General features: G+C 31.5%; 5 protein-coding genes and 1 long non-coding RNA gene across 7 annotated transcripts; 3 read left to right on the top strand and 3 right to left on the bottom strand.

Annotated features, from left to right (window-relative positions):
* Positions 1-2,986: 2,986 nt before the first annotated feature.
* Positions 2,987-11,265, bottom strand: LOC115877463. The gene is made up of 3 exons (XM_030893617.1): positions 11,053-11,265; positions 4,456-4,535; positions 2,987-3,453 (listed from the first exon to the last, which is right to left on the bottom strand). The coding sequence occupies exons 1-3, from the start codon at positions 11,175-11,177 to the stop codon at positions 3,257-3,259; spliced, it is 402 nt and encodes a 133-aa protein (XP_030749477.1). The 5' UTR covers positions 11,178-11,265; the 3' UTR covers positions 2,987-3,256.
* A 17,661-nt stretch (positions 11,266-28,926) lies between these two features.
* On the top strand, positions 28,927-35,301 carry LOC115877462 (transcription elongation factor SPT5-like). The gene is made up of 3 exons (XM_030893616.1): positions 28,927-29,118; positions 30,854-30,939; positions 34,872-35,301. The coding sequence occupies exons 1-3, from the start codon at positions 29,000-29,002 to the stop codon at positions 35,075-35,077; spliced, it is 411 nt and encodes a 136-aa protein (XP_030749476.1). The 5' UTR covers positions 28,927-28,999; the 3' UTR covers positions 35,078-35,301.
* Positions 35,302-38,779: 3,478 nt separating this feature from the next.
* Positions 38,780-53,228, bottom strand: LOC115877460. Its single transcript, XM_030893615.1, has 3 exons — positions 53,019-53,228; positions 42,635-42,714; positions 38,780-39,060 (listed from the first exon to the last, which is right to left on the bottom strand). Exons 1-3 carry the CDS (start codon positions 53,135-53,137, stop codon positions 38,852-38,854), a joined length of 408 nt encoding a protein of 135 aa, XP_030749475.1. The 5' UTR covers positions 53,138-53,228; the 3' UTR covers positions 38,780-38,851.
* Positions 47,149-72,797, top strand: LOC115877461. Its single transcript, XR_004049354.1, has 3 exons — positions 47,149-47,317; positions 62,423-62,502; positions 72,002-72,797. It is a non-coding gene; the product is annotated as an uncharacterized LOC115877461 (long non-coding RNA).
* An 8,234-nt stretch (positions 72,798-81,031) lies between these two features.
* On the top strand, positions 81,032-112,542 carry LOC115877459 (E3 ubiquitin-protein ligase SIAH1-like). Of its 2 annotated transcripts, none has more exons than XM_030893614.1 (6): positions 81,032-81,243; positions 84,106-84,344; positions 95,743-95,838; positions 99,397-99,605; positions 108,031-108,229; positions 112,348-112,542. In XM_030893614.1, the coding sequence occupies exons 2-6, from the start codon at positions 84,127-84,129 to the stop codon at positions 112,484-112,486; spliced, it is 861 nt and encodes a 286-aa protein (XP_030749474.1). In that variant the 5' UTR covers positions 81,032-81,243; positions 84,106-84,126; the 3' UTR covers positions 112,487-112,542. The 2 variants fall into 2 exon arrangements, with proteins under 2 accessions (XP_030749474.1, XP_030749473.1); XM_030893613.1 differs by having other exon boundaries at positions 81,046-81,294.
* A 6,265-nt stretch (positions 112,543-118,807) lies between these two features.
* LOC115877618 (putative E3 ubiquitin-protein ligase SINA-like 9) lies at positions 118,808-142,995 on the bottom strand. The gene is made up of 4 exons (XM_030893865.1): positions 142,797-142,995; positions 129,400-129,557; positions 122,993-123,315; positions 118,808-119,360 (listed from the first exon to the last, which is right to left on the bottom strand). Exons 1-4 carry the CDS (start codon positions 142,815-142,817, stop codon positions 119,038-119,040), a joined length of 825 nt encoding a protein of 274 aa, XP_030749725.1. The 5' UTR covers positions 142,818-142,995; the 3' UTR covers positions 118,808-119,037.
* Between the last annotated feature and the right edge of the window lie 1,184 nt (positions 142,996-144,179).

The raw sequence follows: 144,179 nt of genomic DNA, 5'->3' as shown, positions 1-144,179 counted from the left end.
TTTTTTTACTTATAAATTATATGATCTGGCGCTTGCCATAAGCTTCTCAAGAATATAGGTATATTACTCTATGTTTATTTTCACTATTTACTGTAATATTTAACTTATTTAATAATATTAAAAGTAATAAATATCTCTATTATGTTTGACAAAAATATCTTCGGATAAAAAATCCACGTTTATGTGTTGAACATTTATTCGTGTTAAACATAGAATAAACAACAAAAATAAAAATTCTTTTATAGGTACTGAACATACTGAATATGTCGTATGATTGAAAAAAGTCGTTTAGTTGGCTTGGAAATGACGATTATTGACATTTACCAAAATATTTTACATATGAAATATCAGCGATCTTCATTTCCAACCCAACGCCGTTCTTTGTTTAATCATATAATATTATATTAAATTGTTTAATGATAGAAAACCCGTATTATTAACCTACTGTACCCAAAGTCCGTAAATCTACGGATTAATCAGTAGTTGGCAACACTGTCTCCGGCAACCACTCACTCTGCCGGCTGAAAGCAAAACTACGGTACAGTATTCTCTATCCGCTGCGCTGTAAACATCCGTAATAATCAGCGGCGCAGAGCTAAACTAAATCTCTGAATTCTCGGACAGGTTGACGGTAATGCCAGCTACATCTCGGACAGATTTTGTGCCATGAAATCGACCATAATGTTGCGCATCTTCTTCTTTCTTCAATCAATGCTATAACGTTTCGCTTTAACTGTAGCTATAAATTTTGTACCAAATTGTTATCTGTCGACATTGGGTATGTTGACTCTGTTAAGTACGTCAACGAAGTTTTGTTGCGTCAACTGTTAAATAGTCGACGTTATTAGTGATGGGATAACTCGAACGGTAATTCGCTCGAGTACTCGATTATTGAAATATTCAGAGCGATGAGCGATGCAAGTGACGAGTTACGAACGACGAACGCAAGCGATCCTAGAATGAAATAAATTAAAATCCGATTTTAATGTGACATACTCGATACAAAGCCGAGCGAATTTTCTACATACATTGCAAGTAGCAAATTTATACGACCTTATCCATTGCGTATCTGTGTGTGACAAAATTTTACGACCTACGTCCGACAATGTTTTAAACTAAACTAAATCAAGCGAATTACTCGTCGCTTGCTACTTGCCACTTGCCATTCATTACCGAAAGAATATGTGACCTGCGCACGCAACTTACCGCTTGGCATTACCAGTTGCGAGTACAACAAGCGACGCACAGTAGGCAATATGTCCAAATCAAGTTGCAAAAAATAACATCCACAGTTAGCATTTATGGTAATAACATTAGATTGGAAACATATTAGTTAAGAGGAAACCACATAAAACTAACAAAAAGACATATTCGGAGTCTCTTTCGAGGGGCTGTAAAACGAACTTTGCGCAAAACCTACATTTTCAGTTAATTTGTGTCCAATAACTACCTTTTTTCTACAATTTTTTAAATAGTAGGCATTGCATTCAAGTGACACAGTATTATAACAATTGAATCGGACGACCTTAGCTTGCTGTCAATAATTATTGTGAAATTGTCATAAGGTGTTTTACGTAGATTCCCGGTTGCGGTAAATTTAATGTCAAGGTAAGTAAAAAAGTATCTTTTATTTTGATTTTTTGGATAAAAACTAGGTAAAGGTCAAAGCAGAACATAATCATTTAAGGTTTTTTTGATAGTGGCAAATATTCTATCTTAGAAAAGTTAAGTCAAAAAAATCGCAAAAAATCGCAACATTAAATTTATTGGAAGCGTAAGCCTCCATGCGTATGTGTATAGTAAGATCCTTTATGTGGATACTTCTCATAAATTCATTTTTATAGTAGCTAGAGCTAGAGAAGAACTTGAAATATAAAGTCACGTAATTTTTCGCAAGATTTCCGAAGAGGTATGTCATAAATGTCAAATGACATTTTTTGACAAATTGGCAAATTTTGACAGCACCTAATTTTTTAAATTAAATGAAATGGATTTTTCTTTCATATTTAAAAATGTGCACTTCATGACCATTGCTTCCAGCTGTTATAAAACAAAATATCAGTAAATAGTAGGTGGTAAAATAAAATTTAGATATTTTTAGTTATTTTTAATAGGTATAAGCTCTATATTCTATCTTATATCTATATTTTCTAAATCGTCATTGTTTAATTCTCAGAATATTGTTACTTATTTAAAATATGATAATAAAATATTGAACCCAAAGAAACCCAACTTATTCAAATGACAAACAATCTTGAATAAAAGTTCGATTGGATTAGTATACTTAGGGTTTTCTTTTATACATTGACACCCCTTTATCTCTTTTATTTGACGTTTCCGAAAACTGTCTCAAATGAAAATGGTTTTGAATAAATTTGCCAAAAAAATCTATTTCGCATATACAAAGTGCTTCAAAAAGTCTGGGCATGGTTCAACTATCTTATTTCAAATTAGGTATAGGCTATGCTACATAAAAATAGTAATAAAAAATTGGGTACTAATTTGAAATAAGAAAGTTGGGCCACGCACATGATTTCTAAGGCATCCTGTATATGTAAAGAAGACTGTTTTGAAAAATGTATTCGAGACCATTAAACTTTTATTCAAGACACTTTTTTCGAAAACGTCGAATAAAAAAGATACAGAGGATGTCAATATATGAAACAAACCCTGTATATGCCGGAGGAGTAATAATTGCTCAATATTTGTCTGTTTCATCTTGGTTCTGCCAAAAATCGTAGAAAATCGATATTCTTACCGCATTTTGGTAGCTGTATTAGTCAAAATTTGATTTTTCCCCATTTTATGAATCCCCCCCGCCACCCCCAACCACTCTCAAGTCAGCCAAAACTAACTGGATTCACGGGCTACTGGCATAGAATGTTTTTACCAAATTTGAATGAAATTGTACAAAAAAAGAATTTTCTTCACTTCGCCTTACTATGAAAGGATACGAAGTTAGCTACTTTAAAATAAAACATATACCTATATTAATTTAATATCAAATATTTATTTATGCAATACTTAATTACTTTGACAATAAAAATAAATCACATTTTTTTTTAAATTTTACCCGGAAAAATAAATATAAGGGAAATTAAAATAACTTTGGTTGCATATCATAATACGACCACCAGCAAACTCCATAAGACGACGCATGGTGTCATTGATGACGTGCAACAAAAGTTGTTTTCATTTACCTTATAATTAAAAAAAATATCACATATAATAAAATCAGTCTTGTTTGACAATAAATCTAGAATCTGTGATTGAAACTAATTCCAACACGTTTGTCACCGGTGTGACTGCCTCCCCAGCCTCCGACATGGCGGTCAAATCCTCCTCCAACATTTAGTGTAGATGGACCGTTTGACCATACTGGTACTTTGGCGTCTACACTAAAATCGTGTCCATAGCCGTTGGCATGTCCGTATTTTACTTGTGCGCCAGATCCTGTAAATTAATACAATTATTTGCTAAAATAAAACAAGAATTTTCAATAATGCCTTAGAGTTCAAACGCACTGACAATTTGGTTATTAAATTATTATTATTACTAACTCCTAACCAAACTAAGTAGACATCAAAACAACTAAAGGCAGGGATTCAATTGTCAGTCTCACTAATGAAGTATGACTTTTGCTAAAATATTTGAATGTAATTAGTTGGTCCAAATATCTGTATGTCGATGATCTTGTAAGTATAAAATGTTTAAAACAAAATTACACCTAGTTGATAGAGAAATATGAGTTAGGAAATACTATGATGCATCAATAATGATGAAAACCTCGTAGACTGTGGTTCAGTCAGTAGGTATTACGCAAAAATAAATAGATTAATAGTGAAACTGAAATCCAAGAATAATTTTTGGAAGTCAATTATTTCAATATTTCCTAAGACTTGGAAAACTGAACGAAAAATACATTCTCAAACGTTCAAAAATAATTTAATGGATCAGAAATAAAATAAAAGTAAGGGATGTTAGAAGAGAAAAAGCAAAATTAAAATGGAACTTTGCCGTTCACAATATCAGTCAAACGGACGATCGATTGAACAAATGCATCATAAACTGGAGGCCCTGGGAAAATAAAAGAAGTAGAGGAAAACCTCAGATGTGATGGTCAGGCGATCTGATGAAACATGCAGGCATCAGATGGATAAATATGGCGACAGACAGAGAAGAATGGAAGAGATTTGTGGAGGCTTATATCCAACGATAGACAAAAGCAGGCAAAATAGATAGATAAATAGATTCAGACAAAATAAAGTGAAAAAAAGAACTAGATTTGACTTTAATTTGAAGTTTGAATGTGATATCGTTTGTGTTCATTATTTTGTTCAGTAACATGTTTAATAACATCGGTGAAACTGCGTTAGGAAGACTGAAGGGTTAGCCTTAAGTTAAAACTTAATACTTATTTTCCACATAAATTGACATGAATTTAAGCAAGCTTACCATTAGGATTCACAACTCCGATAACTCCTCCTCCTTGTTTGCTGTTGGCACCTCCACCACCATACCATTTGGGTTCTTCTCTGTAACAAAATACATGAATATTTAAGTTTAATTCCTTGTTACTGTTAATAAATAAATAAATAAATAAATAAATAAATAAATGCCTTTATTGTCAAAAAATTTTTCAATTTGTGGACAAAGGTAAACTAACAAACAAAGTAAAAAAAAACAAGGTACACAAACAAACAAACAAAAGATAATACAAAACATTATACAAATAATATTGTCAGTCTTATTGTTAAAATAAACATATATAAATGTTTACAATGTCAAAGAACAAAAAAAATTAAAATAATATTCAAAAATATTTAGCCAGTTTATAGCAAAATATCAATGACCTCTAAATAAATTAATTTCGATGTCATTAGTAAATATAGCAATAGCAAACATTAGACCAGTGTTTACAAGATCAAATTCGATTTTCAAAATATAATTCATTTACGGCGTAGAAAGCCTTGTCTAGTAAATAAGAGTTCAATGCTTTGCGAAATGAAAAAAATGATGTTATGGATTTGATTTCAAATGGCAGGTGATTGTGCATTTTTTTCGAGTTGTATAATATTGAACTTTTAACTAACTCTGAGCGTGGGGTAGGTAGATAAAGATCTTGCTCCGCGTTCCTGAGTGGATAAGTGTGAGATGGCCTTTCTTGAGAAGCTGATACATGTTTACGTATTAGGCAAACGGATTCAAATATAAATAAGGAAGGAAGAGTCAATATTTTTAATTCTCTAAAAAAGCCCCGGCAATGAGTTCTGCTGTTTAGTCCCAGTGAATATCGAACAGCTCTCTTCTGGAGCTTGAAAATGCGGTCAAATTGAGCCGCACAACACGTACCCCAGAATGGAAGGGCATACCTGAGGTGCGACTCAAAAAGTGCATAATAAACAGTTCTAGCCACTGACAAGTTAAGCTCCTTAGAAACAGACCTTAATGCAAAACAGGCAGAGCTCAATTTTTTCGACAAAGCTTCGATATGTATGTCCCATTTCAGAGAATTGTCCACAACAAGCCCTAAGAATTTTACGGATTTTACGACGTCAATGGTGGTGTTGTCAAGTACAAAAGGCTGCAACGAGTTTTTATACGACAAAGCCTTAGTTTTAGAAATGTTGAGACTCAGGAGGTTCGAATCGCACCAAGATTTAATGGTGATTAAGTCATTTGATATAATCCTATGAAGTGCCGCGATGTCCTTGTTGCTCCAAGTGAAGCTAGTGTCGTCCGCAAAAAGACATATTTTGCCACTGATGTTTATGTTAGCAATGTCGTTAATAAAAAGAAGAAACAAAATAGGGCCTAGTACTGAGCCTTGTGGTACTCCACATTCTATTGGCTTGCTAGAAGACAACGTGGTATCCACCCTCACAAGTTGACTTCTGTTGTTCAGATACGACTTAAACCATTCGAGAGATGATCCCTGAACCCATAGTGCTGCAGTTTATTAATTAGGATCTTATGATTTACACAATCGAACGCCTTAGAAAAATCACAGAAAATTGTTGCTGTAGAATGATGGTTGTTTAGGCTGGAGTAAACTTTATTAAGGAGGGAAAACATAGCGTCATTTGTGGACTTGTTGCTTAGAAATCCAAATTGATATTCAGTAAGTATTTTGTACTTAAACAGAAAAGATACCAGCCTGCTTTTAACCAACCTTTCTATGATCTTAGATAGCGTTGGAAGGAGTGCAATTGGGCGATAGTTAGAAGCTTCATCTTTGTCTCCTCCTTTGTGCAGTGGAATGATTATTGCCGTCTTAAGACATTTTGGAAAAATACCATTTTGGAACGACATGTTTATTAAAGTTGTTAGGTGATTCAGAGTGCTTTCTGGCAGATTCAAAAACATTTTTAAAGTTAGCCCGTCGGTCCCAGAAGAGGATTTATTTTTGATGGTATTAATTGTACTGCGAAGCTCTTCAAGAACTACGGGCGAAAAAAAGAAACTGTGTAAGTTTACATTATCATTAGAGAGATAAGAAAGTGGATCATGAAGAGGACATATGGTATTAGTTAAGTTTTTCGCTACATTTACAAAGTAATCGTTAAGGTTCTCAGGCGAGGTAGAGATATTGCTAGACGAAGAAAAGCTTTGTTTCTCAACTCATTCACAATAGACCATGTTTCCTTAGCAACATTACCAGAATTGACTATTCTCCTATTATAATAAAGGTCCTTAGCGGCTCTTATAGTCTTATGATAAATTTTTGTATAGTTTTACGTAATTGTGGAAGAAGAGACTGTCTGAGAATTTTTTTAAGTGAGATAATGAACGCATGTTTTTAGAAGATATGCGTAGACCTTTAGTGGTCCAAGGTTTATTATGGTTATTTTTTATAGGCCTAAGAGGAAAGGATTTGAACGCTAGACTGGTTAATGTTTTTACGAAAATAGAAAATTCGGTGTCGACATCATAAGAGCTAGTATCCCAGTTGGTTGTTTTACATAAGTGGCCGAACTTTTGAGCATTCTTTTCTGAAAAAATACGGCATAATTTACGAGGGCATTTTGATTTTGGACTTTATCGAAAATTCAGTTAAAACTGCTTCATGATCAGAGAGACCCGAGCTAAAGACGTTGCAGGCGATGGAGTTAGGATCAAAAGATGACACAACATAGTCTATAGTACTAGAACTGGTATTGGATATTCTGGTAGGTGAGCCTACATGCATGGCCATTCCAAAAGAATCAAAATGGACTGAAGAAACTTCTGAGCAGCACATACACTAAGAAAGTCAATATTAAGATCACCACACAAAATTAATTTGCTTTTCAAGGGCAGGGACTCAAGCAAGCTTAGTAGATTATGACAGAATAATTGCACGTCAGAGTCAGGTGTTCTATAAATACAAATAATGTAAAGGTCATAAGCATTATGGTGGACAATGGAAAATTCGAATACTTTTTCAGATAACAAATCATTGTACCTAGTTACCTCGGAAAAGTCGTTGTTTAAAGACATTATCATAGTACCTCCATGAGAAAAATTTGTTCTATCAAATCTGGCTACTGTGGTATAATTTTTAATAAACACAGGCTCATCAAAATTCAACCAGTGCTCAGTTATGGCAATGATATCTGGAAATTCAAGTTCTTCTAGTAAAAGATATAATTCATCTGTAAACGAAGCTTGGCTTAAGGATGTTGAGGTTGAATTTATTATGGTTCCCGGCGGCCACATATTTATGTCCTTAAGCTGCACCAAGTGACACCTCTTTTGCACTCCAATTTTGAAATCGGAATGGGAACTGTCCTTATTTTTCAGCATTGGAAAGCATCTGATGAAGTCGGTGGTTCCTAGTTTTTCTTTAACATAGTGCGCAAGTTGATTCGCTGTGTAAGGAGGTGGAATTCTGGACACCACCACATGATTCCAGTCTTCTCTTATTGCGGCCTTAGGAGGTTGCTATGACACTATTTTGGGTGAAACTATTTTTTTTGGCGAATCTATAAAAGCTAAAGTACTATCTAAAGTACTATTTTGGTGATCTATAGGGCCCGTCTGCGTTGAAATGGATTTTTCCGCTGCATATTATGATCTGTACAGGTCTTATCCCTTGTAACAAGCTTTTCCAATGTGAGCGACATTTGTTTAACGCTCTGCCTAAGGTCAGCCATTTCCTTCGCCATTTCTTCCTTAGATGGGTCATGAACTTGGACTTTAACAGACCCATCATGGTTGTCCATTAAAATTGATGATAAATTGAAAGTGTCTTGCTTTATCTCATTTATAGACTTAAATAAGGATTCTTGTGTGGTATCTGATATCCTGGATATGTCATCAATTTTCTTGAGTAAAATTTTCCACTTGGAATCGTGGTCACTCAGCATGTCATACATTTCAGTTATGACTGGAAAAATGTCAATATTTTTTTTTAAACAGAATCCTAGTGCTTCGATGATTTCTGGTTGGACCTGGCATTCTTGAAGCTGTGTAATTCTATCATGAACATATTTTAATGTAGGAGAATCGCAGACAGTGCAGAAAAATCTAACGTTGTGGTACTTTTGTTGACATAGCACCTTTGTTGTTGCCTTATCCAGTCCTGTACAGGTCATACAAATACTTCTTCGACACTCTCCACTACAGCGAACCTTATAACTGTCCTTTTGGATTTTTTGACAAGAGTCGCACTTAAATTCAGCCATAATAATGTAAATGATTAATAATATTAATAAAAGTCGATGACAGCTGAATAAAATTCGGAAGTATAAACAAGCTAAAACTCACGCACAGCGGAAACAAGTACGCCGAAAAATTATCAATTAATGTTACAAAAAACTAACACAAGTAAACAAATTCAAGTTTAAACGAACAGTGAACTTTGAGTTGATTTCGGGTCAGGAACAAAAACAAGTCAAATCAAAACAAAACAAAACGTTCAATAACCGGCAGACAAAACGCACGATCGGTAACACAACCTTCTCGTACGACTGCTAAACTGTTACTGAATACAATACAATATGTTAACTATTAATATTATAACTATTAATATTATAATAATTATATTAATAATATTAACTATTAATATTATAATAATATATAAAATATAATTTAAGTATTAACTTAAATATATCGAGACTAAAGAAGAAAACATTCGACCAATGTGTACACCAGTCATGATCTATGCATGCAAAACCTGGAACGAAATTTGCTGGGAATAACCAAAAGAGACCGTAAAAAAATATAGTGGATACGACAAAAGACCCAGGTAATTTGAAAAGTAGTAGTATGTTTGTTATATTATTTAGAAAACAGCTGCTACATTATTACCATTTTTGGAAGCAATTATCATATCTCTTATCAATGTTGCTTCTTAACAATATACAGACCGGACCACCGTAGTAGTAACATAGGCAGAACCGGACGAATTAGCGTATACCCGTCCACCGGGTAAAAAGCAGGCGAAAAAATGCGATAAAATAAAAATAGGTAGATATATGTGATAAGAATGTTTCAGAATTTGTATTTATTCGTGTTTTAATAGCCAAAACGAATACATAGATTCTCGCGACCGTTCTCGTGTAAAATTTATTTTTTAAGTAAAATAATGGATGTTTACGAAGTTCGTGAGAAAATTCAAATTGTAAAATGGTATTTCCAAAATAGGTCTTTACCGTTTTAGCAAAATAAAACACTAAATCACCACAATACACCAAAACACTTTTACTTTTACACTGGACGCGCGTTTCGCTAACCATGTTGAAACGCGCGTCCAGTGTAAAAGTAAAAGTGTTTTGGTGTATTGTGGTGATTTAGTGTTTTATTTTGCTGTGTAACACCAAAGGTACCAACCCTTAATTGTATTTTACCGTTTTAGTCAAACCGTTTAATTAGTGGACATAGAACTATTTTGTGGTCCGCTAGATAACCAAATCTTTCTCCCAATGATTTCTTTTTTCTCCCAATTTTTCTTTTTGTGGGGTTATGTAAAATCCAAAGTGTATGGTCATAATAGGGCTAATAATCTGGATGAGCTTCAAGTAAAAATACGAGAGGCTTTCCAAACTATTAGCCCTAATATGTTAGCCAATGTCAGACGGGGATTTAACGACCGCCTTGGCTTCTGCCTAGCACAAGAAGGTGGTCTTTTTGAACACTTGTTATAACTTTTTTTTTATTTGGAGTAATATTTTTTTTTTATTTTATTGATGTATTTTTTAATTTTGGAAATGAGTTTTGGGTTTAGAGAATTTATTTATTTTTGTTTTGGCTTCTAAACACCCTCAAATAATAAATATTTAAGTATTTTTATTTTAAATGTTACCTTAAGTGAAGGTAAACACTTAAAATGAAAATAATAAATACTCGGCAGTCCTCGCGTCGTATTCCTAGTCTGTCACGACCGACCCGTCCAAGCACAACTGCAACTGCGTACTGCCTGACCAGCCGACTAGCCGGCAGTGAATCTAGAGTACGAACGCAAATCGGGTAAACGTAAATTCGTCTGGCAACTTGCTATGTTACTAGTAGCCTGGTCTTCTCTGTATAATGTTCCATGTTGACTAGTAACTACCTAGTCAACATATTCAATTTTTGTTAATGTTGAAATGTATTGATTATTTCGATTCCAAATACCTTGAGAACGGTTGCTTGTAGCGAACTTGACTTAGAAACCTTTTTTAAGTACAAATCAAAATGTGGAAGAATATATATTTCCCTCAGTAGAGTAATAGAAGAAAGGATGAAAGTTATTATTCTTGAAAACAGTTAAAAAAACCATTTAGTTGAAGTTGAAATCAAATTCCTCATACGAAAAAAAATCCAGATACCAGTTTTAATCCAAATATCGACGTCAGTTCAGAAACTATTTAGAAAAAACCGAAATAAAAATAAAATTTCTACACACTGTATCTAAAACGAAACATTTTAGGACAAGAATTTATACGAACTGTTTTACTTATTTTTATCTGCATAATATGTTGCCAAAATTAGTCGATTACAATTCGGAGCGCCCTGTATATTAAGTGATCATAACTTTTAGTGCAACTTCAAACTAAAAAATATATTGGTACTTGATAAAAATAATATTACCTTTTCTGTCGGCTTGAAATCGGAGTTAAAGAATAAACTTGGCCATCTTCATCCTGAACTATTAAGGACTTGCAGCTGGCAAAAGCAAAAGTAGCTACCAGTACCAATATTACTGCGGATTTCATCTCGACTGAAGTTTCCTGCAAAACTTGGTAAATGAATTGAAACTAGATACTCTCGAGTAGAGATCAAAGATTTTACTGACTTCTCAGGTGCATCTCGGTCCCGTTTTATAGCGAGTTTCTTCGCTATTTTGTGTAGTAAATTACCGCGGCCAGAAATCCCCTGGCTGGGTGTAGTGGCATCAAACTAACGGCGGTCACGGACGGATCGCACGAACGGATAACGTTTACGACTTAATAAACGTATTGTGTTATTCGGTTCAAACCGTGACGAAGATTTAATTTTTTTTAATTTTTATTTTTTTACGAACTTTTTTTAGTATTTACAAAAAAAAATGATAAATATATTTTAACCTAATTCACAGGGCGTAAATAATTAAGTGAGGAAGACAAGGGGAGATATTAAAAAAAAATCATATAAAACTTTACGATTTAATGTTTCTCTAAAAATCTATTTGTTTATACAGGGTGAGTATTAAATAAGTGCAAATATTTTCAGGGCTGTTACATTTCGATAAAAGAAACATCTATACTAATATATAAAATCCTTAAGTGACTCACTGATTAATCACGATCCTGCTCAAACCACTCAACGTAAGAAGCTCAATGGGCTTGTTCCACAATTTTTTTTTATTTTACCAATCGAAAGTACAACTAAAAAATAACAGATCTACCAAAAATTAAAATTTTATTCGTACGTTTAGTACCTCAAAAACTCGTACAAACATCTATTGCGCGAGAAAGGGGCGTGGCCAGCGGCTACGTCATAGCACCACAGGTCGGCTGGCGACCGCGCCTCAATACAATGCACAGGTCTGCTTTGCCCGATTACAGAAAGTGTGTTTTAAATTTATATTATAACGTAGTGTAGTACCCTTGTTTATAATACAAGGGTAGTACTAAAGGCTTTCTTTTATTCAATATTAGTGTAAAAAAGACAAGGAAACGTTGTGTAGTGCCAGAATGCACAAATACGAATAAAAATTCCCCAGAAAAACTATTTATTTCTTTACAATGGCCCCGAAATGAAAACTTTCATTTCTGGGCCAATACAGTAGACAAGGATCTTAAAATGCATGATCAAGAGCAATCAAGAGGAGCGCATTTCAAACCATCAAATTTATGCAGCCACATAAGAAATGCTACCGCGTGCTTGCACGTTCGGATGCGGCACAGTCATTACACTTTGCTTCTATTACACTTTTTCTACTAGTATTTATAATAATGCTTTAATTGTTTCTTACTTCTTATACATTCAGATAATATCCATATATATTTTTTTACTTTTTCTTGGGTAAAAAAACACAGTCATCACACTAATTTATACAGACTGGTGCTAGCAAGGCGACTTCAAGAATAAAGTGCCGGATAAAGCCCACTATGTTGGAACGAAACGTCACGTCGCATAAAAAAATCTTTCTATATAATTGATAATAATTCGATATAATAATGCATTGTACATTATAATTTTTTGCATTAATTTTGTGCTCCGGTGTAATTTTTGCCACTACTTGTCATAGTGATTGCTGTTGTTTTAACTTCACATATTATCCAATGGCATTATTACCATAATTTTGTCTGCCGGATCTGTAAGAAAAAAGTACATAGCTTACGTATCAGTTTTTACCTTAAAGTAGAAATATTTTTTCTATATATTTATTGTATTACGTCTTTTCGCGGACCAACCTCGAACTAGTCCTAGTCAATCACATATCTTAAAATCAATTCAGTATTTGTCAGCTGTATATGAAACCACTGATATTTTCTGCTTCGTGAATTTTTCGCGAGAATATTTATTAATAATTGATCAAAATTAATTTATTTTTGTTTTTTTTTAAATTAAAATTTTTAAAATTTAAAATATTTCAAAAATAATTAAAAATATTTTTCTACAAGCGTGTTAAAATGTTTTTCGCCACACTCCGATATATAATAATATTACTTTAAGGTACTAGCGCTTTAAAATTTACTTTAGTCATTAAAGGAAACAAAAAAATATATATTTGAGGAAAGTCTCTTATTTACTACTAGTACAATTATTATGTATTAATTCAATATTAATTATATTCATATTCTAACTTAATTATATTATTAATATAAACAATAAACAATTGTTAATTCAATAATTAGCCGAAAAGCCTCAAAATGCTAATTAATTGTATTAATGTCTCTTATTTACTACTAGTACAATTATTATGTATTAATTCAATATTAATTATATTCATATTCTAACTTAATTATATTATTAATATAAACAATAAACAATTGTTAATTCAATAATTAGCCGAAAAGCCTCAAAATGCTAATTAATTGTATTAATGTTACAAATAGAAGAAGATTGCATAGGTTAGTTAAGAAAATGCATAGGTTGCCTTCTTTCATATAGGGTAAATAACCCATTGTTTTTTTACCGTAGCGAGCCGCCACTGCTTTCCGATACAGATATAGGTATTTAAGCAATAGAAAATATCTAAGAAGGAAAATATAATAGAAATTAAAAGGTTTACTTAGGTACCTTTGTAACTTTATTTCCTTCATTTCTGAACTAATAAACTACTTATTTTTATTAAAATAATCCATTATCATAAAAATGTCCACTTCTGGGAGATTGCCCGAATCAGCTTTATTAAACCCTCCTCCTACCTACCGAATGCATCTTGTGAAAATAAACCAACGAAATAGTCTAAATAACGATAAAATGACAAATCACATTAATTCAAATGAGTGTTTCCGTTACGAACTGATTGACGGCCGAAGTCGGGTGTAGTGGAACTACGTCACGAGGGGGCGGAGCCTCGTCTAGCCGTTACAAACTTTAAGCTCTCATATCTCGAAAACGGCAAAAGATTTCGTTTTGAAATTTTAATGGTGCACTTATTATAATAAGTAGTATCCAAAAACGTTTAAAAACATACAAATAGGATATGATGGAACAAGCCTATTTTGGCGTACAGGTTGATTCTAGGATGTAGAGGTTCGATAAGAAATGATTTTTCGAAATTCCAGTTCCAAGGGGTGAAACCACCCCTCAAATATTACAATATTTTTTATTTAAAAAACGGTCAAGTTTCCGAAAAAACGCTTATACACGTATATTTTATTTTGTTTTTTACATATTTTAAGATTTTTTAGAAATATATACACGGGGTTTCGAAAAATCTGGTCATTGATTAATAACGATCCTGCTTAAAGCGCTTGACGTAAAAAGCTAATTTTTGGAAAACGGATTGACTTGGGTGTAGAGGGTGTAAAGGTTCGATAAGAAGGTATTTTTCGAAACTCGAATTCTAAGGGGGCGAAACCACTTCTCAATTATTAGAATATTTTTTATTTAAAAACCGGTGAGTTTTTCGGAAAAACTCTGAAACACGTATATTTTATTTTGTTGTTTTACATATTTTAAGATTTTTTAAAAATTTATACAGGGTGTTTCATAAAATATGACGATTGAGTAATCACGATTCTGCTTAAACTACTTGACTATGTTTATTAAGGCTGACTTTTGGCAAACGGATTGACAGTGGGTTCGATAAGGAAGGGTTTCTCGAATCTCAAATTCCAAGAGGGTGAAAACGCCTCTCAAATATTACAATATTTGTTATCTGAAAAACGGTTAGTCTTGTTTTTTTTTACATATTTTGATTTTTTTTTAAATCATACAGGGTGTTCCAAAAAGTTGGGTAATTGATTAACCACGATTCTGCTTAATACGAGACCACTGCTTGACGTATAAGCTTTTTTATTTTTGACAAACGGATTTTTTTCGAAAGTCAAATTCCAACGAGACACCCCTCAAATATTACCAAGTTATATAATAATATTGCCATTTTGTTTTCTCATGCTGACATAAATGTGAGAAAACTTAATCCAGTTTGTATGTTAATGGAAATTCTTGCTTTGCTTTATTATCACCATTACAATAATTAGTCGCGGGTACACGCTAGTATTTTATATTTACCTTTTTTATAATAAGTCTAAAATAACTGAGATATACTTTGAATATTTCAAAAAAAAATGTTTTTTACTTAAATTTTGAGAACCACTGTATCTCTTCCGGGTTTTCTTTCTTATAAATTTAATCTACTCTCTATGTTGCCATATTATCATGAAATTATGTTTTTTAACTAAAAACTCAAAAAACTACGAGAAAAATTTTAAAACTCCAAATTTTCATTTTTTTTCGAGAAAAAAACCTCATAATCGTGTTTCTGGGATCTAAATATACTACCTTTAAAAATACAGGTCGTACTTTGCACTTATTAAAGACTCACCCTGTGAATATATAAGGCGATCGAGACAATCGCATATGTTAAAAATATTTTCAACTAGGGTTTCCATATAAGTGTTTGGAAATGTTGGACAAGTTTCTCTGAAATCCGGACAAAATTCAGATTTCGGACTCACAATGTACCGTTTGTGTCCAGGAAGGGTTCATAGTTTCATAGATGTCGATTTTCGAAAGAAATCAGAACATGTATATTATTTCGTATATTTTTCATTTTATTGATTTTATGGAAAGCACTGTTCATTAAAATCTTGTATCCTATGTTATAGGGCTTGTTTCTCTCTACAATTTCCTGTCTCACAATGTACCGTTTGTGTCCAGGAAAGGTTCATAGTTTCATAGATGTCGATTTTCGAAAGAAATCGGTACATTTATTTTATTTCGTACATTTTTCATTTTATTGATTTTATGGAAAGCACTGTTCATTAAAATGTTGTATCCTTTGTTATAGGGCTTGTTTCTCTCTACAATTTCCTGTCTCACAATGTACCGTTTGTGTCCAGGAAGGGTTCATATTTTCATAGTTGTCCATTTTCGAAAGAAATCAGTACATTTATTTTATTTCGTATATATTTCATTTGATTGATTTTATGGAAAGCACTATTCATTAAAATGTTGTATCCTATGTTATAGGGTTTGTTTCTCTCTACAATTTCCTGTCTCACAATGTACCGTTTGTATCCAGGAAAGGTTCATATTTTCATAGATGTCGATTTTCGAAAGAAATCGGTACATTTATTTTATTTCGTATATTTTTCATTTTATTGATTTTATGGAAAGCACTGTTCATTAAAGTGTTGTATCCTTTGTTATAGGGCTTGTTTCTCTCTACAATTTCCTGTCTCACAATGTACCGTTTGTGTCCAGGAAGGGTTCATATTTTCATAGTTGTCCATTTTCGAAAGAAATCAGTACATTTATTTTATTTCGTATATATTTCATTTGATTGATTTTATGGAAAGCACTGTTCATTAAAATGTTGTATCCTATGTTATAGGGTTTGTTTCTCTCTACAATTTCCTGTCTCACAATGTACCGTTTATGTCCAGGAACGGTTCATAGTTTCATAGATGTCAATTTTCCAAAGAAATCAGAACATGTATATTATTTCGTATATTTTTCATTTTATTGATTTTATTGAAAGCACTGTTCATTAAAATGTTGTATCCTATGTTATAGGGCTTGTTTCTCTCTACAATTTCTTGTCTCACAATGTACCGTTTGTGTCCAGGAAGGGTTCATAGTTTCATAGATGTCGATTTTCGAAAGAAATCAGAACATGTATATTATTTCGTATATTTTTCATTTTATTGATTTTATGGAAAGCACTGTTCATTAAAATGTTGTATCCTATATTATAGGGTTTGTTTCTCTCTACAATTTTCTGTCTCACAATGTACCGTTTGTGTCCAGGAAGGGTTCATCGTTTCATAGATGTCGATTTTCGAAAGAAATCAGAACATGTATATTATTTCGTATATTTTTCATTTTATTGATTTTATGGAAAGCACTGTTCATTAAAATGTTGTATCCTATGTTATACGGCTTGTTTCTCTCTACAATTTCCTGTCTCACATTGTACCGTTTGTGTCCAGGAAGGGTTCATAGTTTCATAGATGTCGATTTTCGAAAGAAATCGGAACATGTATATTATTTCGTATATTTTTCATTTTATTGATTTTATGGAAAGCACTGTTCATTAAAATGTTGTATCCTATGTTATAGGGCTTGTTTCTCTCCACAATTTCCTGTCTCACAATGTACCGTTTGTGTCCAGGAAGGGTTCATAGTTTCATAGATGTCGATTTTCGAAAGAAATCAGAACATGTATATTATTTCGTATATTTTTCATTTTATTGATTTTATGGAAAGCACTGTTCATTAAAATGTTGTATCCTATATTATAGGGTTTGTTTCTCTCTACAATTTCCTGTCTCACAATGTACCGTTTGTGTCCAGGAAGGGTTCATAGTTTCATAGATGTCGATTTTCGAAAGAAATCAGAACATGTATATTATTTCGTATATTTTTCATTTTATTGATTTTATGGAAAGCACTGTTCATTAAAATGTTGTATCCTATATTATAGGGCTTGTTTCTCTCTACAAGTTCCTGTCTCACAATGTACCGTTTGTGTCCAGAAAGGGTTCATAGTTTCATAGATGTCGATTTTCGAAAGAAATCAGAACATGTATATTATTTCATATATTTTTCATTTTATTGATTTTATGGAAAGCACTGTTCATTAGAATGTTGTATCCTATGTTATAGGGCTCTCTACAGTTTCCTGTCTCACAATGTACCGTTTGTGTCCAGGAAGGGTTCATAGTTTCATAGATGTTGATTTTCGAAAGAAATTAGAACATGTATATTATTTCGTATATTTTTCGTTTTATTGATTTTATGGACTGTTTATTAAAATGTTGTATCCTATGTTATAGGGCTTGTTTCTCTCGACAATTTCCTGTCTCACAATGTACCGTTTGTGTCCAGGAAGGGTTCATATTTTCATAGTTGTCGATTTTCGAAAGAAATCAGTACATGTATATTATTTCGTATATTTTTCATTTTATTGATTTTATGGAAAGCACTGTTCATTAAAATGTTGTATCGTATGTTATCGTAGACTTTGTTTTTGTTTTAACTAATTAACAATAATTTTAATAAAATGTTCGTTGAAAGTAACATTGGTAATATTATTACTGAAATCCCGGGATCCCGAGATTCGGGGTTAAGAATTCCGGGATCCCGACAACATAAAATTGTCAGGGATTGAATCCCCTACTTCCGACTAAGAGTGAGAGTTAATAAAATATTTAAATTAGTCCTAGGGTTATGAAATGTTGCACAGTCGCCCCTTAAGTGATTAAAATAAGTTCGGAGAAGTGATTTTTGGAAATAATTCATCACCTAAGGGGTTGAAAATTTGTACATTTTTTTTAAATCTGTTCTACCAATATAAAATTTTCCATTGGTATTTCTTAAGAGACGTAATTCAGCACTCAGAAACTATTCTTAGCAAGGCGGATCATATGATTTATAAATATTCAGGGTGTTCCATTTGAAAAAACATAAGTTTAATTCATATTTTCAAAAATATGTTTTTTGTAGAAAAATATACTACGCCGCTGTATTCTACGTAAAAAAGTTCTACAAGAATCAATTTTCACCATCTCGATATCATCCAAACTTTTTTTAGTTTTTACAAAAAAAAATTAAAAAATATATTTTAACCTAATACACAGGGCGTAAATAAATAAATGAGGAAGACAAGGGGAGATATTTAAAAAAATCATATAAAATTTTACGATTTAATATTTCCCTAAAAATCTATTGGTTTATACAGGGTGAGTATTAAATAAGTGCAAATATTTTCAGGGCTGTTAGATTTCGATAAAAGAAACATATTTTATATTTACCGTTTTTAAAATAAGTCCAGAATAACTGAGATATTTTACTTGTATTTCAAAAAAATATGTTTTTTACTTAAATTTTGAGAACCACTGTATCTCTTCCGAGGTTTCTTTCTTGTAAATTTAATCTATTCCTTAAGTTGCCATATTATCATGAAATTATGTTCTAGTTATGTTTTTTAACTAAAAACTAAAAAAAATACAAGAAAATTTTCAAAAAACTCCAAATTTTCAATATTTTTCGAGAAAAAAAACCTCATAATCGTGTTTCTGGAATCTAAATATACTACCCCTAAAAATACGGGTAGTACTTTGCACTTATTAAAGACTCACCCTGTGAATATACCGGGTGCATCTTAAAAGTAGCTCACCCCTGTAACTTTTTCATTTTTTCAGATAAAAAAACGAGATTTGGTATGTTAGTATATAATATAAATTAGGATTGTGTGTGATTGACGTATTCAATTGTTTTTGGTCACCTCCTGTTTCACCGGAAATGACTGCAATTTTTGATTTTTAAATGGCACCGTTGGTATTTTTTTACTTTATTCGATTGAAAATGACATTGTGAATAGAATGATATATCATATGTCAATTTCTGACATCTCGCTTAATAAAAAATCGTATTTTAAAATTCAATCTAGAGTGGCTATGTTAAAAACTCTAATTCTTAATCAAGGAGCCATGGAAAAATAGATTTGATCGTCTAATGTTTTTAGTATCTTATCCTGGCCAGTTAGAAAATGCTCAAATCGTATTTTTAATCATATCTCAATTTTTTCGAATTGAACGAGGGTGGCTCATTAGCATATTTGCAAAAAGCATTTATTTCGAGTCAAATTTTCGTTACGAACCGCAAGTTATAATTTCAAATAAACCATATGCGGAAATGTGAAAAATTGATATATGATATGTCATTCTATTCAGAGTGTTATTTTCTATCGAACAAAGTAAAAAAATACCCAGGTTGCCATTTAAAAATTAAAAGTTGTAGTCATTTCCCGTGAAGCAGGAAGTGACCGAAAACAATTAAATACGTCAATCCATCCTAATTTATGTTATATCCTATCATACCAAATCCTGTTTTTTTAACTGAAAAAAGAAATAAAAAAGTTATAGGGGTGAGCCACTTTTGAGACATACCCGGTATATGGTGAACGACAACCGCAAAGTTAAATATATTTTCAACTAGGGGTTCTATATTTTTGGATAGGTAATTTTAAATTCTTTTCAATAAATTAAAAATATACAGGGTGTCCCATATAAAAAAATCAAATTTTCTGTTGATTACTCTTAAATCATTGATTTAAAAAAAAAAACTTAACCATTAAATTCTACGTAAAAAAGTGCTTTGGAAATGTTTTCATAAAAAAGGAAAATTTTCCATAGCAAAAAAGTTACAGCGATTTGTTAAAAATGCAAATTTTTGAAAAACACCCCGTAATTCCGAAATGCGGTTTTCACCATCATATTTTTGATAGAAATTGGGCTTCAGACACCGATACTAGTTTTCGTCTATTATTTCATTTCCTATAGAAAAGTCATTATTTCGTCTCCTATAGAAAAGGGTGTTTTCCTTTAAACGCGTCGAATTTGACCCAGCCTGTATATAGAAATAATAAAGTTTAAAGGATGAACCATTTTTGAAAAAAGACTCTCGATTAATTTTGTTTAAGCCCATTAGTTGTTTTAAACTCTGTAGTAATAAATATACACGTGTAGTTCCTACTGTTCGGTATTTCACCTGTCCCTATCCAAATCATTGACCTCCATTCCCGTCTACCACACCGCTATCTCTTGAATGACTAAGAACGCGGTTCTTCACCATCTTATTAGCAAATCGCTGATTGTTTTTGTTTACACCCAGCGTGTCCAAGAATATCAACCTATAAACTTTCTTATCACACACAAATTGCATGAAGGACAAATAATACTGTGCTGTTAAACGTCTCTAATTCGTCATATGCGTACTTCCCTAATTTTATTTGCTAATTAATGCATCACTATATTTTATTAGTTATTTAATTAATACTGTTTTCGATTTAACATGAAGGCTACAAGGTTTGTTTTGCTGATTAACGTTTTAGAAAAATAACTGTGCCGTTCTTATCACTTGTTTTCTTTTGCTATATGCTTTATTGACTGTATTACCACGTATTACATACATACCGCGTAGTTCATCGGAACGCCAGACGTAGGAAAGCCCATGTAAATTTTGAAAAGGTCAAATATTATCTCCCCAGATGGTTTTATGTAAAAATTGTATTAGACTTTTTTGAAGAGGAGTTAAAGTTATGCTGTCGTCTAGAATTTCGTTTTATTTGGAATAGGCATTCAAAAGTTATTTGCAAAAATCTAACTTCAAATTACTAAAAATTTATAATACGGCCCAGACAAAGCTACAGTTAAAATACCAGCAAAAATATTATTTTATCCTTGTCAAATTCGATGTCACATTTTTTTTGTTTACAAGAATTTCTCTGCTTTGAAAACGGTGGTTATGTTTTTTTCTGAATTGAAATGGGGACTATCTACAAAAGAATTAGTTGAACTGAGAATTCATTCCTCGATCAATCGCAGGCCTCGCTCATACCACATACATAGTCCAGTCATCTTAGTCGAAATAGGGTAGGAATCTCGGAATTCAAGATAACCGGCTGTAAACTCGTATCAACCTTTATTTTAACATTCTGAAACATGTCTCAAAATCTATATGTGATAGCGTGTGCGCGACTTGTAGATAACTGAGGTCAAAGGTCAAAAAATCATTTTTTTGCGCATTTTTTTCAAATATCTCGTTCCCTTTCACACTTACGCTATTTGTATTTATTATAAATATTATAGAGGATAAAATTCTGTACAACTTTTGTTTCAAAAATGTTTTTGTACCTCAAACCGTTTTTGAGATAGAGGGCGGTGAGCGCGCAGTTTTTCATTATGTACGGTATCATTCAAGTTCAAGCTGTAGTCTCGGTCAAAAACACGCCGTATAAAGTCCGTTAATTATTGAAAAATATATAATTATAAATAGTTTACATTTTTTCATATTATATACTGAATATATATATATATTATTATATGTATATTTATATATTGAATATAATAATTTTTTTCATAAATTAAGTATATCTTAGGGTGGGTCAAATTCGACGCTTTTAAATGGAAACACCCTTTTCTATAGGAGATAGACGAAAACTAATATCGATATCTGGAGCTCAATTTTCATCAAAAACATGATGGTGAAAACCGTACACCAATATCTGTTACTGTTTCGGAGTTACGGGGTGTTTTTCAAAAATGTGCATTTTTAACAAATCGCTGTAAGTTTTTTGCTATAGAAAATTTTGTATTTCTATGAAAACATTTTCAAATCACCTTTTTACGTAGAATTTAATGGTTGAAGTATATTTTTTTTTAAATTAATAATTTAAGAGTTATCAAAAAAAAAAATTGATATTTTATTTGGGACACTCTATATATTTTTAATTAACTGAAAAGAATTTAAAATTACCTTTCCAAAAATATAGTACACTTGATATTTTGTCATAATCCCCCTTCGAAATACAGAATTTTTAAAAGTTTGCCACTTTTAACTAGTAGGCTTTGGACCCCTTATTGATGATATGCCCTTAATGGAACTCGAAAACATATTTTTCAGCAAGATGACGCACCGCCTCTGAACGCTGAAGTTATCAGCAAATTTTTGCAGCCAATTTCAAGAATAATTGAATAGCTAACCATGATCCCAGCCGTTGGCCGTCGAGGCCGCCTAACTTAGTGCCCATGGAGATCCAAGCCATTATTAGATAATAATCTAATCTTATGGATATATTTGCGGAAGAATAAAGGTTCCTTATTCTTCCGTATAATCTAGATAAGAATTAGAAATACTTAGCAGTTATGAGAGGGCATCTTTCACCCCCACTGAGTTAATAAATTCCGCGAGAAATGTTCAAAAACGGCTCCGTCTGTCCATAACAGAAGACGGTCGATATGTCGAACACCTGTAGCAAAATCTCATGTCTTGGTTTGCTTTTATTTTTATTGTTATTAGATATAGTTTAAATGTGTTGATGTTGGTTAAATATATTTTAAATTGTTATAAAATTCTGCATCTCTCATAACAAATATTATTTTCGTTTTAATTGATGCTCACAGCTAGAATTTTTTTGCATTACAGCCGGTGCCGTCCAAAGCCTACTTATTTAAAGCGGGCGAATTTTTATTATACTCTATATCTCGAAGAGGAATCGAGCAAAATATCAAGTGTGTTGTATTTTTGGAAAGGTAATTTTAAATTATTTTCAATAAATTAAAAATATACAGGGTGTGCCATATAAAAAATCAAATTTTCTGTTGATAATTCTTAAATTATTAATTTTAAAAAAATTATACTTAAACCACTAAATTCTACGTAAAAAGGTGCTTTGGAAATGTTTTCATAAAAATACAAAATTTTCCATAGCAAAAAAGTTACAGCGATTTGTTAAAAATGCATATTTTTGAAAAACACCCCGTATCTCCGAAACGGTAACAGATATCGACATGCGGTTTTAACCATCATATTTTTGACAAAAATTGAGCTCAGACACCGATATTAGTTTTTGTCTATCTCCTATAGAAAAGGGTGTTTCAATTTAAAAGCGTCGAATTTGACCCACCCTGTACAATTAGAAAATTATTAACAGAAATACTTTAATTACATTTTAATTATAGTTAGATTTATACTAATTACATTTTAAGTAAATAAAAAGACAAGAAATACATTTTTAATTTTATATGTCTATTAAAAAATACGATTTCATACATTTCTCATGGTTGAAATTAAAAGAATTGAATAAAAATAAAAAGAACTCGTGCTTCTTTTTCGTTTTCTTCTTCTTCATCATCGTCGTCATCTGGTCGTTGTGGAATTTCAAATTCTTCTTTTCATTTTCATCTTCAACGACATTTGTCTCCAAGTCGTCTAGGATTTTGGGGTCAAATGTACCATCTTCATTAACATCACTCTGATAGGGTGAAGCATTGAGACAAGCTTGCCCATTACACTGGCGACAAGCTAAAGAGTACGGCAACCCTGATTTCCTGCATCCACATCGCGAGCCACAACCATTTTTGCAGTTGCAGAATATTGTGTTCAGCAAATTTTCTGGAGCTGGAGGTAGAATAGTAGTAGTAGGTGCCAGGAGTCCATTACGCATTATCCAACCCCAATCATGCCCTAACCAAGCCTGAACTGGGTAGTAAACACGATTGAAATGTTGGTAAGCTGCTGCACTTGTTGGTGGAAGATTTGATAATTGCACATATTTATTCTGTTTGGTTGATTTGATGAATAGTGTATAACGAAGATGATCGATGCTGTTCTCAGATTTTAGAGCATTATAGATTGCTAATAAAGTTCGCACTCCATTCTCAAATAACCTATGAACCGGACAGTTTTCGTCTTATTATTTTTCAATATTTATTCTTATTATATTCAATATGACCTTTTATGAAAAAATGTAAATTATTTATAATTATATATTTTTCAATAATTAACGGACTTTATACGGCGCCGGCGTGTTTTTAACCGAGACTACAGGTTGAACTTGAATGATACCGTACATAATGAAAGACTGCACGCTCACCATCCTCTATCACAAAAGCGGTTTGAGGTACAAAAAATTTTTTGAAACAAAAATTGTAGAGAATTTTATCATCTACAATATTTATAATAAATACAAATAGCGTAAATGTGACAGGGAACGAGATATTTGCAAAAAATCGATTTTTGACCAGTTATCTACAAGTCGCGCACACGCTGTCATATGTAGGTTTTGAGACATGTTTTAGGATGTTAAAATAAAGGTTTATACAAGTTTACAGCCGGTTATCTCGAATTCCGAGGTGAAACCCCTAAGATGACTGGACTAACATCCACAATTATTTAACAAATAAAATAAATATTTGTAACGAAAGGAGCTTTATTAAATTATATTAAATTATAAAATGTTTACATAATTGCCCATTCGCAGCCAAACAATACCCCAAATGATTATGAAATTCACGCCTTAAAATACAAAACTGTTAAGGGGAGAATTTTTAGCATTCCACAGAGGTGTCGTTTTCAGTCCATCTAAATTTCTATATTTAATATGCCCATAAACGGTTTTTGAGTGTGCTTCACAGGAATAAGTTTTCGGCGAAAGATCCTGTGGGCTTTTCCTCCTGTACTCCTGTATCCTCAATAAACGGGAGTCAATGTTTTTCTTTTCTTCAACATGAAGAATATTCAAGGCGTTGTTATTTTCTTCCTGTTCAATTATTTTTGTCTTCACATTTCCATGTGCTTAATACCTTAGTGCTTTTAGTTTCAAACCTCCGGTTAATTCTTTAAACTATTGACTTATTCGGTATAGGCTGTCCGGAGACTGAGCTGCGAACATATCTAACACAGCGGGAAGAACATTTCCAGCAAAATATCGTTTAACCATCGTATCTTTTTCAGAAGTTGTCAAATTCATAATTATTTTATACAAAATTACTCTGCTTGGTACCTTCAAATTTTTGTAAACAAAATGACATCGAATTTGACAATGACACAATCACATTTTTTGCTGGTATTTTAATTTTAGCTTTCTCTGGACCCTATTATAAATTTTACTAATTTGAAGGTAAGACTTTTGCAAATAAATTTTAAATGACTATTCCAATTGAAACCAAATTCTACATAAAAGTACAACTTTAACGCCTCTTTATAAAGTCTAATATAAGTTTTCCATGAAATCATCTGGGGAGATAATATTTGACTTTTTCAAAATTAGCATGGGACTTTTTATGTCCCGCGTTCCGTTGCACCACACGGTATCGTTTAAATTCGTAAAAAATGTATGCCTTTCGTATAAAGAAATACCGTATGATCGAAAAAAAAAACGGCGTCCAGTTGGCTTGGAAATGAACATCAATGATATTCTCCATATAATTTTACATATAAAATGACAGCCACCTTTATTTCATACCTATCGCTGACGCCGTTTTTTTTCGATCATACGGTACTTTTCTTGATATCTCGAAGATTACAGTTGGGGGTACCTAAACTGTAATTTACCCTGTATATAGCTTGATATTTAATTAAAATAGCTATTGTGTGTTAAACCAAATTCATATTCGTCACAAAAAGTTATATAGGGTGAGATAAAATTAATATTGAACATTGGTGAGCAAGTTACTTGTTCGTTTTAAATGGAACACCCAGTATATTACTCTCGAGATTCAATGAAGAATTCATAAATCTACAACCATTAAGGTTGATTCTGTCATTAGGCTATACCGGGTAAATTTCAAGTTAGGTAGCTTTTATTGAAATTTAATTATTGTTCTTAATTTTTAGAAAATAAGCCAAAAACGTTACATTTTAGTCATATGCTTCTCTAGTGAAACTGGCCTTTATTTTTCTCCTAGAATCTAAAAATAATTTCATATATATATGGTGTTCCATTACAAAAAACACAACTTTGATGTGCAACCTTTCTGGGGACAACCTGTAAAACTATATACACTCAGATGCAAAAAAAATGCAACGGAGATATTTTTGGTCAAATTTAAAGTGTTATATTTTTGTTATTCTTAGTCCTATTTTTATGATTTTTTTTAGCAAACTGTATATAATTATGTCAACTTTAATTCGTAAACTAAGTTTTTTTATAAACTTTAGTATTTGGCATATTACACAGGGTTAATCGAGGGGTTGTTTTTTACCCTAACTTTAAAACACCCTGTGCAATAATTTCGTGTGTAAATTTTCCTAAAATATAATTTTACGGTCAGAACCATGTCTCCTGAGCATTTTATTTTTTGGATCATGTTAATACATGCCTTGGTTAATTTTTAAGAGCGAAATGAACTTGCCACCAAGAATTTGCAATTTTTTCAATGATTATTTTTTTTTGAAGTAAATTTTCAATAGGACAAGGCCGCTTTGGTGATTATTGTGAACTATATACTACTATGAACTGACCATCATGTTCGACGTTTGGGAAATACTTGGCAGGAGAATGACGTCGCGAAGCGGTACCGGCTTCATTAAATAAACTTCGCTAGGTTCTTAAAGAAGAATGAGAAAGCATAACGCAATATGGTATATGCAGCCCCAATGACAGTATGATCGGACGTGTACAGGCAATTATATCAGCCAAGGGATGCAATACAAAGTATTAGAGTATTTTTTACAATTTTTTTTTCTGTTTGTATCTGTCTTGAGTATTACAGATGTTTTCTTTAATATCGTTAGTTCTGTTATTGTTATTAATGTTTATTAAAACCAGGACAGTATCGTTAGTCTTATTTTTTTTTTAAATTTAGTATAGAGTATCCAATGCAGCGTAATACGACGTTACGACAATAGTGACCAAAACCATCTCGTCATATTAAAAAAATACATCAAAAAGTAATGATAAATGAAAAAATTGCAAATTAATCGTGATCAGTTCATTTCGCTCTTAAAAATTAACCAAATCATGTATTGACATGAATCAAAAAACAAAATGCTCAGGAGTCATGGTTCTGGCCGTAAAATTATATTTTAGAAAAATGTACACACGAAATTATTGCACAGGGTGTTTTAAAGTTAAGGTAAAAAAACAATCCCCCGATTAACCCTGTATAATATGCCAAATACTAAAATTTATAAAAAAACTTAGTTTACGAGATAAAGTTGATATAATAATATACAGTTTGCTAAAAAATTCATGAAAATATGGCTAAAAATAACAAAAATATCACACTAAATATATCAGAAGATTCCTATCCTTCAATAAGAAGAAGAGAGACAGCCGTTCCCACCAAGACAATTAAGCTGACATATACTTTTTACTTTTTATTCTAATTCATTTTAATTAAGCAGTTGATTGTCAACCATCATAGCATACACATGTACTAAAACCAATTTTTTTGTAATAAATAAATTTTTGCCACCCTGTATACCGGGTGTTTATCAAAAGTAAAAAGTGATTTCTCAAAACCAAACCCCTATAACTTTTTTACTTTTTCAGATAAAAAAAAACGAGAAATATGTGAGTATATAACATAAATTAGGATTGATTGACGTATTCAATTGTTTTTGGTCACTTCCTGTTTTACTAACAAATTACTACAACTTTCGATTTTTAAATGGTACCGTAGGTTTTTTTTACTTTATTCGATAGAAAGTGATACTTTGAATAGAATGACATATCGCATGTCAACTTTTGACATTTTCGCTTAAAAAATCGTATTTTAAATAATCTAGAGTGCCATAACTGATTTAAAAATATTTATTTTTAATCAAGGAGCCTTGGAAATATAGATCTGATCGTATGATGTTTTTCGTGTCTTGTTGAGACTTTTGAGATACACCCGGTATATGCCTTGAAAAAACCGTCTTTCACAAAAAAAGCGTCTTTCACCATTAGAAATTAGAAGAAAAATCTAAAAAAAAATAATTGGTAAACACTACAGCGAAACCACAAGGAAACTAGCTGCTCAGTAGCTTTTACTAGTAAAGAAATTTTCCTAACCAACAAAAATACTTAACGTCGCCAGAAGCAAAATAAAATAAATAAAAAAGTATCTAAAATGTCTAAATTTACAACCATACTACTAGTTTTTATTCGATATGTCTATTATACCGTTGAAGTTCTGACAGTTAAAAAACAAATTAAATCTCTCTACCTAAAAATAACTTATATGTCATCGTCCAAAGCTTAATTAATCATTTTATTTTAAAACTGTAGAAGCCCTACACTGTTAATTGAAACTTATTGAATTAGGCTTTGACATTTGTGAAATAAAAAATAATAATAGTGTGATAATACTACATATTATCATATTAATATTTGTAATATAACAACGAAAACTAAAAATTAATATTTTTATTTTGGCCATTTACAAGAAACTAATACAGAATCTCTTCATTACAGTTCTAGCTGTGCGTTCCGTCCGTGCCCGTGTTGATAACGCTCCAAATGTCCAGCTGCAGCGGGATTTCACATCGCTAACACTAGATTTAGTATAAATTGAAGAAATTTGCACATGCAGAATCATTCAGTCTTTTGATTTCGACTTTACAACATTGCATCTATAAGATAATTTAAACTATAAACAATAAAATGAAGTCTTTAATCTTATTAGCAGTAACTTTAGCTGTTGCCAGTGCTGTTCCATTGTTGGTGACAGATGAGGAAGGCCAATTGTACTATTTGACTCCAGTTGTCAGCCGTCAAAGAAGGTAAATTTTTTTGATTTTTATTTTTGATTAAACAATTTGATTTAATTTTTCGTTTTCGCATTGCATGCGCAAACTGTTTTTTTTTTGAGTTTTATGACAGGAGAAATTTTATTTTGATGTCAATACGATTCCTATTTGTAGTGGGCGCCACCTACATGTGGTTTAACTGTTTTGAAGAGTATTAACTTTTCGTCCCTACTTGTATAAAACTAATAATAATAATAATAGCTCCCGTATATAGTGTTTAACGCCTTGGGAGTAGCAAGGTACAGCTTGTTATACTAGAGCCGTTTGGTATACAAGAAAGGTAATGTGGCTAGCACGAGGCTAGCATTACGCTTCAACCGCCTATTATTACCTCAGGATTGTGAATCCCAAGTACTCATTTAAGGCTGAGTCGATCTAGGTACCCAAACTATTTTTATTTTAATAAATATAGTCGGCTGATGAAATGCCGGCTGTGGGAATCGAACCCACACCTTGAGATTGGTAGACGAGAGCCTGTACCTCTACGCCATCGCCACCGGGCACTTGTATAAAACTACCGAGTGAAAAAATATACATTTCCGTGATTTTTTACGTAAATTTCAAGATATTTAGAATGGAAGTAGTCAGTACATGTCATTATTTACAAAAAATAAAAATGTTGAGTAGATAGTTATTTGACTGATATGATAAATTTGAGAACTGTTTATTTTTTTAAATTAATCATAAATTTTTCTTCGAAAAAATGATGATAAAACAGTTTCTATTGAATTTTGGCCACAAAACATTTCAAATTTATGATTTCAGTCAGTAATAATTATTTAGTCAATACGTTTAATTTACGTCAGTGATGACAGGTATTGATAATTTCGATTCCAAATATCTCAAGAACCATTTCTTGTAGCGATTTTACCAAGAGACATTTTTTACGTAAAAAACGTCGTAAATGTACATATTATTATGTTTTTACTCATTAGCTTTATACAGGTGCGGGCGAAAGTTATTACTTTTCAAATCAGTTAAAAATATGTAGGTGGGCGCCCTCTACAAGTAGGAGTCATATTGACATCAAAATCAAATCTCTCATGTCAAAAAACTCCCAGTCGCCAATTTTCATCCAAATATTGACGTTACTTCATAAATTATTTGGAAAAAATCGAAATAAAAATGAAACTTCTACACCCTATATCTCCGAAACTAAGCATTTTAGGACATACATTTATACGAACTTTTTTACTTACTTTCCTCTGCAAAATATGCTGCCGAAGTTTCCGGAATACAGTTCGAACCACCCTGTGTAGTATTAAACTCAAATTATTAATCTCAAAATCTCAACAAACACATTTAAATCCACATACTATAAACAAACTCTGACGTTAAATACTAATGAACAAATTATCACAGCTATCTTAAAATCAGCTTGTCCAAAACTGGCATGATGTGTTTTCATCCATAAGCAGACCTTTAAAAAACTATTTACAACATAGCTCTAAAATTAATAGGGGAGCCAATATTTGGACAGTTTAAAATGTGCATGGAATTTCCTATGTTTCCAACGACGCGACGATGTACCACCTGGTATATAATACAGTGTAATTAAAAAGTTTTGTGATTAAGCGTGCTTTGTACGATGGCAAATAAACATATTTTTAAGGAAAATTACACATTACAGTTTCTTACTTAACTGTCAAAACTCACTTAATAATAAGCCATTTTACTCCAAGAGGTTCTTACTTAAGATATTTTGTAGAGGAGCGGCTGATTGGTCAGCTCAAGGCCAAGGAGGAGCCAACAGCCATAGTGGAGGTGGAGGAGTTAGTATTCAGAATCCAAATGGTACGTTATATTTTTTACTATTTAATTTTTTTTACTTATATCCTTTGGTTGTATTAAAATTGTAAATTTATTTGTCGTAACACCACAGATTAGGTATCCTCTAAGTATACAGATAAAAATCTTGTCCCTAATTCGTGGTACGAAAATTGTTTTTTATGACGATGTGCAAACGAGTCAAATTTCCTGTGCGCAAAAATAAACTCGCGTAAAATAACAAGCGTAATAGAGAAATATCGCTAAACCGAATAGCGTGCATGGACGTTAATAAGGCCAGGTGTTATTTCCTTTATGTGAGGTGGTATTAACTCTCTTCATTTATAGTTATCGGATCGGAAAGAATTCTGATAGCGTCGCGTCCGCTATTTAAACTTAACCTAACTTTGAATTTAAAACTTTGAAATTGTTTTGTTTACTAGGTGTTTTAAAACTAAAGTGCTAAAGTGCTTATTTCCAGTGCTTTATTGTTCAACGTCTGTCAGTGGGTTTAGGGCAACAAGCAACAAATTCTCTTAGAAGGGCTGAGTCGTCATCTGCTGTAAACCTAAGACTCTTTATAGGTGCTTTAGTATTGGAAGAAGTGGAATCCATATTTTAAGCCATATTTATTTAATTAAAACTAATCCCAGCTACTTAAATATAATAATAATAATAGCTCCCTTATATAGCGTTTAACGCCTTGGGAGTAGCAAGGTACAGCTTGCCATACTAGAGCCATACAAGGAAGATAATGTGGCTAGCACTACGCTTCAACCGCCTATTATTACCTCAGGATTGTGAATCCCAAGTACTCATTTCAGGCTGAGTCAACCTAGGTACCCAAACTATTTTTATTTTAATAAAAATAGTCGGCTGATCAAATGCCGGGTGTGGGAATTGAACCCACTACCTTCAGATTGGTAGACGAGAGCCTGTACCTCTATGCCACCGAGCACCTTTATTGATTGACTTGCGCATATCGTAACCATGATAAGATACGCGTAAATACTGGATGACGCTATTCGGTTTTCCGATATCTCTCTAATAACTGTGCCGGTCAGGCGCTGTGCACAATTTTAGAGGCCATAAGTGGGCGTGCTATGTGCGCAAACTAGTCTAGACCTAACTAGTGCCTGATTCCGAAAATTGGAACCACGAAAAACAATAAAGAAAAAACAAAGATTATAATCTGTATAATCTGTGGTAACACCAAAGGTTTCAGCCCTTAGACAGATATAAATGAAAAAAATGCTAGATTATCTCTTATTAACGAAAATGGTAGATATATGATTATAATACAGAGTGAGTCTTAAATTAGTGCAGATATTTTTAGGTGTTGTATATTTCGAGCAGAAAAAGGATATTAAAAATCGTGCATTTAAATATTCCTGTATATTTTAGAAAACTTTTTAGAACTCTCTGTTCATCGCAATTCTCGGATGGTATAATTTCTGAATATTATGTTTTTTTCTGTATATTATGTAATTTCTGTATATCTCTCTAATATTACCATGATTACGACACTAAAAGGGATACAAATACAAAAAACAATCCGGAGGATCTTAATTTTTTTTTTAAATAAATCATTTTTTTTACTATTCAAGCTTTAATAACTCGTTTATTTTGGACTTATTTGAAAAACGATAAAGAGAGAATATGTTTCTTATGTCGAAATCTAACCAGCCCTGAAAATATTTGCACTTATTTAGGACTCAACTGTTATTTCAAATGCAACACTATGTATTTTTTTAAATAAATCGAAGCAGATTTAAATGCTCTTTCAAACTATATTAGGGTTTCCTATATCTATCTGGCGATTTTTCAATAAAATTGTAATCTAGATGGCTGGTGTTGCCATGGCAATTTTTTGGTGACACTTGGTAGCTATTTTCATAATCAGTATTAGGTTATGGACTTTATTTAAATTGATAACAGGTTATTTTTATTTAATTTACCTACATACGGGTAATAAGTAAGTATAATAAAAATAAAGCAGTATCTGCTAGCAGAAGGAATGTATCTGTTACTAGCGATTTTATTCTGTGAGGACAATTGCTTGTTGCTTAAAGCTCAAAGATATCCAAATAGGAATTTTCTTGACAAGCGTTCCTTTGAAAAACTACTTTTTCTATTTCCTAGAGCTGATAGTGAGGTATATGAAAAACCTATTAGGTAGAAACCTGTTGTTGGAAGTGAAGAAAATGTATTTGCCTTAATTGGTTCTTTTATAGAAAATCCAATATATCTACAAGTCATCGTAATACAAATCAAAGAACTACTTTTTAATTTTTATTAAACTGTTATAGGTAAATTAAATAAAAGTAAACTGTTATAAATTTAAATAAAGTTCACAAATTATTGTCGATTTTGAAAATAGCACTAACTGTCACTAGCAAATTGCCATGGCGACACCAGCCGTCTGGATTGCCATTTTATTGAAAAATCGCTTTTTATTCAAAATCTGAGTCAGATTTAGGAAACCCTTATATAGTTTCACAGAGCATTTAAATCTGCTTCGACTTATTTTAAAAAATGCATAGTTTTGTATTTGAAATATTGAAGTTTTTATGTAAAATGAATATTTAAAATAGACCAGCAATTTTTGATACCCCTGTATACATTTAAGGAAGCAATACAATTTTTTAATAAGGTTTATTTCTCTGGCTTCAAAGGCAGCACAAGAATTAACTCTGAAAAGTAATGTACAGGGTGTTGAGAAACTTTTTTTCAAACAAATATCTTTAAATATCTCAAAAACCAAAACATATTAAACCCTTATAATAAATACGTTATTTTATGCCCAAGAATGCAAAAATGAAATAAAATACCGGGTGTTGTATAAGAAAAAATATAACTTTGGTATGGATCTTAGTTCTGACACGCCCTGTACATTTAAAAATAATTTTAAATTATGCACATTGCCTCTCTACATACAGGGTGGCGCACCTCATTCGCCTCGATTGATTATACGAAAACGGAAAAATGTAGAAACGAAATATTTTATGGGTATATGTGGGGAGGTAATGTGGGGCACAATTTAAACTTATTTTGAAATGTACAGGGTGTTTCAGAACTAAGATCCAAACCAAAGTTATATTTTTTCTTATGGAACACCCGATATTTTACTTCATTTTTGGATTCTTGAGTCCAAAAAAAGGTATTTATTATAAGGGTTAAATATGTTTGAAATCTTTGGTTTTTGAGATATTTAAAGATATTTAAATTTGCATGCTACAATAGAATATATTATTAACACCCTGTACATTACTTTTCAGAATTAGTTCTTGTGCTGAGTTTAAAGGTAGAGAAATAAACTTTACAGAAAAATGTTATTCCTTCCTTAAGTGTATACAGGGGTATCAAAAATTGCTGGTCTATTTTAAATATTTATTTTACATAAAAACTTCGTTATTTCAAATGCAACACTATGTATTTTTTTAAATAAGTCGAAGCAGATTTAAATGCTCTTTCAAACTATATTAGGGTTTCCTATACCTATCTGGCTCAGATTTTGAATAAAAAGCTATTTTTCAGTAAAATTGTAATCAAGATGGCTGGTGTTAAACATATTTAATCCTTATAATAAAGGTCTTTTTTTGGGCCCAAGAATCCAAAAATGAAATAAAATACAGGGTGTTCCATAAGAAAAAAATATAACTTTGGTATGGATCTTAGTTCTGAAACACCCTGTATATTTCAAAATAATTTTAAATTGTGCACATTGTCTCCCCATATATACCCATAAAATATTTTGTTTCTACATCTTTCCGTTTTCGTATAATCAACCGAGGCGAATGAGGTGCGCCACCCTGTATACACATAAAAAACTTTGTTTCTGGATCTTTCCGTTTTCGTATAATCAACCGATGCGAATGAGGTGCGCCACCCTGTAGATGATTAGTCGATCTTTTATACATGTGTATAGACAGATTATAATGTTTGATTATTTATTCCAGGATCTGGAGCTAAAGTAGGCTATGGTCATGCCAACGGCTGGGGACATGATCTAAGTGTCGACGGTCGCGTTCCAGTATGGTCCAATAAAAACAAACATGGAGAAACAACGCTCAATGTTGGCGGAGGAATAAGCGGCCATACTGGATATGGAGGAACCCATTCGACAGACAAAAGATTCGGTGCCAGTATTAATCATAGTTTTTAAACTTCGCAAATTTGTAAAATAAGACTGCGACTTTAACATAAAAAAATGTTATGTTTCTGAATATAACAAATATGTACTAAAATATCCATCATAATAAATCCATCATCAATCGTTAATTAACAGTTTTAAATGATGCTTCTGTAGTTTTTGATTTCGCATAATAGTTTTTAATTTTGTGTACGCAGCTGTTATACTTTTAAGATAATAAATTATTGTTTGCTATATTTTTTTGTTTTAATATACTATGTGTGAAAAATGTCTATACTTCTGTGGCGGATTTATCTCTTCAAAAAATCCTATGGGTATTTTGTAACTGTAAGAAAATTTACAAAATAAAATAGTTATTTTTTGTAAACACTGCTGCGTTAATCTAACGGAGACTAATTGTCAGTACTGTGACTAATTTACTAATAAACAAATTTTCCCAATGGACAAAAACATGCTTAAAGTTTCGGGAAGTACCTATACCAGGTGTTGCATCGTCGTAATTATTTTAGAGAATAATTCTATTTAGGTTTATTGAAGAGCACTAAAACCCACATTCAAAAGAATAACTTTAGATATTTTTGATTAGCCCGTTTACGAGTTATCGCCGATTTCTTTTTAAATATTTCTCCTTTCTTATGGCCCAGTATTTACTTATGAGCACCAGTCAAGGTAAAAGATAACTGTCAAATGAAGTTGTCATTTCAGAAATATACCTATTTAGTGGTTTATTATTATTGAAAACTCATTCCTACATCGGAAATCTTAAAGATGTATAATACAAATTAATATAAATTAAAGTAAAATAAAGTAATCAATTACAAGGTTAATTATAGTATTATTACAATATTCAATAACTTATTAATTTAGGTACTATTAAATTGTTAGAACTTTAGGATTTAAGAAGATGTTCAAATATTCCTCCATCGACATACCAGTTGCCAGACAATAACCCAGGCGATCATAAAATTCTCTTCTTACATTGGCTAGTTGGTAAACAGAAATTCTATTGCATTCGGCAGAAATAGCATTTTTTAACTCGTCTAGATTTGGGTATTTTTTATCCTTGTATATCCTGTTTTTTAAATGGCCCCAGAGAAAGAAATCATTTGGCGAAATATCAGGAGACCTTGCTGGCTAATTTAGTATATGATTTAGGCTAATAACGTTTCCGTTAAAACTATTGTCTAAGTATTCCCGAACAGCCAGGGTACTATGTGCCGGGCAGCCATCCATTTGGTACCAAACTTTCTGATTTTCCCTACCTATGTAAAGCAGGTAAAATATGATTTTCGAGTAGTTCCAAATAATATTCTGCATTTAAATTTCGCGTAAGAAATAATGACCCGATAATATTGCGTCCGAATATCCCTGCCCAAACATTTACTTTCTGTGGATATTGCGTCCTTGTTTCGACAAACCTGTGTTGGTTTTCTTTGTTCCAATATCGATAATTTTGAACATTGGATTCATTATTTAAGGTAAACGTGCATTCGTCAGTAAAACATATGTTTTTTTAAAAATTCCCTATCCGTGTTTGCTCTTTCCATCATATCAAAACAAAACGCCTGCCGCCGTATTTCGTCCCCATCTCGTAGCTCTTGGTGCTTTTCATATTTGAAGAAATAGTATTTATGTCGTTTCAAAATTCGAAACGTTGTCACTACAACGTTTCGAATTTTGAAACGACATAAACCAGACCACACTTGGTCTATTCCTATTTCATCCTCAAGTGTTCTTGTGCTGATCTTTCCATCGTTCTCTTCCACGCACAATAAAACTTCCAAGTCAGTATCATTTCTTGCATCTTCTCTTTGTTCCTGCCTTGCTTCACATCTGCAGTTATTTATTAGGGTACCTTTGGTCTCAAATCTCTGGATATTCCTTGCGATTGTAGATTTTCCAGGTATCGGTCTATTCGGATACAGAGCAGAAAACATGTCCGACACCTTTTGATAACTATTTCCTTGATAATACCATTTAATCATCAATACTTTTTCTTCGGTAGTGTAATTCATGGCTAATATTTTCGGTGTAGGTATGACTTTTTAATAATAATAATAAAGCACTAAATTGATAAATCTCTGAAATGACAACTTCATTTGACAGGTATCTTTTACCTTGACTGGTGCTCATAAGTAAATACAGGGCAAAATAAAAACACTAAATACTGGGCCATAAGAAAGGAGAAATATTTAAAAAGAAATCGGCGATAACTCGTAAACGGGCTAATCAAAAATATCTAAAGTTATTCTTTTGAATGTGGGTTTTAGTGCTCTTCAATAAACCTAAATAGTATTATTCTCTAAAATAATTAGGGAAGCCAATAATTGACCCCATTAAAATTTACATGGGATTTCCTATGTCCCGCTCGACGATGCAACACCCGGTATCTCTTCCCGTCGTCGGAAGCTTAAAAAACAGAAAGAACAAAAAAAAACTATTTAAAATATTTAAATGCAACTATTCGAGAACACTTTAGTTTTTTCAAACAGATACGTCTATAAAAACTGTTGTTGTTAATTTTGTACATCTAACTTCGACTGTTTTTATACAGGTAGGTATCTGTTTGCAAAAAAACTAAAGTGTTCTCGAATAGTTGCACTTAGATATTTTTTTCCATAGCAGTTGTTAAAATTGTCTTATATCTATCAAAAATAGTAGATAAAATAGTACTTTAACCGCAAGGGTAGATTAAATGATACTTTAAGATTAAAAACTATATTTCTTCATGAACGTTTTTTAAATGTTTCCATTTTTGAAAATTTTGTATTCCTTTTCATAAATTATTCGGGATTTAATTTTGATGACGGATGAGTAACTGTCAAAGTCAGAGAAATTTGAGTGGCACTAATTCATAATCCTTGAATTATTGTTGTTACATTCATATACAAATAGAATCAAAGAGAGACCACTTCTAGTTTTCTACGTTTTTATCGACTGGAAAGTTAGCAACCGGTAGTGGCTAGACAGCTAATTTTTCATTTTTTCCTTTGTTTATAAGCTTAAAACTACGTAAAATTCAAAATTTGAAGTTTGTGACTCTTCTAGAAGTACTTTAGAATTTTGATGATGTGTCAGTGAGTCAATATCGAAATTAAAAAAAAATTTAACAAGCATAAATTCATTAACTATGAGATATAATTACTAGATATTTTGTTATTCTAGCCAGCTATAGTATGTCTCTATATATAGTAAAAATTAATATTCTAGCTTTATCATCAACGAAGTTACAGGGTGGTCAAAAGTGCCGTTAATACCTTCGAGAACCTTCGAGATGGTTTGGTTTGGTTTGGAAACCTTCGAGATGGTACGGCTGTGCTCGATTTGGCAGGGGCATTGCCAAGCCTCTTTAAACGCCAGATAGCGAAACTTTGAATATTAATACTCTAAAGAGCTTAAAAAATGCTGAAAAGCAAAAGTAAGAGAAATTAGAGAAAAATATTGGTGAGAAAAATAGTAGCAGAAAATGGGAAAGAAAACAGATGGTAAATATTGGTGACGCTTTCAATATTTTAAAAACTCAGAAATATTAGTATTTAATAGTAATAGCAGTAATTAGTAATTAATTTATTAGTATAACATTACATATTATGTAGCTTTAAATATAAATATTTATTTAAGAATATATAACAGATATATTTACAAATATATTATTACAATTATTTATACAAATATATTATTACAATTATAATAATATTAAATATATCATTAATATATTATTATACAATATAACAACTCAGCCAAACCATGTTGATTAATGATATATCAGTCCCCACTGTATGGAATTTAAAATCTGTGAACGAAATTGAGTCCAACACGTTTATCAGTGGTATGAGAGCCCTCAAATCCTCCAAAATGGCGATCGATTCCACCACCAAGGTTTAAGGTCGACTCTCCATACTGGCTTTTCTTGGACCACACTGGCACCATGGCATCCACACTGACATCATGGCCATAGCCGTTAGCATGAGCATACGATACTTTAGCACCAGATCCTGTAAATTAAAAATATATAAGCTGAGTAACAAAAATTTCTTAAAAAAAATGTTGTTACTCAAAACTTCGTCTTTATTTTTGCTTTTGGCAATAGAGGGTGTCAAAAAATCTCATGAAGCTATCACGAGCTTCATGTGATGTTATTCCACGAGTTTTCGATTCATGTGAGACCTCCAGGAGCAGAAATAAAAAATAAATAATATTTATTTATAGTGTTATTGTTAGTGATAATATTTTCTGTGAATTACTGTAAAAACTTTTCAATAAACATTTTAATAATAATTTCAATTCGGTCATAGAAAAAATGTTGTGTGTAACATGAGCAAAAATTATATTTGTTGCATTCAGCATGATTGCAGCTCAATATTTCGTCTCGAGCTGGAAAACGCATGCGTCGTGCTACAAATATGTCCTTGCACTAGTTACACAAATGACTATTTTAAATTAATGATACAAGTTTGATACGAATATTATAATGAAACGCGTGTAACGTTAAGTTTGTGGCTTAGTTATATTTTAAACATCATATAACAACATATTATTATTATTTAACTGGCATATTTTGAACATCTTTCAAAACATAGGAAGGCAAAATTTAATCTACGACGCGACACGAGGGACGATCCAAAGAGATTTGATTTAATTTAAAATATCAGAGATATCCTCATAAAAATTAAAATTCAAAATTATCAGGTGCCCATATTAGTCGACGCCGCGCCGTCGTAACCGTGCTTGTTGATTGTTTCCATTTTGACTTTGATAACTCAATTATTGATGTTCAGTTTTGTGTTAAACGTTCAGTTTTAGCAAAAAGCAAAGAATAATATTAATATGGATGATTCTGATTCTGAAAGTGTCCCTTCGGATATTGAAGGCATTGCGCAAAACGTTGTCGATTCCCTACTTCCCGAAAAATCAAGACAAACGTACGAGCAAGCCTATGTAAAATTTGAAGATTGATGAAAAGAGAAAGGAATTAAGAATAGTAGTAACGAAAAGGTTCTCCTGGCATATTTTGAACATCTTTCAAAACATAGGAAGGCTTCATCACTTTGGGTATATTATTCCATGCTATGTTCAGTTATATCAGTGAAGATATTAGTAAGTACGTCCATTTAATTGCATTTCTACAAAGAAAATCGGAAGGATTTACGTAAAAAATCGAGAATTTTAAGAAAAGAAGACATAACTCGTTTTTTGTTGGAAGCCGATGATAAAACTTATTTCCTGACAAAAGTTTCATTGATAGTGGGATTTGCGGGAGCCTGCCGGCGTATCGAGTTGACAAATCTGCAGCTGCAAAATGTTAAAGATGAAGGACAACGCATTCATGCCATTATTCCAATTACGAAAAAAAGGGAATGTTGAAGGAATAAATATGTTGGAAATGGTTCGAAGATGCGGCCAAGCAACACAGAGCATACTCGATTTTTTGTGGGGTACAGAAATGGAAAATGTATTAAGCAACCCATTGGCATTAATACTTTAGGGAAAATGTCGTATAAAATAGCATTGGTGCTAAGTCTTCTAAATCCAGAACAATACACTGGACATTGTTTCCGTAGATCGTCTGCGTCGTTGCTTGCAGATTCAGGAGTGGATTTATTAACTGTTTAAAGACATGGTGGTTGGCACTCTAACACAGTGGCAGAGAGCTATATAGAAAATTCCAAAGAAAATAAAAAAAGTGTCATGTAATATTTTGGGTAACATTTCTGGCAATGTTGAGTCTTCAACAAGTTCAAGCACTCAGGAAATAAATTTACTTTCTAAAAATTCAACTCACCTGTCATCGTCTGGAATTAATTTAAACAATTGTACTGATATTATAATTAATGTTTACAATAAATAAACGTATTTAGGTACCTTTTTTTGCTTGTTTCTTATTTTAAAATTTGCGTGTTATTATGAATTCATAATAGCACTAGTGCTATTATGAAAGCCATAATGACATCCAAATGACATGTTAAATGTGTCATTGTCTTGTTGAAGTACATTGTCGTATATTAATAATTTAATGTTTGTAAATATATTTTGTCACAACAATGAAAACTCTAAACACATCATAAAATAAATTTAATTTAGCTTTGTCACCTGATGAAGATGTAGTACAGTGAAAGATGTAGTGCTTTTTGAAAACATACAGAGTGAGTCTTAAATAAGTGCAAATATTTTCACAGGACTGGTAGATCTCGATTAAAAAAACATATTTTCTCTTTACCGTCTTTTATAAAAAAAATCGAAAATAACCGAGATATGTCTGCTAGATTTTGAATAAGGCAACATAGGTTGAAAATTGTCTTGATGATAGCCAATATATTATTTTTTTTAAATAATCCTTTTTCAAAATATACAAACTTTTCGTTATTCTTTTCTCGCGAAAAAAAATGCATAGACGGGGGGGGGGGTTGAAATATACCATCCTTAAAAATATTTGTACTTATTTAACTTATTTAAGGCTCACTCTAAGCAGAGGAAGGTAGAATTTAGAATGAGTGGGAGGGGGGTTAATCACTGCGACTTTACAGATCTATTGTGTCCCCTTTTCTTTCGTTATAACTCATCATACAGTCCCAGGGCTTTGACAAAAGCCAGTATCTGGGACGGTTTTATAGAAGGTAGTTCTCCATCTCCAATATCAGCCGTACCAAAGTTCATGGCACAAATGGTTGTCTTCTCGGCGCACTCAGTGATGAGGTGTACTGGTGTTTTCCCATTTTCCCCACAGAATCTGCATTCGCCGTTTCTTCTTAGTTTTAATCTACTGATGTGTTCATTGAGGAGACAGTGTCCTGTTAAAACAGAAGATTGACAATCCGAAGACAATCCGAAGATTGTTCTTACTTAAATCCAGTAAGATCTTTGATTTGTCTTGATCGTAAGCCCTCAGAAACTTCTTCGAGTGTCTTAGACCGTTGCATGATTCCCATTCCAGGTTGAGGATGGAGTCTTCCAAGTTCTTGAGTTGGTTACCACTTGGAAAGCAGAACGGTTCTGGTCCAGTTAGTAAAGTGTTCGCTCCTTTTCTAGCTAGATCATTTGCTTTTTCATTGCCTTCTATCCCTTGGTGAGCAGGCACCCAGAGTAGGAGGACTTTGTTTTCTTTGCCTAATTTATTCAGCTTCTCTATGCATTCTTTGTCCAATTTCGAATTGATTGATACTGAGTTGATCGCTTTTAACGCTGCTTGACTATCAGATAAGATGGCTATATCTTGTTTCCGATAGTTCCTATCTAAGGTAAGTTGTACGCATCTTTCGATAGCGTAGATTGCTGCCTGTATGATGCTAGGGTAGGTGCCCATTGGTTCGGAGTATATAGTTCTCGACCCAAATACTCCGATCCCTATTCCCGAATTGGTTTTGGAAACATCAGTATACCAAGTTATGGTATGGTCTTTTAACTGCTGGGCAGACGTTTCTCTCTTCCAATCCTTAATTATTATTTACGTATTATTATTATTACGTATTTGTTTTATAATCCGGTAAAAATAAACATGTTTTTTTATATGGATATAAACCAATTATCAGCTGAATCAATCGAATTATTAAGAGAAATATTCGGAAATCTTACCATTTGGATAATCTACTCCTACAGTTCCTCTTTGTGTTTGACTGTTAGCACCTCCACCTCCAAACCATTTTCCATCTTCTCTGAAATTTACACAAATTTAAATTTTTTGAAAATATTTTTCTATTGATAATATTTATTAGAATGAACATTTATATTTGATATCAATTAAACTTTTAGTTACATAAAGGGTGCGATTTTTAAATCCATTGTTGCCAATCATGGACATATTTGGCGCCGGGATGACTAACTGGTAGGTAGCTCTGCTGTAAAAAATGTCAAGTTGTCCTATTTATTTATTTATTTCCTGGCATTGTCTGACTTTTTTGTTATTTATCACGGCCTACTAATAAGAAAATGATATATTTTAAATATTGCAGTGAATAGTAAAAATAAATATAGAGTGATGTATATTTTTGAGAAGGCCATAGCAAGACGGATCATATGATTTATAAATATACAGGGTGTTCCATTTAAAAAAACATAACTTCAGTTCATATTTTCAAAAATACTTTTTTCATAGAAAAACAGACTACGCCACTGTATTCTACACAAAAAGTTCTACAAAAATCAGTTTTCATCTTCTCGACATCATCCATAATAACGGAGATATGGGGGCTGTCCCAAGTGGCGAAATTTTTAAAAAGACCCTGTAGCTCAGAAACGAAGAGGGCTATAAAAATTTTGTTTACGGCATCTTTCGTTTGACAAAAAATGGGACTGGTTTGTGCAAACCGCACCCTTCTATCTTCACTAATAACGGAGATACTGTATGATTTCAATCAAACTGGGACACCCTGTACAGTTAAAAATATTTATGTTGAAAGATCACAGATTTTATCTCTATCTCATGACATGTTATGTTCTATAAAATAAATGAAATATTAATAATTATAGAAAAATAAAGACAGAGAAAAACTAGATTGGCTTTATGTCTAATTAAGTAACTATTATAAGATATCTATGGGTAATTAATTTCTCAAATTTAGTTTTATCATTTCATGGTTTATTCAACGATAACATATCACCCTAGAAAAATAATTAATCTTAATTTACAATGACTGTAAATTCTTATTTTAATTGTTCTCTTTGAATATTTATCCTATTATCACAATTCCCTCGAAAAGGCAAATATCGGAGTCAATATTGAATTTTATTACAAATAATCGTTTTTAACGTATATTTGTATTTCCATAGCAGACAAGCAGCGTTGTCAGTTGTAGTGTATTGTAATAAATTTGTTACATTAGTACTGGTGGTATTTTTTTTATTCCTAATGGATACAGTAACTTCACCAAAAGTCATAAGAAGCTAGGGCCTTGTTACGTAAGAAAGATGCTCTTCGTTTAGTTGGAAACGGTGGACGATTTTCAAGATATTTTTGCGTTGGCCATTTTAATATTAGCGAAATCATGAGATGTAAGAAAATTTGTGATAGGTATTCTGGAAGAATTTTAATGAAGTAATAATAATAATAAATAATGTTTTATTATGCAAAAAGTCAAAATAGCTTCATCGACAAAGCATTTACAAAACAAACAAAGCATAAAAAATATACAAATAATAAAAAATATACAATACAAATCATAAAATTCAAAAACAATTAAGTCATTAAAATTACAAATAGAATAGAAATAGAATATAAAAAAGGCGTATCAATAAAATTTTACAATAGAAAAATTGTAAATGGATATAATGTTAAGTGTTATAAAATATTAAATACTCGACCTTTGACCAGTGTGTGAGATGATCAAAATTTTAAAATTCAAAATTGTTCATTATATTCATGATTAAACATCAACAAAGAAGTCATTTTATTTCTGCGTTTACCGCAGATAGGGCTCTCTCCAGTAAGTATGATTTGAGAACTTTGCGAAATGCGGAAAAGAATGAAAGCGACTTCATATTCAAAGGCAGAAGATTGTACATTTTTTGACATTGTACAGTATTGAGCCTTTAACTAGTTCTGAGCTCGGGGTTGGCAGATAAAGGTCGTGCTCCGCATTCATATAGTTGTGAGATGGCTTTTCGAGAATAGCAGATATGTGCTTGCGGATTAAGCAAACGGATTCAAAAATGAATAAAGAAGGAAGAGTCAGTATTTTGAAATTTTTAAAGAAATTCTAGCAGTCAGTTCTACTGTTCAGTCCCAATCAATATCGAACTGCTCTCTTTTGAAGTTTGAAAATACGATCAAATTTTGTTGCGCAACAAGTACCCCAGAATGGAAGGGCATAACGAAGATGTGACTCAAAAAGGGCATAATAGGCAATTCTAGAGGTTGATAAGTTAAGTTCCTTAGAAACTGATCTTAGCGCAAAACAGGCAGCTCTTGGTTTCTTTGATAAAGCTTCAATGTGCAAGTCTCATTTTAACGCGTTGTCTACAAAAAGTCCTAAGAATTTCACAGAGCCGACGCCGTCAGTAGCGGTGTTATTAAGTACATAAGGTTGTATAGTACTTTTATATGACAAAACTTTAGATTTTGATAGGTTGAGGCATAGAAAATTAGAATCGCACCAAGATTTAATGGTGCATAAGTCACTGGATATAGTATTATACATATAGTACCGTAACATCTGTGTCGCTCCAAGTGAAACTAGTTTCGTGCGCAAAGAGGAAGATTTTACCGCTAATGTCTAGATTTGCAATGTCGTTGATAAACACCAGAAACAAAATAGGGCAAAGTACTTCCAAGAAGACATAGACGTATCAATCCTCACAAGCTGCCTTCTGTTGCCAAGATATGACTTAAGTCGAGCGGCACTCCCCTGAATACATAGTATTGCAATTTGTTACAATATTATGATTTACACAGTCGAAAGCCTTAGAGAAATCATAGAAAATTGTAGCTGTAGAGTGACAAAAGAGTGTGTTTAAACAATTAAGAATGTATTTGCATGCCAGATATCATCAACATCATCATCATTTTTAGCTTATTCAACCATTTCCAATTATGGTGTATCTTCCCTCACATGTTTAGATACTCTCTTTGTAGTTGGGTTTGTTTGACTATAGTTGACTATGACCTTCTAATTTTCTTATATCATGGTCCCATCTCCAGTTTGGTCTTCTTCTACATCTCTTATTTCCTCGTGTGTACCACGCTGTAATTCTTGTGGTCCATCTATTGTCCGTTCTGCTTGCCAGGTGTCTTCTTTGTATGACATCTATTACCTGGATTTTTTGTCGTATTGACTCTATTTTTTTTCGGTCTTTTTTCATTATTCCCAGTTATTTTGTTCCAGTAAGCGTTGTGAGGTCTGTTTTAAGTATCTAGGTCATGACTGGTAGTACACATTAGTCGAATGTTTTCTTCTTTAGATAAAGTGGCATTTTAGATTTGAGTATGATTGAGCTTCTTCCATAAGTACTCCATGCTAACTTAATTCTTCTGTTGATTTCTTATACTAGAGATTCCGAGCTGTGTATTAGTTGTCCAAAATATATATATTCTTCTACTATTTTCAGTGTTGTAATATTTGTTAGAATATATTTTCTGTCTACTAGTTCGTTGTACATTATTTTAGTTTTTGCTAAATCCATTTTGAGACTTACTTTATTGCTGGCTGTATTTACTTCGTTAATTTTTGCTTGTAGTTCTTCAGAACCATTGGCAATTAGGACTATGTCATCAGCGAATCTTAGGTGATTAAAATATTCTCCATCTATTTTTAATCATTTGCTAGTCCAGTCCAGTTGACGAAAGATTTCTTCTAATGTTGCTGTAAGCAGCTTTGGAGATATCGCGTCTCCCTATCGTACTCTTTATATTATTTTTTGAAATTGCTGTATCTATTAGGATAAATAAGTACCACAAGTACCACCTTCTACCCTAATGAAAGGGCCCTATAAAAACAGTTTCGAACTTTTACGATTGTCATTTGCTTTGGGAATAAAATGTGTGTGACAATAACAAATTTCAGAGAACACGGTTTACCAATATTCTTAAGAATAAACAAAATATCGAAGGGTGTCCCACTATTGGAATTACATGTACAATTTCTTGGCAATCGCTGGCAGTTGTTGGCTTCAGTCTTACGGCAGTCGAATATAATTATATGGCGCAGACATAGGCAGTCTTATTCGCAATTATTGATAGTCACTTGACAGTAAAATTATATTTTGACAATTACATGATCATATTTTATCCCAAGTGACATCCTCCGCAAAATATATTATTCTTTTTACCCTTTCGAGGGTTGTAATTTTCTCGGAAAGCATCTTAGAGCATATGTTTATAGGAACTTTCTGTTTCGTTTTTACCTGTAGAATCGCCCACTAAAGTTTGAACACAAGTTGAAAACACTATTTTTGCCACCATGTATATTATAGTCTTTTTATACAAAAATAAATATATAAATATTCGCTTTTAATATAATTAATGTACTACTTCTTTCGTTATTGCTAATATAATCTAAAATTTTAAAGGCGTTTACTGATAAAAGGAAATCTGGCATCACCGCCAAAAAGGGTAAGTCATTCAATATTCAATACTACATTTTATTTAATCATCCTAGTCAAGCAGAATAAATTTCGAAGTAAAATAATATCTGATACTTGCTAAGAGAAAGCACACTTAGATAAATAGGTATCTACTTATTCACGTTTTAAACTCATGTCCGTAACGTTTAGTTGAACCAGGCTCCGTTTGAGTTGAACTTACATCAGAAATATCATAATGGGGTAAGTATTTAATTGTTAGTTAGTTAGTTTTTTTGGCTTGTTAGATTTATATTTTAATTTTAACAACAAATTTATAAATTCAAGTACAGGTAGTTACGTGCTCGTCATAAATGTTGGGAATAAAACGCATATTAAGGTACCATAAAATAGATGATTCCGAAAAAATATTTCTTAGATGGTGTCCAATATGCAATAAAATAGATTTGGAATTAGTAATAAGTTTTATACAGGGTGAGTTATAAATAAGGGCAAATATTTCAGGCCTGGTAGATCTCGATCATATTTTCTCTTTACCGTTTTTATATATATGTCCAAAATAACCGAGTTATTCAAGTTTGAAAATTAAAAAAAAACAATAATTTATATTTAAAAAAAAATGTAAGCCACCGGAATCTTTCTGTATTGGCATCCCTCTTAGAGCCGTAACCGTGGTAATATCAAAGATTAAGAAATCAGTTCTAAAAAATTTCTAAAATATACAAAAAAATTTAAAAGAAAATGCACAATTTTCAACATCTTTTTTTCTGAAAAAAATCTCAGACGTGTTCCAGGGGTCGAAATACACCACCCCTAAAAATATTTGCCCTTATTTAAGATTCATCCTGTATAGTTTTATGAAATTAAAAGAAAAAATGAACCTTATTTTTAACTTTGCCTTGAAAGCCGGGATGAAAATAAATCATGATTATGTGAGTATATCTTTTTTTATGTTGTAGAAAATTATTATTTTCTACTATACTACACTGTTATAATAAAAAAGTATGTCGATAAAGTCCAAACTTTTCAAGGATATAAAGAAAAGCAATAAAAATCATGTCAACGAATTGACATAATCTGCTAAAATTTTTCGATAGACAATAATTTTTTTAGCATCAATATCAATCACTAATTCTATATTTCTCTAATACAGTATTGCCAGATTACAGTTGGGGGTTGGAACCTTTGGTTTTATTTTTATTTTTTTTTGTTTTATCGTTGTTGACCGCTCCGTAGTAGATATATCTAATATTTCTGTCAATACCAATCTTATATTTATTTGTGTCTATATCTATATTTAACCTATTAACAAAAACCTTATGTTGCCGACATGAGTATGAAAAATTTCACTTAAATTTTAAACCTATGAGGAATAAAAGATTTTCCTGGAGTTTCCTATTATATTTTAGAGAAAAACGTCTTGAAACTTTTTGAAGAACTCATTAAAATAAAGCAAATTGGCCTTTCTTATTATGTTCCATCACAGAATAACTAAGTTCTATCAAATACTTATTTTAGTTATAACTGGTTATAACTAAACTATGTTATCGAAAAGATAAATGGGACCCTTAGGCCAAATTATCACAATTTTGCAATTTTAGCCCAATTAAATGACTCAATCCCCCATTTTGGAATTTAAGAAATTTCAAAATACTTAAAAAGATATTATAAAATCAAAATGAAATAAGTATAAAATTCAGGATAAATTTTTTTTTATTTTTTTTTCTGTCTTTATTTGTAAAACTATTTTAAAATAAATGTATCTCGATCATTGTAACTTTTTTCTCATTAAACCATGGTACCTACTATTAAGTATCAAAACCGTCTTATAGCCTAATAATATACCGTCTTATAAATTGTTACTGTTCAGTACTGTGTAGTACCAGTGGCAGTTGCTCAAACATAAAAAAGAAAATTCAAAGAAAAAAATAAACTAATTTTTGATAAACTTTAGTATTTGGCTTATTATACAGGGTTAATTGAAAGGTTAGAAAGGGTTAATTGAAGGGAAACTTTTTCTAAAACATTATTTTTTGATCAAAACAATGTCTCCGGCACATTTTGATTTTTGACTCATGTAAACATATGCCTTGGTTAATTTTTAAAGGCGAAATGAACTTGCCACGAACAATTTGCAATATTTTTTATTATTATTACTTTTTGATGATATTTTTAAATATGAGGAGATGGCTTTGGTGAATATTGTCATAATGTCATATCGACACTGATTAGAACATAATCTCGAACATAATATTAAAATTTAAAAAAGTTAAAAAGTAGCAATAGAGGCTTGATTTTAATAAATATTCGTAACACTAACAGAACTAAGGATATTAAAAAAATAACTGCAATAACTAAGTGAACAAACAAAAAACTTGTAACAAATACTCTAATACTTTGTATTGCCTCCCCTGGCATCTATAACTGTCTCTAGAGGTCTACCTATTTTACTAGAGGCCTCATTAACAATAGGTTCATACTGTTAATGAGGCTGCAAATATATTGTGTTCCGTTTTTCTATTCTTCTTCAAGGACCAAGCGAATATTCATAATTTCGGCCATCTTCAACAAGATCAATGACTTTTGCACACTCTTCGACACTAAGAACCAAATTCAATTGTACACAACAATAATCACCAAAGCCACCTCAGTATTATTAGAATACATAAAAAAGTAACGATAATTGAAAAAATTGCAAAATGTTTTTGACAAGTTCACTTTGCTCTTGAAAATTAACAAAGGCATGTGCTGACGTGAGTCAAAAAGTAAAATATTATTCACGAGACATAGTTCTGACTGAAAAATTATGTTTTAGGAAAATTTGCTCACGAAATTATGGCACAGGGTGTTTTAAAGATAGGGTTAAAAACCACTTTTCAATTAACACTGTTATAATAAGTAAAATACTAATGTCCACTTGCACCGTTTGTATAAACTTTGTTTAAAGGCTAAACAGTGATTAACTATAATAAAATATTATATAGTCGATCACTGTTAAGCCTTTAAACAAAGTTTATACAAACGGTGCAAGTGGACATACCGTTTATAATAAACTAAGTTTACGAATTAAGTTGATATATTTATATAAAGTTTGCTAAAAAAATAGGGCTAAAAATAAAAAAAATATAACATTTAAATATAAAACTAGACAGAATTATATAGAATATAACATTTTCCGTTGTGTTTTTTTGCATCTGAGTGTTACCACAGGCAAAATAGACAATAATTTTCAGTTTCAATTAACAATAATTCGCATAGAGCTGAAAATTGGTATAGGTCTTAAGCGGGCTTGCCCCCCTTGCTTTTTTGAAGCATTCAAATTTAAATTAAACATCTTATAGATTGTGAGTTTTTGTCCCCTTACCCGCCTTCAAAGGTTTTGCTTTGATAATATGTACTGACATTGGGTTAGAGAACGTTTAGAGTATTGTGGTTAAGTTTTATTACACATTATACTATTAATTTTAAAAAACGGTGCTTTGGTAATGATTATAGTTGAACGGATTATTGTTGATTTTGGGAGAATTTTAATCTGAGTGGTAATCTTCAAATGATACTTCAACAGTAATGTCTTCTTCGCTTTCTTCTTTCTCACCTTCTTGCGGAATATCTAGAAATCCATCTATGACAGATGCATCACTTGTCTCCTCATCAAAATCCTCATCTGTATTTAAGTTATTAAACCTTGGCAATTAGTACATATTGGTGTACAAAACAATCCGACTCTTTTACAGCCACAGTTTGCGATACAACCCTTTTTGCAATTGCAAAAAATTATGTTAAGTAGTTTCTCTGGAGCAGGTGGCAGTAAAGTTTTAATCGGCCCCAAAGTATTATCTATAAATCTCCAACCCCAGTCTTCTGGGTTCAGTTGATTACCTAGCCACAATTGAACTTGATAGTATACACGATATAAGTGTTGACAGGCAGAAGCAGATGTTGGAGGAAGACAAGAAAGTTGTACCATTTTATTGTTCCGAGTATTTTTAACAAAACTTAAATATCTATACTTGTCTATAGAATCAATTTTTTCGGAGCACCATATATAGCGAGAAGTAAGCGAATTCCACTTGTGATGATGACTTGTGGAGAAGAGTCAATATTTTTGAATACGTCTGCACAATCAATTAAATCATTACGTGTTTCAAACATTTTAAATACTGATTTTTTACCCCTTTTAAACAATGCAAAAGTAGTGTCGCAGCCAGCCATTGCGTGTAGAAGTAAGACATGAGATTGACATTGTCAATCTGTCTGATACATCTGTCATAGATGGATTTCCAGATATTCCGCAAGAAGATGAGAAAAAAGAATGCGAAGAAGACTGAGAAGACATTACTGTTGAAGTATCATTTGAAGATTACCACTCAAATTAAAATTCTCCCAAAATCAACAATAATCCGTTCGACTATAATCATTACCAAGAGCACTGTTTTTTTTAAAATTAATAGTAGGTATAATGTGTAATAAAACTTAACCACAATAGATCCTGGACTAGGCCTACAGGGGAAACCACGTTAAAAAAAAAAGCGCCACGTACACTACCTCACAGGTGGAGCGGAAATGCGTGCATATTATGAAAAATACGAGTTTTTCAACTTTTGAAATCGCCATATCTCAGGAATGGTGGTTCGTAAGAAAAATGTATAAGAACCATTATTGTAGAAAATTTAATGGTCTACAACATTTGTTTAAGGTACTTTTGCGATAGCGCTTACCGTTTAGGAGAAAAAAAGCAAAAAACATATTTTAAACCTTTGACCTTAAATAATTTTTTTAGCACACGTGGGAGCGGTGGGACTTTTCAGGTATCATTTATAATAATGTATTTAAGACCTGTACCAATTTTCAGCTCTATGCGAATTATTGTTATTTAACCCCCTTTTTTTGTTTATTTTGACTAGGGTATGTAGTTTGCATCACGCAAGCCGATGTAACTTTTACACAATAGAATGTAAATTTTCATAAAAAACTATGCATTTATTCGAAACATTGTCTAAATATGTGAGTACTAGATAAATATTTGAATGAAAAACCGGTTCATGTCAGTTAATATTGTTACTATGTCACGAGAATCGGCTGCTATTGTTTAAAGATAAAGTAAAAATTGTTTCGTCTAGACCAAGAACGGTAAACTAATAGGATTGCTCATCCTCATAAGACGTACGTTCGCCTCTTCCCGCGCTTCAGCTGACAGTTGTGACGTCATTGTAGCCCTTGTCAAAGCCTTCGTGGCCTTGTCATGATAGTGTGTATTATTAGTTGCCTATGGTAAACTTATAAAAATAACAGCTGAGAAATTTTGAGTTAATTATTTTGTCAATTTTAAATGTGAAAAAGGTGTCTTTAAAGTTTTTAGAGCTATATAGTGTATAAATACGTTCGTTTTGTGTTGTGGATTGTGACAAAGTGCATACTAAGTGCCCACGATTTTGTTTATTAATTATTTTAAAGCAAAAATATGGAAGTACTCTAAAAAAGAATGCTTGCAAAGGTGATGCTGGGAACTGCTGTTCTTAAAAATGCATTATCCGAGTATTTAATACGATTTATACAGTTAATTTTCTATACTGCATACATATAAGGTGTTTAAATAAATAAACTAAATAATGAACGTTTTGCATTCGGTAACCAATAATGCACGTGTGTGTATTATTGGTTGCCGGATAAGGACTAATAACCATGACAATGGCTACAATGACGTCACAAAGCGAGTAGTTTTCGCATGCACCTGGCGGACACTTTTGGCTGAATGAGCAGTCCTATTAGGTTAACTGTTCTTGAGTCTAGACGGCTAAAAAGTGGCATATATCTGGTTTTCTCGATTATGAGGATACGGAAAAAAACTTATAAATTATCATCGTTTCACATTCTCCAGCAGTCTTCGACGCCGTTTTTTTTTCGGTTGTATGGTATTAAAGAAGAATTACCTAAAGAATATTACCTTTTTTGACGGCTTGAAACTGAAGTTAAAGTATAAATTTGTCCATTTTCGTCACGAACTAGCAATGGTGTACAGCCTGCAAAAGCCAATGTGGCTATCAGCAATATTACAGCTTTCATCTTGAATATGATTTTCAAAGCGGTCCACTTAAATGTTACAGATGCTTCGCGTTGTAGATTTCACTGAGTTTTTTTGCACATTTTCTCCGTTTTATAGTTTTTTCTTAATGTTGTAAATTACCGTTTCCGAAAATACCCTTTTCGAATATCAGTAGAGGTCAGGGGACAAGTTGCACAAATTTAAAATATTAAGTATACCGGGTGCGTTTCAAAAGTGGCTCACTCCTATAACATATCTATTTTTTCAGATAATAAATGCGATTTGGTATGTTAGTATATGACATAAATTAGGATTGATTGACGTATTTAATTGTTTTTCGTTACTTTCTGTTTCGCCGGAAATCACTACAACTTTTGATTTTTAAATGACAACCTCAGTGTTTTTCTACTTTATTCGATATAAAATGACACTCTGAATAGAATGACATATCATATTATGTCAATTTGTGACATTTTCTCATATGGTTTATTTGAAATTGTGTACGTGGTTCATAACCGGGGCGGAAAAGTGAAATAGCAAAAGCAATTCCACAGTTTCCACGGAAATTTCAAATAAAATAGTTCCAGCCTCAGGCGCTAGGTGGTAGTGCAATTAATTTTTTGGTTAAAAAGTTGCTACTAGTTATTGCCAGATGGCGTTAAATCAGATTTTTTTTTGTAGTTTCCATAGTTTCCAACGGCCATTGTCGTACTATTGTCAAATTCTCAAAAAATATTGTCGTTGTCATTGTGCCAATCATAATATTATCAGGGGCGGGAAAGTGAAATAGCAAAAGCGGTTCCACCGTTTCCACGGAAATCTCAAATAAAATAGTTCCAGCCCTAGCCACTAGGTGGTAGTGCAATTAATTTTTAGGTTAAGAAGTTGCTACTAGTTATTGCCAGATGGTGTTAAATCAGAATTTTTTTGTAGTTTCCATAGTTTCCAACGGCCATTGTCATATTATTGTCAAATTCTCAAAAAATATTGTTGTTGTCATAGCACCAATCATAATATTATCAAATAAATGATAATCAAAATGTTTTTCAAACTATAATTTGTTATATGTGTTTTACAATTTCTTTTGTTTGTGGCCCTGTAGCTCCTAGAATAAAAAACTTGAGAATTTTGTTTACGTGCAGACCTAAAGTATGTACCAGGATTTATTTCGGGAAAATATTTTAACTTCTATAGGGTGGCTCAAAAGTGTGTGAGTGGATGGATGATTTTTTAAATGGAACACCCTGTATATTATTGCATTTTTCGCATTGGCTTCCTTTCAGATCACTTTATAACCCTCCTATGAATAAATATATTTCGATAGTTTCAGAGATATTAAAAATAATAATTAAAAATATATATTTTCAGCCCTTCTTAAAAAAATTATTAAAAATACAAAAACTGTCCTGAAATCAAAACTATATTAGGTATTTACATTAGATAGTCTGTTCTCACTCTATAAATATGATAATCGTAAATCATACAGGATGTTCAATATTCTACGCCAAACTTTCTAAAATATAAAATATTTTTTCTTTGTTTTTTTAAATGGAACACCCTGTATATTATTTTTTTATTAGATGGAGAGTAAAAAAATGAACATTTTTTGTATTTAGAGTATTTCAAAATTCTTAACGATTTCGCAAATACACGCAGTTATTATTTCATATGGCGCTTTCAATGGTAAAATATGAGAGAAAAATCATTGATTGGTTTTGATAAAAATTTACTGTGGAAAATGCCATATGAAATATAAAACCGCAAATATCTGCGAAACCGTTCAAAATTTTGAAATACTCTAAATACAAAAAAATGTTCATTTTTTAATTCTCCGTCTATTGAAAAAATAATATACAGGGTGTTCCATTTAGAAAAATGAAGTTTGGCGTAGAATTTTGAACATCCTGTATAATTTAAGATTTTCATATTTATAGAAAAGTAAGAACAGACCATCTAATGTAAATACCTAATGTAGTTTTGATTTCAGAAAAGTTCTTGTATTTTTAATAATTTTTTTAAGAAGGGCTGAAAAATATATATTTTTGATTTATTTTTTAATATCTCTGAAACTATCGAAATATATTTATTCATATCTTAGGGTTATGTAACGTGATCTGAAAGGAAGCCAAAAATGAAATAATATACAGGGTGTTCCATTTAAAAAAAATCATCCAGGTCCACTCACACTTTTTTGAGCCACCCTATAGAAGTTAAAATATTTTCCTGAAATACATCCTGGTACATACTTTAGGTTGGCACTTAAACAAAATTCTCAAGTTTTTTATTCTAGGAGCTACAGATGCCCGACGCACTATTGCCGGACCCTGTATGTGTTTTAATTAGACAATTCCTTTTGTTTGTGGCCCTAAAAATATAATGTAAGTCTTTTATTTTTGCCATCATTTAAGTACCTATTTATAGGTATTTTCGTTTTCCTGTAATTACCGATTCTGAACCGTCCTAGAACTCTGCAGCGCATGCGCAAATGAAATAATGTCTTCATATTTCCTTCTGCGCATACGCATCACAGTTCTAGGACGGTTCAGAATCGGTAATAACAGGAAAAAAACGAAAAAAGCTTATATTTACTTCATTTACAAAATTTTGGGCGTATTACGTTGGTCTTGTTTTATTATAATAAACGATGTTTAAATATTTGACTTATAAATAAAAACTTTAAATAATAAATAATATTTCACATGTTTGGCTTTAATTTTATTTAATAATTGTATAAATTATACTGTTAAATCTTATTTTTTACACATCACAACGATACTTGTTATTACTATTGTTGAATTTGTGTAAAAAATAAGATTTAATTATCAAATTTAATTATTTTAGAGTAAAATTCAATAAAAACGCTCATTTAAAAAGCCCGCGCTTCGATCCATTTAAAACAAGCCCTACTCAATAGATGGCGCCACTTCTGTAGGACCATTTTTCAGTATAGCAGAGTCCATTCTTTTTCTAGCTAGGTATATTCTTTGAATATTATCAAATGATTATCAAAACATTTTTCAAACTATAATTTGTTATATGGTTACAATTAGATTAGACAATTCGTTTTGTTTGTGGCCCTAAAAATATAATGTAAGTCTTTTATTTTTGCCATCATCTAAGTACCTATTTATTTTTTGCCATCATTTAATTTATTTGCCATCATTTAAGTACTTATTTACTCCATTTACAAAACTTTGGGCGTATTACGTTGGTCTTGTTTTATTAGAATAAAAGATGTTTAAATATTTGACTTATAAATAAAAATTTTAAATAATAAATAATATTTACACATGTTTGGCTTTAATTTTATTTAATAATTGTATAAATTATAATGTTAAATCTTTTTTTTTTACAAATCACAATACTTGTTATTAGTATTGTTGAATTTGTGTAAAAAATAAGATTTAATAATCAAATTTAATTATTTTAGAGTAAAATTCAATATATACGCTCATTTAAAAAGCCCGCGCTTCGATCCATTTAAAACAAGCCCTGCTCAATAGATGGCGCCACTTCTGTAGGACCATTTTTCAGTATGGCAGAGTCCATTCTTTTTCTAGCTAGGTATATTCTTTGGTTCGTAAGGACAATTTGTTCCGAAATACCAAGTGTGAGGTAACAAATTATTCATAAAAAATTCTTTTTACAAATATGCTTATGATCCACTCTTATTCTATATGAAAACATTGAGATATGATTAGAAATACGATTTGGGCACCTTTTAACTGGCCAGGACAAGACACGAAAAACATTAGATGATCAAATATATTTTTCCAAGGTTCCTTGATTAAAAATTAGTGTTTTTAACACAGCCATATGACACTCTAGATTGAAATTTACAATACAATTTTTTTTAAGCAGGAATGTTAAAACTTGACATATTATGTCACTTTATTCGGAGTGCCATTTTTTATCGCATAAAGCAAAAAAATACCGACGATGCAATTTAAAAATCAGAAGTTGTAGACATTCCTGGTGAAACAGGGAGTGACCGAAAAAGACTGAATACGTCAATCAATCCTATAATATATATAATTATGTCATATACTAACATACCAAATCTCGTTTTTTATCTAAAAAATTAAAAAGGTGAGCCACTTTTGAGACGCACCTTTAAAAACATCGTGTATATTTTTTGATATTTATATCAAAAATCTTTTGTGCTTGCTTCTCAAAAAAGTAGAACACTTATACAGGGTGTTCCTTAATTACATGATAATATTTAAGGGGGTAATTCTTGAACCTATTCAAAGAAAAATACTTCATATGAATGTATATCCTAAACATTTTATCTTTTGAGATACAGGTTGGTAAAATCTCTGAAGATATTATAGAATTTTATACACGTCTTCTATGTACAGAGTGTTTCATTTTGATTGAAATCATAGTAGAGTATCTCCGTTATCCGTGAAAATAGAAGGGTGCGGTTTGCACAAACCTGTGCCACTTTTTTGTGGAAGATGCTGTCAACAAAATTTTCATAGTCCTCTTCGTTTCTGAGCTACAGGGTCTTTTCGAAAATTTTGCAATTTGGGACAGCCGCCGTATCTCCGTTATTATGATTGATATCGAGAAGGTAAAAACTGACACTCGTAGAACTTTTTACGTGGAATATAGTGGCGTAGTCTGTTTTTCTACGAAAAAAATATTTTTGAAAATATGAACTAAAGTTATGTTTTTTCAAATGGGACACAATGTATTTATAAATCATATGATCTGCCTTGCTATGAGCTTCTCAAATGGATATATATATATCATGTATTTTAACTAAAACTAAAAACATTTCCAAAAAATTTTTCAAAAAATTCCAAATTTTCTCAAAAAAAATGATAGGTGTGTTTCTGAGACCGAATATACTGTTAAAATACTTGCACTTATTTCTGGGACACCTTGTATATTAATAAATAAAATATGTTTCCACCCTTTGTAATATATATATATATATATATATATATATATATATATATATATATATATATATATATATATATATATATATATATATATATATATATATATATATATATATATATATATATATATATATATATATATATATATATATATATATATATATAACAGACAATAGGCCCGAATCCACAAAAACATATATACCATATATATAGATATATATATTATTTATATATATATATATATATATATATATAGATATATATTACAAGGGGTGGATGGGGAAGTGGAAACCGGCCTGGGAATAACAGACAACCGGCCCGAATCCACAAAAACAAAATGACCATAATGAAGAAACATATATTATTTCTTAATATACAAGGTGTCCCAGAAATAAGTGCAAGTATTTTAACTGGTAGTATATTACGGCCTCAGAAACACGCCTATCATTTTTTTTGAGAAAATTTGGAATTTTTTGAAAAATTTTTTGGAAATGTTTTTAGTTTTAGTTAAAAAACATGATTTCTTGATAATCTAGCAACATATGTAGGTAGTAGATTAAATTTGCATGAAAGAAATTCCAGAAAAGATCCAGTGGTTCTCAAAATTTAAGCAAAAAAGCATTTTTTGTTTAAATTCTCAAAGTAAAATAACTCGGTTATTTTGGACTTACTTGAAAAACGGTAAAGAAAAAAAATGTTTCTTTTGACAAAATCTACCCCCCTTAAAATACTTGCACTTATTTCTGGGACCCCCTGGGTAAGGGTCAAATCACCCCAAGTAAGGGCGATTTTCGTTCGGGCGAAAAAATCTCTTTTGCCTCCGATTTTTTAAAAATATTGAAATTGTCTTGATCAAAATTTTTATAAAGATCAATATCGGGTCGGACATCTGAATTTTTACTAGAAAATAGCTCAGTTTCACAGGGTTCTACTGTTTGGTCTGTTCTGTTGGTCTTCAATATGCTACGATTTTGAATCACGATATTGAGAAATTTTAAGACTTCCTGATTCATTCAGTTCACTTGGCCCAATCCTCTGTGAAATACATTATTTTTAGCTTTTCAGGTATATATTTTCTTACAGATTGTAGAAAGAAATTCTCTCTTTGCTGGTACAGCAGCAGCCTCGTCATGTATACATGTTTTAATTTTGGTATAATTCTCATCACGTAACTTTGCCTCGTTTCTACATGTGGCATCTTGTATGATAATGCCATGACTCAAACGAAAAAAACCTAGGCAATACCTTGGAAACATATTAATATTTTATTATCTAATCTTCTTCTTTCTTGATTGGTTTTACGGCCTAAGCTTCCAGGACTATACGGCCAGATTATCTAATCTAGTTAGAACCTCATTTAACTCTTCTCTGCTATGACTAATTTTTAGTAAAACTATTCTAGCAAAATTTAAACAACAACTTAGACTTAACTTTTAGTTCTCAGACTTGGCTTTTAGTCCTTCCCCAATTCAAATCAAGCATAGAGATAGTTATCTTCATGTTTTCTCTGTCAACCGCAGAGTTTTTTGCGTCAAATTTGTCTACCTTTTTACTCAGAGGAGTTCGAAAAGTATTGCACCGAGGCCCCCAGTTGTCAAGCTACGCTACCGTATTCCTAATTCCTAGTATCACAGAATATCTAGCTACGCAACAGAAGCCTCGTTACATGTAAAAAATCGTAGGTCTCAAAAGGAGACAGACTTTTAAAGCCTGTCTCCAAATCAGATATTTTGATGCGGTAGTTTCACTACTACATAACAGAGGGCGATAAATTTAAAAGAAAACAGTTTTCTACAAACGAAATTTAAAAGAATTTTATGCAGTGTTGCCATTATGTAATTTATATTGTAATACTTCCTGATAAAGCCTACGTTCAAATTTGCTACATCATTTAAACATATTAAAATAGATTAGAGCTCTTTTTTCAAACATTTAAGTATTTAACTTGCCATGTTAGTTGGAGTTAAATCTTACGAGCTGAATTAAAACCACTTCCTGACGTTTGATTCTAACTGAATACTAAATTTTGATTGTAATTCGGCGACAATATAATAAGTATTGTTCTACTATTATGACACCACTTCCTGACGTTCAATTGTGTTCATACCGTATAATCGGGAAAAAATGGCGTTAGCGATTGCTATGAAATGAAAACCGCTGTCATTTTATGTGTAAATTTATATGGGAAATGTCATCGATCGTCTTTTCCCAGCCAATTGGACGCCGTTTTTTTTCGGTATCATACGGTATTTGATATATACTTGCGTATTTTTCATGACATTGCAATATTATGGTACCATGAAGCATATCAAGTGATACCGTAATATAGTACCATATTACGATACATAGCGTTCGATTGGGCTTAAACTTGGCATATTTATATTACGTATCTTCAGTGACATTGTAATATTATGGTACCATGAAGCATATCAAGAGGTACCATAATAATACCATATACGATACCATTTCCTGGCGTGCGATTGGACTTATACTTGGTATAGTATAAGTATCTTCGGTGACATTTTAATATGATGGTACTATGATGCATATAAAGTGGTACCTTAATACCACTTCCTGACGTTCGATTGGGCTCATATTTGACTATACTTGCGTATTTTTGATGACATTACAATATTATGGTACCATGAAGCGTATCAAGGGGTACCATAATGTAGTACCATATTACAATACCATTTCCTGGCGTTCGATTGGGCCCAAATTTGATATACTTGTGTTTCTTTATAAAGATTTGTTTAATTAATAATTTTAATTTATTTTACGAATTTTAATTTATTGTACTATGTCGTGACAGCAACTTTTATGCCGAACTAATATATTATTAATTGTACCTGTGTCACTTTTTAAAATCTACTTAGGTCTATATAAATAACATGGCAAACAGAAAAAATTTGTTATTATAGTATTTTTTTAGTCAATTAACATTTTTTGTACTGCATTTTAATAAATCATTTCCATTATTATTAAACGTATATTTCATTACTAACGTTTCAGCATTAATAAATATCACTATCAAACACCCTGTATATTATTAATTTTAAAGGTAATTAAAGTTATTTTCTAAGTTAACATAATAAAGTAGTGTATATTAAAAATGTATTTTGAAAATAGCCATACACATATTAAAATTTTATTTGAAATTGATATATTTTACTTTTGAACTGTTACCACTCAACCTCTGAATATATTTTTCTCTTTTTTATATGGGAATTTATTATAATGGGATGGCTTTGCAATTATCTAAAAGCTTGCATTATTAAAGCACTTTCCAGATGTTCTACATCACATTAGTTGCTACGATATATTTCATATTTCAAAAATCCCCAAAATCAGAAATTGAGAACGGACAAATCCGGGAATCAGGGAAGCCATCATATGGGTACATTGGTTCCAATTCATTAACTTGAGAAATAATAATTTAACAAAATTCTAATATTTTCGTTGTAAGTTAAGTTTCGTTTGATTGAAAGTATATTTCACGTAAATTAGCTAAACGAATATTTAAAAGTTCCGATACGATAGCTACCAAGATTTAGAAATAGCGGTAGATATTTAAGTTTCTCTATATACAAAGAATTAATTAGTGGCTCTCAAAATAAAACAAAAGACATATAGCAATATACTTTTAATAATTCTTTAGTATCTTTTATCATCAATCATCGCCTACTAATAAATAGGATCTTTTAATAATTGTTTTTTAAATATGGCATTAAACAGTGAAAATAAGTATAGAGTGTTATATATTTTGACAAGCTTATGGCAAGCCAGATGATATAATTTATAAATATACAGGGTGTTCCATTTAAAAGAAAAACATAACTTTAGTTCATATCTTTAAAAATATTATTTTCGTAGAATAACAGACTACGCCACTGTATTCTACGCAAAATGTTCTACAATAAACAGCTTTCACCGTCTCAATATCTTTAACAATAACAGAGATACAGGGGGTGTCCTAAATTGCAAAATTTTCAAAAAGACCCTGTAGCTAAAAAACGAAGAGGGCTATGAAAATTTTGTTTACGGCATCTTCCGTTTGACAAAAATGTGGCCCAGGTATGTGCACACCGCACCCTTCTATCTTCACGAATAACGAAGATACCGTATGATTTCAACTAAAATGGGACACCCTGTACAAAAAAAAATAATGTAGCTCTTAATTTCCCTCCAGCCAATGAAGAAACGGTTTTTACACAACAGTCACCGCATCACAGTGCATACAGGGTGATTCTCTGGCTTGGAATACATTTAGTAAATGAAGGATGATATTGTTATCTCTAAATCTCTTACCACTGGTAACAACACACAAAAATATGATCTGGCGAAATCCGGGTTAAAATATTGTAATCGTTAAATATATTTTTTCTTTTGCAGCTCTAAAGCGTATTGGTCTGGCGGGGGTGGCGCAAACAATAATTCTCAATACGGCAGCATTGGATTTCAAAATCCCAATGGTAAGTATATACAGGGTGGCCCATCGAAAACGTTCCGCAAGGCATAACTTCCAGGTTATTTTTTTTTTTCAAAAAATCCAAAAACACGTCAATTTTGTTTGTGAGGGGGACAACTTTTGCCCCAAAAATGATTGCAAAAACTCTTCAACCCTCTAAGCGGGGGTGTCATCCCCCAACTTTTTTCAAATGGGAAGGGCACTGCAATGAAAAGAGCTTTCTATTCTCTATATTTCCCCGCTTCGCTTTTGAAAATCGGTCGAGTCATTGAGAAAATATGAAGGATTGAAATTTGAAAAGTGTATTTAAACATTTATCAGAGTATACAGGGTTGTTCACCACATACGACACGGAGTATTGTAGCTAAACGATTAGATTTTTACAAATTTTAAGTTTTGGGTTGGTTGAAGGACTATTAGAGCTACAATTTAAAATTATTTTTACAAGATACAGAGTGTCCCAAATAAGTAAAAAATATTATAGTTGTATTTTTTTAAATGGAACACCCTGTATATTATTCTATTTTTGGATTCTACGATTGAAATAAAGGTAAATTTGATTAAGGTTTATCACACTTAAACCTTACCGTTTATGAAATATTTTCAATTTTATGAAATTGCAGTAAACATTTTAAGGCTTCATTTCTCCAAGAGTATCAAAGTTTTTAATACTAAATTTTTACTGAAGATTATTTATTGATCAGATATTGTGTTGCTATAATAAACATTTTACTACCTTCTACAGTGTGTCCAAAAATTTATATTAAATAATTACTATCTTTAAACGGCAATAACTTGTCTAATTTAAATGGAACACCCCATGTATTTTACGTAAATCAGATGCACAATGTAATTGTCTATGAAATTGTAATATACCATTTTTTACCCATCTCTTCAAGTTTTCGTATAAAATGCATTTTCTTATAATTTAGACTTCATTTATCACTATACCCATGGAATTGACATTTTAGCTTATTTTTAAAGATGTAACAAATTTTCAAAGGATACAGATACTAATATTGTCGCTATAGTTCGCTTATTTAATTAAAAAATAAAAAAACTGTTTAAATATTTTTTGTTAAAGAGGACCAATTAATATGATCCCAGTATTTAAACTACATTAATTGACTGTTTACGTTGATTAATAATAATTGCTCCAAATACAAAAAAACTGAATTTTGTGTGTGTTAGACAGTGTGGTAAAAAGTAACACTTTATATATTGTATTTCATTTTTTGACGAATGCTTATTTTTAAAAACAGAGACGTTCATTTTCATAACTTATTATTATATTGATTTCTGAGCCAAATGCATATTTATTTAGAACAGCTTATTAATTAAAACAATTTAAAAGTATGTAATTAACTAAAATGTTTGGTGTTTTTGGTCGAAAATAATGGTGGGATATTTAATTGGTATACTCTTTTACAAAGATTTAAATAGTTTTTTTTTTATATGCCAATGGGTTGCAATCATAGACTTAAAATAAAATATAGACTGAGCATCTCATTCATAAATAGCTGGAACATGCGGTCAGACACTGTCTTGTTATTGTTGTGTTATTGTTTTAGGTTATAACGAGTGCGACACGAGCGATAGATAGGTTGTCTCTGTCGTAACGGTCGTTCCCTGACGACTCTGCCGAGAAACACAACACTGTCTTTCGTTTCTCAAGTACACCTGAACTCTCCGTATCATAGCCGGGTAATTTTTTTATTTTAATGAAGCTATAATTAAATTAAAAATATATCGTATTTAAACTTTTTTATATTTTATTAAGATTTAGGACAGGCTTTTTAAATAAAAGTTTAGAAAAAACGTCTTAGAGTCCAAAAAGGATAAAATAATAAAATACACGTTATAGAAGAAATTTTATAATCGAAATTACGTAATTTTTGAAATTAATATAATAAATTATTAATTTTAGTCAAACATTTACAACCCCTAATATTAATCAAAACAGGATCTATTCCACAGATATAATAGAATCGGCGACAGGGAGAGAAAAAAAATATGATTGTTGTAATTTTTTTCTGGTTAAGTGATGTCTTATGTAAATTAGAGAAAACATAAATCTGTTCCATTAAAGCAAGGAAGGTGATAGGAAGTGGATAAAATGAAAACTACATTTATTTAACTCGGTACTGTCTTTATTATACCGGGTGCGTCCCAAAAGTGGCTCATCCCCATAATTTTTTTATATTTTCAAATAAAAAAACAAGATTTAGTATGTTAGTACATGACATAAATTAGGATTGATTGACGCATTTAATTGTTTTTGGTCACTTCCTGTTTCACCGGAAATGTCTATAACTTTTAATTTTTAAACGGCACCCTTGGTATATTTCTACTTTATTCGATAGAAAATGGCACTCTGAATAGAATGACACATCATATGTCAACTTTTGACATTCTCGCATATGGTTTAATTGTAATTGTAACACGCGGTTCATAACGACAATTTGACTCGAAATACCAAGTGTGTGGTATCAATATATTCATAAAAAAATGCTTTTTCCAAATATGCTAATGAGTCACTCTTGTTCCATTTGAAAAAGTTGACATATGTATGATTAAAAATACGATTTGTACATACGCTTTTAACCGGCCTAGACAAGACACGAAACCTATTATTAGACGATCAAAACTATTTTTCCAAGGCTCCTTGATTAAAACTTAGTGTTTTTAACAACACCATGGCACCCTGGATTGAAATTTAAAATACGATTTGTTTTTAAGCGACAATGTCAAAAAATTGACATATGATATGTCATTCTATTCAGAGTCATTTTGTATCGAATAAAGTAGCAATATACCGAGGATGCCTTTAAAAATCAAAAGATGTAATCATTTCGGTGAAACAGGAAGAGACCAAAAACAATTGAATACGTCAATAAATCTAATTTATGTCATATACCTACTAACATACAAATCTGTTTTTATCTAAAAAATAAAAAAGTTATAGGGGGTAGCCACTTTTGAGACGACCCGGTATATTAAAAAATATTGTTTCATAATGTAATATCATTTTAAAATTCTTGTATGTTATTTTAGATTCTGAAGATAATTTTAGAATAAACCGGAATATATTTTTAATAAAAACATTATTAATTATTAACAGGGTTATAATTATGATTTTGTTACAATGTAAGTAAGTAAATAATGTAATGTAAGAGAAAAAATTCAGATTTTACATTTTACTAAAATATTATCTAAATAAGCGCCTTTCTACAACAACGCCACTGACTCCCAATGGGTAAATTGAGAGTTGCCTACCGGTCAAAAGTCGTTTCAAGACTTAAATGGATTATTTAAGTCAAATTTCTTGCAAATTTGGCACTGGCGAACCATATTTTATAGTTCTTGAACAGAAAAAGTCAATAAAATAAACACTTAAGCACTACAAGCTAAGAAAATGCGTTAATACAGCCGGGGAGATAGCGGCAACAAAGCTTTACCGCACACGTGCGACACGTACTACAAGGTAATAAATGAATGAATAGGCTCCCTCGCCTCTAATCGGTGTTGTCATATTGTAAAGAACTTATCCTTTTTAAACAGTATCCGACTTATAATTTAGTAGTATAAGGACTATTTAATACATCTCTGGAATATTAAAACCTACTTTATTAAACTGTAGTATTAATATCTCAATATATGTGTATAACAAGAAAAAAAATATTGATAATATTAAAGACGTGACAACATAGGCTGGATGAGGAAGGCTCGGTCGACTGTACCCAGATGTAAACATGTGTACAAAAAATATTGTCTGTCCGCGTTGAGATGTAAATAGTGTAGTCTATATTTTATTTTAAGTCTATGGTTGCAATATTTTCCACCTGTATATTTTGTACATATATGGTGCTATAAAAAAATCTGAAATGTCAATATTCCATGGGTATATTGATAAATGAGGTCTAAATTATAAGGAAACGCATTTTCTACGAAAACTTGAAGGGATGGGTAAAAATGGTATAATACAATTTGATAGACAATTACATTGTGCATCTGATCCACGAAAATATATAGGGTATTCCATTTAAATTAAACAAGTTATAGCCGTTTAAAGCTAGTAATTATTTAATATAAATTTTTGGACACTCTGTATAAGGTAGTAAAATGTTTATTATTGCAACACAATATCTGATCAATAAATAATCTTCAGTAAATATTTAGTATTAAAAACTTTGATACCCTTGGAGAAATTAGGCCTTAAAATTTTTACTGCAATTTCATAAAATTGAAAATATTTCAGAAACGGTAAGGTTTAAGTGTGATAAACCTTAATCAAATTTACCTTCATTTCAATCGTAGAATCCAAAAATAGAATAATATACAGGGTGTTCCATTTAAAAAATACAACTATAATATTTTTTACTTATTTGGGACACTCTGTATCTTGTAAAAATAATTTTAAATTGTACCTCTAATAGTCCTTCAACGAACCCAAAACTTAAAATTTGTAAAAATCTAATCGTTTAGCTAGAATACACCGTGTCGTATGTGGTGAACAACCCTGTATAAGGATAAATTCCTTCGACCAATTGAGGGTTTTTTCTTATTATTTCTAGATGTTTACGCATTTTTTTTTCACTTGCCACAAGGCTGAACGATCAGGTGCGGTAGTTGCTAGATAGCTGTTCTGTGACTTGTGCGTTGAAGTTCTTCTCAATATCGTTAAACTGACCCATAATAGAATTTCAAAAAATACCAGCCCAGACGTTCAATTTCTGAGGGTTTTGTGTGTGCACCTCGTGAAAAACCCTGGGGTTGTCCTCAGCCCAGTACCGACAGTTGTGCCGATTAACGACACCGTTCAAAAAGAAAGTACACTCATCCGAAAAAACACACATTAAATAGGAAATTATTATCATTCGCCACTCGTTCATTCATAGTTTCACGATCGGCGACCAAACGATCGCGACGATCAAAATCGTCTTCGTTGAGTTCTTGTACCAACTGAATTTTGTACGGGCGGAACTTGTGTTTTTTTAATATCCTGTGGACACTTGTACTCTTAAGTAATGTGTTTCTTCCTTTTTTTTCAAATTACTTATACGCATATTCAAAATTTCAGCTAAATATGAAAAACAGTTTATAATAATATCTGTGATAATATAGTGGTCTAATGTATAGATAATGAATGGTACGGAACCCTTCGTGCGCGAGTCCGACTCGCACTTGACCAAGTTTCTTTAATTTTATTTATTTATAGAGAAGGTATTATTTTTCTAGAGCCAAGATCGCAATATACCGGGTGTTTCTCAAGAGTGGTTAGCCTCTATAACTTTTTTATTTTTTTCTGAAAAACGAGATTTGCTATGTAAGCATATGACATACATTAGGATTGATTGACGTATTCAATTCTTTTTGGTCACTTCCTGTTTCACTGGAAATGACTACAACTTTTGATTTTTAAATGACACCCTCGGTATTTTTTTACTTTATTCGATAGGAAATGACATGTAATATTTAAATATTAAAATCGCAATCGCAGTTTCAATTAGTGATGACGCTTTGGGACAGGATCTGTTATTTTCGAAACAGGTTTGTTTTGGAACTGGCTTGGAACAGGTTTATGTGCTATCCTATACCAGTTCCAGTTCCAACTGTTCCAGCTGTTTCAAAACACTGCAACTTAAATTAAATACTTAAAGAAATACATTCTTGGAATTGTTTAAATTATGTTATCTACTATATTTGTGATACTAGATTATTAATAGTGTATTTTTCAAAATTAGATAATTATATATTATATTGCATTTGGCAACATCGCCAGTACGTTTTTTTCATGGTAAGAAATTCTCTTCGCCTACTCCGTTTACATTAAAAAAACTCTGCATAAAAAATGTATATATACCGACAAAGGAACCTCTTGTTTTTATTATTTAGGAATGTAAGTTGTTTTTATTTTATATATGTGTTTTACTATTTTACATATATAAAATAGTAAATGTTAGATATTCTTTTCTTTCAGTATTTTTAAATATTGATTTCCTATTTAAAATTTATAATAAAAATTTAATTGAATTTTAAATAAATTTATCAAATATCGGCAACGCTGCGAAAACCGTCACCCTTGTTTTTTTTACGTCTAAGCACTATATTAGTGCACTCGCACTCAATCTCGATAATATAACGCCAAGCGACCGCGTCGTTAAAGCGATATACTACCTCGTTTCTCAACTGAAACTAGTTCTTTTTACTTAACTGTTCCAAGACCCAAACTGTTCCAAGTCCCAAACAGTTCCAAGTCACTAAATGTTCCAAGCGCTAAACTGTTCCAAGCCCTAAACTGTTTCAAGTCCCAACCTGAACAGTGGGACTTGGAACAGTTTGAGACTTGGAACAGTTTGCGACCTGGACCAGTTTAGGGCTTGGAACAGTTAGGAACTTGGAACTGTTTGAAATAGTTAAGTAAAAAGAACTGGTTTGAGTTGATAATCGAGGTCGTATATCGGTTTCGCTAGTCTAGCCAAGTCTAGCGGACGCGACCGTTCAGGTGTTATCTGTTATCGGGATACAGGGGCGTAAAAAACAAGTGTAGCTGTTACCGTTATTTAAAATATTTAATTAAAACTCAATTAAATTCTTATTATAAATTTTAAATAATAAATAATATTTTTTTTAAATATTTTATTTTTTTAATGTAAATAGAAACAGAATAGGTAAGGAACATTTTTTATTATAAAAAAAATGCTGGCGATGTTGCCAAATGCAATATAATTATCGCATTATAGTTTTTTTTTGAAAAATACAGTGTAAGAACAGTCGGTTATTGTTTTGTATTATAAATATAGTAGATATTAAAAAAAATAAACTCTTCCAAGAATTTACTTTTTAAGTATATCACAAAATTATAAATCTATATTTATTCATTAGTGCTTATACAGGGTGGGTCTTAAATAAGTGCACATATTTTTAGGGGTTGTATATTTCGATTCTCATGAGTTTTTTTCGGGAAAACATGTTTTTGAAAAGTTTATATTTTTCGAAAATTTGATAGTTTTTTTTTTAATTTTTAGTTAAAAAACATTATATCTTGGTAATATAGCAACATAGATAGTAGATTAAATTTAGAGAAAACAGAAAAATCCCTAGTAGTTCTCATTATTTAAGCAAAAAATATTCTTTTATATAAATTTAAAAAGAAAAATAGCAACCGAATCAGAATGACGCAAGTACGGTATTAATTTTCGTTTTGGAACAGTTTGGAACTGGAACAGGTTTCTTGGAACAGGTATCTTTTGCAACTGGAACAGCTTGAACCTGTTATTAAAAAATCGCTGTTCCGGCCATCACTAGTTTCAATTGCGATTGGAGAATCGCAGTTTTGCTCATCTCTACATAACAATAATGGTTGTGGTCTCGGCGCACTCAGTGATGAGGTGTTCTGGTGTTTCCCAATTTTCCCCACAGAATGTGCATTCGCCGTTGTTTCTTAGCTTCAATCTACTGAGGTGTTCATTGAAGCAACAGTGTCCTGTTAAAAAAAAAACCGTGACAATCCGAAGATTGTTCGTAAATCAAGGAAAATCATAGTTGTAGTAATTTCCGGTGAACCAGGAAGTGACCAAAAACAATTGAATGCGACAATCAACGGTAAATTTCTTTCGATCAAATAGGCAGCATTTTTATTCTAAATCTGATATACCACTAACCATGAAAATGATCATATATGTTTTGTATGTAGGAGTATACCGGGTGTTGCATCGTCGAGCGGGACATAGGAAATCCCATGTAAATTTTAATGGGGTCAATTATTAGCTTCCCTAATTATTTTAGAGAATAATTCTATTTAGGTTTATTGAAGAGCACTAAAACCCACATTCCAAAGAATAACTTTAGAGATATTTTTGATTAGCCCGTTTACGAGTTATCACCGATTTCTTTTTAAATATTTCTCCTTTCTTATGTCCCTGTATTTACATATGAGCACCAGTCAAGGTAAAAGATAACTGTCAAATGATGTTGTCATTTCAGAAATTTATCTATTTAGTGCTTTATTATTATTATTATTAAAAACTCATGCCTACATCGAAAATATTAGCCATGAATTACACTACCGAAGAAAAAGTATTGATGATTAAATAGTATTATCAAGGAAATAGTTATCAAAAGGTGTCAGACATGTTTGCTGCTCTGTATCCGAATAGACCGATACCTGGAAAATCTACAATCGCAAAGAATATGCAGAGATTCGAGACCAAAGGTACCCTAGTAAATAACTGCAGATGTGAAGCAAGGCAGGAACAAAGAGAAGATGCAAGAAATGATACCGACTTGGAAGTTTTATTGTGCGTGGAAGAGAACGATGGAAAGATCAGCACAAGGAAACTTGAGGATGAACTAGGAATAGATCACACTACAGCGTTTCGAATTTTGAAACGACATAAATACAATTCCTTCAAGTATGAAAAGCACCAAGAACTACGAGATGGGAACGAAATACGGCGGCAGACGTTTTGTTTTGATATGATGGAAAGAGCAAACACGAATAGGGAATTTTTAAAAAACATATGTTTCACTGACGCATGCACGTTTATCTTAAATAATGAACCCAATGTTCAAAATTATCGATATTGGAACAAAGAAAACCAACACAGGTTTGTCGAAACAAGGACGCAATATCCACAGAAAGTAAATGTTTGGGCAGGGATATTCGGAGACAATATTATCGGGCCATTATTTCTTACGCGAAATTTCTATTTGTGATTTTTTAATATTAGTTCTAACAATTTAATAGTACCTAAATTAGTAAGTTATTGAATATTGTAATAATACTATAATTAACCTTGTAATTGATTACTTTATTTTACTTTAATTTATATTAATTTGTATTTATAAATACATCTTTAAGATTTCCGATGTAGGAATGAGTTTTCAATAATAATAAAGCACTAAATAGGTAAATTTCTGAAATGACAACTTCATTTGACAGTTATCTTTTACCTTGACTGGTGCTCATAAGTAAATACAGGGCCATAAAAAAGGAGAAATATTTAAAAAGAAATCGGCGATAACTCGTAGACGAGCTAATCAAAAATATCTAAAGTTATTCTTTTGAATGTGGGTTTTAGTGCTCTTCAATAAACCTAAATAGAATTATTCTCTAAAATAATTAGGCAAGCCAATAATTGACCCCATTAAAATTTACATTGTATTTCCTATGTCCCGTCCGACGATTCAACACCTGGTATGCATAAAATCAATATAGATGTATTATTAATTGAATTATGATCATTAATGAGACCAAAATATGTTTGATTTTATTTGATTCATTAGCATGATTTTTTATTTTACAACGTTTTTTTCTCATGGCAGAGTGTTAGTATTTTATTAGCTTTACCCAATTAAGTTGAAGTGATAAATAAGGACGATTTTGATTCTTTTTTTTCAAAAATTTGATTATTGTTCTTCATTTCCAAACGAAGATCGATATAAAATCGATAATTTTTTAATTTTTATATTCTTTTTACTATCATTACTTTTTATTATAGGTTCTGGTGGTAGATTGACATACCAGCATCATAACAATTCTGGTCATTCAACCAGGGTGCAAGGAAAAATTCCAGTTTACTCATTCGGGAACGAACATTGCAAATCCACAATTAATGTTGGTACCACAGTCGACCATTTTTCTGGAAGAGGACGAACAATGACATCAGTAAATGGAGTTGATATCGATATTAATTTTCAACATAAGTAGTTCGATTTCAGGAAAGAAGATTTCAAAATAAGTCGTTTATATCTAACGTAACTTTTGCATAGTACCGGGTGGTGCATCGTCGTTGGAAACATAGGAAATCCCATTCAAATTTTCTCCATGATTTTATAGCGAAGTCGTAAATCAATGACTAAAGAATATAAGGACATTGATTGTTACCTATTCAGTTTTAATTTAAAAATTGATTCTGTTTTTTTCAAATTACTCAAAATTGGCTTGTCCAAAATTGTTCAGATTCATCAGAAAAAAAAACTATTTACGACTTCACTATAAAATCAATAGCGGAGTCAATATCTGGACAGTTCAAAATTTGCATGGGATTTCCTATGTTTCCAACGACGATGCACGATGCACCACCCGGTATATGTATAAATATGAAAATATATATTCTTATTTCTTTTGTATACGCTAGTCAAGACAATCATTGCGATTATTTTTTTAATATTTTTTTAAATACAAATATCAAAATCAGTTGGTATGGCTAGAATTAGAGCTGGATTATTAACTACTAATTTTATGATTAAATCGTTTTTAACTACTATTAGAAGAGTAATACAATATAATAAGTTTTTTTTTGTATGAGAGTTTCACCTACGGTGGTTGCACTTTATTTTTTTTGAGCAATATTGTATGTTAAAAATATTTTATATAAATACATTATATTTATAATATATTCAAATATATTATTATTTTAAAATTGTGCTTTATTTTTTTTTTAATCAATCTGATATTTTGTTGGTGTGAAGTTTATTAATATTAAATTTACGAAAAGTATTAGTGTAATTTGAAACACACAGAATTACATTTTATTATAAATATAAAGAAGTGTTCCCGTTTTATTAAAAAATTAGAACAACATTATTATTTACTGAAGGCCCAAGGGGCCCAAAAAATATTTGAACACGGGCCCGCGACTTCCCTGCTACGTCACTGATATGACGAGGTGGCTTTGGTGATTATTATGAACTATCTACTAACAATAAACTGCCCAGCATGCTCTACAGACCTAAACCCTATAGGACACGTTTGGGACATAGTAGAAGGAAAAGAGTAGTTGCACTCTCCCAAATATTTTCTGCCAGTTTTTACAATCTGTCAAATATCGGCAGATTGCAGAGCGTTTCAGTTGAGTTCCGTCCGTCGACCTGCGAGGTTCGAACGTTGCGTCCCAGCACAGAGACGGATTGACAAAAAATGAGTGCCTTATTGTGTGCTGCTATTGGTTGTAGTAATAATTCAAAAAATTGTGCTTTGAGTTTTTTTGAGAGTCATTTGTGTTCAGGTTAATTTTCTCATTGGCTACTTAATAATTTGATATTATTTTCATTTAAACCTCAATTTTTTTATCAAATTTACTTTTGACAACCATACCTTGCTTGCCGTTTAACGAACTGCACCATCATTGAACAAAAATTTGCTAGTACCGAGAGTACCAAAAAAAATGGAAATTCCAGTTCCTTAGAGGCATGGTACCGAAATTACCGGTTCCGAAAAACAACTCCGGTTCCGCAAACGCTATAACGTACCATAACCGTGAATCGCCCTATACAGGATGAGTTTAAAATAAGTGCAAATATTTTTAGGGGTAGTATATTTTAGCCCCAGAAATATGAGGATTTTTGTGCGCATTTTTTTTGAAAAAAAATCTGGAATTTTTTTTAGTTTTTAGTTAAAAAACATAATTTCTTGATAATGTGGTAACTAGTGTTCAGAACCGGAAATTCCCGGTTCTTTTGAGATATCAAAGAACCGGGACTCGAAATTACTAATTCCCGGTTCTTTCGGCACCTTCGGGACTCGGTAATAATAACTAAAAAATTATTCTTTTATTACGTGAGAAAGTAGTGATGCTATTTCTCATTGTTCTTTTCTTTGAAATTTCTGTAATGTTTATTAGCAATTATTGAAGTTTAAATATGTTATTTTATTATTTAGTACAATGTATTAGTTATCCAATGAAAATCACCTAACCACCTTGTTTTAAATTAAAAAAAATGTAGAAAATCTTTGAAATAGATAATAATATAAAAATATGTCATTATATATTTTTTCCGCATTTCTTATCATCGGAAGATTTTCAGATTCAGAAGAATGTTACTTACACGAAATGTGAAAATATTCTGTTTTCAAGCAAATTTTTACTCGATGATCTCTCGATGATTATTTTATTTTATTGCGAACTCATATTTTCCTAAATACATCTCTGTGAAACTATGCTGAGTGCCACGACTATACTTTGCCTAGTTAGAGACCACGACTATACAGCTACGTCAGTGGTCACGGGACGCGAGAACAAGGTCATATAAAGTGGCAGAAAAAGAACAAAGGATTTGACAAGGAGTAAAGCTACTAGTTTCTTTATACTATGTTTGGGGTATGCTAGGTTGGAAAGTCAGAGGTCGCGAAGTGGCACGTCATTAAATGAACTTCCCATAGAAAAATAGGACGTCTACAGGCAGTTCCAGCAGCTAATTTTTTTAGCAGTTTTTAAATTAGTATGGAGTATCCAATGCAGCGTAATATGATATTACTACTATTAGCTCAGGCACAAATTAACTATAACAGATGCGAAAGTACACCGAATTCCGCGTTTCGGTTTCTGTGACCTTCAGAAAGAGTTCATAGACAATCCGCATCAATGTATAGTTTGCGTTATTATTTTTTGGGTTAAAATCATCTGCACCAATATGTTATCGAGGCATATAATCTCACAGTAATTTAATAGATTGCTCGTCATAATATATCAGTTCGTAGGAAATTAGGGAAAAAAAGATATTTATAGTATAAAAACATTAATTAAGGCCCTAAGTTGTAAAAATTATTAGCCGGTTTGAGATTTACAAAGGGCTAATGCATTTATGGTGTATGGCAGACAAACTTACTTAAATTGTCGTGTTTGTACCTACATACACCGAATAATAATATAACAAGAAGGGTCAGCCGGCGTTCTAGCTTTCATGTGGCGTTTACAAAGACGAGCCGCGGCGGTAGCAAAAAATTTTATGGTCGTATGCAGCCGCTGGGTCGAGCGTTCGAATACGGGGTTTCTTCACAAATAAATGCGGCGCGGCGGATGGAATTAAATGTAAACAGTATAAAGTCTGGTCGGTATGTATTTGAAATAGGATAACGTATAATAAACAAACATATTATGTTACATAAATATATTAATTGTGTATATTTATTTACACAGAACAGAAACTAAAATAATAACAAACTTAATGACCTAAAAAAGCACAATCCGAGGCAAAATAATCTAAAAATTTTAACTTTTGAACATAAACGTTTTTTATTAAAATAAATAGGCAAATAAAAACATATTTTTAAAAAAGAACATCACGTCAAGATGGATGATCTCAATTTAGTAAGTTTTTACCGATAGAGCTAGGTAACAAGTTTAATAAATATACTCCGTACAAAAAAACACACCGATTTCAAATAAGAGCTTCGGCTAAAAAACACAGCCACGTGGAAATAACGTAAAATAGGGCGGGATTTAGAGTGACTCTTCTTGCTATATTATTATTGGTGCTACATACTATGTAGTCTAATAAAAATAAAAAACTACCTAAAGAAAAAGCCACAAAAAACTGAAAGACAAAAACGAGTCAATCCACAAAAGGCGATTTGTCATTTGTCAACCACGCCAAAGTTGACAGAATTAAAAACCACACTATCATTTTAGAGTGAGTAGGGGGAGTGCAGACGCCGATGATTAGACCAGATGTTTAAAAACCTACTTCCTTACTTACACTGCCCTAAACTTACATTGTTTAGGTACGTTCTTAATGTAAAAAAAACAGAGCGTACGTGTCGATTCTAACTTCGTCAAGCGATGAGTCACGTATAAAGATTCGTGGCTTTATCATAATTTATGAACAGATCTTAAAAATAAGAGGAACCTAGTTTTATTTAAAATAATGTTGCATGCAATGCAGGCAAGCCGACAAGAATAAAGACACACCTGTTTTTGGGGTTTAAAATACAAACTCCAGCAAAAGAGCATTTCATTTTTCTATTTTTGTTTATTTAAATCGAATGTACTTAGATATTTTATCAGTTTGAAAATACTAAATTACAATAATTTCTATTACAAAAGGGCGAATAATACCTAATACCTACTTATTAATCATTTTTCCGTACCTTAACATCCTCTGGGAACCTAAAAAGTGATTTTCCTCCTCCGGTTTTTGTAGAACAGTATAAATAAACACATTTGTATCCCATTTTAAATAAGATATACAAATTACCAAAACTTTGAAATAACAGTTCGAAAGTTCAACAAAAATCTTACACGCGTTTTTAAAAACAAACATATAACCACGCACTATGTCACACCAGCGAGCTTCAGCAAACGAATACGACACAGCAAGGGCTTCCAGACTAAACGATTGGTGTATTCACACCACTCAATAGGCGTGTCGGGTTTGCCGAGCGGTTTCCAATGCAGTCGCTTTCTTTCACATCTGTAATAGGTAATTTGTGGCTCAGGGCCGATACCTCGTTTTACATGGGTGACCTTTAACAAATTAGAGACAAGCTGCAATTTTGCATGGAGCTTCATTTTGTAGATCTTTAAACATCCTGAAACCCCAGCGATGAACCGTTGAGCCTGTCATCCCAAAACCACCCCTATAAGGGGTAAAAATGGCCTTTTTTTTCTTTTTCTTCAATAACTCTAAAACTACGAATTTTAGGAAAAAAAGTCACGAATAAAAAATTGAAGAGAAGAAAATTTCCTACTACATAGGTAAAGACCCAAATTTTTTAGAATTTCAGTGGCGCAGGTGCGAATTCTTTAATTTAGGAGGATTTTTTTAATAACCCACCATTCTGTGTTTAACTTCAAATGAAAGTATTTTTGCGATAAATCTCGAGACCAAAAAATTTATTAGGATACAAGTTCCTATAAAAACGATCTTTTTAATAAAGGTAAGTTACCAGTGGCGGAGATAATTTTTTTAAATGTGCGTTTTTTACATTTTATAAACATTGAATAAGAAAAATTGCAGTTTTACAAATAATTTCCCATGAAATAGATATATTGAAAAATTTACACGTTTAATAACAACTTCAGAAAAACCGTAACTCAAAAATTGGATAACTTGTCTTAAGGATAGTCCTCATTCACTTCCACATTTGTTGGGTTCATACATGTAATGCCATTGCATTGACCACATGCCATAGTGCAGGTGAGTGCCATTCGCTTGCATGTACATGCTTTTTTACAGCCTCCTGAAGAGCAATTGCAAATTTTTTCTCTAAAACCTGTGTAGGAGCAATGGGCTGGTCTGAATGTATTGGATTAATCTCCCGATTTTTCAGATTCCAACCCCAATCTTGCGGTGGTAAATTGTTATTTAACCAAGCCTGTACCCTGCGATATTTTCAGATCTGTTTTCTTAATACTATAATTCTATAACATATCACTATGGCAAAAATGTCACTGTTGTTTTTGATGGCTATGAAGAGATACAGACTAAAATTGTGGAGCAGAATCGCAGATCTGCAGGTAAAAAAATGGTACCAATTGTATCTCCCTCGAATTTATCTGCAGTGAAAGTACAAAAGGCAGATTTTTTATCAAACAACACCAACAAAAGTAACTTCATTGGTGCGCTCGGAAAAGTATTGTTGCAAAATGGAATCAGTGTTAAATTCGCTGATGGTGACGCCGATACTCCTATTGTAACTACAGCGGTCGTAATAACTGACAATTTACCAGAACTGACCGTAGCAGTAGTTAGCGAAGATACGGACATTATAGTGTTACTGATTCATTATTGCCACAAGAGACTGTTCATGATTCGTCCGGGAAAGCTGTCAAAACCATATTAAATAATCGACATATCGGCTTTACAACAAAAATTGGGGGATCTGAAGAATGTGATTCTTAGTGTCCACGTCCACGACATATCTGGTTGTGACACAACGTCTGCTGTGTTCAATAAAGAGAAGATTAATTTAGTGAACACCATCCAGAAGAAAAAGTTATGTGAGCTATTAAAAGAATTTTATAATCCCGATGCTGCAAAGGAGAAGTTAGAAGAAGTTACATCTCAGTTTTTTATAGCAGCATAATATATTAAAAACTCGACAAAAAAAGTAGATTTGAGTAGTGCCAGATACATGCTTTATCAACAGTACGTAGCTAAACGAAGTCTTAATACCAACTTCAACTTCGCATCATTACCACCTACCTCCTACATTACCATTACCACCTGTTATTAAACGTGTAAATTTTTCAATATACCTATTTCATGGGAAATTATTTGTAAACCTGCAATTTTTCTTATTCAATGTTTTTAAAATGTAAAAAACGCACATTTAAAAAAAATTATCTTCGCCACTGGTAACTTACCTTTATTAAAAAGATCGTTTTTATAGGAACTTGTATCCTAATAAATTTTTTGGTCTCGAGATTTATCTCAAAAATGCTTTCATTTGTAGTTAAACACATAATGGTGGGTTATTAAAACAATCCTCCTAAATTAAGGAATTCGCACCTGCGCCACTGAATTCTAAAAATTTAGGTTCTTTATCTATGTGGTAGGAAATTTTCTTCTCTTCAATTTTTTACTCGTTTTTTTCCTAAAATTAGTAGTTTTAGAGTTATTGAAGAAAAAGTAAAAAAAAGGGCCATTTTTACGCCTTATAGGGGTGGTTTTGGGGTGACAGGCTCAACGCTTCATTGCTGGGGTTTCAGGATGTTTAAAGATCTACAAAATGAAGCTCCATGCCAAATTTCAGCTTGTCTCTAATTTGTTGAACCTCGGCCTGTATAGGCCCTGGGCTATATAGTCACCAAAGCCATCTCGTTATATCATAAAATAATATCAAAACGAAATGATAATTGAAAAATTTGCAAATTTTAGGTGACAAGTTCACTCCGCCCTTAAAAATTAACTAAGACACGTGGGAACATGAGACAAAAAAAACAAATTAATCAGATCAAATTATAATACAGGGTAAAGTTAAAGTAAAAAACAACCACCCTCTCGATAAACCCTGTATAATAAATCCCAATACTAAAGTTTATATAAAACTGAGTTTACGAATTAAAGTTAATATACAGGATGGCGAGGTGCGCCATCCTGTGGATTACACAAAAATAGAAAGATGTAGAAACAAAATATTTTATGGGTATATGTGGGAAGGCAATGTGCATAATTTAAAATTATTTTGAAATGTACAGGGCGTGTCAGAACTAAGATCCATACCAAAGTTATATTTTTTCTTATGGAACACCCGGTATTTTATTTTATTTTTGGATTCTTTGACATAATAATTATAAAGGTTTAATATATTTAAAAGCTTTGGTTTTTGAGATATTTAAAGATATTTAAATATATGCATGCTATAATAAAAAAGTTTGTCAACACCCTGTACATACTTTTCAGAATTAATTCTTGTGCTGACTTTGAAGCCAGAGAAATAAGCTTTACGAAAAAAAAATATTGCTTCCTTAAATGTATACAGGGGTATCAAAAATTGCTGGTCTATTTTAAATATTTATTTTACATAAAAACTTCATTATTTCAAATACAACACTATGTATTTTTTTGAATAAGTCGAAGTAGATTCAAATGCTCTTTCAAACTATATTAAGGTTTCCTATATCTATCTGTCTCAGATTTTAAATAAAAAACGATTTTTCCATAAAATTGTAATCAAGATGGCTGGTGTTGCCATGGCAATTGTCTAGTGACACTTAGTAGCTCTTTTCAAAATCGACATTAGTTTATAGACTTTATTTAAATTTATAACAGGTTATTTTTATTTAATTTACCTACAATAACGTTAATAAGTAAGTAGTTTATTATTTTATCAAATTATTAAATAAAAGTAAACTGATATAAATTTAAATATAGCCCATAAACTAATGTCGATTTTGAAAATACCTACTAACTGCCACTAGCAAATTGCCATGGCGACACCAGCCACCTTTATTACCATTTTATTGAAGAAATCGCATTTTATTCAAAATCTGAGCCAGATAGGTATAGGAAACCCTAATATAGTTTGAAAGAGCATTTAAATCTGCTTCGACATATTTAAAAAAATACATAGTGTTGCATTTGAAATAACGAAGTTTTTAGGTAAAATAAATATTTAAAATAGACCAGCAAGTTTTGATACCCCTGTATACATTTAAAGAAGCAATCAAATTTTTTAATAATTTTATTTCTCTGGCTTCAAAGTCAGCACAAGAATTAATTCTTTCAATATCTTTAAATATCTCAAAAACCAAAGCATTTAAACATACTAAACCCTTATAATAAATGCCTTATTTTATGCCCAAGAATCCAAAAATGAAATAAAATACCGGGTGTGTGTGTTCCATTAGAAAAAATATAACTTTGGTATGGATCTTACTTCTGGCACACCCTGTACATTTGAAAATAATTTTAAATTATGCACATTGCCTCTCTACATATACTCACAAAAAAATTGTTTCTACATCTTTCTGTTTTCGTATAATCAACCAAGGCGAATGAGGTGCGCCACTCTGTATATACAGTGAGTTAAAATCATGAAAGTTGGGCTAAAAATAACAATTTCTGTTCCATTTTTTTTGCATCTCAGTGTAGTACTTATCTGTATTAATATTTCAAAATACACGCTGATAAAAATAAGAAGCAAGGAAATTACAAAAACGGTACTTTACGTTTTAGATAACGCAGTGTCTGTCCTATATGTCATCAGATATAAATACATACTCTAGGACTATGACGTATTTTACCTGTGTATCGACCTTAAATCTAACAATCAGGAAATTAAAATAATCAGCAACCTTTCCCAACGGCTCTACTATTATTCAAAACCAGTCCCGGTGTAAAAATAGGGAAGAAAGGTACACTGGCGACCCTTATTTACTCCGGTGGTCCCTACGACACTGTACATTGGAAGTAGAAGTACCTGAAATAAAAATGTATTTAGCGTTTGAGGCGTTAGTGATTTAGTGTGCAATATGTGCTGGAATGATAAAGAACAAGTTAAGATGTGTTTTTTGAGGTGAATGTTTGATCGTTTTTGTTGATGTATAAATATTGTTTAAGCAAACAGGTATGCACAAATATTAAATTCAGTAAATATATAGATAGGTAGATATTTGCTTTTTATTCGTCAAAGATATTTCAATATACACAGTGTGTCTAAAATTAAAATAATATTAATATAAAGAAGAAGAAATGAGAGTAGAAGAAATAAGGCTTACACAAAAGTTAAATATGACACTAGGAGATATATTAATTTAAAGCTTAAATATATACCGGGTGTTTCTCAAAAGCGGCTTACGACTATAACGTTTTTATTTTGTCAGATAATAAAACGAAATTTAGTATGTTTCAAATACTTTCGGTCGCTTCCTGTTTCACCGGAAATGACTACAACTTTTGATTTTTAAATGGTACCTTCAGTATCTTTTTACTTTAGTTGATAGAAAATAACATTATGAATAGAATGTCATATCGTATGTCAATTTTTGACATTTTGAAGTAATAAAATGGCTGTTTAAATTTCAATCTAAAGTGCTATAGCTGTGTTTTAATCAAGGAGCTCTTAAACATTAGATTTGATCGTCTAATGTTTTTTTTTTGTCTCTTCCTGGCCGTTTAAAACATGCCTAAATTGTATTTTTAATTATAATTCAATTTTTTCAAATGGGACGAGGGTGGCTCATTAGCATACCAGGTGCGTCTCGAAAGTGGCTCACCCCTATAACTTTTTTATTTTTTTAGATAAAAAAACGAGATTTGGTATGTTAATATATGACAAAAATTAGGATTGATTGACGTATTCAATTGTTTTTGGTCACTTCCTGTTTCACCGGAAATGACTACAACTTTTGATTTTTAAATGACACAATCGGTATTTTTTTACTTTATTCGATAGAAAATTACATTCTCAATAGAATGACATATCATATGTCAACTTTTGACATTCTCACTTAATAAAAAATTGTATTTTAAATTTCAATCTAGATTGCCATGGCTATGTTAAAAACACTAATTCTTAATCAAGGAGCCTTGGAAAAATAGATTTGACTGTCTAATGTTTTTAGTGTCTTGTCCTGGCCGGTTACAAAGTGGCAAAATCGTATTTTTAATGATATCTCAATTTTTACAAATGGAAGAGGCAAGAAAAGCATTTTTTTACGGATAATTTGATACCGCACACTTGGTATTTCGAGTCAAATTTTCGTTACGAACCTCAAGTTATAAATTCAAAAAAACCATATGCGAAAAAAAAACGAGATTTGGTATGTTAATATATGACAAAAATTAGGATTGATTGACGTATTCAATTGTTTTTGGTCACTTCCTGTTTTACCGGAAATGACTACAACTTTTGATTTTTAAATAGCCCACTCGGTATTTTTTTACTTTATTCGATAGAAAATTACATTCTCGATAGAATGACATATCATATGTCAACTTTTGACAATCTCACTTAATAAAAAATTGTATTTTAAATTTCAATCTAGATTGCCATGGCTATGTTAAAAACACTAATTCTTAATTAAGGAGCCTTGGAAAAATAGATTTGACTGTCTAATGTTTTTAGTGTCTTGTCCTGGCCGGTTACAAAGTGACCAAATCGTATTTTTAATGATATCTCAATTTTTTCAAATGGAAGAGGCAAGAAAAGAATTTTTTTACGAATAATTTGATACCCACACACTTGGTATTTCGAGTCAAATTTTCGTTACGAACCTCAAGTTATAATTTCAAATAAACTATATGCGAAAATGTCAAAAGTTGACATATGATATGTCATTCTATTCAAAGTGTTATTTTCTATCGAATAAAGTAAAAAAATACCAAGGGTGCCATTTAAAAATCAAAAGTTTTAGTCATTTCCAGTGAAACAGGAAGTGACCGAAAACAATTGAATACCTCACTCAATCCTAATTTATGTTATATACATACCATATCTCGTTTTTTTTTAATTGAAAAAATAAAAAAGTTATAGGGGTGAGCGAGCCACTTTTGAGACGCACCCGGTATATTTAGATTACCTACCACATACTTGGTATTTTGAGTGAAATTGCCCTTACATTTATGGTCATGGTACCCTAGAGTAAAATTTCAAGTGTTGTTTTTTTTAATTGAAAATGTAAAAGTTGACATATGATATTATGTCATTCTATGCAGAATATCATTTTCAATAATATAAAGTAAAAAATGGTGAGAGTATTATATTAGTATTATTAAAAATAGTGTTTGTGTTTTTTGATGCGATATTAAACATCTAGACCCCCAGGAAAAGGTGAAAATTGATGATTTATCGTTTCATATTGTATGTCGTTTTCGGAAACGTACCTATTTCCTGTCGCGTACAGTATTTTCTTGATTTTTTTGGTTTGAAATTCGAATTTTCGAATCGCAGGTTTATTCAGATTGATGTTCAAATCGGTGTCATGACTTGGACATTCGTAAAAATTATTCCATATGTGACAAACAGCGATTTTTAAGGGTTTTTTTTTTCAAAGAAATAAGTAACCATAGAGGGGAAATTCGAAATTATTTGTTAATACGACCAACATGTTTTTATTTATACAGGGTGAGTCTTAAATAATATGTGCACAATTTTTGGGAGGAATACATAATTTTTTACACCCTGTATAAAAATAAATTCTGGCAGTAAGCGGCATTAAAAAATAAAGAAGAATACGAACAAAGTAATGACGTCTAGGGTTGACCTCGCTGAAATTATCATCGGTTGTCATTCCTCAGCCGTCTTTGACACCGTTTTTTTTTCATATGTTATTTCAATCTATAGAAAAACATTTAATTTAATTAAAATTATACTAGGCATTTCTATCAAAGATACAAAATAATAATCAATTACTAATCAATTTCTTTTTGATTTTAGTTAGTTTAGAGTTAAACAGTTATGGCGAGCGAAGACCTAGCAATAATCAAGGAAAACCTCCTGTGTCCTGTATGTACTTGTTACATGTCCGTACCGATTAGACAATGCAAAACCGGCCACAGTCTTTGTGATCAGTGTTTCACGAAAGTGAAGCATTGTCCGAAATGTAGGGGACCCAAATCAACTGCTAGGTGTTTTACTTTGGAAGCTATTGCTTCTAAAATAATACTAACTTGTAGGTAAGAGACAATATTAATATTATTTGTTAGACAGAAGTTTTGTCTTTGTTGATCGTTTTTAATAGAGATATACAGGGTGGTCCGAACTGTATTCCGGAAACTTCAGCAGCATATTCTGCACATAAAAATAAGTAAAAAAGTTTGTATAAATGTATGTCCGAAAATGCTTAGTTTCGGAGATAGAGGGTGTAGAAGTTTCATTTTTATTTCGATTTTTTCCTAATATCTTTTGAAATAATGTCAATATTTGGATCAAAATTGGTGTCTAGGAGTTTTTTGACATAAGAAATTTGATTTTGATGTCAATATGACTCCTACTTATAATAGAGGGCGCCACCTACATATTTTTTAACTGGTTTGAAGAGTAATAACTTTTTGTCCGTACCTGTATAAAAGTACTGAGTAAAAAAATATACATTTACGACGTTTTTATGTAAAACAAGTCTCTTGTTAAAAATCGCTACGAGTAATGGTTCTCGAGATATTTTGTATCGAAATTATCAATACCTGTCATCATTGACATAAATTAAACAAGTTGACTAAATAGTTATTAGACTGAAATCATAAATTTAAAATGGTTTGTGCCACAAGTTCAACAGAAACTGTTTTATCATCATTTTTTCGAAGAAAAATTTATAATTAATTAAAAAAAAACAAAAAGTTCCAAAATTTATTATTTCAGTCAAATAATTTATCTACCCAACACTTTCATTTTTTGTCAATAATGACATATATTGACTATTTCCATTCTAAATATCTTGAGAACGGTTGCTCGCAGCGATTTTTACCAAGAGACATTTTTTACGTAGAAAATCACGGAAATGTATATTTTTTCACTCAGTAGTCTTATACAGGTACGGACGAAAAGTTCTCTCAAAACAGTTAGAACACATGTAGGTGGCGCCCCCTACAAATAGGAGTCATATTAATATCAAAATCAAATTTCTCAAACTCCTAGTCACCAATTTTCATCCAAATATTTACGTTACTTTATAAAAATTTACTGTTAAAAATTATTTGGAGAAAATTGAAATAAAAATAAAACTTCTACACCCTGTATCTCCGAAACTAAGCATTTTAGCACATACATTTATACGATTTTTTTTACTTATTTTTATCTGCAGAATATGCTGCCGAAGTTTCCGGAATACAATTCGGACCACCCCTGTAGACTATACCAAAACATATGTCAGAGAATTGATGCAATAATTGATCCCGATTTCTTGATTTAATTCAGGACAATCTTCGAATTGTCTGTTTATTTTTACCAAGACACTGTCTCCTCGATGAACAATTCAGTAGATTGAAGCTAAGAAATACATGTGAATGCAGATTCTGCGAGGAAAATGGGAAAATACCACATCACTGAGTGCGCCGAGACGGCAACCATTCGTACCATAAACTTTGGTACGACTGATATTGGAGATGGAGAACTAGTCTCTGTGAAACCGTCTCAGATACTGGCTTTGTCAAAGCCCTGATACTGCATGATGAGTTATTACTCGCTATAACTCAAGAAAGGAGGGCACAAATAGATCTGTAAGGCGTGTAAGGTCGCGGTGATTAACCTCCCTCCCTAATATTCTACATTTATACGATTGTCTTATATCTATAGTTTTATGCAACTACTATAAAATCTTACTTTGAATGTAGTAAACAATGATTCAGTATTAAAACTAAAAAAGTTTAGGACTTCCATTGTCTTTATTTATTTTGCTTACACAACGTTTCGGGCAGAAGTATCATTGATCGTTGTCAAGTGTGAACTAAAAACTAAACTAAATCCTAAAACTACTGAGCTTATACATATACTAGAGCCGAGCATTCACCCGTGAATTTGTTGGGTGCAGTCAAGCATGAAGTTTTCCACTAAGAACATGTGCACTAAAGGGTTTCAAAAGTGGTTGCTGTATTGTTGAAATTTCCATACTAGGATTGCTAAAGATTTTATTATTGTTAGAAATGAATACGACCTCTTTAAATTTGCGCTTTTTCCAATGGGGTCTTTGTGGACCGGGGTTCTTTGAGAAGAAAATGTTAACCACTCAAAAATCTCATTGTGTCCGATTGGAGAAAATTTGAAAAAAAACGGTATCCCCGTTTGTATAAGATTTTTCGAAAAATCTAAAGAGACGGTTTAAATTTTTTTTAAATTAAATATTAAACATTTTTTCTCTAAAATAAATACTAACGGAAATATATCTATTTTTAGTTTATTTATTAGAGCCTCTAAATATAGAGGAATATATAAACCAACCAACAAATAATTAAAGGTATTTACATTAATAGTCTATTTTTAATGAAGACAAGCCGAGAGACAAACCAAATATAAATTTAAACATTAAAATGGAAAAATAACGATTGTTTAAGAAAAGTTATGTTCTTAAACACTTCTGACATTTTCGCTTAAAAACAAATCGTATTTTAAATTTCAATCTAGAGCGCCATAGCTGTGTTAAAAGAGTAATTTTTAATCAAGGAGCCTAGGAAAAATAGTTTCGATCGTCTTATGTTTTTCGTGTCTTGTACTGGCCGGTTAAAAGATGCCCAAATCGTATTTTTAATCATATCTTATTTTTTTCAAATGAAAATATAAAATATTTTTTACGAATAATTTGGTATCACACACTTCGTATTTCGAATCAAATTATCGTTATGAATCGCATGTTGCAATTTAATATAACTGCAACCATATTCAATAATAATGTCAAAAGTTAACATATGATATGTCATTCCATTATTCAGAGTGTCATTTTCTATCGAATAAAGTATAAATATACCGAGGGTACCATTTGAAAATCAAAAGTTGTAGTCATTTATGGCGAAGTAGTGACCAAAAACAAATACGTCAATCAATGTTAGTTTATGTTATACAGGGTTGTTCACCACATACGACACGGAATATTGTAGCTAAACGATTAGATTTTTACAAATTCTAAATTTTAGATTCGTTAAAGGACTATTAGAGCTACAATTTAAAAATATTTTTACAAGATACAGAGTGTCCCAAATAAATAAAAAATATCAAAGTTGTATTTTTTTAAATGGAACACCCTGTATATTATTACATTTTAAGTTTCTATGATTAAAATAAAGGTACCAAAAAACCAAACCAAACCAAAATAAAGGTATATTTGATTAAAGTTTATTACACTTAAACCTTACCGCTTTTCCGCTTTTGAAATATTTTTAATTTTGTGAAATTGCAGTATAAATTTTAAGGCTTCATTTCTCCGAGGGTATCAAAGTTTTTAATACTAAATATTTACTGAAGTTTATTTATTGATCAGTTATTGTGTTGCAGTAATAAAAATTTTATTACCTTATACAGAGTGTCTAAATATTTATTTTAAATAATTATTAGCTCTAAACGGCAATAACTTGTTTAATTTAAATGGAACACCCTGTATATTTTATGAGAATCAGATGCACAATTTAATTGTCTATCAAATTGTATTATACCATTTTTTACCTATCTCTTCATGTGTCCGTAGAAAATGCATTTTCTTGTAATTTAGAACTCATTTATCAATATACCCATGGAATACTGACATTTTAGATTATTTTTAAAGATGTACCAAATTTTTAAAGAGTACAGAAGATACTAATACTGTCGATATAGTTCGTTTATTTCATTAAAAAATTAAAAAAAAAAAACTGTTTAAATATTTGTTAAAGAGGACCAATTAATATGATTCCAGTATTCAAACTACATTAATTGGCTGTTTGCGTTGATTAATAATAATTGCTCCAAATACTAAAAAACTGAATTATGTATGTGTATTAGACAGTGTGGTAAAAAAACTAACACCTTAATAATGATATTTCATTTTTTGACAAATGCTTATTTATAACAACAGAGACGTTCATTTCCATAACTTATTATTATATTGATTTTTCTGATTCAAATCCACATTTATTTAGAATAATTTATTAACGAACACAATTAAATATGTAATTAATTAGTATTTGGGCGGAAATACTGGTGGTATATTTAATTAGTGGTATACTCTTTTATAAAGATTTAAATAGTTTTCTTTTTGCATACAAATGGACTAGTAATATTATAGTTTTACTAAGAACGATAATATTACTAGCCTGTATATTTTGTACATTTGTTGTTTTAAAAACAATCTAAAATGCCAATATTCCATGAGTATACTGATAAATGAGGTCTAAATTGTAAGAAAATGCATTTTCTATGAAAACTTGAAGGGATAGGTAAAAAGTGGTCTAACACAATTTCATAGACAATTAAATTGTGCATTTGATTCTTATAAAATATACACGGTATTCCATTTAAATTAAACAAGTTATTGCCATTTACAGCTAGTACTTATTTAAAATAAATTTTTAGACACTCTGTATAAGGTAGTATAATTTTTATTATTGCAACACAATAACTGATCAATAAATAAACTTCAGTAAATATTTAGTAATAAAAATTTTGATACCCTCGGAAAAATGAAGACTTAAAATTTATACTGCAATTTCACAAAATTGAAAATATTTCAAAAAACGGTAATGTTTAAGTGTAATAAACCTTAATCAAATTTACCTTTATTTTAATCTAAAAAGGGTGTTCCATTTAAAAAAATACAACTTTGATATTTTTTATTTATTTGGGATACTCTGTATCTTAAAAATATTTTTAAATTGTAGCTCTAATAGTTTTTCAACAAACCCAAAACTTACAATTTGTAAAAATCTAATCGTTTAGCTACAATACTCCGTGTCGTATATGGTGAACAACCCTGTATACTAGCATACCAAATCTGGTTTTTTATCTGAAAAAATAAAAGAGTTATAGGGGGTGAGCCACTTTTGAGACGCACCCAGTATAATGATAAAATTTGAACAAGGAATAACCCCATAAAACTTTTTGCATTTCTTTTGAAAAATAATTCTATTAACCTGTAGCGTCTAAGTACAATTATATTTGGAGTAATTAAAAAAAAGTAATAAAAACCAGATTATTTCCTTTAAATTTTCGAGATTAATTTCGGTAAATATTCAAATTGTTCTTCTTAATTAAGAAATAAATTAGGGAATAAATATTCCGAAGGAATTTGCCGTTCAATTTTCTTTCCTAAATTGGACTTAATAAAGGGTTCGGATCATTTATATTTTAGAAGAAGGGATTTTTCCAGAATAATAAAATTTGTAAGGGCTCCAATAAAAATAACTTAAAAAAAATATTTTTTTTCAAAAACAAAAAGAAATCCAATAGGTTAGTTGGGGTAATTAATAAACGATTTTAACAAAAATAATTTTAACAAGGTATAACTTCGAAACTTTGACGTTTGCACTGAAAATTCTAAAAGGGTATATTTTAAGACACTTTATATAATAGGTGCTTTGATGGACAGCTAGAAATTTGCAATAGGTTCCAAAAACAAACTTGTTTACCCTATAGGAAAATCAAATATTGTCCTATTTTGGGGTAAATGTAAACATATTTTTTAAATGGGGTAATAGTGAACCAAGAACTATACAAGTTTGTTTTTAGTTGGGTTATAAGTTTATCAATGTCACAAATTACCTATAACAGATGCGAAAGAACACCGAATTACGCGTTCAGGTTTCTGTGACCTTCAGAAAGAGTTCATAGAGAATCCGCATCAATGTATAGTTTGGGTTATTATTTGTTTGGGTGAAAATAATCTGCACCAATATGTTATCGAGGCATACAAAAAGGTCCACAGACTTCGAGACATACGAAAAATCAAGTCCATTCAGCGTGTGTCGCAATTTTCACACCTTAAAAAATTAGTTTTTATAGCTATAGCAACTGCAGCGACTATGAAAAAGCTGTGTGATTTTCATAGAAAATAAGGGCACCTGTAATTCATTTGAGAATGTTATAAATCGCTAAAAGAGGTTTCAAATCTCTTGGATTTCTATTAATATTAAATAAATTTTATTAAAAATTGAACTAAAATTGTTAGTATCATTAAAAACAATTCAAATTCAAAAATTGTATCAGTCAAATTCCCTCATTTAAGGTGAATATTAAAGTAAATATAAATACAGCTCATTCTAATCTCTACTTATCTTTAAGAAAAATTTAAATCATTGTTGCAATTGGGCCTTAATGCCATTTCGAATGAACAATAGTATTAATAATGTACATTATAATAATAATAAATTGTATATCATAGTGTGTATTAAAACTACTAAAACTCTTTTAAATTGGTATTATATTAACAACTTTTGTTTTTTAATCCAAAAAAAAGTTACCAATTTTTTCAATCAAAATATTTGTGGACCTTCGTTTTCCCATGTTCGTCAAGGTAGGTAATGGGTAAACGGTAAAAAAACAGGATAATGAAATTTAAAAAATTACAAAAATTGTTCAAAAGTGCCTCCCTCTTGCATTAAACCAAACGATCATAAAATCCCCTCCTCACATTGGATAACATATCAGGGATGACAGTGTCAAAGGCATTAAATATTTTCTGCCTTAACTGCTCCAAGTTTTGAATTTCTTCATGGCCGTAAATTTTAGATTTTATGTACCCCCATAAAAAGAAATCATCTACCGAGAAGTCAGGTGAAATTAAACGTCAGTCTAAACAAAACTGTCATTTTTGAAAACTTTTTGGACACACGCTAAATGGACTTGATTTTCCTATGTCTCGAAGTCTGTGGACTTTTCTGTATAATATCACAGTAATTTAATAGATTGCTCGTCATATTATATCAGCTCGTAGGAGATTAGGAAAAAAAAAAGATATTTATAGTATAAAAAATTATTTTATTTAACAAAATTTAATTAAAGATGTGACAAAATAGTTACATTTCTATTGGTTCTATCGGACTTTTTTCGACTATATAAATCTTTATTTTTTGTAAACTTTAATGCATAAAATATTTTCAATCTAATAAATAATTTAATGATGTTAATAAGAGGAAATTTTTCACATGTGGTCAAATTCTATAGTTTTCATTATATTAAACAGCCTCTGAATGTTTTCTTCAGTGCAAAACTCATCAAAATTTAATATAAATAATGTTTCCAGCCTGTAAATAAAATGAACAAATTTTTCCACTTTCATGATCAAAGGCTTTTAAATGGGTAAATAATTTCGAGTTATCCAGAGATTCGGATTCTTTTGCAAATTTTAGACAAATATCACATTGATGTATTTGAAGACCCTTTTTAATGATGTAGTCAAACATAATTAAAGGCATTGTGAGTTGAAAACATTTCTCAGAGGCTGTTTGATATAATGAAAACTATAAAATTTGACCACCCATGTGAGAAATTTCCTCTTATTTACATCATTAAATGATTTATTAGATTGAAAATATTTGATGTATTAAAGTTTACAAATAAAGATTTATATAATCGAAAAAAGTCCGATAGAACCAATAGAAAGGTAACTATTTTGTCACATTTTTAATTAGATTTTGTTAAATAAATTAATTTTTTATACTATAAATATCTTTTTTTTCCTTATAAATAAACACATTTGCATCCCATTTTAAATAAGATATACCAATTACCAAAACTTAGAAATAACAGTTCAAAAGTTCAACAAAAATCCTACACGCGTTTTTAAAAAGAAACATATAACCACGCACTATGTCATTCCAGCAAGCGAATACGACACAGCATAGGTTTCCGGACTAAACGACTGGTGTATTTACATCACTCAATAGGCGTGTCGGGTTTGCCGAGCGGTTTCCGATGCAGTCGCTTTCTTTCGCATCTGTTATAGGTAATTTGTGTCAATGTGTTTAATTGTTTAAAATTTTCTCTAATCAAAAAAAAAAACTCTATCTCCGTTAGCATTTACTTTAGAGAAAAAATGATAGAGGCAAAATGTTTAAAATTTAATTCCCTATAAAAACCGTCTCTTTAGATCTTTCGAAAAATCTTTTACAAACGGGGATATTTGAAAAAAAAAACGAAAAAAGATCGTTATCTACACATTCCCGCTGAGATTGGTTAGTTTTAATATTTTTTTTCCACTCAACCTCCAGATTGACTGGGCTAAAAGAAGTAGTTTGTATAGATTTAACTTTTCAGTATATTTACATGAGGTTTTTTGTTATTCCTGTTCTATTTAGGAATTTGTAAAGTCACCCGCGAACAAAACTAATGTTTGCCCGAACTATTCACATTGCTAAAATTATCATCCATTACTGAAATTATACAAAACGTACACATTTTCAATGGAAACACACTCCATTAAATCAAATATCCAGTAAATCGAAGTAATGGAACGAATCCGAAAATATATCTGAATTCGAGGTTTCCCATCCACTCCACAATCACATAATAGTTATTTACGCAACGAGTAGAGTAAGGACGTTATTACCGCAGGCATGCCTTTAATCACAGAAGTGCTATAATAATGTTATTTCTACGATTTACTTGCGCTATTTATAATCCATATTCTATCAGCATTGAAGGTCGATTCATATCTACCAGCACTTGATGGCGTGTCACGTGACACCGACAAGTGTTTTCGCAACGTCCTGCAATTCACTCACAGGCAGGTTGACAGATCGATTCATAGTTTTTCTAATTTTGATATTTAAAGCCTAGATCAAAATATATACTTACGTGGATAAGTAAATCACAATGGAAACTATCGCAAACATATCAACGATTTCTATTTATCTTCTTTTTTTGTTGCACACGCGGTGCTTCTACTCTATCGCTCGTTGTCGAGGACCTATCGCCCGCGCGCCAAATTTGAACATTAATTTCAATTTTAAAAATTTAATTTGTAAAATGCTACAGCCACTCTGTACAAATATTAGGAAATCTAACCAGAAAGTATGCATGTGGCTTAATATAAATAAATGAACAACTGAATACTTTACTTGCCTATGACAAGATAATTCGGGGACCTTTATATTACACACTAAACACTTTCTTGTCATTTTTACGAGTATTTAGAAAGTCCAATGAAAAAAAAATAGAAATATAGTTGCACAAACTTAAAATGAACTTCTCACTGAACACATCTTGCATCCTTGGCTATATAAAAGCAGTCGATAAGAGTAATTAATACAATTTTTATATTAAAAAACGAAAAAAACAAGCGTCGTTATGATCATTGCCTGGAAACTTATATGGTGAAATTTTGATAAAATAATTTAGTACACACTAAAAACACGGTATGTCGCTATTGGTAGGAAAAATAATTTTTAGAGGTTACTAGTTTATTTGGTTGCCTGTGATATGCATATACAGGTTGTTTCCTAATTAATCTAAAAAATAAAAAAATCGTTAGAAAACGAATTAAGGCGGGCTCTTAATAAGTATATTTATTTTTTTCTCGACAACCGTTTGATGAACAAGAAAAACTCAAAAGATCAATTTTGTTGAAAAAGGATGGCCAGTCAAGAAAAAAATATATTTTCTTTAAAAAAGCAGTGGTGTACCATTTATGTTCTATCTATTTTTTTTAATTTTTAACACCCTGTGGATCAGAAAGGAAGTACTTTAGACCCAATGGTTATATAAAAATTGTTTTAAGAACACACGAGGAATCACACCATAATTTTTTTAGACTAATTCGAAAACACCCTGTATATTGTCAACTTGACAATGACTGCTGATAAATCAAAAAATACCTTTTCAGTGAAAAAATCCTGATTTTCGCAGGAAAAATTTAGATTTTTATTGAATTTGGGCCTGCGTTTGCAAATACTCGTTTGTTTTAATTTTCTATCTATCTAAATTTTAAATATCATAGACAGAAATAGTTTTATTATTTATTAACTGTAAAATGGTGTTTTCTTTGTTGTGTTGCATCTTGCAAAGAAACTAACAAAACTGCAAAAATGTACGTGTTTCCAAAAGACGATAAGGTATGTATCTTAGATAAAAGAAAAATATATGGTATGTATTCGTTGTTTGATTTTTTTTCGTTCGCTTTAAAATCTATAAATCTCGGTCTATTCATTAGACAGCCAGTCGACTTACGATCATTTACATGAAACTCTGTAAAATAAATAAAAAAATAAATTGTAAAATATATATATTCTTATGTTTTATTAAAGTTACTCTGATATATTAATATATCACTGTAACTTTAAAAATAAATCCTTTAAATTCAAATATAAACATAAAAGACATTTACAGCAGAAAAGGCGAAGGCGCTGGGTTAAACGTAGTCTCCACTAAAAACACGGAGGGGCGCTTTGACCCAAAATTTTACTCTTAAGTTTCATATCTATCTTAATAGTAGATTATTTTCTTTTATCTATGAATTATGATTATTTTGGAAACACGTGCAACTTTTAATGCGCATACGCAAAGTAAGGTCCTCGAGGAAGACAAACCTATTGAACGTTTCATAAGTGCAATAAAGAAGGTTTGAAAATGGCATGTCGTGATGTTGGAGACATATTTTTTAATGCTAAATTTATGACGTTGATTTATCCACGTAAGTATAATATATGATCTAGGATTTAAAGTGACACTTTTTATAACCCTTTACGTTTTCAAATATGAATAAATAACTACTTGCGCATTCTCATAGCCACTTTATCAGGGCTATTTGAGATTATTTTTAGGTTTTCAAATGGGGTTTCTAACAGGACACTGTCTCCTCAACGAACACCTCAGTAGGCTGAAACTGAGAAACAACGGCGAATGCAGATTTTGTGGGGAAAATGGGGAAACACCAGAACACCTTATCACTGAGTGCGCCGAGACGACGACCATTCGTGCCATGAACCTTGGTACGTCTGATATCGAGGATGGAGAGCTGGCCTCTGTGGAGCCGTCTCAGATACTGGCTTTTCTTAAAGCCCTGAGACTGTATGATGAGTTATAACTCGTTATAACTCAAGAAAGGGGAACATACGATAGATCTATAAGGTCGCGGTGATTAACTCCCCTCCTAAACATTCTACATCTACATCTAGGTTTTCAAATTAGCTGATAATTTGTGAGATACATTGGTCAACTTAATTTTTTCAAATACGGATCTGCATTTTTTATTTCAGGTTTTCAAAGAACTCGGTCTCGTGAGTAAAATGATAAGCAACACTTAATATCTAAATTTCTGTCAAATCTAAAAAATTCTGTCAAATAGCCCTGATAAAGTGGCTATGAGAATGTGCAATTAGTTTTTTGATTTTCTAAAAAGTAACCATAGGAAAAAATAAAATAGATTTTTAAAAAAATCCGTTTTTCTCAAAAAACTCAGTAATCCTTGAGATTTTTTTGATAGCATGTTGGTGAAAATCCCAAGAGGCAACTTTCCCCCAATTTAATCATCTTCGTATCTATTACGCTTTCCGAGATACCAACGCTCGTACCCCGAATTTGTAGCGCCCTGTATATATTATATTAGCTAAAAGAAAAAATGCTTTTATTTTAAAATCAATATAATTTTAATTCCTCTACATCTGTTTTTTCTTGTTTCAGGTTCAAAGATGAGGGATGTTTATTCTCGACCTTAGGCGATGCAATGGCCGAACATGAAAGGCAATGTCGATACGGTCTAATTTGCTGTCCATTCAAGTAAGGAATTGGCCTTTTTGCATAAAAATCCGCTACTAGAGCCTCAGGTTTATTATTTTAAATTTCTTTTCCGAGATATACAAAAAGAACAATAGAATGGCATGTGACATATTTACAGATGCGATTTTAAAGGAAAAAAATTATACAGAAAAAGTCAACTTTTAAATAAATTTGGATATAAATTCCGCCACCTTCTATAATTCAACAATTCAATTCAAGTTATGAACGCCTATATCTTACTGGTAATAATAAAATTGATGCCCACTGAAATTCAGTGAGATACTAGACATTATATGTGCCACCATCGGAGAATATCGTAAACAAGTGATATATACAAATACACGGATTTAAATAGCGAGTATACGAAAAATTTATTATTCAGGTTGGTCCGAACTGTATTCCGGAAACTTCGGCAGCATATTCTGCAGATAAAAATAAGTAAAAAAGTTCCTATAAATGTATGTCCTAAAAGCTTAGTTTCGGAGATACAGGGTGTAGAAGTTTCATTTTTATTTCGATTTTTTCCAAATAATTTCTAAAGTAACCTAATAATTTCATTGAAAATTGGTGTCTGTGAGTTTTTTGACATGAGAAATTTGATTTTAATGTCAATAGAACTCCTACTAGTAGAGGTTAAGCCACAATAGGCCCTCGCGAATCAAATACAAATACTTGTAGAGGTCGCCACCTACATATTTTTAAGTGGTTTGAAGAATAATAACGTTTCGTCCGTACCTGTATAAAATTACTAAGTAAAAAATATACATTTAAAATGTTTTTTACGTGAAAAAGATCTCTTGGTAAAAATCGCTATGAGCAAAGGTTTTCCAGATATTTGGAATCGAAATTATCAATACCTGTCATCATGGACATAAATTAAACATGTTGACTAAATAGTTATTAGACTGAAATCATAAATTTGAAATGTTTTTGTATCAAAAGTTCAACAGAACCTGTTTTATCATCATTTTTTGCAGAAAAAATTATGATTAATTTAAAAAAATAAAATTTCCCAAATTTATTATTTGAGTGAAATAACTATCTACTCAACGTGTTTATTTTTCGTCAATAATGACGTATTGATTATTTCCATTCTAAATATCTTAAGAACGGTTGCTTATAGCGATTAGCGACGGATGCTTATAGCGATTTTTACAAAGAGATATTTTTTAGGTAGAATGTCACAGAGATGCAGGGGCGGTTTGTCCTATGAGGCAGATGAGGCAGTGCCTCACCAATGCATTTGAAGAATTGCACGTATTAATCGATACATCTTTAATCACAATTTTATATTTTTTTCCCTATTTGAATCAATAATAATTGTATTTTTTATCCGTCATTCTACAATAAATTACGTCGATGGTATTCCTTTAAACGCGCTTCCTTTCCCATATGCGACAAACTCGACGATATATATATATATATATATATATATCCATCTCATTTGTTCTTTAAGAAGTATATGTGCAGAGGTTTGCCTCTTGCCTTTCCTTGTCTAACGTATTGTGGTATATCGCATTGACGGAGCGACAGCGTTCACTGGAATCTTAAATCTATAGAATGAAAAGAAAAAGCATAGGCAAAACCTTTAGTTGAAGAGAGATAAAATGTATGGAGTAGTAGCGCGTAAAAAGACCGTATTGAGGCGAGCTTCAAATGTAAATTTAAACCTTAAAAGCCGTTCGTTAAAATATATGTATCACTTCCCGATCAGTTCCCGGCGATCAGCCCGAGAGATTTTAGGCGACAGCTGGCGACAGGCTGAAAATGCAGAATTGCATTATTTGGGAATTTGTATTAGTTTGAATTAACTCTGCCGGTTATTGCACTGTTTTGTCTCTAATTGATTAATATATACGTTTTTAATGTGAATTGCATGTTAATTACTCGTCTTACTGATTACAACGTATTAAGTAAATACCTAAAAAGTGGGCAGTGACTTGTTGATTGATATGATGATTTAGAGGGACCATGCATCATCAGAGAACTTCCCCAGGTAAAGTTTTTCGAATACGAATCATTTCTAGATAAATTGTGTATTCGTATAGTCAAAAAGTAAAGCAACCTGTTACAGAGATTTCATTTTGTTTTATTTTTATAGTATTGGTAGAAAAACAAAATTTTACCATACAGAGTAAAATATATAAGACAAAATATCCTGAGGTCGTTTTGATAAAAATTTACTGTTGCAATAGCCCTATGTAATAGGTACCGCATGATCGAAAAAAAAACGGCGTCCAGTTGGCTTGAAAATGACGATCGATGATATTTCCCATATAATTTTACATATAAAATGACAGCGATCTTCATTTCATAGCCATCGCTGACGCCGTTTTATTCGATCATACGGTATAATACTGCGAATTATATTACATAAGGCTTAAGGCAACTGCTAAAAATTTAAAAATATTTAAATACAAAAATCTGCGCTTTTTAAATCTGGAGGTATCTAAAATACTAAAAATAATATACAGTGTGTATTGCATTTAAAAAAATTGAGATATAGCATTATAATATTGCAATGTTGACCGTGCCATAAAAAAATCCCTGTATAAAATAATGTGAATTTTTCTCGGATTTCTTCTTTTGTCCTACATACCTCGCTATATACATACTTAAGCAATAATATATCAATAAGTTAAATTCACTCCAGGTTTTTACCACTTTTTAAAAAATGAAATTTTTCAAATATGAATTATCATGGAAATCCCGCATATATAGTGCTTCAAATAAATCAATAGTGTGAAGTATGCCGAATTTTATGCTGAACCTAATTCTGTACAGAAAAATGGTAATGCGATTGCAATTTTACAGAAAATATTTTTTTTAGGATATGCACTTTTTTTATATAGAAGTTTTTTTCATATATTTGTCAACTACGAAGATATTGGACTTCCTCGTACTAATGGTCACCCTATATACATACTAATAAAAATTTTCTTCTAATGTGCCTCACCATCTTCCAGTGCTACGAGCCGCCCCTGCAGAGATGTATATTTTTCGCTCGGTAGTTTTATACAGGTACGGACAAAAAGTTATTACGCTTCAAAACAGTTAAAACACATGTAGTTGGCGCCCTCTACTAGTAGGAGTCATATTGACGTCAAAATGAAATGTCTCATGTCAAAAAATTCCCAGACACCAATTTTCATCCAAATATTGAGGTTACTGCAGAAATTATTTAGAAAAAATTGAAATAAAAATGAAACTTCTACACCTTGTATCTCTGAAACAAAGCATTTTAGGACATACATTTATAGAACTCTTTTACTTAATTTTATCTGCAGAATATGCTGCCGAAATTTCCGGAATACAGTTTGGACCACCCTGTATAATTATTTTAATTGTTAGGAAGTATAATTTGTGAAAATTCTAAAAATAAAAAAGTAAATATTTTGATATGTTCAGAAGGGTCTAACTTGTATTATAATTTATTATTCTAGCTAAAAAATCTTTATAGATGAGTTCATCTACCGTGGCGAGCATAGCTTTACGCACCGGTTTTGCTAGTGGGGTTATAATTGAGGCTATTTCGGCTATAACGAAATACTGTTTTAGGACATACGATCACTGTAAATGGACGGGGTACATGAAGAAATTGGAAAACCACTGTATGAGGAAGCACACCAATAATTTCTACTCCAAAGAAAAGCAGAAGTTTATATCCAAGAGTTTTAAAGAAGTCGACAGCTACTACTACATTTACGTAATTATTCACGCATACGACGAGTTCTTTAGACTAACTTGGGAGCTAGACGACGAGACAGGTAAAATAGTCCAGAATTTTTAGGAACATTTTAGAAAAAATTATCAAAGCTATCTGATAATTTTATATTGTAATTTACCATTGAAAGTGTCATATGAAATATCTAATATACCGAATATCTGCAAAAGAATCGAAATATGTGGTGGACATTAGATAATGATTCAGTATTGAAATTGAATTTTGGACTTCTCTTGTATATTTTGCGTACACAACGTTTCGGTCATGTCAGTGTCACTGACATCGGGTAAATCAATAATTTTCCCAATCAGCTCGATATATTGATGATGTTGCCAGTATTACTCACCAAGCTACTCTTATATTGATCAATTAAGGCCGCGTAAACAAACATAATAGTACGAGAGCTAGCAACGTCGGGAAAACAAGTATTTTAAGACGTCTGACTCTTTGATATATCTTTTATTATGCTCTCTGGAAAAGCATGCGGCCCATCTGGCTGCCGATACCCGTTGCGTTTACTACTGCGCATCCAAAGAAGATCCTCTATTTTTTACTTAGCGCTTTAAATTCTAGTATTGCATAAAAATCGAGGAAGTCTCCATTAGCTCGGCGCGTAGAGCTTTCGCCTATGACGCGAAGGTCAGTGGTTCGATACCGGCTGGGGTGCAACTTTTTTTTTTTTCATTTATATTCTGATAGTAAAGTATTAAATATTTGCTTTTTTATCACCAAAACGGATGGCGCTTATGGGTTTATGATCCGTAGTGAGTATAAGTAGAATTTGATACTTTCATTTGTTTTGAAGGATTATTGTGGTAATTAATTATTAGGCAGGTTTAGGATGGTCTGGCTGCCGCGCCGGTAGGATGCGTTTATTACTGCGCATCACATGTGTTCAGGGTGTCCCATTTTTGTGCGTTTTTTGGGATTTCTCGTTTATAATTTTATTTTAAAGATTTAAACATAATATATAAAAATTAACATTTTAATGCTTTATTAAGATAATTTCTGCCTGTCTTTCTTCAAATTTTTTTTCAGCTGTTGTTTATTATTTTAATAATACTTTTTTTAACAGATTGTTATCTAAAAACTACACAAGTTTATTTTCAGTTCAGTTTGTTAAGATAACGATGGAAAACAAAATTATCTGGTTAAATTAAATTAAATAAAATAATAATACTTTCTAAACAAAATTGATTAATGTTAATGTGTAGAAAATGCACAAATCTAGGGGTAAAATATTTAGTTACATAAAAAACTAGCAAAGTTATGTGAAAAAAAAACGCATCATTGTATCTCCACTCATAAACGAGAAATCCCAGATATCCCAAATCCCAAAAAACACACGAAAATGAGACACCCTGTACCCATGTGATGCGCAGTAGTGAACGCCACCTACCGGCGCGGCAGCCAGACCATCCTAAACCTATCTAATAATTAATTACCACAATAATCCTTCAAAACAAATGAAAGTATCAAATTCTACTTATATACACTAGGGATTATAGACCCATAAACGCTATCCGTTCTGGTAATAAAAAAACAAATATTTAATACTTTACTATCAGAATATAAACGCAAAAAAAAAAATAAAAAAAAGTTGCAACCTCAGCCGGAATCGAACCACTGACCTTCGCTTCATAGGCAAAAGCTCTACGCCCCGGGCTAATGGAGACTTGCTCGGTTTTTATTCAATACTAGAAAATAAACCGCTAAGTAAAAAATAGAGGATCTTCTTTGGATGCGCAGTTGTAAACGCAACGTGTATCGGCAGCCAGACGGCCTGCACGCTGTTCCAGAGAGCATAATAAAAGGTATATCAAAGAGCCAGACGTCTTAAAATACTTTCTCGAAAACGTTGCTAGTTCTTAGACTATAACATATACCTACAATTTTATAAACTAATTCCCGAGCTAATTCCATTATAATAAATTTAAATAATTAGCATATTGTAATTAGATTTCTGCAGATTAAGTGAAAAGTTTTGTTCTTAAATATCTACGCTGCATATTATAAACGCGTGTTCAAATATTAATCTTGTGGAATATATACCAACATAAAACGAGGTGTAATTAACGAAATATCATTGTAACAACAGCTATTTTAGAAACGTCTAGGTTTACTTATTTCTCGGAGATTTATGAAAAAATGTCCTTTGCCTCGGGTACAGATACCGCGACGTTTTGGAAATAGCTCATAACGAAACAAAATTGAACGAAGCAACGAGAAATGCCAATAAAAATCCCCCCTCGCCCTTCTCACGAGTAGTTTTCATGCGATTTTAAGAATCGAAAGTACGTCGAGGCAAACCGAAGTGTGTCAAAACAACTAGAAATAAATCGAAATGCGACAAAGTTGGGCGAGGAAATGCAACTTTGACCTGTTTACGAAGAGCTCTCCGCATAGTGTAGGGGCTGTTTTACAACCACTGTATGTTCACTTTTATAAACATTTTCAATAAAATGACGAACACACGATTTTAGTCTGGTATTAATTAATTAATTAATTTAATAAAAAATATGCTTTGGAAGTCCACCTTCAGTAGTTTTTAATTTTTTCTGAATACACCATAGAGAACTGAAAAAAAATTGCAAAATTATTTCTAATTTACAGCCGCACTCAGAATCGGTCATCGCAACGCGCGACGTTATTTTTTAATTTATACCGCGTACGAGATGTGTTTAAAAAACCGCATCACCCACCGACTAAAACAGCGAACGGGAGACGTAATCGCAGCCGGAAAGTTCGCTGACCCCGGCTTGCGTTTGGTTTGGTTTGTGACGAGGACAGTCGCATCACTGCGCTGTAGACATATTTTTATTTTTAGCGTTTAGCTTTGGTGTCAGATTTATCTGTAAAGCTCGACCAATACACACATTAAATAATTGAAATTGAATTTAATTATTTGAATAAATTTACTGAGAATTTTAATTTATTATAGGAGATCTCACTGACTTTTTTAAATAAAAACGTTTTACAATATTTTAAAGGAATGCGTTCAAGAACAGTTAACCTAATAGGACTGCTCATTCAGTCAAAAGTGTCCGCCAGGTGCATGCGAAAACTACTCGCTTTGTGACGTCATTGTAGCCCTTGTCATAGTTATTAGTCCTTATCCGGCAACCAATAATACACACACGTGCATTATTGGTTACCGAATGCAAACCGTTCATTATTTAGTTTATTTATTTAAACACCTTATATGTATGCAGTAAAGAAAATTAACTATATAAATCGTATTAAATTTTTTTACTCGGATAATGCATTTTTAAGAACAGCAGGTCCCAGCATCACCTTTTGCAAGCATTCTTTTTAGAATACTTCCATATTTTGCTTTAAAATAATTAATAAAAAAAAATCGTGGGCACTTTGTCACAATCCACAACACAAAATGAACGTATTTATACACTCTATAGTTCTAAAAACTTTAAAGACACCTTTTTCACATTTAAAATTGACAAAATAACTAACTCGAAATTTCTCAGCTGTTATTTTTGTAAGTTTACCATACGCAACTAATAATACACACTATCATGACAAGGTCACGAAGGCTTTGACAAGGGCTACAATGACATCACAACTGTCAGCTGAAGCGCGGGAAGATGCGAACGTACGTCTTATGAGGATGAGCAATCCTATTAGTTTAACGTTCTTGGGATGCGTTCAATGGAAGCTTTGCTGCTGGTTACTGGTTATGACTCTATTTATGGTTAGCGTAACCAAGACGATATAAGCTTATATTAATTCAGCAACAAATAAACTAATTTTCGCCCTCGGTTGTGTTTATAAAAAATAATCAACTGAAATTGTCATTTTTCAAAAATACATCCCGATAAAGTTTAATTGTTAATAACTCAAATTTTTTAATAATACACGCTCTGAACTTTATTTTATTTTGTTATGCATGAATCGGAAAAATCCTGTTTAATCTCTCACTATATTTTTTACAATCGAACAGGATATGTGTTTGTTTAATAAAATTTACTTAACGCGAATAAAGCGAAACATATATAGGTCCCTTCCATAATTAATCTGTTTCAATTTTAACTAAAGCCGTCAGTAAATCTCCCGCTTCGAACAGCATAAATCAAATTATTGTATCAGTTTTAATTAAAGTTCAATTAAAACAAACGCTATTTCATATTGTTTTTGGATTACTACATATCCCATCAAAAACATAAAATGTAAAAAAAAAAAAATTCGTAAAGGTCCCCACAGACGCTCAGTTTTATCACTCAGGCTTAAGGATGTTCAGAATACATCGATGCATAGAAAACTAGGCAAAGAAAACGCTGGGTGCTAGCCTACCAAGGGATAGAAGGTACCTAATGAAAAAGATAACGATCTAGCTAGAAAAGGAGCGAACACTCCCAATAACCGTTCTGCTTCCCAAGTGAAACCAACTTAAAACAGAACTGTAGAACCTGGAACACTTCATCCGTAACTTGGAATGGAAATCTTCCAACGGTCTAAGACACTCGAAGAAATTTTACCAAAAGAGAAAAATCGGAGATTTTCCTTGATTTAAGTAAGGACATTTTTAAGACCCTTTCTTTTCAATAATCATCTCAGTAGATTGAAGCAAAATCAGAAACCATAATTTACCAGAATACCATAATACCAGTTGTATAAATATCTAATAATTAAGATATTAATAACAGTGAACACGAAATGATGATTCAGTGAAATTATGGTAGTCTCTGGAAAAAAGTTGTTTTTCGCGTAATAGTATAAACGTCAAATTGTTATTAGATCAACATTTTGATAGTCTTAGCAGCGTATTTTTATCTTTTAATTGCTTTTTTAAAATGCCTTTATTATTTGAAGTTGTTCAAGTTGTTGATTTCGTCGATTTTAAAATAATCTAACTGTTTCTATCTTATTTTTTTGTTAGAATGGGCATTATCAAGAGGGCTACTGATACCGTGTTGTAAAAATAAGGTAATTAAGGGCTTATTTTTTGGTATTTATTATAATTTTGCTAATATCTTCCGTTTGAAAGAAGATATCAAGATGCGGTTGTCGCTGACTTTTTAAGCTTTTACTACTCTTTACTATCAGCTAAAATTACATATACTATTGCATTTAATTTTTTTGAAAAAACGCGCTATGTGTGTTAAATTGTAAAGCAACGCCCCCTAGCGTCTTCGTTCAAAAGCTTATTATTATTGTTTATATGGTGCAATATAGAGTAAGAAAGGCTCTTTGAAACGAGCCCTCGCTTGTTGGATTCCGATCATCCAGGCCAGAGTTATTAATATTTAAATAAAAACAGATCTAACCTTCCCCCACCACTTTATTTTGGTAGATAGGGGAAAATGGCTCTATCTAAAATATTCAAAATTTACTGAAGATTATGAAGCTATTACTTATAGTACACCTTATCTAGGCAAAATTGTGTAAAAACTCCATTTTCTTATTTTTTGTTGCAGTTGCGCCACCTAGCGGTCCTTCTACAAACTTGAAAATAATTTCCAGCAATTTCTCATAGCCTCTTTAGTTACAAATATTTTTTTCTGCAGCCCCTACGGCTAATACTTTCCGAGATACAGCCGAGAGCTATTCTGAGTGGGACACCCGGTACGTTTGCACATCGTTTAGGGTAGTTAGTATCTTTTTATACTCATATGCGGAGTGTCAGTCTGCGCGCGACCGTTTGTGACACTATTTTTACACCAATAATTTTATAATGTCGAACAAGGTAAGTTATTTTACTGATTTGTTTTAATTAAATATGAGGAAATTGTGATAAAAAAAGTGAATAATCTGCTATTTAATAAAAAAGTGACTTTTTTATTAAATAAGTATTATTTTTGTACTCTACAAGAAATATTCCAACAGCTCATACAAGACTGTTTGAACGAAGATGACGAATTAAGTACTGAACATGACGATGAAAAAAAAGAACGAGAAGTGGATATTATAGAAAGGCAAGGGCCGAAAATAAATTCTTATACTGAAAAATAAATTTCAGATTCTGAAGCACTGTACTTTATATACAGTGTTACCAGAGGATCGGCACTACAGAATTGTGATAAGCGGAAAAACAGACCAACTCGTTACTCTTTGTACAGTGTTACAATTTCGTATGATTTGAGTACACACAAATATTCTGTAATAACTGTTATACGGATTGACTTTTTCATTATTATTAATTATTTTTGTTTTTGAATAATATTTATTAATTTATGTTATATACAGGGTGGGCCACTGAAAACTTACAATGGCTATAATTTTTAAACCAAAAAAGATATCAAAAAAATAAAAAATACAGTTTCTATAATATCGAGGGGGAATACATATGACGTATTTTTTGAACCACTCCGACTTACCCCTAAGGCGGCACCACTACTCACTTGAGAATCTTAAATGGCAACACCCCACTTGTGGCGCCTTTTTGGAAAGTCCATGAAAAATGCTAAACGATGATCATAAAGTTTTTAGGGTGAAATTGAAAAAACTACCCCTTACACAAAAAATTAGGAGGACATTAATGAGAAAAGTAAATTTTTCACCATAAGTTACAAATTGGGACCCAGCTAAATGAGGTTTTTTTCAAACTACCCCGACCCACGCCTAGGTGCCACCCCCTCACTTCTAACCTCAAGATAGCGAAACCCCACTTGTGACACCTCTTTGGAAAGCATATAAAAAATGCTGAACGACTGTCATAAAAAAGAACGAAAAAAATAGAGCCTAAAAATAAAACAAAAATGTCAAAACGTGTCAAAATCAATAGAATGAATTATTTTTGTATCATATCGTGTAAGGGTAGTTTTTCAATTTCACCCTAAAAACTTTATGATCATCATTTAGCATTTTTCATGAGCTTTCCAAAAAGACGCCACAAGTGGGGTGTTGCCATTTAAGATTTTCAAGTGAGTAGGGGTGCCTCCTAAGGAGTAGGTCAGGGTGGTTCAAAAAATACGTCATATGTATTCCCCCTCGATATTATAGAAACGGTATTTTTTATTTTTTTGATATCTTTTTTGGTTTAAGAATTATAGCTATTGTAAATTTTCAGTGGCCCACCCTGTATTTTATGTTTATGTTTGTTATTTGTAATGAAGCAAGTCAATAAATAATTGTTATTTTGATTATCATATTATTTTATGTCTTGAGATGAACCGCCTATTTAAAAATAGGCATATTTCTTTAAATTCAAAATATTCATTTTTAAGACACTCTGTATACATAAATAAAATTATTGATTTTTAAAATATTATTCACAAACTAGAGAGAGGGAAATCAGGCGACGACCAGAGAGGATAGTTGTTAGATAATAGCTTCTAGACTACCATTTGAGACGCATTGATATTATTTTGGTTCTTGAGTTCTGTGACAAACAATGTTATTAAAGGTAAAGTAAATGTTTTCTCATTATTTAACTAATGTTAACTAAATCATATTATTTTGTTTTCTTGTTGCAATTCTGTTTTAAAACTTTTCCTTATTCATTTGATCTGACAAAGACAATATATAACATGTGTATGCGTTTAATAGAATCTATTTATGCTGTAAATAATTTCAGTTTAAAAGTAATCTAAATAAAATCGTTTACTGTTCCTTCGTGCCGATGTTTGTGGTTTGTGAGAACAAGGGCCTTGTTGAGTGTACTAACATTTTTTGTCCGTGCATGGACGATATAGTATCTTAGCTCGCAAAAGAGCAACCAGAAACAATAAATATAATAAATTATGATCTAAATATATTTGCACCAGAACTTCAACTTTAGCGTCGATCTCCGCAACCAGGGACTTCGTACCTACGGGTGGGGACCCGTTAAACTAACTTTCTTCAGTTTTGAACGATGTAAATGTGGCACGTTTTGAATTTATTAAGCTATAAACCTAGGTATGAGGACAGTTTCAATATTATTGTTATTCCTCTTTTATTAAAGTTCAGGACAGCATAGTTAGATTCTCTGGAATAGTGATCATGGTTTTCTCTGCCGTGCTCTTTTACATGTGAATTCCAATTATTAAAATTTACCAAAATCCAAACCAAACCAATTGTTTCATTTAATAAAATAAGTAGGGCTATTTACAAATTTAGCGTTTTATTTACATAACCTATTCTCCTCAAATTTCCCAAAATATTGCTTCTGTCGAGGCGCATCCGAGGTAATCTCAATAAAAAAATATTTAACACAACGTAGGTTCCTTTCTTTCATTTAAATTTCTTGTTATACAGTTGGCCAAAATATTACCTCTTTAACTTTGTTGACGAATTTGGGTTGTTAAACTACAGTCTTTACACCACTAGACTTAAGACCTCTTGAATTTAGCATGCGGACTGACAGTCCGCGTGCGACCCCTTTCATGTAACAAATAAAGCGCGACCTCCGAAAGGTTAAAATACTTTATATTTTACTATGTCGTATTACTTTTACTTTCATTCTCTATTTAATTAACTTCTAAAAAAAAGAAATAATACTTTTTATTAAGCAATAATCATTTTTATTGCAGGAATCACAAAGTGGGCGATATATTTTATGGGAACAAAGGAAATGGCAGAAAAATTTACATACAAGATTGAATTTACCGGAATCTCTAACTCTGAGTACTCCAATACGGCCAAAAACATCGTATGGAAGTCACCTTGCAGCGTTCTGCCTGATGTAGAATCTGTTAAATTTGTAGGAAACGATTACCTCATGGTGCATAGGTAAGGAAATACCAATTTATAGAGGATAACCACTGATCTGGGAGCTCTCGATATTAGCGTTGATTGAAAGAATTGGAAAAATACGCTACCTAATGTGTAAATTCAGCGACAGTGTTGCCTTATCAAAATGTGTAATAGGTATCTGTAATAATGTTTGACGAAAATATTTTTTCGGATGAAAAATCCGCGTTTATGTATTGAAAATTTATTACTGTTAAACATAGAATAAACCTAACCTAACAGAAATAAAAATTATTTTATGGTTACTGAATATTTCGTATGATCGAAAAAAGTCGTTTAGTTGGCTTGGAAATCACTGCTATTGACATTTACCATAACATTTTACATATGAAATAACGCGATCTCCATTTCCAAGCCAACTCTGACGTCGTTCTTTGTTTAATCCTATAGTATTATATTAAATTTTTTAATGATAAAAAAAAACATATTATTAACGTCTTGTATTATTATTAACGTACTGTATCCAAAATCCGTAAATCTACGGATTAATCCGCGTGTAATTCTGGTAACACTATCTCCGGCAAACACCCACTCTGTCGACTGAAAGCAGAACTACGCTACAGTATTCTTTATGCGCTGCACTGTAAACGACATCAGCGCGCAGTGGCGCAGAGCAAAACTAAATCTCGGACAGGCTGACTAGCGGCGAAGGTATCGCCAGGTACATTTCGGACACTCCACTATGTTATTACTTTTCTATTTGCGTTTTAAACTGCAATCATTTTGTAAAATATTCGTGGACTATGGGGAGAATATTAAAAAACTTTTCTTTTATACTGTCTGACTTGGTAATTGCAACATCCAGTATACGCATACCTGTATTTATAATGTTTAGTTGGTTGACTGCCTCGATGAAGTCTAGTAAACGATAACATTTTCATCCCAGTCTGTTTACGTGTAGTAGAAGGAAAAGAGTAGTTGCACTTTCCCAAATATTTTCTGCCAGTTTATACAATCTGTCGAATATCGGCAGATTGCAAAGCGTTTCAGTTGAGTTCCGTCCGTTGACCTGCGAGGTTCGAGCGTTGCGTCCCAGCACAGAGACGGATTGACAAAAAATGAGTGTCTTACTGTGTGCTGCTATTGGTTGTAGTAATAATTCAGAAAATTTTCCTTTGAGTTTTTTTTTGAGAGTAATTTGTGATCATGTTTGTTTTCAGGTTAATTTTCTCATGACTGATTACCACATAATAATTTGATATTATTTTCATTTAAACTTAAATTTTTTATCGATTTTACTTTTGACAACCATCCCTTGCTTGCTGTTTAACGAACTGCACCATCATTGAACAAAAATTTGTTAGTACCGAAAGTACCAAAAAACGTGGAAATTCAAGTTCCTTAGAGGCATGGTACCGAGATTACCGGTTCCAAAAAACAGTTCCTGTTCCGGAAACGCTATAACGTACCATAACCGTGAATCGCCCTATATAGGGTGAGTCTTAAATAAGTGCAAATATTTTTAGTGTATCTACGGGACTTGGTAACAATAACTAAAAATTATTCTTTTATTACGTGAGAAAGTAGCGATGCAATTTCTCATTGTTCTTGCTTAAAGAAGTTTAAATATGTTATTTTATTATTTAGTACAATGTGTTGTTCAATGTATTAGGTATCGAAGGAAAATCACCTAACCAATATATTACTACAAAACAAACACATTAATGTTAAAATTAAACTTGTTTTAAATTAAAAAAAGTTGTAGAAAATCTTTGAAATAGATAATAATATAAAAATTTGTCATTATATATTTTTTCCGCATTTCTTCCCATCAGAAGATTTTCAGAAGAATTGTTACTGACACGAAATGTGAAAATATTCTGTTTTCAAGTAAATTTACTCGATGATCAATTTTTTTTATTTTATTTTATTGTGAACTCATATTTTCCTAAATACATCTCTGTGAAACTATGGCGAGTGCCACGACTATACTTTGCCTAGTTATAGACAACGACTATACAGCTACGTCAGTGGTCACCGGACACAAGAACAAGGTCATATAAAGTGGCAGAAAAAGAACAAAGGATTTAAAAAGGAGTAAAGCTACTAGTTTCCTTATACTATGACCAGACTTTATTTATTTCGAAAAAAAAACAGGTTTTATTTTTTTTTGAGATTAAAAATTAATTATAACAGTAAGTTGACTCCACCAAGTTAATTACTTTGAAAAACTCATTAGCTTTCACTAAATGAAAAATAGATATTTTTAAAAATCGACTTTGATTAGCATTTCCACATTATTCAACTTTTTGAAAGGTCTTTTAATATGATTTTTTAATGATTGCCTTAAACGTAATATGAAAATTGAATTCTTGTCAAATCAGATTTTAATGAAAAATTTATATACTTTTTTTTATATAAAGGGACTCATTATGTCACGGAAAATTTTCGTTGTGAAATTATAATAAAAATATTTTTTAAATTTAATAGCGAATACTTATTACCAAATAATTTTTATGCTATAAGGTATTAAAAAAACAAACTGGCTAAATTACCCTCAAAACCTAATAGTTGTTGAAAAAATTATCATATTTTCAAAGTTATGAACTGGAGCTCTATCTTGATGAAAGTATAATTCACGTAAATTAGCTAAGGGAATATCCTCTAAAAGTTATTTTAAGATAGCTTCTAAGATTTACAAATAGCGGTAGGGTGTTAAGTTTACCTGATATACCGGGTGCGTCTCAAAAGTGGCTCACTCCTATAACTTTTTATTTTTTCAGATAAAAAAACGAGATTTGGTATGTTAGTATTTGACATAAATTAGGACTGATTGACGTGTTTAATTCTTGTTGGTTACTTTCTTTTTACCGGAAATTACTACAACTTTTGATTTTTAAATGACACTTTCTGAATTTTTTTTCTTTATACGATAGAAAATGACACTCTGAATAGAATGACATATCATATGTCAACTTTTGATATTTTTGCATCTGGTTTATTTGAAATTGTAACATGCGTTTCATAATGACAATTTGACTCGAAATACCAAGTGTGTAGTACCAATTTTTTTGTAAGAAATGCTTTTTCCAAATATGCTAATGGGCCACCCCTGTTCCATTTGAAAAAATGAAATATGATTAAAAATACGAGTTGCTCACCTTTTAAACGGCCAGAACAAAACACGAAAAACATTAGACGATCAAATCTATTTTTCCAAGGCTCCTTGATTAAAAATTAGTGTTTTTTACACAGCCATGGCACTCTAGGTTTAAACTTAAAATACAAAAATATTAAAAAAAATTTAAAAAATTATATTTAGATATTAAATATATATTTTATATTAAATATTAAATCTTTTTTAAAGCAAAAATTTCAAAACCTGACATATGATATGTTATTCTATTCATTGAGTAATTTTCTATCGAATAAAGTAAAAATATAAAAATATACCAAAGATGCCATTTAAAAATCAAAAGTGGTAGCCATTTCCGGTGAAACAGGAAGTGACTAAAAACAATTGAATACGTCAATCAATCCTAATTTATGTAATATACTGCGTATCAATTCTCGTTTTTGTATCTTGAAAAGTAAAAAAAATATAGGGGTGAGCCACTTTTGAGACGCACCCGGTATAAAGAATATATTAGGGGCTCCCACAATAAGACAAGATACAGATGGCAGTATATACTTTTAATAATTCTTTTCTTTCTTTTATTATCAATCGGCCTGCTAATAAAAAATGATCTTTTAATGGACTCGTGGAGGATTTTTGCTACAACTTAACCAACAGAGGTACGGGGGATGTCCCAAATTGCAAAATTTTCAAAAAGTCGCTACATGCAGTTCCGAAACAAAGATACCTATAAAAATTTTGTTTACAGCATTTTTCGTTTTACAAAAGAGTAGGAGAGGTTTATGCAAACCGCATTCTTCTATCTTCACTAACAACGGAGATACCGTATGATTTTAACCAAAATGGAACACCCTGTACATGCTTCCCCACCAGTAAAAGGCCATATGTAACCTTTTTTCTTATTAGCATCTACATTTCACAATACAATATGTCCCCAAAACACATAGCATCTTCGGTTCCCCTACTATAATGTTATGTTATTTCACTGTTACAACTTATTTCAAGTACTGTTCATTTGCAGGGATCTACTAAACACGTTTTGTGATGAAAATGGTGATTTAAATTATACCACCTTCATCTACAAGTCTGAGTCATTGAAGAAACATAGGAAGGCTAGCGAACCAGAACTCGAGAGGGTGATGAAAAATATTAAATTTTGAGATTTTATTATTTTTTTCTATTTTTATAAAATATGTATTATTCATTCGCAATAAAGTTTTTTTTCTATAATCTGAAATGTGAGCTTATGGGGTTCTTTTGATATTAAAATTGTAGAGGCCGTTTAACGCCAATTAAAAGTAGTGTCTTGTTTTTTGATGATTTCGATTTCCTTGATGAGATAAACGCAATTTTATTAATCACAATTAATTTGCTTTGATTCAAATTTAAAAGCAACCTTTAAAACTCAAATAACATCCTTAACTTGCTAAAGTTTTAAACAAGTACTCATTAATTCCTTATCAAACAATATGAAAAAAAGTTCCTATACATATAGTTATATATAATATAAGTGGTAAAAGTGGTATTTTATTTTGTGAGAAGGGAAGCTTCCTAGAAAGGAATTATCCCTTCGAACAAAATAAAATCACTTTTAGTACACATATCAAACACTATTTTTTCTACAAACAAGTTTATGCTCGTATACAGGGTGTGTCAAAACAAATGCGAAAAACTTCAGGGAGTGATTCCTTGTTCAAAATAAAGGGTAGTTTGCTTCATAAACGTTGGGTCAAAAGTCAACCATTAGGGAGATATTGCGGTACAAAGATGGCGGAAAAATAAAGTTTTTATTTTTTATCTTGAAAACGAAAAGAGATAGACTAATAAAATTTTATGGAAGCATTACTGTTATGAAAACACACTTTCTGGTAATTTTTTCACTTTTTTAAAATGAGTCGAAGGGGTTGAAATAAACTACCCCTATCATTCTTGTTAACGAAATTTAAAGAAAAATCTTATGAAACACATGCAAAAAATTGGATAAATTAATTTGGATAGTTTAGTTTGTTTAGAAACTTTTTTATCTCTTGTATTTTTTTGATAAAACTCATCGATTTGAAATTAAAAAATAAAATGTAAAGCATTACATGTCAGGACAAAAAACATTTTCTGATAAAGAATCTAGTGGGCTGCTGTAATTTTTTTAGGAAAAAATCTAGTCGGCCGCTGTTACTTTTTAGGATGTTCCTAATATTATTTTATTTGACATTACTCTACTGCAATACGTTATTATATAGATGATTATTATTATCGTTATTATCACTAGATTCTTAATCTAAAAATGTTTTTTGTCCTGACATGTAATGCTTTACATTTCATTTTTTAATTTCCAATCGCTGAGTTTTATCAAAAAAACACAAGAGGTAAAAAAGTTTCTAAACAAACTAGACTATCCAAATTAAAGCATTTGCATGTGTTTGATAAGAGTTTTCTTTAAATTTCGTTAACAAGAATGACAGGGGTAGTTTATTTCAACCCCTTCCACTCATTTTAAAAAAGTAAAAAAAATACCTGAAAGTGTGTTTTCCTAACAGTAATGCTTCCATAAAATTTCATTAGTCTATCTCTTTTCGTTTTCAAGATAAAAAATAAAAACATTATTTTTCCGCCATCTATGTACCGCGATATCTCCCTAATGGTTGACTTTTGACCCAACGTTTATAAAGCAAACTACCCTTTATTTTGAACAAGGAATCACCCCCTAAAGTTTTTCGCATTTGTTTTGAAACACCCTGTATATCAAGGTATTATTACTTTTTACGTTAATGAATAATTCATAATATGTCATTCTGAAATCAAATTAATTATGAAGTTTGTGGTTGTTAGGGTAACAGTTATTGCTTCAGTATTAAAAGTAAATCACGTGACTTACTTTTAGCACCAGTGCTAAAAGTAAATGACTTTTGCCATCAGTGACATAATGTCACATTTTAGGTATTGACAGCATACGTTAAAAATTTCATTTTTACTGACGTTTGTAGAAAAAATATACTAGGGGTATGGAAATGCATAGTTTTAACATTACAGGATGTTAAAACTTTTTAAAATTAGGTCTTACATTCCATTATTTTTTATTTGAATTCGCTATAGGTGTAACTAATAATAATAATATTTAGTAATAAATTAGATAAAATAAATAATTTATTAATTTGATTTTAATTTTATTAATTGTGATTAGATACAACTTTTAAATGGAATTAAACCGCATGCCTATACAATTTTACTATCAAAAAAAAAGTCACTGGCGCACATGTTTTTTTTTCGACAAATATTCCTGTGATAACCCATATGCACGTCCCTGATGAATCTATGTACACTTTTTTAGCATTAAAATATGTAGCACTTACTATAGTAATTTTTACCATCAAAATTTAATGGAAAACCAAATCAAAATTTGGAAGAACAAAACTTCACCCTGTATTGTTTTGTCCTCGGTTTTGTCTTTCGCTTGTGCCATATTTAAACATATTTTTTCTACGACTAGCCTCGAAAATGCAGTTTGACACACGGAAAACTCGATCTGACATTGGCGTTTTGCAAACTGTCCTGTGCTAAGGATTTAGCGCACGACATGTGTCAATTTTAACATTTTTAACCTCCAATGCTTAGCTGAAACCTGGCTGAAACGCCAAACGCAACGCAGCCGTCAGAAAAGTGCCATCATTATATCGCAAATTATTCCACAAAACTGGCAAAAACTGAATGAGTCTGCTGCTAATTTGTAGTCGTAGAAAAAATTGCGTAAAAAAGTCGTTCGAAAACTTCTTTGTACACTCGTTCGACTTCTGGCTCTTGCCTGCGGCTCGAGCCAACAAACTGTCGAACTCGTGTGCAAAACGACGTTTTCGAAACTCGTTGTTTAATATACTATTTTTGTGAAAGCCTTTCGAAATTGACAGTTTTTGATATTTATTTGAGATTCGAAATGACATTCTTTTAGGCACTAGTGTCTAAAAGTGACACTTGTTTAGGCACTAGTGCCTAAAAGTGAAAAATGAAACGTTAGAAACAATGAAAATATTTATTTATTATATATATATAATCTATAAAACTATAATTATATAAACTAAATATATATAATCATTAAAACAACTTTAGCTAACAGGAATTCTTTGTCATGGGCTTCTTTCATAAAGCGTTCTATTTCCAGTTTTGTAAATATTTTTGATTTCTTTGCGCTTCCGGAAGCTTTTCTTTTTAAAAATGCAATAAGGTTTGTGAATTTGCTAATATCTACGTTTCTGTTCGGGTAAATCATGGTGCGGAGCATCGAATATTTACTCCACCGAATTTACGGCTTTAAGGTAGTGGATAATTTCAGGAAATTGGCTAGAAATACCCTTTCTGTGAAATTCTTAACATGTTTTTCTTTGATCCAGGTTTCAAAGTTGTTGTAGGTGGTCTCGTATAAGTATTTTGACTTCTCGGGCACTAACGTGGGTAGCGCAGGTTCAACAGCTTGTTGAATATCCAAAGACTCGTCAGCATCACCCATTTTTTCACAAAACTTTGTAGAAAATACGGCGACGTTTAAACCTGACAGAACTTTGACATTAAACAATGCATAAACAATGCCTTAGAAACCGATTACCAGAACATTTTAAATAATAATAAATAATACAAACAGAACAAAAATAAATAATAATAATAATAGCATGAAAATCTCAAATTATCCGCTTTCACAATTTTTTTTATGAAATTCGTTGCAAAAAGAGTGTTTTAAGCATTCGATGCATTGTGAAGACAATTTTGCGTCCCGTTCTTAAAACACATTCATTTCGCAACTTGTAACATAAATAGCTATTATTTGACCAAATCAATTTGGTTTTGTAATGTAACTTCTTTCTGGGTAATTAATTAATAAAATATTCCTGGATGTTATAATGTAAAATTACATTTATTCACAGTTTATTTACATAATATATCATAAAATTATAAGGTAACGTATTCATGGCGATGGAGCGTAGACGTTTATGGATTTGTACGTAAAGGCACCTGCTCCATCTTTCTAAAATATTTTCAGCATTACAGTGTTGCCGCATCATTCTAAAAGTTGTAGCACCTTTCTTATTTTAAATGGCACACCCAGTATATTATTATATTTTTGAAAACTACTTTCATATCTCATAATTTTTCTATTATACTAATCTACACCTATCTCTAATAGTTTTTGATATAAAAAATAAAATACGTGTAAAATTGAAAAAGACATGATCGTGAATAAGTATTGGTAAAATCATAAATTATACATTTTTAAAGTTGAAATTTGGGTTATAAGTTAACGAAAGTCGATTTATTCGATCTGTCTAAATAAACCGACTGGATATTACCACCACCCCCTCTTTTTAAGGCCATTCAACCTTTCCCAATATGGTGGAGATAGAAGTTCTTTTTTAAACCCTGTTTTATTTCCAAATAGACATTTTTCACACAAATGTCAGGTTAGATTACGTAATATTTCACTAATTTCACTAATTTTTTAATATACAGGGAGTCTAAAGTTCTCCACATAAGTATGGAATTTTTTGTATTATTACTTTTATGAAAACATCAGTTAGTTACTTTTTATAAAAAGGTCTGCTTTCTCAGAAAATAGGCAGTGCTAAAATATTCAAACTTGAGGTAGCATATATAGGGTGTTCAAAATCATCGGAAAAAGGAATAATCAGAAATATATGACAGAAAATAGCAATATAAACTAAATATTCAATTGCAAACACTTACCTACCATAGTTTAGAATTTACTGAACGTTTGATAAATATATACTATTATGGACAGTTTAGGGATCAGGGACAGACAAAATTAGGGTTCTGTAGAAATGCCTATTTTGTAAATCAATATGCTTTTTTAAAGTGGTATTATGGATAATCGAGTGGAGAATATAATACATTTGCACATACCTTTTTTTAGCCTCGGTACCTTTAAAGGTACATCTAATGCTTCACTTGTTATGTCATAAAATTTTGTACTCCCTTCAATTTCTTCGTCTCGAAAATGTAATTCACATATCTATATTTAATCATAATTTAAGTTTGATGGCCTTTTTGAGGCATATTTAATGCACTTCTTACCCGAGAATACTAGTAGGAGTGAAATTATCTCTTTTAATAGCTGTCAACAATTTTTTACGAAGCTCGTAATTTTTGGGGAATATAAAAGCAGAAACCTTGGGACCCCTTCTATAATTCCCGTGACAATTTGGAACAGAGCATGTAAAAGGCATGCTACAATAAAATGTTAACTCTTTAATACCTATCTTTTGATTATTGTAAGTAACCCTTATAAAGTATTATGCAGACTGGCGGTGAAGGGTTTTTACTCATTTAGGTGTAATATCTTGATAAATACTTCTAGTTCTTACCTTAAAATAATTAATAATACAGGAGTACGACAAGCACAAAAGTTTGAAGTTCCCTATATGGAATGTCTGGTTTGGATTTTTATTACACTCTTATTTTATCACAATTTTCTGATCACAACATGCACTGAACGCTAGGAACAAAACAAACATGTTGCAGAAGCACAACAAACTAGAGATAATTACGGAACGAGAAACCACTGCCGCCTTTTCATGTTAAAGGTAAACAATTTAAAAATGCACTGCCTTCGCCGCCATATTTGCCTTGCGCATATCATGTTGATTGACCTTAAGTGGAGGGGGTGGTGATATTACACAGGGAGAGCAGAAATACTATTTATTTCCGTTTGTTATAAAATTGCTCAAATCTTTGTTATTTTAAATTCATTTCTATGTATATTATTTAGAAAATCAAAAGACTAATAAAATTGCTTTTCAACGATATATTTTCATGTTCCTATACTTAAACCTTCCGGTTTCTTAAGTAGAGCTATTTAAAAATAAATAATTCTATTATTATAGTTTCATTTCAAGAATTTGGTTACCATGACAATTTTAGAAATTTAGCACGTTAACTCGTAATTGATACTTATAAAGCTTGAATATTTGTCATGGTAACGATTTTCGATGTCTAAACGAAACAATTATAATAGAATTATTATCTTTTAAATGGCTTTACTGAAAAAAAATAGAAGGTTTAGGTATACGAACATGATATATCGTTAAAAAGCAATTTTATTTTGGTTTCGATTTTTTAAATAATATATATAGGCTTGAATTTAAAATAACAATAATTTTTTAATAAGATTTTATGACAAACGGAAATAATTATTTTTTCTGACCTCCCTGTTTGATATCCATCAGTTGATTTAGACAGGTCGAATATGTCGACTTTCCTTAACCTACAAAACAAATTTAAGCTTTCAAAAGGCAGAATTTATGATTTTACCAATGCTTATTTAAGATCATGTTTTATCAATTTTACATGTTTTATTTTTTATCTCGAAGATTAGAGATTGGTATAGGTTAGTATAACCGAAAAATTTTGAGAAATGGAAATAGTATCGAAAGATATAATAATATACCGGGTGTTCCATTTAAAATAACCAAGATGCTACCACTTTTAGTATGAAGCGGCAACACTGTAATGCTAAAAATAATTTAGACGAGATGGAGCAGGTGCCTCTTGCAAAAATCCAAATTTTCAAAAATATTTTATCACAGAGGTACTCCATAAACGTCTAACGCGATCACCCTGTGTATTATCTTCTTAATAAAACGTGTTTTATAAACATTTTTGTGATTCTTTATGCGGCTCGTGAACTATGAGCATTATCCAGACTATTTTTTGGTTACTCTTCTTTGGTTATGGTAATATAATCCGATTCGTTTAGCCTCAACCTATACCGAGTATCGTAACTGTGTATCTCAAAGCTATAAATGAGATCTCCCTCGGCCGTTGTGATTTCTAGGAGATCGGGTAGGAAGAGGCAGAACTCCGCTAGTCCATTGGCTTTGAAGGTTACTCGTCGCGTCACGTGAATGGAGTCCTTCTGGTAGAACTTGAGCTTGCAGGCGTAACCGCATTGTGGATGGTAAGGAGATGTTTTGGAGAGGATGCACCGGACCGCGGGAAAATTCTGATCGTATTTCCACTTCAGTTGAAATAAGGTATCTGAAAAGGGGGAAAATGCAAATTAGTGAAGTGCCCAGAGTCTTTTACCTCGGAATTCAATTACTGTGTATGTATTAATGTGAAACCTTCTGTATTGTGTTTTTAAAATAAAATACTAAAATGTGTACCCATTTTTTTTCGTTGCTTTTAATTTTTTATTTTAGTAAATTCTTAATTATTTCCTTCTAAATTTGTTGATTTTTTAATTCTTTTTCTAAATAAATTTATTGAAATAGTTAAATCTAATGCATAAGCTATACCTATTCAGCTTATATTCTAATCAATTAAATTTTTATTGAAATCGAATTATACAGGGTGGCGCGTCGTAGACGACGCGATTTTTGCAAGAAGATCAAAAGTTTGTATTGAAGTGAAATTTTGTGAGCTTATGTAAGTCAATTTAAAGTATTTTCTAAAATAGTGTAGAATTCTACAGAGTGTCCCCAGAAAAAGTGAGGTACACATCAAAGTTATGTTTTTTTTTGTAATGGAACACCCTATATATTAATTGATTTTTGGATTCTAGTATAAAAATCAGTGGCGTAGCTAGGTAATCAAAGGCCCTGGGGCAAATTAAAAAATGGGCCCCCACTGCTATTGGTTTAGGTGGACTGATTAGGTTTTATCAAATAAATATGAAATATACAAATACTTTAAAAATGCTAAGCTACTTAAGCTCTTTTTTGTGCACTGCAGGACAGGTAATAAAAATATTAAACAGTAACAACATAAATTACAATTAATACTTGGTGTAGGTTTGGCTAATAAAAGGAAATAGAGAAGATTCAAGGGTTTATTATATAAAAATCGGGCCTATCAACTGACTAAATAACAATTATATTTATAATTTTTCCCTAGCTTTAGTTTTTGCAAAAGTATCAATGACTTCGTTTAAATCCAGGCAGGCTTGATGCGGTTTTGTGTTCAATTGTTATTAGCGATAAATATCGGAGTCGAGTTTTTGGCCCATATTATTTCTTAAATAATTTTTTATTATTTTTAATTTGCTAAATGACCTTTCGGCTGCTGCACAAGTGACAGGAATTGTAAAGAATAATAACATTGCTGTAAATACGTCTGTTAGGTCGCATTCTAGCACTCCATATTTGCTCAATATTTCCTTACATAATTGGTGAACAGTCCATGCTTGAGTTAGTTGAGGTAAAACTAGGTGGTAAATATTAGTAAATTGAAGTGAAAAACTAGAGCCTATTATATCTGAATACTTTCTTTGTAATTCGTCACACTTTTGTAATACAGTTGCTTCATCAACATGTAATAAAAATGTTGGTATTAGAAAATCGAATATATGACAGAATGCACTCATACCATTAAAACGTGTATCTAATTGAGATATTACTGTGTCCTAGTACATTATTGAAAATGTCAATTTTAAATATTTTTTTCGGTTTGGAAATCGGTGATCAGCGCTAATTCATCAAAATGTTTTTTAACTTTTCTTTGCCTTTTTTTCTTGAAAATGGGTATCAATACCATATTTTCTTGCAGTTTCACTGGCTTTACCCTTGAATAGTTCGAAATAATTTCTATAAATTTGCAACTTTGCTTTGGTATCTGCTAAAACTTTACTCGCTCCGCCCAAATTGATGTCGCATTTTTGTAAAGTTTTGGAGGCATAATTGATGTCGTTCAATACACTGTGCATGAATTCGCAAAGCAACACAAACTCGAAATTTAGCATTTTTGTTTTAATACTCTCTGCTTCACTATGCTCATCTTTATCAGGACTCTTTAGAATTATTTCTGATAATGCTTTGATAATATTGCAGGTGACTTGCATTTTCACCATATTTCGCGTTATACAATGAACTGTAGTCGAAATCTATAGATTTGACACGATTTATTGACTTAACGGACATCAATATGAGTGGTAAAATCAAATAAAATTGAACCACTATATTCACCAGTACAATAAAGTTTATTGACATTAGCTTACATACGCCTGATACAGCATTAATTTTTTAACCGTTCTCAAAAAATAATTTTTTAACTCGAATTCACAAAAAAACGCACATCGATGAATAATAAAACGCACATATCACTATCCGTCAAATTGACAACACTGCCAACGTACAGAAAGAATTTAGGGGAATTCCCTAGGCACAACTTTTGAATTTCTCTCAACTGAGTTGTCATGATTAAAGTGGGGTTGCAACCTGTCATATTTATTTTGAAAACGGGAGAAATTTCCAAAAGTTCAGTTCGATAGAGATATCTGGTAAGGATCCGAGGGCCCCCTGAACTTGAGGGCCCCGGGGCACTGCCCCGCCTAGCCCCTAGGTAGCTACGCCACTGATAAAAATAAAGGTTTGTTTCATTAGAAATGTATATGACTTTGAAATTTATAGTTTTTGAAATACATTCACCGGCACGAAAAATGGGCACCTTAATTTGACTTTTTAGTATCTTTTTCTAAATTAAAAATAAAACTCCCCATCCGTTAATTATACGAGGGAAAACAAAATGTTGATATTTTGGTGAAAATTTGAAATACCCTGTGGAATATGTTAAATACGCATGAAATTTAAAAAAATCATTTTATCATCTAGATACATCCTTTCTCGATGGTTTGTTTTTTGGTTCATCTCATTAGATTTATTTTTGTTGGAAATGTTCGTTTTTGAACAAGACACTAACATGTTTTCGTAATTTTTACATTAAAACCATGTCTTTGCTGTTGGGCCTAGCCAACACATCTAGTAGATTCTGGTCCCGAAGCAGGCCTTCTTGACATAAGATATGCTTCATATAATATTCTTCTTCAAGTGCAATTCACTATCAATTTGAAAAGCTTGCAAACGGCGCGGCGCGGCGGTTTCTTAGCGATAAATTTACAATAAGTCGATAGTCTCGATTAGAAGTTCTCATACGTAAGTTCCTGGACATCTAGACTGACGTCCTCATGGACGTGGTCATAATTCAAAAACCACTTAGCATACTCTATGGTATTAAGGTATTTTTGGAACCAGAATTTTATAGCAAATTCACTGAACTAAACAAATAAAGATATATATTTGACTCACCCTGTCTATCTATAAAAATATTTTTGAAATGTGAACTACCATTAGTTAAACACATATTTTGTAAATGGTTTGTAGTGAAAATATCAAATAGGAATCCCGATACAGAGCTTTTTCGGAACACGCAGCCATCTTGTATGTATGCAATTGTATAATATATGTGTTTATTTAAATACTAAAGTGAAAGCAACGAATTTAAATGGGTAAACTTTCTAATATATATTATTAACAATACAATGCAAAAAGTTTTATAAAAATTCGTTCACAGTAAATGAATTCCGAGGTTTGTATCTCATAACGGCTTAAAGCACTCCACTCCTATAGTTAGTATAATAAAAAAAAGTATGAGATAAGAAAGTAGTTTCGAAAAATGTAATAATATACTAGGTGTTCCATTTAAAATAACAAAGATCCTATCACTTTTAGTATGAAGGGGCAAAGCTCTAACGCTGAAAATAATTTAGACAGATGGAGCAGGTGCCTTCGTGCAAAAATCCAAATTTTCATAAAAATCCTATCAGCGATTCTCCATAAACGTCTAGCATACCATGGCCGTGAATCACCCTGTATATACCGTTATTTAGTACTTACCATTATAATAAAACACGATGACGAATTCATTTCTACATTTCTCCGAAAATTTCTTGGCCACAAAATTAGCAGACTTTGTATAATATACGTTTTCATAGTGTTTCTCTTTCAAATGGGTATGCAGGTCCTTATATGGCGATATAACGGTACACTGGAAGTTGTCAGCCAATGGACACCGTGTAGGAGCGTATTCGCAGCCTTTTTCGTGTGACAAAGTTTCGAAGCCCTGTCCCAGAAAAGTGCAATTTTCAAATTTGCACGGAAAACTGATGAAGGTGTGTATTCTTTCTAAGGTATACGCACGAGACTTTATTTTATTAGCTCTGAAAAGGAATAAAAAACATATTAATATTGTGGTGAAACGTTTGCTTAAAGGTGGTAGTAAAAGTTTTATTTAGGAAAAGAAAACATCAGACGATTAACATATAAGCGATACCAATTAAATTTTTGGTCACGTCATCCAATGCGCGATTTTAAATTCATTGTTGCCAATCATGGACATATTCGGCGCAGGTTTGATAAACTGGAAATTTTTGTTTGAAAAACTTTAAATTTTCCGCTGAGGGTTCAAGTGATAGCTCTGCTGTAAAAATTGCAAGTTGTCACGTTTATTTATTTCCTGACATTGTCATTTGTTTTGACACTTTAGTTTTGTATTACGAGTTTTTGGTTTAAATGAATTCTGTTGTGATACTTTAAGCTTAAATTTTTTTTTACTAGCAGACCTTGCAGTCGAACATTGTTCTTTTTAGAGCCGCTTTTAGTACGAAGTGTACAATATGCCGCAGCAGCTTAATGGCCGTTGCAAAAAACTCATTGCAACCTTATTAGATTATTTTGAACGGGAAAGCGGTAGTAATGGTAAAGCGGTAGTAAAACGGTAGTAATCTTAAGAGGTGAGTTTTGTTGATGTAAATAATAACTAATTATATTTATAATTTTGTCTCCTAAAATCTTTGATTAAAAAGAAATATACAGGGTTGTTCACCACATACGACACGGAGTATTGTAGCTAAACGATTAGATTTTTACAAATTGTAAGTTTTGGGTTCGTTGAAGGACTATTAGAGCTACAATTTAAAAATAATTTTACAAGATACAGAGTGTCCCAAATAAGTAAAAATATTATAGTTGTATTTTTTTAAATAGAACACCCTGTATATTATTCTATTTTTGGATTCTACGATTGAAATAAAGGTAAATTTGATTAAGGTTTATTACACTTAAACCTTACCGTTTTTGAAATATTTTTAATTTTTTGAAATTGCAGTAAAAAAATTAAGGCTTTATTTCTCCAAGGGTATCAAAGTTTTTAATACTAAATATTTACTGAAGGTTATTTATTGATCAGATATTGTGTTGCAATAAAAAAAATACTACCTTATACAGAGTGTCCAAAAATTGATATTAAATAATTACTAGATTTATACGGCAATAACTTGTTTAATTTAAATGGAACACCCTATATATTTTACGTGAATCAGATGCACAATGTAATTGTCTATCAAATTGTATTGTTCCATTTTTTGCCCATCTCTTCAAGTTTTCATAGAAAATGCATTTTCTTATAATTTAGACCTCATTTATCACTATACCCATGGAATATTGACATTTTAGCTTATTTTTAAAGATGTAATAAATTTTCAAAGGGTACCTACAGATACTAATATTGTCGCTTATTTGATTAAAAATAAAAAAACAACTGTTTAAATATTTTTTGTTAAAGAGGACCAATTAATATGATCCACATATTCAAACTACATTAATTGACTGTTTACGTTGTAGTAATAATTGCTCCAAATACTAAAAAACTGAATTTTGTGTGTGTATTAGACAGTGTGGTAAAAAGTAACATCTTATAAATTTTATTTCATTTATTGACGAATGCTTATTTATAAAAACAGAGACATTCATTTTCATAACTTATTAATATATTGATTTCTGAGCCAAATCCACATTTATTTAGAATATTTTATTAATTAAAACAATTTAAAGGTATGTAATTAACTAATTTTTGGTGTTTTTGGTAGGAAATAATGGTGGTATACTTAATTGGTATACTCTTTTACAAAGATTTAATTAGTTTTTTTGTATGCCAATAGGCTTGCAATATTTACCACCTGTACGTTTTGTACATATTATGGTGCTTCAAAAAAATCGGAAATGTCAATATTTCATGGGTATAGTGATAAATGAGGTCTAAATTGTAAGAAAATGCATTTTCTACGAAAACTTGAAGAGATGCGTAAAAAATGATATAATATAATTTGATAGACAATTACGTTGTGCATTTGATTCACGTAAAATATATAGGGCGTTCCATTTAAATTAAACAAGTTATTGCGGTTTAAAGCTAGTAATTATTTAATATAAATTTTTGGACACTCTGTATAAGGTAGTAACATTTTTATTATTGCAACACAATATCTGATCAATAAATAACCTTCAGTAAATATTTAGTATTAAAAAACTTTGATACCCTTGGAGAAATAAAGCCTTAAATTTTTTACTGCAATTTCATAAAATTGAAAATATTTCAAAAACGGTAAGGTTTAAGTGTGATAAACCTTAATAAAATTTACCTTTATTTCAATCGTAGAATCCAAAAATAGAATAATATACAGGGTGTTCCATTTAAAAAAATACAACTATAATATTTTTTACTTATTTGGGACACTCTGTATCTAATCGTTTAGCTACAATACTCCGTGTCGTATGTGGTGAACAACCCTGTATAAAAGTGGGCAATACTATGCAGGCCAAGCTTAATCACGTGACTAAAAGTTTATTTGGTATGCTCTTGAATATATTTTTATATATGAAACTTAATGTAAATAAAAAAAATGGTAGGTTGTCACTTTCTTAATAAAAGAAAATATTAATGAAGATCGTATATGATTAGATTAACGATTTTAATATTTCATTATAGCCGGATTAATATAGGAAATCTGCCCCGCGGCTTTTTCGACTCGCACTCAGGGGATCGATTTGGTGTCGAATCAAAATAATTCACATAAATTTTTAGCTTTTTAACTCAAACGGTTTTCGAGATTTTCAAAAAAAAACTGTTTTTCCAATTTTATTTTTATAGTAAAATTCAAAATTAATTAATGATGATTTTTTTCTAATTCTTAGAAGTCTAAGACTTGAAAAAATTATATGATCTTGATTCTTAAACGAAAAGCCGATTTTTAGCGGAGGAAAGAAAATTAAAATCTTTATTTTTTTAACCTTTGTGAAATATGTCACTCACTAGAAATCGTCAGAAAATGCCTTTTATACTTCTTTACACTCAGGAATTTCATAGAATTTTTTGAAGTGGTGGAACAATATACGAAAAAAATGAAAAACTCATTTTTTTCCTAAAATCTTCTGTTTTAACTGACTTAATTTTTTTTAGTTTAAAGAAAATATTTTTTTAATTCAAATTCACAATGATATTGCTTATTACACATTTTCAATCATATTGCTAAGCCATGATGCATGACGCTTTTAAATAAAAAATATAGATATAACTATTTTTTTTAATCGATTTTTACTTCTATAATTACGAATTTCTCTAAGTTGTAACTCATATTTTTCATGTGTATACATTACTAAATGCCAAAAGAAATACTTCAATAATAATAACACCGCAGAATAATGAGAATAATTCGCAGGAGCGTTGAAAAATCATTTTAATGTTGCCTAGAAGGCTGTATTTCCACAATAGCGTTGCTTGTATCTTACTATTACATGGAATACGTTCTGTAATTAAATCACTGCGTATGTTACAAAGCATAATGATGTACCTTTTTGTTTCATCATGTTTGCGTTAAGCGTTGCTTTCTGGTATGTTAAATAAAAACACTCAGCTATGCTGATTGTATCTGGCAATATGTAGCTTAATTATTTTCATACTTAATTTGCGTGTTAGTTGTTCAATGATAATGCAGTCGCATTTTTATAAGATGTAGAAAATTTGTTTGCATGACTTAAGATTCACTTGTGACATACTTTCAACTACATACGTTAGTTGTTATGCCCGCGTGCCGAAATGAAAAATTCTCACCAAATAGTCTAAGAGCTTACGACATATTTAGAGAGCATGTTTTAGGCAAGTTAGAACAATACATATATAGTTTATTAACTGGTGAATCGTTTAGACTTCAGCACGTACGAGCTGAGCGTACGCGCACGGCATTCGTTGCGCTCTTGGCTCCATTTAAAATAAAAACTTATGTTTCGACAAATAAAGTGATCCACTTGTGCGCGCACAGCAGAGTTGTGTTGGTTGTTGCGTTTTTTATAAAACATTACCACTGCGAACGGCAGCTTTTCATCGGAGAGCAGTCGTGGATAAGGTATTTCACTAGAGAGAAAACTAATCAATAACAATAAACAAAAAATATAGATATTGGGCGCCAGGCATGTACAGAGAAAGAAAACACAGTTGTATATTACTTAAAACTAATGACTATATTTATTCATGATGTTCTTTGCTGATACATGACATTGTAGAGTTCTAGTGAATATATAGTGGTTATATGTCAAAGAAAGTAGTGTTAAGAGTTGTACTAAATATCTATAAAAGTAATACCATTACAAGACATAATGTAATGAAACCTAAGATCTAAATCATATTTTAAATACTAAATCGACATAAATGTTCTTAATAATCTAACCACTAAATATAGTCTGTACGATATTATTTAAAATGTACGTTAAGTTAAGACTGAAAATCGACTGAAAATCAGAACCTAAATCTAAACTTAGCAGTTCTTGAGGCAATCCTGTTTCGAAGAGTAGCAGCGTGAGGTAGGCTCATATCTCTGTCTGTCGGCGATCCTGTTGGCCAAAACAACAAAAGGGGCCAGAATGAGGACACCATGAATCAATACAGCCGTAGCTACTGACTAGGCTTAGAAATGGGAGCGAAGCGGCATGGGGATTACGCTGTATCCATACTGTGGCAATATGGGGACACTACCCGTACCTTGGAACACTACTAGGACCTTGGATAATGTCGGTAACTTGGACCATAACCTTGGACACAGTCCGTCCATAAGATAATGTACGTCCATAAGAAAACGGTACAGGGGAAAGCTACCTTGGACCATAACCTAGGACTATAACGTTGGACACAGTCCGTCCATAAGATAACGTACGTCCATAAGATAATGTACGTCCATAAGACCCTAAAAATACGAAACTCTTGTTTAAAACCAAACAAGGTCTAATAAACAAAATAAACCTACCTCGAAACACTTCCGAAGGCTCAATAATAAACAAAAGAACTGTCTTTTCTTCCATTTAACATTCTGGAGGACAATAGCAAAAGTACACCAACGTGTCAGCAAAATACAAATACGAGTTAAGGTGGGTCAATCCAAAACTCTACCCTAAAAATATTCAATAATAATATCGAATCTATAAAAGATAATAACTCATCTTTACCTGTAGCTTTGAAATGGCAGTTGATTCAGGTTTTGCAGCAAGATTTAAATTATTACCATTTCTAAAAGCCGGGTGAACAAAAGTGAGGTTAAGGGCGGAGAGTGACCTAACCTTGGGGCAATGTTGACAGCGCCTCCACAGAGCAGTGAAACGATAACAGGGTTGGCGACTAGGGAACGTAAAAATTACGCCAAGCGTGCCAAATAAATTATCAGGCCTGAACGATACGGAATCCGATGACGATACTCGTCTCATCAATCATTTTTTTCATATTCTTGTATTAACAATAACGAAGATCCGTTGGTCCACTCCATAATTTAAATTATTGAAGAAAACGAAACAAAAATCACACACGCACGAACGCACGCAGACAAAACAAATTGCCGGTGCAAACTGAGCGTTCGCGCACACATAAAATCCCTTTGAGCACGGACCAAAAACCGACACCAGACGGCACGCGTTCGGGGCTGCTCGCGCACAGGAAGATTCAGAGTGAGCGCGCGTGCACAGCCGTTTACACTTGAGCATTCGCGAAGGATCAGTGCGTGCGTGCTCAAGTCTAGAAGCACCATAAGGATGGTCAGGCTGCGCGGGAAAAGATAGAACAAAAAAAAAAGAAAAGACACCGCGCAGGAAAAGGCGAATCGATTTGCCAGACTACAAATTGCCCATCTGCACTGATCAAAGTTCTAGCGACTAGTGCAGTATATATTCGATGGGTATGTAACATTCTATTGCAATACGATTCAAAATTAAATTACAAAATTTATTAGTCAATGAGAGAGTAATGTTAAACGTTTATTTGTATTTGCTGAGGACAGCATACATATATGACAGTTGTTGTATGTGGTATATGTCAAAGTGATATTTTTCTTTATTGGGAATGCTGTAATAACATTCGCATTTATTTTTTCGACAACTCAATGGTCAGAAATGACAAAATAGTTTATTATAAAAAAATAACTTTTTACCTGCATATAGGACAACTGGGACACAATTGCCAACAACGAGCGCATATTATGTGGCTATTGGGGCACATAAATATAGGTGGAGCTGCATATTCTGCGCACACTGGACACTCGAACTCCTTACGCACCTTTTCTTCTAATTCTCTTCCGTCGTCAAAATTCTGTAACAAATATTTAATTTCATTAGATTTCCTTCAAAATTATTTCGGATTTTTTTGTTTATTTCCATTTTTAAAGTTTTTATTCTTTATTTCTTATATACAGGGTTGAGTCTTAAATAAGTGCAAATTTTTTCAGGGCAGGTATAGATCTCGATAAAAGAAACATATTTTCTCTTTACCGTTTTTCAAATCAGTCAAAAATAACCGAGTTATTTTACTTTGAAAATTAAAAAATAAATTATTTTTTGCTTATATTTTGAGAACCACTAGATTTTTGCTGCTGCCTTTGTTGTCATGTTACCAAGATATGTTTTTTAACCAAAAATAAAAAAATACAATTTTTTTCGAAAAATATTTTTTTTTGGGAGAAAAAAATACTCATAAACGTGTTTCTGGGATCGAAATCTACCACTCCAAAAAATATGTGCACTTATTTTAGATTCACTTTGTATATACCTTTATTCTATCTGAGTTAAATTTTATCTGACTAATATTTGATTCTATGTTTAAATAAAGCCGCCCTTCAAGTCTTTAGTAACCATTGGAAAATTAATATGCTGAATGCCACTGCCGGTGGGTTTGCCACATTTCAAACGATATCACCGGTGGCAAACCTCAATTTCCAGACCTGAATATCCGCCAGTTTATTATAATTTTCAGTATAGAAATGTAAATTTTTGGAGAATGATTTAAGATTAACATAAAAAGATATAAAATAATAAACCAAATAATTATAATATATATTAATTGATTATCGGATTCTAGGAAAAAAATAAAGGTGAGTTTTATTAAAGAAGCATATACCTAAAATCTAAGGATTTTGACATATTTCACATTTTGTGAAAATGAAGAGTAAATTTTAAATTTCGCTAACAGCTAACTAAATTTTAGTTGACCTTGTATAGCCTGATATTTAATTACAGTAACCATTGTGTGTTAAACCAAATTGAAATTTGACCCGAAAACAGTGTGAGACAAAATTAATATGGAACATTAGTCACTTTTAAAAGCAAGTTACTCCTTTATTTTAAATGGAACACCCAGTATATTATTCCGGTGTTGAATGGGGTATTTATATATCTTTAAAATATTATTAAGGTTGTCTACCTCCCAGACAAAGATTTTCCTAGATATTTTAATTTTTATGATTTTGCGTCAGTAGACCTTTATTATTTGAAAAAATCTAGTTGGATGTGATATACCGTTTGTTAATTTAACAAAAATTAAATAATGTAGAGTAAAATACACAACGGTAATAATAAGACACGTTTAAAACATATTTTAATTATTACAGAATTAAAACTAGATATAAACCTATAATTATGTGACAAAAATTAGCTAGATGAAATCAAATGCTCAAAATGCTTCCTTTCCTGTTAACTGCATAAAATTATTGTCTTTTCAAAAGGATCTTTTAATTTTAAAAGGCATTATGTGGAGTTCTACCTTGAAAAGCAGCTACAATAATTTCTCTCATGTTGTCGACAATAGTTGGTCGAGTTTTGTAAACACTGTCTTTAACATATCCCCATAAAAAATCCAGACTAGATAAAATCAGGAGCATTTATGTATTTTATTAATAAAAGCATGTCAATTCTCGCTGATGTAGGATAAGTTTGCATTTTCGGCAAATTTCTGAGATTTTTTTTTATCTTAACTGACACAAAGTGATAACTAGTTGTTATAGTTGGAGAAGAGGACCACAATAGATCTGAGAAGGTCGCAGTGGATCAGGCCGAAAGCCACCTCTAAGAATCTAATCTAATCTGTTATAGTTGGACTAATTAGACAGCTATGTTGAAGTAACGTCAAACATAACACCAGCCACCTAGATTTTATCAAATAATAAAGATCTACTCAGATCAAATCATGTAAATGAAAATATCTAGGAAAATCTTGGTTTGAGGGGTAGGCAACCTTAATAGTATTTTGAAGACACATGAATTCTCCATTGAATATCGGAATAATATACTGGGTGTTCCATTTAAAATAAACGAATAACATGCTTTTAAAGGTGACCAATGTTAAATATTAATTTTGTCTCACCCTGTATAACTTTTTGGATCAAGTTTTAATTTGATTTAAAGTACCATAGTTAGTTTAACTACATATTAGGCTATACCGGCTAAATTCCAATTTAGGTAGCTTTTATTGTAATTTAAAAATTGTTCTTTATTTTTAGAAAATATGTCAAAGACCTTACATTTTAGTCATATACTTCTCTTATAAAACTCACATTTATTTTTCTCCCAGAATCCGAAAATCAATTAATATATAGGATGTTCCATTACGAAAAACACAACTTTGATATGTAACTTTTTTTGGGGACACCCTGTAGAACTCTCTATATTTTTAAAAAGTGCTCTGAATTAACCTACATATGCTCATAAAATTCCATTTCAATGCAAATTGTCTTTCTCCTTGAAGCCTCCGCGGCGTATGAGAGGCCCCACCCTGTATTATTGATTGGTCACTGAGCCAATGATGTCACGAAGAACGCACAAAAAAAAACAGTGTGTACACTATGTGCGCATATTTCAAGTGAAACTTCTTACTAACAGCTATTAAATTGAAGGATTTGAAGGATATATATTTTTTATGAATGCTTTTTATAAGCTTCAAAAAAATTAGAGTTAATATGAAATCGTATATTATTCTATAGCTTTATAATTTTATAATGTTTTTTTTTTTAATTTTTATTAAACATTTCAAAGGGCACCATCAAAGAAAGCAATATACGCTTAGTCCCAGAGAAATTACAGATTAGTTATTTAGCCATACAAGGAAAAAACGAGAGTCGTCATGAATAAATAAATGCCTTTATTGTCAAAAAATTTTACAATTTGTAAAATTGACAAAGGTAAAGTAAACAAACAAAGTAAACAAACAAAAGAGAATACAAAACATTATACAAATTACATTGTCAATCTTATTGTTTAAAATAAACATTTATAAATGTTTACAATGTCAAAGAATGAAGAAAATGATGTTATGGATTTGATTTCAAATGGCAAGTGATTGTGCATTTTTTTCGAGTTGTATAATATTAAACTTTTAACTAACTCTGAGCGTGGGGTAGGTAGATAAAGATCTTGCTCCGCGTTCCTCAGTGGATAAGTGTGAGATGGCCTTTCTTGAGAAGCTGATACATGCTTACGTATTAGGCAAACGGATTCAAATATAAATAAGGAAGAGTTAATATTTTTAATTTTTAAAAAAGGCCTATCTGCTGTTTAGTCCCAGTGAATATCGAATAGCTCTCTTCTGGAGCTTGAAAATGCTGTCAAATTGAGTGGCACAACACGTACCTTAGAATGGAAGGGAATATCTGAGGTGCGACTCAAAAAGTGCATAATAAACAGTTCCAGCCACTGACAAGTTAAGCTCCTTAGAAACAGATCTTAATTTTTTCGACAAAGTGACGATATGAATGTTCCATTTCAGAGGATTGTCTACAACAATCCCTAAGAATTTTACAGATTGCGACGTCAATGGTGGTGTTGTTAAGTACAAAAGGCTGCAGCTTGTTTTTTATACGACCTTTAGGCGACGAGTTTTATAATATCTAACATAGTGGTGTCTGCAATAACTTTCTATAATGAATTAAATTAACCAAAAATTATTACATTCCTCTCATTCTTATTAATTTATAATTTTCGCAGCTTTTTGTAAGCCGCAATTTAGATTCTCTTTTGTATATAAATCGCGAATCTTTTTATTTTTTCTCTCTTTTTTTTAATTCTTCTTCCATCTCTTCCGTCAGTGGCACCGCAGATGATCCCCTTTAGGATTAATTACGCTTTTACTGTTTTAACAGAATTAATTCTGGAAATACAATAGCGGCTTCGGAAACGGAATAAAAGCGCCACTTTTTCTGATAAATGCAACATTCGGCCGGCCTCGAAACTGTGAAATAATTACGATACTTTTTTGTCCGTTTTTTCTTTTTTCCGTTTCGGAAATAAAAAAAAACTGGGGCGGTTATGAAAAAAAAAGGATAATTTCGGAACAGATTGTAACTCTCCGGCGATTATCTCGTGTTCGTGGTGATGATGATAAAGCTTCCGTTTTTTAAAAAAGATAATTTATTCAAATCATGCTACTAAAATAATTTTTTCTAACGATTTTGGCAAATGGTATAATTTTAGCAACAATTATCAAAATACAAGACTAGTTTAACCCTGAGTTTAACACTAGTCTCTTTTCACTCATTCTATTGCGCTTGGTTATTACCAATTGAATGCCTATATAAACGCTCAATATGTAGATACTTGTTTAGTTTTAATCATCTGTTGATGATACAAGATGAATTTCTAAGTTATTTATTATATGAGCTACGCCGCGCCGCATTCTCGCCAGACCCTGTATGCCAAGAAAAAATACTTGCCAAGTACACGAGTCGTCAGAACGCGCCATAATGCTTAAGGCATATTCTCACGACTCGTGTACTTGACAAACATTTGTTATTGGAATATACTTGCCATGCCGTGCGAGCGGTTTCCTTGTGCAATTATTTGTCACTCATCGAGCTGCGGGAACGCTAAGCTTGTTGCAAAAAAATCTTGTTTATAAAGATAGTATACTTGCCCAGTACGCAATTATTGGTGTACTTGCCAAGTGTACACGAGTTGTGAGAGTCCGCCTTAATGCTGCAAGGGCACACTCGCCGAGGCGGCGCGACACAAAACTACGGTTCTAAACAATACCAATGTACAGGGTTGCCGAAATTGGTCTGTTTTAACAGAGAAAACCTATTTATTGACTAGATACAGCAAAACCGATATAGATGTCATGGGCTCGATTTCTGAGACACGTTTAATGGCGCAAATCGCCTGTTGATATTTTCACTGCCAAATGAGATACGGAGTCTTTTTGAATTTTTTACCATTTTGAAAATTGCCCATAACTTTTTTATTTTGCAGAATAATAAAATTCTGTAAAAACGTTCTTAAGGCACTTTTTAAAGCACAATCCACTGGGCGTAGTCAGTTTTTTTCTATGCTTTCTCTTTATCACAAATAATGAAAAATATATTTTTTTAAATGAAAATCATAGTTGGCTATGAACTTAAAAAAATGCTGGCGTTTAACCCTTTTCAACGATATAAAGTTAGCGGTACCTACCTATTTCTAAGAATGAGAGAAATATTAGGTTTTTTATCTTTATATCGAAGCGAGCCTTGATTTTGTGTTGACTTATGTGCGTAATTATTTTTATTATTTATCTGCATAATTAAAGACTTTTGGAAATGTAAATTAACATTCCATATTAATATTAGTAATTACAATTGAAATTGATACAATAAACAAAGAACAAGACTAAAAAAACATATTTTTTGTGTGGCGAATATAGCTGTCTAAAAAAATCATCAAAGATGTTCAAACTGACCACCTCCTTGTTGAATACACAATAAACATCTTTTGCGCACAGAGTTATAACGATTTATTAGGCGCACTATTGTAATAAGTCCAAAAGCTTGCCTAGTAATTTTCTGCAATTCTTCTCTCGTCCCCGCAATGATTCTTCCCTTATAGATAAGGTATTTTAATTTTCCCCATAAAAAAGTTGGAAAGAGTTAAATTACAGACAGGACCTAGCAGGCCTAGATATGGGGCCCTTTGTTCTAATCCAATTCTCTCTAAATTCCATTTAATAGTGCAGTTGTAACCCTGACGTTTTAATTGTAAATGGTAATACTAATATAGAATGTTGATTTACCTTTTCAAAAGTCTTTAATTATGCAGATAAATAATAATATAGAATATTAAATTGTGATAAAAAATAATTAGGTAACTATAGGTCAACACAAATCAAGGCCCGCTTCGATACAAAGATAAAAAATGTAATATTTCTCTCATTTTTAGAAATAAATACACATAATTTTATATCGTTGGAAAGGGTTAAACGCCAGCAATTTTTTAATTTCATAGCCAACTATGATTTCTATTTAAAAAATTATATTTTTTATTATTTCTGACAAAAAAAAGCAAGTACCAGAAAAAACTGACTACGCCACTGGATTGTGCTTAAAAAAGTGCCTTAAGAACGTTTTTACAGAATTTTATTATTCCGCGAAATACAAAAGTTATGGGCAATTTTCAAAATGGTAAAAAAAATAAAAAAGACCCCGTATCTCAGTTGGCAGTGAAAATATCAACAGGCGGTTTACGCCATTAGACGTGTCTCAGAAATCGAGCCCATGACATCTATGTCGGTTTTGCTCTATCTAGTCAGGAAATAGGTTTTCTCTGTTAAAACAGACCAATTTCGACCACCCTCTACAGGGTGGGTCAAATTCGACGCTTTTAAATGGAAACAACCTTTTCTATAGGAGATAGACAAAATCTAATATCGGTGTCTGGAGCTCAATTTTTGTCAAAAACATGATTGTGAAAACCGCATATCGATATCTGTTACCGTTTCGGAGTTACGGGGTGTTTTTCAAAAATATGCATTTTTAATAAATCGCTGTAATTTTTTTGCTATGGAAAATTTTGTATTTTTATGCAAACATTTCCAAAGCACCTTTTGACGTAGAATTTAATGGTTTAAGTATAATTTTTTTAAAATTAATAATTTAAGAATTATCAACAGAAAATTTGATTTTTTATATGGGACACCCTGTATATTTTTAATTAGCTGAAAAGAATTTAAAATTACCTTTCCAAAAATATAGCACACTTGATATTTTGTTATAATCCCCTTCGAAATACAGATTTTTTAAAAGTTCGCCACTTTTAACTAGTAGGCTTTGGACTCCTCATTGATGATATGCCCTTAATGGAACTCGAAAAAATAATTTTCCAGCAAGACGACGCACCGCCTCTGAACGCTGAAGTTATTAGCAAATTTTTGCAGCCAATTTCAAGAATAATCGAATAGCTGACCAAGAACCCAGCCGTTGGCCGTCGAGGCCGCCTGACTTAGTGCCCATGGATCTAATCCTATGGATATATTTGCGGAAGAATAAAGGTTCCTTATTCTTCTGTATTATGAGAGGGTATCTTTCACCCCCACTGAGTTAATGAATTCCGCTAGAAATGTTCAAAAACTGCCCCGTCTGTCCATAACAGAAGACGGTCGATATGTCGAACACCTGTAGCAAAATCTCATGTCCTGGTTTGCTATTTATTTTTATTGTTATGAGATATAGTTTAAATGTGTGTTGATGTTGGTTAAATATATTTTAAATTGTTATAAAATTCTGCATCTCTCATAGCAAATATTATTTTCGTTTTAATTGATGCTCACAGCTAGAATTTTTTTGCATTACAGCCGGTGCCGTTCAAAGCCTACTTATTTAAAGCGGGCGAATTTTTATATACTCTATATCTCGAAGAGGAATCGAGCAAAATATCAAGTGTGTTATATTTTGGAAGGTAATTTTAAATTCTTTTCAATAAATTAAAATATACAGAGTGTCCCATATAAAAAAAATCAATTTTTCTGTTGATAACTCTTAAATTCTTAATTTTAAAAAAATTATACTGAAACAATTAAATTCTACGTAAAAAGGTGCTTTGGAAATGTTTTCATAGAAATACAAAATTTTCCATAGCAAAAAAGTTACAGCGATTTGTTAAAAATGCACATTTTTGAAAAACACCCCGTAACTCCGAAACGGTAACAGATATTGATGTGCGGTTTTCACCATCATGTTTTTGATGAAAATTGAGCTCCAGACACCGATATTAGTTTTCGTCTATCTCCTATAGAAAAGGGTGTTTCCATTTAAAAGCGTCGAATTTGACCCACCCTGTACATATCGTTAATACATAAGCTTAAGCATAAGCATTAAGGCGGATTCTCTTGAGTCGTATACTTGTACAGTTATGGTTATTGCCATATACTTGCCATGTCGTGTGAGCGATTTCCTTGCACAATTATTTGTCACTCGCCGCGCCGCGTGAGTGCCAAGCTTGTTGCAAAAAAATGTTGTTTACAAAGATAGTATATATTTACCAAGTACGCAAATATTGGCGTACTTGCCAAGTACACGAGTCGTAAGAATCCGCCTTTAGAAGAGTGTCCAGTGTAGGAATTTTTAACTATTATTTTTTTAATCTCCTTAAAAATTATCTCTTGAAAGACATTCAATTACCTTTCGTTTTGTAAATATGAAATGTTATCTAACATCAATTAATATTTTACTGAATTAAATGCATTTTATCTCGAAGGTAACAAAAGGGACTACAAGGTTCTAAAGGACTACAAAAATATGTAATACCTACGATTTTTTCCTATTTCTGATTTTTCCTCTGCAAAAAAAGAAAACTTTTTATAGTAAGAAATCACATTTTATAAGCGGATTGGAACTGTTCAGCCATTATCCTTTGTAAATCTGACGGTTAAAATTTATTATCAAATAAAAAATAAGAGTAAGAGAATAATTTCAGTTGAAACTTATGGCACAGATTAGGTATCCTATAAGTATACAGATAAAAATCTTGTCCCTAATTCGTGGTACGAAAATTGATTTTTATGACGATGTGCAAACGAGTCAAATTTCCTGTGCGCAAAAATAAACTCGCGTAAAATAACAATAAACAGCGTAATAGGGAGATATCGCTAAACCGAATAGCGTGCATGGACGTTAATAAGGCCAGGTGTTATTTCCTTTACGTGAGGTGGTATTAACTCTCTTCATTTATAGTTATCGGATCGGAAAGAGTTCTGTTCGCGTCGCGTCCGCTATTTAAACTTAACCTAACTTTGAATTTAAAACTTTGACATTGTTTTGTTTACTAGGTATTTTAAAACTAAAGTGCTTATTTCCAGTGCTTTATTGTTCAACGTCTGCCAGTGGGTTTAGGGCAACAAGCAACAAACAACAAATTCTCTTAGAAGGGCTAAGTCGTCATCTGCTGTAAACCTATGACTCTTTATAGGTTCTTTAGTATTGGAAGAGGTGGAATCCATATTTTGGCCTATATTTATTTAACTAAAACTAATCCCAGCTACTTAAATATCAAATTACCTAATAAAACTAAAGCAATAATTCAAAACAATTCAAACATAACCTAAAATAAAAGATATCGCCGGCCGGCTCCGGTTGTCAAATACCCGCACATGCCCATTTAAGCAATTTTTAAACGTTATCAGAGGTTATTTAGAAAGAGCGCTTGGTGTAATTGATCCGCAAATTACGTCAGGCGGTAACGTTATTAGCGGGTGTTGCGTTAAAAATTGACTCGCGCATATTGTAACCATGATAAGGTACGCGTAAATACTGGATGACGCTATTCGGTTTTCCGATATCTCTCTAATAACTGTGCCGGTCAGGCGCTGTGCACAATTTTAGAGGCCATAAGTGGGCGTGCTATGTGCGCAAACTAGTCACCTAACTAGTGCCCGATTCCGAAAATTGGAACCACGAAAAGCAATAAAGAAAAAACAAAGATTATAATCTGTATAATCTGTGCTTATGGTTTAGGAAAAAAAATGTGTCTCAGAAATAATTACCTAGTTTTTGTCCACAGTTTTTTTTATTAAAAACCTTTTTATATATTTACAGGGTGTCAAAAAATATACCACATTTTAATGTGGATGATTCTACAAATAAAAATAAAACAAAAAGTTTCTATGAATAAGCACGAATAAGTTTTAGCTTTTTATGTGTCATTTGTTAAAATTAGTGTATCTATTATGGTATATAAAAATAGTACCACAGTACTACCCTCTACCTAATATATAGTACCCTTTTAGAACTGTTACGAATTTTTATACAACCGCCATCTGCTGTGGCAATAAAATGTCTGTGACAATACCACATTTCATGGAACGGTTTACCAATGTATTTAAAAATAAACAAAATATATTATATTTATTTACCATTTATAGGGCTGTCAGTTTCGGGAAGCGTCTTAGTTCATATTATGTTCATAGAATGTTGTAAAAATGTTAAAGAAGCACAAAATTTATTTAGTTCAATGCTACGGAAAGGGTGATAACAGTTATCGAAAAGTGTTTGTCGAAAAAAACTAAACCAAACCAAACACCAGTAAAAATATGATGTTAATCAAAATCAAAAAAATAAGACAACGGTCTAGCTACGTTGAAACACCGGTTCCCATTAGAACAACGAAGTTAAGCGACGTAAGGCGATACTGGTGGATGGACGGGTGACCGGTTCGAAACTCTGTCTCGTGCTGTTGTCCAAGGGAAAAATTTAAATCTATTGATACACACTGCTCATTCACGCCGGTTCGAGGCCGAATGAGATTGGATATCTCGTGAGTAAGAGTTAATTTAGACACTTCCTAAGTCGGTAGGCCACTGACCATGATATGGCCGAGGACCGCGGTTCGGATTCCGCGTAAACAAAGTAGGCCCCGTCCAGATTAGCCCAGGCAGCAAAAAGGAGACGTTAACTGAAATCTTTACTTTTTACTTTCAAAAATATATACCAATCAAAATTAATATAAACCATCTATCAAAAAATTAATTATATTACCATATAGAAAAGGGTTTCGATTTTTAGAAAATGCGTTTTTTAAAAACTCAACCATATCTTTATGTTTTTTTTTTAATTTTCTCTAAAACGGTATGGAACTTTGAAAAAGAATAAACGGGTTGAATAATTTTAGAACAAGCACAATTTTTTATGAAGAATACATTTTTCTCAAGATGTTACGAATAAAAAAAGTTTTCTTTTTGTAAAAGCAATCCGGGACATATTGTATATGACTGATAATAATTAGATATGTACGAATACTGAGTGATGAAAATAATTCATTATGTTGAAAAAATGCAAGTTCCTAAATGACGTAAAATAAATTATAGAAGTACAAAATAAGTATTTTAATTTTTCCGGTCCCCCAATAAACTTTTTACGCGTTTTTCATTTTATCGTTTCCAAAAATTATTTTCCGTCATTCAATTTCCTTTAGCCGGTCTGCAACAATCAGAAATAAAGGATCTTTGGTGCAGTAACTACTATTTACCATGACTGGAAAATATATATAGAGCCATATTTTTCCCGTTACTGGAAATAGGAAAATTCCAGTTAGAGTTAATGAAATTTTGCGGTCCTAGGAATTCGCTCAAACAGAGATTTCGTTCCAACAACGACACCGAAAATAATTTCGTCTATTACTTAAGAAATAATTCGATTGTTTAACAGAATTAGTTTCTTTGTTTAGTAAAGTAACGATAAATTAACTTTTTAACATCGAAATTTTTTTGGTTTTAGAAAAATAAAAGAAGATATAGTGTAGTATATAGTTGATATCAAATAAACTTTTAGTCACGTCATTAAGCTTGACCAGCACAGCGTTGCCCTCTTTTACACATTTTCTTCTAATCAAAATATTTTAGGAAACAAAAATAAATTATTTTTAAATATACAGGGTGACCCAGGCTGAGCGTGCATTAGAAGATTCTAGAGAACCACAATATCTAGATCGGTGATTTTTTGCTTATCATTGTTTCACAACGAGATCTATCTAGTAGAAATATTTTCAATATGGCGGCACTTCCGGAAATAACGAAAGTTGACAGCAATTTTCTTATATTAAATGGCCTTCATTTTTTATTACATACTTAAATTTTCTGTAAAATTTTATGAATGTTGATATTAAACACTCTATACATTACATTAACCGTTTTTGAAAAAAAAAATATTTAAAATTTTTGGACGAAAAAAATTGCCTGTCAAAAATATGTGAATAGCCTAAACGTCAAAATTAGTGGTTACCACAGCCACTGTGTCATGAAGAGAAGACATGTGGCTATCTGTTTCAAAAATTAAATTGTTCGAATGTCATATAGTAATAACGTTAGCTATCATGGAACTGAGCGATTAAAAAATTATCATAAATCATTTTTTTTTCAAATGGAAACCCACTTTCTATTTCACTAATGAAAAGGTTTTCCAATTCGTTACTTTTATACATGTTTCTATACCTAAAATAAATCGTTTTTAAGTTATCTTATTTAGATTGAAAACGTATATTTTTCTAGATTTTATCTAGATTCCTTTGACAGTAAGTGTTAAAACTAAATTTTAAATATTTATTAAAAATAAATAATTAAATGATTATTAGGAGTAAAAATGATACTTTTGGCGAAGCTGTAAGTTTGACATACCGGCGAGGGCACAAAAAGTCATTTTCACTCCGAATAGAACATGCTATTTATTTTCGTCACAAATCTTTTTTAAGCAATTTCAAACCTTCCAAATAATATAAAAATATTTAAAAGTAATAACTTGTAAGTAATTATACATCGAGAAACTATGGTTACACTCGTTGAATTTGACATCTAATATCAGATAATTCATATATTTTCCTACTTTTGTATTTACTTTTGTGCTTAGGTGTGTAAAAATTACTTTTTTATATTGTCAATCACGGCGCAAAAATAAATACTTATGTGACTTTTGAAAAAAAACGTAATTAATTTTTTTTTATAGATGTATTGATGAGGACAAGCAAAGGTTTGCTAAATTTGCTTTAAATTATTACACTTTTTTTAATTTCTAAACTAATTATTATACTTCTAAATCGAGAAAAGATACACTTTGATAATAGAGTGGTTTTTAAATTTCCTAAACTTTACTAAACCAGTCAGGGTTTTAAACCAACAGGGTGTTTCAAACATTCCCCAAATATCAATATTTTGATTTTCCTCGTATATAATAATGAGGACTTCGTATAATAGGCAGAAAAAGGCAAAAACTTTAATAATTTAGTTACAGATTGCTTAAAAAATCATCAAAATCGGTCCACTAGAACAAACAATCGAAAAAAAAAAACGTCAAAGACGGCTGGGAAATAACAATCAATAATGGTTTTGGCGAGGTCAAGCCCTAAACGTCATTATTTGGAACGCATTCTTCTTTATTTCGGAATGGCTCTTACTGCCAGTTGACCTTAAGAAGGTTGTAACTTTCTGTAATTTTTATATTGAGTAAAAATGATGTTTTAAATGGTGTAGTTTAAAATTCTTTTTAAAAATATTTTTTTTGGAAATAGACATGTGTGTCTGGAAACATTCTATCCTATTTTAGTTTTTCTATAATTAGTGTTAATTTGTGACAAGTTTTATGTCAATTTTTAATAAATTATTTCTAAAGAACGATCTCGCGAAAATTATCATCGATTGACATTCCCAGTCTTTGACGGCGTTTTTTTTTCGATCATATGGTATATTGGACTTTGAAACCAAAATATAGTAAATTGTATAACTTCTGTTGAGCGACTTAGATTATTTTAAATGTACAACGTGATACTTATTTACCTGATTACAGAGTGAATACATTGTTTCAATGTATTAATGTATATAAAACAAACACGACAAAATAAATTGACTAGACCACACAATTAATTGTAAATAACGACGAACTATTGACAAAAATACTAATTAAAATTATGTACAAAACAAAAATCTACATATATGAGAATATGTATAGTTAACAAACAACACTAAGCAGAGTATATAGTAAAATCTATCATCCCGAGAATTGTTTTTTACATCCATAAATATTTTTTGTTTAGTTTTATATCCTTATAACTGGGGGGGGGGAGATATGTGAATTGGTATTAATATTATTTTGGCTATGTAGCAAAATTACACTTTTCTTTTATATTTGTTATTTTGGATTAATTCAGGGGCCTATATACGGAGAGTAATAGGGGGAATTACTCCTTCCAGGTAAGAAATTTATGAATAAGATAAAATGTACGTAGCCAATCTTGAAGATATTGATGTCAATTTGGTAGAGCACATGTAAGAAAGAAAAGAGATAATTTCTGTAAAGCCAAAAATTAATGATTAGTAAAATTATTTCGTTTATTTTTAAAAATTAAAGGATATGGATGCGGATCCACGTGCTCTGACCTTGTCTAAGATGCACATTCTTACGAATTGTCACGTATACTTGATCTTCTCTTTAAGTATATTTACATATATACAGGGTGGTCCGAACTGTATTCCGGAAACTTCGGCAGTTGACGAAATAAATTAAAATTAAAATAAATAAACAAATTCATATAAATGTATGTTCTAAAATGCTTAGTTTCGAAGATACAGGATGTAGAAGTTTCATTTTTATTTCGATTTTTTCCAAATAATTTCATAAGTAACGTCAATATTTGGACGAAAATTGGTGTCTGGAAGTTTTTTGACATGTGAAAATTGATTTTGCTGTCAAGATGACTCCTATTTGTAGGGGGCGCCACCTACATGTGTTTTAACTGTTTTTTTTTTACTTTAAGAGTAATAATTTTTCATCCGTACCTGTATAAAACTACTGAATAAAAAATATACCTACATTTCCGTGATTTTTTACGTAAAATATACCTCTTGGTAAAAATCGCCACGAGCAACCGTTCTCAAGATATTATTTAGAATGGAAATAGTCAATACATGTCATTATTGACAAAAAATAAACACGTTTTGTAGATAGTTATTTGACTGAAATAATAAATTTGGGATTTTTTTTTTTAATTGATCATCAATTTTTCTAAGAAAAAATGATGATAAAACAGTTTCCGTTGAACGTTTAACGCAAAAATATTTCAAATTTATGATTTCAGTCTAATAACTACTTAGTCAATATGTTTAATTTATGCCAATATGATGACAGGTATTGATAATTTCGATTCCAAATATCTTGAGAAC

Source organism: Sitophilus oryzae, unplaced genomic scaffold (genome assembly GCF_002938485.1).
Source record: "Sitophilus oryzae breed Bouriz unplaced genomic scaffold, Soryzae_2.0 scaffold_1494_pilon_pilon, whole genome shotgun sequence".
NCBI classification, from domain to species: domain Eukaryota; kingdom Metazoa; phylum Arthropoda; class Insecta; order Coleoptera; family Curculionidae; genus Sitophilus; species Sitophilus oryzae.
Note: the sequence above shows the minus strand (reverse complement) of the source record. Positions and strands in the feature narration are given on the sequence as shown.

Excerpts from the sequence above, each read along its gene's own strand:
- LOC115877463 (XM_030893617.1), bottom strand. The coding sequence starts at position 11,177 with ATGAAATCCGCAGTAATATTGGTACTGGTAGCTACTTTTGCTTTTGCC. Across the intron at positions 4,536-11,052 it reads ATTTCAAGCCGACAGAAAAG|AGAAGAACCCAAATGGTATG; the intron begins GTAATATTATTT and ends ATTTTGTTACAG. Across the intron at positions 3,454-4,455 it reads CGGAGTTGTGAATCCTAATG|GATCTGGCGCACAAGTAAAA; the intron begins GTAAGCTTGCTT and ends ATTAATTTACAG.
- LOC115877462 (XM_030893616.1), top strand. The coding sequence starts at position 29,000 with ATGAAGTCTTTAATCTTATTAGCAGTAACTTTAGCTGTTGCCAGTGCT. Across the intron at positions 29,119-30,853 it reads GTTGTCAGCCGTCAAAGAAG|AGGAGCGGCTGATTGGTCAG; the intron begins GTAAATTTTTTT and ends GATATTTTGTAG. Across the intron at positions 30,940-34,871 it reads TAGTATTCAGAATCCAAATG|GATCTGGAGCTAAAGTAGGC; the intron begins GTACGTTATATT and ends TATTTATTCCAG.
- LOC115877460 (XM_030893615.1), bottom strand. The coding sequence starts at position 53,137 with ATGAAAGCTGTAATATTGCTGATAGCCACATTGGCTTTTGCAGGCTGT. Across the intron at positions 42,715-53,018 it reads GTTTCAAGCCGTCAAAAAAG|AGAAGATGGAAAATGGTTTG; the intron begins GTAATATTCTTT and ends TGTAAATTTCAG. Across the intron at positions 39,061-42,634 it reads AGGAGTAGATTATCCAAATG|GATCTGGTGCTAAAGTATCG; the intron begins GTAAGATTTCCG and ends TTTAATTTACAG.
- LOC115877459 (XM_030893614.1), top strand. The coding sequence starts at position 84,127 with ATGGCGAGCGAAGACCTAGCAATAATCAAGGAAAACCTCCTGTGTCCT. Across the intron at positions 84,345-95,742 it reads AAAATAATACTAACTTGTAG|GTTCAAAGATGAGGGATGTT; the intron begins GTAAGAGACAAT and ends TTCTTGTTTCAG. Across the intron at positions 99,606-108,030 it reads GGAGCTAGACGACGAGACAG|GAATCACAAAGTGGGCGATA; the intron begins GTAAAATAGTCC and ends TTTTTATTGCAG.
- LOC115877618 (XM_030893865.1), bottom strand. The coding sequence starts at position 142,817 with ATGTATTCACTCTGTAATCAG. Across the intron at positions 129,558-142,796 it reads TGTATTCACTCTGTAATCAG|AATTTTGACGACGGAAGAGA; the intron begins GTAAATAAGTAT and ends TATTTGTTACAG. Across the intron at positions 119,361-122,992 it reads CATCGTGTTTTATTATAATG|ATACCTTATTTCAACTGAAG; the intron begins GTAAGTACTAAA and ends CCCCCTTTTCAG.